Source organism: Schistocerca nitens, chromosome 1, assembly GCF_023898315.1.
Source record: "Schistocerca nitens isolate TAMUIC-IGC-003100 chromosome 1, iqSchNite1.1, whole genome shotgun sequence".
Taxonomy (NCBI): Eukaryota; Metazoa; Arthropoda; class Insecta; order Orthoptera; family Acrididae; genus Schistocerca; species Schistocerca nitens.
Window position 1 is genome coordinate 1,258,330,256 of NC_064614.1, and position 144,179 is coordinate 1,258,474,434.

Consider the following 144,179-nt stretch of genomic DNA (forward strand, 5'->3'; position numbering starts at 1 on the left):
ATGGTGGCTACACCGTCCCTAATATGTAAGTCTTGAGTTCACTCTTGAATTTTGAGTGGTTCTGGATAAGACGCAGATCACAGGGGAGCGCGTTCCATAGTCGTATGGCTGAGATGGAGAATGACACAGAGAAAGATTTTGTGTTATGTAAAGGTACAGCCAAGATGCTAGACGTATCCGATCTGGTATTGCGGTTGTGGAATGATGATAGGTCTTTAATGTGAGAAGATAAGTATTGGGGGCACCAGTGGCTAAGAAATCGATGAAGTAAGCACATCGTGTGGAGATCGCGTGCCTTATGTGGGCGTATCCAACCTAGCTGGGAGTATGAAGGACTGATATGATCATACAACCGTATATTGCATACGTATCTAACGCAAGCGTTCATCACTAGCTCGAGGCGTCTCGAATTTTCACTATCTGTGCCGTGTTGATCTACATCACAGTAGTAAAGATTAGGCAAGACTAGTGTTTGGACTAATTTTTGTTTAACATGGGTTGGAAATATTTTTCTAAATTTCTGAATTGCATGTAGGGAGGAGAGCGATTTCCGGCAAGCTGTAACTGTTTGTTCTTCCCAGTTTAGGTGTTCATCCAAGATTATTCCAAGGTCTTTTACTGTTTTTTGGTATGGTAGTTGGGTACCATTGAGGTGTATTTGAGGGACTGTTTCGTGAAAGTGCCGACTGATTAACTTTGGATGAGATATAAGTATGACCTGGGATTTCTTGGGGTTTAGTTTCAGACCTAGGTTCTGTGCCCATCGAGAAACAGAGCAAAGATCTGCGTTCATACTCGCTACTGCGTCAGCAATGTTCTTGGGGCTTGCACTTATGTACAGTTGGATGTCTTCGGCATATAGATGGTAGTTGCAGGAGTGAATCACTGAAGAAATATCATTAATGTACAGTGAGAAGTGTAATGGACCAAGGACGGAGCCTTGGGGAACTCCAGAGCGCACGTTTTATGATGACTTTTCCGACCCACAAATGAATTGTTGACTTCTGTTTTTGAGGTAGCTGTCGAACCAGTGTATTGCGCTGTTTTAGAAATTCAGCTGCTTCATTTTAATTAGTAATATATCAAAGTCAACTGTATCAAAAGCCTTGCTAAAGTCAAGCAGTGTTAGGATGGTAGCTTCACGTCTGTCCATAGCATGTTTAATGTCATCAGTTACTTTGATTAATGCAGTTGCTGTACTATGGTGCTTTCGAAAGCCTGACTGATATTTGTCATGGATGTTATGAGTTTTGAGGTAATCCGTTAGCTGTTCATGGACGATGTATTCTAGGGCTTTAGATATTGCAGGTAGTATGCTGATCGGCCTGTAGTCACCTGGCGACTTAGGGTTGTCAGTCTTGGGTATAGGTTGAATTAAACTTTGCTTCCACTCAGTAGGATATGTACTACTGACAGGAGACAGGTTGAAGATGTCTGTGATAACTGGAGTAATAGTGTCTACGACGTTCTTGATCATGCCAATGCTCACTCCATCATTTCCTACTGCCTCGGAAGAGATTCTCGTAATTGCCTTGTGTACTGTGCCGGTAGTGACATGTTTTAGGAAAAACTTGTCTCTCGAGAGATTGATATCTTGGGGCTAGTAATTTGTCGCTGCGTGGCAGTTTACAGCTGTTGAGAAGAAATCGTTTAATTCCTCTGCAGACGCTTGATAAACAGCGTCAGATCTTCGCTTCCCTATACCGAAACTGCGCAGCTTTTTCCACAGTGCAGCAGGTTTTGATATGCCGCATACGACAGAGCGGGCATGTCTGATTTTGGCATTCCTCACGCTCTGCTTGGTTCTATTTCGGAGTTTCCTATAAGCTTCGTACGCCTCGGGAGTTGGGTTACGCTTGAAGGCCCTATGTGCAGCATCACGTTTATTCATTAACTGGCGTAATGCAGTGGTGAGCCACGGAGCGGGAGCTCTCTTTACCTTGACAGTGCGTTGAGGAGCATGTTTATCATATAGTGCAATGATTTTGCGACATAATTCCCGAATTTTTCCGTCTAAAGTCGGTTCATTGCTTATATCATACCAAGGGATGTCTGAGCAATCCTTTTGAAGAGCGTCATGGTTAACATTTTTTAGGTTTCTGTAGGTTACCAGGTGAGATTTTTCTTTGGTAGTATGCACTGAGTAATTTAAGAATATCACGTCATGAGCAGAGAGTCCTGGAGCGGATGTCTGATTGGCGCGAATTATTTTATCTGGTCGCTTTGTTGCCATTATATCTATGAGTGTATGGCTGTGTGGCGTCTGATGAGTTGGGTCCAGCGGTGTTAAACTCATATAATTGGAGTGGAACAGTCTCCTTAGTTTTTCTGCAGAGGGAGATTTTAACTGTAAGTCGATGTTTGTGTCACCCATAATGATTATGTGTTCATACAGTGTCACGAGCGAGGACAGGGCAGACTGAAAGGACATAGCACCGACGTTAGGAGGTTTATAGATTACTCCAATTAGCAGTTTCTGATTTGATGTATTTATTTCGAAAAACAAGAACTCTGCTTCTCCTTCGCACTTTGCATCCGATGTGCATACTATAGTAGGTCTCAGATCAGAGCGAACATAGGCACCCACACCACCCCCGCGTCGTGTTTCACGATCTGCCCTTAGGAGAGTGTAATCAGTGATTCGGATAGCGTCGGAAGAGATGTTTGGTTTCAACCAAGTTTCAGAGACGAGGATAATATGGAACAGCGATTGGCAGAACAGGTTACAGAACTCGTCGAAGTGAGCCGTTAGCGACTGAGCGTTCGCGTGGGCCACAAAGAGCCCGCCGCCGGAACCGGTCCGTCCCACTGTGGCCGCCTGTAGGACCGAGCGCGCTCCGTTTACCTGCTGGCCGGAAGAGGGACAAAAGCTGGATTTCGCGGGGGAAGACATATTTACAGGTGTGTCCAAGGTCGTGACTGACTCAAGCGTCTGTGGGCTAAAGGTGAAAGACAAGCTGGAGGTATCGGAGAAGGGAGCGAAAAGAAAGATGGAAAGTGGAAGTGGTGCTTACGAAAAAGATAATAGTAGTAGTAGTGGTGGTAGTGACGAGGATGAAAATAACAGATATAGAAAGGCGGTTTTAAGGAGATTCCTGTTAATGGTGAATGTTAATTCCCGTTTGACTGACAATATGAATATACATGAGCACTTATGATACACAAATAAAGAAGCAATATCTATGTGAAACAATTGACTGATTTTAAATAGAGTACTTATGGTACTTATAGAATTAACGAAGCAATATTTACGTAAAAAAATGAAAAGAAAGAATACTAATTAACTTATATTAGACAGAGTACAATATGAGACTTTGTGTCTCGCGAGATTTCGCTCAGTCTTTCAGTTCGGACATGTTCGTCACCGTTTTCCTCCCTCCTTCCATCTTGACTACGATCCTGCCATCCTGGGTCCATACATTTTGAAGGCCGAACTGTGTGATCGCAGTGTTCAAAATTTTTAGTCTTTCGCGCGTCAGATCTTCCCTCAGGGTAACCCCACTCTTGGCGAGTTTTCTTATCTGAGCAAACACTTCAGCTCTTTTCCGGTATGACACAAATTTAATTATTATGGGCCTGGGTTTCATGGCACCTGGTATCATGCGCCCAACACGGTGGCTTCTGTCAATATCGGCCACGTCGATTCGCACGCCAAGTTTTTCACACACGAGGCTAATGACCAGGTCGTCGGTGTTTTCGCGATCGTTTTCAGCTACCCCGAACAAGCGCAAGCTGTTCCTTCGCTGATACTGCTCGATTTCATCGGTGGCCGCAGACAGTTTAGCTTCTAGGTCGGCGGCTTTTTTCTCTTGTGCGGCCAGGGACTTTTTAAGAGACTGGATTTCGGTGCTGTTGCGCCCGACAGACTCTTGCAGTTTGTCCATGACCGCGGCCGTCACAGAATCCGTGATGGATTGCACGATTACGTCTAGCGTGTCTTTGCTGTGCAGCGCCGCACTCACCTGGGACCGGACGAGCTCCCCGATGTCGGGAAGCGAGGCCTCACCTGCCGCCGGAGACCGGGCGCCCACGCCGCCTGCGCCCCTGTAGCCTCGCCTGCTGCCGCTTACTCGTGCTCTTCCCATTTTTCACTCACTTATCACTTGTGGTAATCAACGGAAAACAACACACCACGGCAAGTAACTCTTGTTTAGTCGGATGCACACGTTGTGGACTGCCGCACTTCTCTGTAACACCTTCAATGAGCGGAAAAACTCGCGAGCCAAAGAAACGCGCGTCACTCAGTGGCCGCCATCAGTGGCCTGTCATCTCACAAAAGTAATGTCTTGGTTGTAAAATCAACATTAAAGAGTATCTTTAAATATGAAAAATAGTTAGAGAGTGATTCAACCTCACTCAATTTCTGTTACTGATAATCCAATTCATTTAAATGTAATTGGCATTACACACATTCAAAGTAATTTATAACGTTCGTGTTCAAAAGCAGGGGAGCTAAGGCTAGTCTAGATTACAATACAAGAGCAACACTGTAAACGGAATTTAAAAGTACTGTCGTTTCCAAGTAAAACGTAATAGTTTTATTCTGTTACAATAGTAGAATTGTATTTATAAAGTCTCAACTGTTCCTGTATCGAGTGAAGGGTCACCCCTGACATTGCTTGTAAACGCACATACAGTTGCCTTGAGCGCTAGCAATGAACAGGAAGCCGCACGCTAATGGACTGGAACATTTCAGTTAAAAGTTAAGCATGAGTAGTTTCACATCAGAGACGTCTGTGTAACAGTAGGGTAGTTTTCGTTATGCCACGACGGACAATCGCGATGAACGCTCATGATCGCACCATCACACACAAAAGGTTTGTCAACAATGAAGTTGCTCAACATTTGTATCTGAGTCACAGTGACGTGGTGCGGACATGGAATCGGTTCCAGTTGGCAGATAATGTAGAACACTTACACCGCTCGCTCCGTCCACTTATACAGGTGCACAGGATGATCAATATCTACGATTTTTGAGTCAAAGGAACCGCTGGCCGAGTGGTCCTGAACAGTAGTCGGTGTTCTAAGAGGTTAAAGGACGTCATATATCGCATCAAACTGTTAGGAGACGTTTGCATGAAGCGAATCACCATTTCTGCGAGCAGGATAAGTGCGATGTTGTACACCAGAAAACCACGATCTACGCTACAGCTGACTAAGAAATTATGGGGAATGGACGCCTCAGGAATGGCATCAGTTGTTGTTTATGAATAAGCTCGGATCTAGCCTGATAATCACAGGCAACACTTTGGAGACAACTTGCTAATGTAGAGTGCCTCCACCACTGTGTCCTACACTTGCAACAAGGCAATGGTGAAGTGATGTTCTGGGGTGGCATCCGATGGGCTAACCATATACCTCTCATGACTGTTGAGATCAGTCTCACTGCTCTAAGGTACGTGTATGAGATTCTGAAACTGACAGTGGGACCGTATGGCCAACATTTTGGTGACGATTTCATCTCGATGGATGATAACTAGCGTACTCATCTTGCTGTTCCCGTGAACACGTTCCTTCAGCAAGCTTGTCTGGAGTGGCCTCCCTGCCACCAAAGCTAAACTTAATTGAATTAATGTGAGATTAACTGAACATATGTGAGATTAATTAAAAAGAGCTGTTTGTGGACTTCGACTATGACATCGTACTCTGCATGACGTATACTGGATCAGTACTGATCAATGGGACAATTTGCACGACAGCTGGACTGAAGACTTTATTGATGATGAGCCACAAAGAATTATATCTTGCATCCGAGCAATGTGACGATCCACCACGTACTGACGGAACTCGTTAGTGCTGTGAGATACAACCTCCCCCCCCCGTCCCCCTCTCCTCCTATGGAATACAAATTTGTCATAACACAAATGTTTGTCTTTCTGATCGTATGTGGACATATTACTAATGAATATGTACGTGCTATGAATCTCGAAATATAGGGGTGATGCAAAATTCCTGTTGACTTGTGAGCAAACGGGAAAATTCCATTATGATCAAAAAATGGCTCTGAGCACTATGGGACTTAACTGCTGTGGTCATCAGTCCCCTACAACTTAAAACTACTTAAACCTAACTAACCTAAGGACATCACACACATCCATGCCCGAGGCAGGATTCGAACCTACGACCGTAGCGGTCGCGCGGTTCCAGACTGTAGCGCCTGGAACCGCACGGCCACCCTGACCGGCATTAAGTTTAATAATAAGCTGTAGCATGTAACTACCTCACAGATTAAAATGTCAATGACGAGAATACCAGGGAAACAAACGAAAATGTGACTCATACGCGAGAAATCAAGTGAAATTCTAGTCTTAGTTCATGTCTAATATGTGGAATAGTAAACGTGTTCAGGGCAGATTTTAGAATTCCACAATGGCAGATAGCGTATATAGGACTGTGGAATCTCTACTATCGAGAATCAGTTCACTTTGAGAGATGGACGAGGGCAGATATTTTGTCCAGTGAGTGGCGTGTCGCCAGTAGCTTCAGGAATTTAAATTTTTCCAACGGCAGTTTCGTAGACTTGCAAAATTTTGTGCTAAAGCCCTTCAGCAACATTTTTTTTCCGCAGTTAGCTTCGAGTTCTCCATTTTTTAGCTGCAACGTATTTTGACTTGTGAATTTCTTCACATAGTTGTGAACACTATTGTCTTGTGCCACACTTAAGGTTTTCGTAATAACTAGTGAGTATCTGTCTCAGTTGGGTTTTCTGTATTAAATGAGGCTTAACAAACACTTTTTCTTGCTAAACTTTAATTCCCTGGTGTCTACTACATTTTTATTCACAAAATCCTGCCTGCAATTGATAACATTATTAAAAGTTATCAGTAGTGTGTGACTGTCTGGTTGCATGCATGTAATAAACCTTTTCACCTTCCAGAATACAAAACACGAAGAATAGGAAAGCACGTTTCATCTATTATAGATCGTTACATCATCACTGACCATCTCACTGCTTACATGATCTTACGTACAGAGAATTGGTGCTTTCTGTTGGTGCCCCTGATGTTCTGCTCCTATACGTTGCTTTTCGGCTACTCCAGCAGGCAGAAAATTCTTAAGTAATAAATTGGTTCATTACAATTTTCATATCTGCTACTACTGATCAACAGGTGTTCAATTTTAGACCATGTGATAATTTGTAAATACCGTATTATTTCGACGAGGGCTGTACTATTCATTCTCTGGTAGGCAATCTGTCATTTCAGCATTGTCACCTGGCTGCACAACAGAAAATTGTTCGTTATCAATTTACACTGATGAGCCAAAATATGATGACCACTAGCTTAATAGCTTGTCTGCACGACTTTGGAACGAAATACACCATTGATCCTGCGTATCAGGGATCCGACAGTTTCTTGGCAGGTCCGTGGAAGTTTGTAGCATTACATGTGTAGGCACAGGTCATGTAAATCGTGTAAATAGTGGGCCGCTGTTTTCCGTATGCAGTAATGGTTGCGACTAAGATGGGTTGCGTTGGATTTACATCATGCGAATTTAGTCGCCGAGACAACAACGTGAGTTCACTATAACGCTCCTCAAACCATTGCAGCACGGTTGTGGCTCCGAGACTCGGACAATTATGCTGCTAAAAAGGACATCGCCGTCGGTGAAGAGTGGTTTGTGGGATTAAAGGGACCGGACTGCTGACGTCATCGGTCGTCGGTGAAGACATAAAGCATGAATGGATTCAGATGGTTCGCAGCTATTAGCGTGTTTTCGATTACTACCACAGGTCCCACGCAAGCGCAGCAAAATGTCTACCAGAGCGTAATACTGCTCCCTCCTGCCTGCGTCCGACGCCTGTTGCACGTTTGGAGCCACCGTTCACATCGATGACAGCATTAAGAGAAACAACCATCGACGTAGTGTAACAGAACCGTGATTCCTCCGAAGAGCCAGCGGTCGAACCCCGATGGCCCCGTGCCAACTGTAATTGTAACTGATGACATCGTAGGGTCACCATGTGAACACGCAGGGTTGGCCTGTTTCAACAATGTACGACGAACGGTCTGCTCTAAACGACTGTTTTTTCGACGGAGATGCCACAGATCATCACCTGGCCTGCTTTGCAGAGCAGACAAGCCTCCGAACCCCACGTTTTGTGAACAGTCGTGGTCGTCCCACCATTCAGCTAGTGCTAGTTTCATTGTCCTTCTACCTGTTTCTGCAGATGCTCACGACAGTAGCGCGTGAGCATTCGCTCTGTTTCGCCGTGTTCCAGCTCTGGTAGTAATAATCTGCCCTCTGTCAGAGTCACTCATCTCAATGTATTTCCCCATTTGCCGCCCATATCTTCGCTAGAATGATCCACCTTTCGCCTCTTCTCCGCTTACATAATTTTGTTACCGCGTCACGTACCCGACCGCAACCAGGCACCATCCATCATCGCGGTGGCAGTACTAAGAGTGTTTTGTCTTATCAGTGTGTTACAAAGAACAGCAGAAAAACATTAGTTTACCGTAATCGACTTTTGGGGCTAACCGAGAACGAGTTGGCCTTCGTACTTTTCGAGTCAGTTGCTTCCTTAACTGGGCGTACTAGTTAATCTTTGCGTGACAATAACAGGAATACCACGTATAATCACTTCATCAACTTCAGAATGTAGACATACGCATGTAGCCTGGAAGATACTTTCATTTTCTTTGTAAATTGCACCATCTGAGTGGAAATCGCCCACTGAATTCGAACTCAAAGTATTTGTAGAAGAACGTGGTAAAAATTGCTTGGAAATGATGAACAAGTGTATCAGGTGGTGCACTATATTCCGTGAGTGTCAACGTCAGCGATAACACCACTTATGTTTCTAATGAGCGCTGAGAGGCTTTGGCTTAATATGCCTAGCGAAGGATAAAAGACACAATTTTAACAGCTGAGTAACATCGATGGGTGGTGTTCATTATCCGGTAAACGGGACTGACTACTAGAGACGCTTCGTTTGGCCCAGGGTAAGGAACGACGATAGCGCAGTGTGTGTAGAAAAGGTGAACATAGAAGAGCCGAATATAGCGACAAATTGGTACTGCAGCAGATAATGTCAGCAGGCCTTGGTAATGCTTTTACAATTGCAGTACAAAATTATCATACTCAATAAAGAAAATTAACGAAGATGTTTTGGAAGGAGAAAAAAGTAATTCGGTTATGTCGGAACATTCGCTGAGGAGGTCAGCGTGACGATAGATGTTTGGGTGAGTGATGATACTGATTCAAAAAGAATGTTAATTAATACAACAGTCCCGACTGTGTTAGGGTGAAGCGAAATTACCGGCCAGTGGTCGACTTTCCTGCCCATTCCGGATAAGTACAGAGGAGGGGTATGCTTGGGAGCTCTAATGTTAAGGGTTATGGAGCCCCTCAGGGAGATAGCAGGCACGGCGGGAAAGAATTACAGTGTGCATTCGGTATGTTTGCTGCGAGGCCTTATCCGTGATGTGACGGAGGCCCAGCCGGCAACTATGGAGCGCACTGGGTGAAACCGGCTGCATTTAGCGGCATGTGTCGGCACGAATGACGTCTGCCGCTTGGGTTCTCAGCCCATCTTCGGCTGCTTTGGACGGCTGGCTGATTTGCTGAAGGCAACTAGCAACGCAGGCTTGGTGTGGGCTTAGTTGTTTATTTGTAGCATCGTACCCTGGGCTGATCGCGGTCCTCTGGTTTGGAGCAGAGAGGAAGGTCTAAACCAGAGGCTCAGATGACTCTGTGAAGGTATCGGACGCGAATTTATCGACCTCTGCTACCGGTTGTAGAATTGTACGGTTCTCCTCAACAGGTCAGGTGTGCACTACACGCAGGAAGCGGCTACTAGCGTAGCGGAGTACGTGTGGCGTGCACATTGGGCTTTTTAGGTTGGAGAACCCCTCCTTCGGGATCAAAGATGATTTGCCTGTTAAATCAGCTACAGTGACCTTAGAGAATCTTGGTCCTCGTAGGCAGAAAAGAGTAATATGATTTTAGTAAACTGCAGGAGCATCCAAGGAAAGGTCCCAGCATTAATATCGCTTACTGAAGGTTATAACGCACCGACAGTATTGGGTACAGAAAGCTGGTTGCAACCAGACGTCAACGACAACGTAATTATAAGTTCAGATTGGAATGTTCATCGTAAGGAGACGTTAGTCGCCAATGGCGGCGGCGTGTCTATTGCAATACAACGTTTGATTAAATCTAGCGAGGTTATCACTGATTTCGAAAGTGAATTAATCCGGGTAAAACTGAGTATCAAAGAACGGTAAAAAATGGTGATCAAATGTTTCTGTAGGCCACCTGGGTCAGGAACTGTAGTTGTAGAGCGCTTCAGACAGAACTTGCAGAATATCATTAGTAATTTTCCTGATAATGCCCTTGTAATAATGGGTAACTTCAACTTACCAGGTATAGATTGGGACTGTTACCCCATCAACACTGCTGATAGCGACAGGGATTCGTGTGTCACTCTTCTCGATGTCTCGACTTTAAACTACCTTGAGCAGACAGTTAGAAAACCAACTCGAAGGGTAACGTCTTAGACCTCCTGGCAACAAACAGACCAGAACTTATCGAATCAGTTAACGTAGAAGAAGGTATCAGTGATCAAAAGCTGTGACAGCATCTATGACGACGGGTCCTACAAGGACTGTTAAAAAAGATGGGAAGATATATTTGCTCATCAAGGGTGACAGGACGCAAATTTCAGAATACCTTAACAGTCAACATAAAATACTCGGTGTAGAGAACGAAGATGAGAACATATGGAAAAAATTCAAAGGCATCGTTCAATATGTCCTAGACAAGTATGTACCGAGTAAGGTTTTAAGGTTTGGGAAAGATCCACCATGGTTTAGCACCCATGTTAGAAAAACGCTACGTAAACGAAGAGCACTTCACCTCAGACTCGCGTAAGTAAGAACCTAGGTGACAAACAAAAGCTGAACGAAGCCAAAATGAGCATAAGGAGAGCAATGAGAGAAGCGTTCAACGATTTTGAAAATAAGACATTGTCCATCGACCTGACTAAAAACCGTAAGAGATTTTGGTTATATGTAAAATCAGTGAGTTGGTCAAAATCATCTATTTATTCTCTCAGCGACCACACCGACAGCGAAGCGGAAGATAACAGAGAGAAGGCCGAAATACTGAAGTCTGTCTTCCGAAGTTGTTTCACCGCGGAAGATCGTAACACTGTCCCTCCTTTCAATTGTCATGCGAACGTCTAAATGGCAGGTATTGAGATAACCGATCGCGGAAATGAAATCAGCTGCAATCGCTCAGTAAGCGAAGACGTCAGGACCAGATGAGATACCTATAAGATTCTATCAAGATTGAGCGAAAGAACTAGCTCCCCTTATAGCATTAATTTATCGTAGATCGCTTGACCTACGAAAGGTACCTAACGACTGGAAAAAAGCTCTGGTAATTCCCTTTTTTAAGAAAGGCTGTAAGACGGATCCACAAAATTATATACGTATATCGTTGATGTTAATCTGTTGTGGAATTGTTGTTGTTGTGGTGGTCTTTAGTCCAGCGACTGGTTCGATGCAGCTCTCCATGCTACTCTATCCCGTGCAAGCTTCTTCATTTCCACAGTACCTACTGCAACCTACATCCTTCTGAGTCTGTTTAGCATATTCATCTCTTGGTCTCCCTCTACGATTTTTACTCTCCACGCTGCCCTCCAATACTAAACTGGTGATCCCTTGATGCCTCATAATATTCTCTACCAACCGATCCCTTCTTCTAGTCAAGTTGTGACACAAATTTCTCTTCTCTCCAATTCTATTCAGTACCTACTCCTTAGTTATGTGATCTACCCAACTAATCTTCAGCATTTTTCTGTAGCATCACATTTCGAAAGCTTCTATTCTCTTCTTGTCTAAACTGTTTGTCGTCGACGTTTCACTTTCATACATGGTTACACGCCATACAAATACACTCCTGGAAATTGAAATAAGAACACCGTGAATTCATTGTCCCAGGAAGGGGAAACTTTATTGACACATTCCTGGGGTCAGATACATCACATGATCACACTGACAGAACCACAGGCACACAGACACAGGCAACAGAGCATGCACAATGTCGGCACTAGTACAGTGTATATCCACCTTTCGCAGCAATGCAGGCTGCTATTCTCCCATGGAGACGATCGTAGAGATGCTGGATGTACTCCTGTGGAACGGCTTGCCATGCCATTTCCACCTGGCGCCTCAGTTGGACCAGCGTTCGTGCTGGACGTGCAGACCGCGTGAGACGACGCATCATCCAGTCCCAAACACGCTCAATGGGGGACAGATCCGCAGATCTTGCTGGCCAGGGTAGTTGACTTAAACCTTCTAGAGCACGTTGGGTGGCACGGGATACATGCGGACGTGCATTGTCCTGTTGGAACAGCAAGTTCCCTTGCCGCTCTAGGAATGGTAGAACGATGGGTTCGATGACGGTTTGGATGTACCGTGCACTATTCAGTGTCCCCTCGACGATCACCAGTGGTAGGAGATCGCTCCCCACACCATGATGCCGGGTGTTGGCCCTGTGTGCCTCGGTCGTATGCATTCCTGATTGTGGCGCTCACCTGCACGGCGCCAAACACGCATACGACCATCATTGGCACCAAGGCAGAAGCGACTCTCATCGCTGAAGACGACACGTCTCCATTCGTCCCTCCATTCACGCCTGTCGCGACACCACTGGAGGCGGTCTGCACGATGTTGGGGCGTGAGCGGAAGACGGCCTAACGGTGTGCGGGACCGTAGCCCAGCTTCATGGAGACGGTTGGGAATGGTCCTCGCCGATACCCCAGGAGCAACAGTGTCCCTAATTTGCTGGGAAGTGGCGGTGCGGTCCCCTACGGCACTGCGTAGGATCCTACGGTCTTGGCGTGCATCCGTGCGTCGCTGCGGTCCGGTCCCAGGTCGACGGGCACGTGCACCTTCCGCCGACCACTGGCGACAACGTCGATGTACTGTGGAGACCTCACGCCCCACGTGTTGAGCAATTCGGCGGTACGTCCACCCGGCCTCCCGCATGCCCACTATACGCCCTCGCTCAAAGTCCGTCAACTGCACATACGGTTCACGTCCACGCTGTCGCGGCATGCTACCAGTGTTAAAGACTGCGATGGAGCTCCGTATGCCACGGCAAACTGGCTGACACTGACGGCGGCGGTGCACAAATGCTGCGCAGCTAGCGCCATTCGACGGCCAACACCGCGGTTCCTGGTGTGTCCGCTGTGCCGTGCGTGTGATCTTTGCTTGTACAGCCCTCTCGCAGTGTCCGGAGCAAGTATGGTGGGTCTGAGACACCGGTGTCAATGTGTTCTTTTTTCCATTTCCAGGACTGTACTTTCAGAAACGACTTCCTTAACACTTAAATCTATACTCGATGTTAACAAACTTCTCTTCTTCAGAAACACTTTCCATGCCATTGCCAATCTACATTTTATTTCTTCTCTACTTCGACCATCATCAGTTATTTTGCTTCCAAAATAGCAAAACCCATTTACTACTTTAAGCGTCTCATTTCCTAATCTAATTCCCGCAGCATCATCCGATTTAATTCGACTACATTCCATTATCCTCGTTTTGCTTTGGTTGATGTTCATCTTATATCCTCCTTTCAAGACACTGTCCATTCCGTTCATCTGCTCTTCCGGGTCGTTTGCTGTCTCTGACAGAATCATGATGTCATCGGCGAACCTCAAAGTTTTTATTCCTTGTCCATGGATTTTAATTCCTACTCAGAATTTTTCTTTTGTTTCCTTTACTGCTTGCTCAATATACAGATTGAATAACATCGGGGATTGGCTACAACCCTTTCTCACTCCCTTCTCAACCACTGCTTCCCTTTCATGCCCCTCGACTCATATAACTGACATCTGGTTTCTGTACAAATTGTAAATAGACTTTCGTTCCATGTATTTTAACCCTGCCACCTTCAGAATTTGAAAGAAAGTATTGCAGTCAACATTGTCAAAAGGTTTCTCTAAGTCTACAAATGCTAGAAACGTAGCTTTGCCTTTTCTTAATCTATTTTCTAAGATAAGTCGTAGGGTCAGTACTGCCTCTCGTGTTCCCACATTTCTACGGAATCCAAACTTATCTTCCCCGAGGTTGGCTTCTACCAGTTTTTCCATCCGTCTGTAAAGACTTCCTATTAGTATTTGGCGGCAGTGGCTTGTTAAACTGACAGTTTGGTAATTTTCACATCTGTCAACACCTTCTTTCATTGGGGTTGGAATTATTATATTCATCTTGAAGTCTGAGGGTATTTTGCCTGTCTCATACATCTTGCTCACTAGATCGTAGAGTTTTGTTAGTCATGGCTCTCCCAAGGTTGTCTTAGTAATTCTAATGGAATGTTGCCTACTCCCGTGACCTTGTTTCGACTTATATGGGACATGTTTTATGGTCAAGAGTTATGACGTTTTTGGAAAAGGGACATCTCCTCTATAAAAATCAACGCGAATTCCGCAAGCAGAGATCCTATGAAACTCAACTCGATCTGTTCCTCCATGAGATACATAGCACAGTGGACAACAGCGCTCAGGTTGAAGACGTGTTCCTTCATTTCAGTATGGCATTTGACACCGTACCGCATTGCCATTAAATGAAAAAAATACGAGCTTACTGGGTACCTGATCAACACGTCGTTCTTAACGGAAAAAATCGACCGATGTAAAGGTAATATCCGGAGTAGTACAGGGAAGTGTGATAGGACCGTTTCTGTTTACAAAATGTGTAAATGATATAGTAGAAAGCGTCGGATGCTCTTTAAGGCTATTCGCCGAATATGCAGTTGTTTATACCAAAGTAGTAACGCCAGAAGATTGTAAGAATTTGCAGAACGAGCTGCAGAGAATTAATGAATGGTGCGGGGTCTGGCAGTTGACCCTGAACATTAATAATTGTCACATACTGCGCATACATAGGAAAAGAAATTCACTACTGTGCAGCTACACTATTGATGACAAACAGCTGAAGACAGCGTCTGCCATACAGTATCTAGTCGCAACTACCCATAGCAACCTCAAGTGGGATGACCATATAAGAAAATTTGTTGGAAAAGCCGACACTGGACTCACATTCACCGGAAGAATCTTAAGGAAATGTAGCTCATCAACGAAAGAAGTGGCTTATAAGGCGCTTGTTCACCCTGTTCTTATTGTTTATCTATCTGGGCTCCTTGTCAGATAAAACTGATAGAGAAGATAGAGAAGATCCAACGAAGAGCTGCGCGTTTCGTCACATGTTCGTTTAGCTCGCGAGAGAGCGTTACGGTGATGCTAAACAAACTCCACAGGCGGACGTTACAAGCCAGGCTTTGTGCATCACGGAGAGAGTTATTACTGAAATTTCGGGACAGCACCTTTCAGGAGTCGCACAACATATTAATTCTCCACACATACATCTCTCGTATTGACTTCGAGGAGTAAATTCGAGAAATTAGAGCCAGTACAGAGGATTACCCACAATCATTCTTCCCGTGCACTATTCGCGAGTGGAACAGGTTTGGAGGGAACAGATAGTGGTACCGGAAGTACCCTCCACCACACACCATGAGGTGGCTTGCGGAGCATTACGTAGATGCTGATTATGTGATCATTTTACACTGCTGATTTTTGAGGATAGCTTTGACAATTCAACACTGATTTGTAAACCTTCGCTATAGTGAGAATGTGAATTATAACGATTTATACAGAGAAGATCTACTAAATGTAACCGTTAAAAATTGATACATCGTAATAGTCTGCTTACGTGCAGTGTGTTTGAAGTCATGCGGGCTACTTATTATTCAAGTGAACTAGTGTTTTTGTGTAGCTGATGAGTGATCAGATTATAATGACTTTTGCAATGCATCGCCTCTGTGTCCTGCCACACATTTCGCAAGCGGACGCGAATGAAGCGGAATAATTTAGCGGGCGAAGTTAACGAAAGTGGCAGCTCCCGCTCGCGGAGAGCCGGAACAAAACGAGTTTGCATTTTAAGCGCAGTCGGGGCGTGGGCATCGACCACGCCTGTGCACCCCAGGCGAGGCGAGCCGGAACAAACGCGACCGCGCTGCGTCGTTGGCCAGAGGCTATGGTGTGTCTCTCTGTCTGTCCTCCATATAGCGGACTGGTAGTTTGCATCAAGGACGGCGATTATATCGCCATTAATGTGAGTAAATGTTGTGAGGGTAGCGACGTTTACACTACTGGCCATTAAAATTGCTACACTACGAAGATGACGTGCTACAGACGCGAAATTTAACAGACTGGAAGAAGATGCTGTGATATGCAATTTATTACCTTTCCAGAGCATTCACACAAAATTGGCGCCGGTGGCGACATCTACAACTTTCTGACATGAGGAAAGTTTCCAACCGATTTCACATACACAAACAGCAGTTAACCGGCATTTCCTGGTGAAATGTTGTTGTGATGCCTCGTGTAAGGAGGAGAAATGCGTACCATCACGTTTCCGACTTTGATAAAGGTCGGATTGTAGCCTATCACGATTGCGGTTTGTCGCATCACGACATTGCTGCTCTCGTTGCTCGAGATCCAATGACTGTTAGCAGAATATGGAATCGGTGGGTTCAGGGGGGTAATACGAAACGCCGTGCTGGATCCCAACGGCCTCGTATCACTAGTAGTCGAGATGACAGACATCTTATCCGCATGGCTGTAACGGATCTTGCAGCCTCGTCTCGATCCCTGAGTCATCAGATGGGGACGTTTGCAAGACAACAACCATCTGCACGAACAGTTCGACGACGTTTGCACCAGCATGGACTATCAGCTCGGAGACCATGGCTACGGTTACCCTTGACTCTGCATCACAGACAGGAGCGCCCGCGATGGTGTACTCAACGACGAATGGCAAAACGTCATGTTTTCGGATGAATCCCGGTTGTGTTTACAGCATCGTGATGGTCGCATCCGTGTTTGGTGACATCGAGGTGAACGCGCAATGGAAGCGTGTATTCGTCATCGCCATACTGGCGTATCACCCGGCGTGATGGTATGGGGTGCCATTTGTTACACGTCTTGGTCACCCCTTGTTCGCATTGACGGCACTTTGAACAGTGGACGTTACATGTCAGATGTGTTGCGACTCGTCGCTCTACCCTTCATTCGCTCTCTGCGAAAACCTACATTTCAGCAGGATTATGCACGACCACATGTTTCAGGTCCTGTACGGGCCTTTCTGGATGCAGAGGATGTTCGACTGCTGCCCTGGCCAGCACATTCTCCACATCTCTCACCAACTGACAACGTCTTGTCAATGGTGGCAGAGCAACTGGCTCGTCAAAATGCGCTAGTCGCTACTCATGTTGAACTGTGGTATCGTGTTGAAGCTGAATGGGCAACTGTACCCGTTCACGCCATTCAAGCTCTGTTTGACTCAATGCCCAGGCGTATCAAGGGCGTTATTACGGCCAGAGGTGGTTGTTGTGGGTACTGATTTCTCAGGATCTATGCATCCAAATTGAGTGAAAATGTAGTCACATGTCAGTTCTAGTATAATATATTTGTGCATTAAATACACTTTTAACATCATCCATTTCTTCTTGGGATAGCAGTTAAAATGGCCAGTAGAGTAAAAGAGATTTTCCTTCGTATACTCGAGGTTGTTATTCATTATTTTTGATTGTTGCTCTGCTCAAAAGTCAAATAAAATATTAGGTATTTTATTAATTTTGACAGTACTGGACTTAATCAAACATTTCAACAGTCATATTTCACATATAGCTGAGCCGAACACGACAGATAATAAGTGGTTTGGATATTAAATAGTGGCAACTATTTATTCACGGCCGATACAAAAGAGTAACATGATTGCACCTGTTGCTGTCCTTCAAAGTAGTCACCAGCGTTGTGTAGAACCCGTTGGCAACGATGGGGAAGGCGCAGTACACCGTCTGCAGAGCCTGTCCTTTTGATGGTGCGAATGTAGCGGTACACTGCCTGTCGAATCTCTGGAACAGTTTGGAAGTGAATGCCACGAAGTGGTTCCTTCATCTTCGGAATCAAATCAAAGGCACAACGACTTAAGTCCGGGGAATATGGTGGATGGTGCAGTACTTCCCAGTCCCATCGACCGACCAGAGCAGCCACAGCTTGCGCTGTATGCACCCGCCCATTGTCGTGCAAAATGATGGGTGGGTTGCGCAGAAAGTGCCACCGCTTCTTTCGCAAGCTGGTCGCAGGTGATGCTCCTTAAACGACTAGCTTTGATGCGAGCATGTAAAAGCACAACTATTGACAAAGACGCGCATCACCATTTCGGCCACTATCTTGCCGTGATTGAATAGAATTTTCCGTAATGCTCATACATCTACTCGTGCTACTATGTAATACACATCACACTCACTGATAGGCAGTGAAAGGGGGAAGGTGGCATTCATTTCGGCATAGGCACAAAATTAGAAATGTGTGGAAAGCTGAAGCTTCTTTTGGACTGTATCACAATTTTGGAACACGAAAATATATCGATCTAGGTGTGCTTCTTTATCTGCACTCTGCAAGGGACCCTGCGGTTCATGACGAAGACACACTGTACACCAGTTCCATTTTCTCCCCTTTGTATTACGTTAGATGGCTGCACACGAGCGGATTTCTGAGACGGGCCGGAGCCGTTGACCGTTCCGCGGATTATTTTTGACGTATTTTTGAGGTCTGACGTTCTTCACTAATGTGTAGGCCTCGCCCTTCGGATACTGTCCTTCAGATCTGCCGAGAGGCCAGGTCCCTTACAGAAATCGGAGGGTCTTCAAGATTGATTTGTTTACCCAGGACTGCAATCCTAGCTCGACATGCTAGAGACCACAGCTAACGTATTTCAGCAGTACCGACCCTGGCGCACCGGAAGTAGGTTGTACATCGAGACAATAGCATTAAGGGGAGACGGTGGCAGCAGTAATGAAAAATTTACAAATTATTTTTATTTGCTTATTTGATAGTACATATAACTGAGATTATTATCCCAAATTTTTTCCTTGAAATCCGAACTACAAATGGCATAAGAAAATTAAAACCCTAAGCAGTGTAATGCGCCAAGCCCGCTTTTCAATGTACCCAATGGATGAAAAATTTTATTGCAGAATTTGGCCTGTGAACCTAGCAAATATAGCTTTAGAAGGCTGTGATTTTTTGTATACATAACAGCAGTGTTGTAAAGAAGGCTGTGGAGCCATTTTCTGGTTCAATCAGTGTGGTACAGAAGGCTGTGGAGTGTTGTAAACAAGTATTGTGCTGTTCAGTGGAATTCGAGGGACACTTGATTGATTGTGCCATTCTTTGTGCAAGGTTGAATCCATTGATTCCTTTTTACAATTCCTAGGCCTGGTAAAATATTTAAAAATATAGTAAATCCCATATTTCCAATGTAAAGCGAAAAACTGACATTGAGGTTAGTGTCGGGCCTGCAGATGCAAACATTAGCTTGTCTCCAAGTGCATCTAAAATAAAACTTGGGACTGGGATTGTGTCAGAAGAAACAAATCATGACAGAAATAAAGGTTTCAGAATTGTAGCTCTGGAAATGGTGGCAGAAGCACTTAGAAAAGTCTGTAAGTGCTCTGTTTGTGGAGGAAATGTGGATTTTGTTCATGATGGAAAGAGAGAAGGTGTCATTTGCACATTGCAGATTTTGTGTCAAAACTGCAACGCTGACAGACCATTCAAGACACAAAGGTCAGTAATAGAATCTATGAAGCCAATATGAGATTTGCTAATGGACTAAGATGTATAGGTATTGGAAGACATGGAGGAAACCTTTCATGTGTTATTATGAACATGCCTGGTCCTCCCCTACAATTTTCTGCAATGAATACTGCTCTCCTCAATTCAGTTGCAGAAGTAAGTGAAGAGAGCATGAAAATGAAGTCCTGGGGGCAATTCAAGAAAATTGTGAAGCAACTGATAGCAACGATATAACAGTTTCCTGTGACAGTTCATGGATGAAGAGGGGGCCTACTTCATTGCTTGGAGTTTCAACAGTCATTAGTGTCGACACTGGAAAAGTATTAGACTTAGAGGTGATGTCTAAATATTGTTCTGCATGTTCCTTGCACAAGAAATATGTTGATGCAGGTAAAGGAACAGAATGGCAAGAAGCCCATAAAGCTGTTTGTGGCAGAAATTATGCAGGCTCCAGTGGTGGGATGGAAGCTGCAGGTATAAAATTCATTTTTCATAGATCTTTGCAAAAGTATGGACTAAGATGCATACAGTATTTAGGAGATGTAGACTCTAGTGCTTTCAGGAATGTAGTTGAAAGTCAGCCCTATGGAAAAGATCGCACTATTGGGAAACAGGAGTGCTTAGGCCATATTCAGAAGAGGATGGGTGAACGACTCCGAAGACTTGTTGCAGACAATAAAGGCAAGCTACTAGAAGATGGGAAGCCACTGGGAGGTAAAAACAGACTAAAAAATAAGAGAATTGACAGCCTACAAGTCTATTATGGTGCTGCAATTAGAAGTAACCTCAGAAGCTTGGACAGTATAAGGAAAGCAGTATGAGTTATTTGGTTTCATTACTTGTCGGCAGACACTACACCTCAACATGGCCTCTGTTCTAATGAATAGTGCAAATTTTTGAAAAGTAAGGAAAGTGGGGAAGCTTATACCCATAAAAATAATCTTCCTTATGAGGTTTCAGTGGCTATTAAACCTACTTTTAGAGCACTGGCTTCACCAGAACTCCTAGAAAAATGTCTGCATGGGAAAACACAGAACCCAAATGAAAGTTTCAATGCTCTTATTTGGAAAAGATGTCCGAAGACTGTATTTGTTTCCAATTTGGTGGTGAAGATTTCTGCTTTGGAAGCTGCAGTAGTGTTTAATGATAGGAATGTGGCAAGACTTCACATCCTAAGCAAGTTGGGCTTTACACCTGGAGTCTTCACTGAGTAGATACTGCAGATCATCGATAAGCAAAGAATCGCGAAGACAGAGACTTCAGTCCAGAAAATACAAAAAGTTGCTAGGAAAAGGAGCAGAGAAGCTGAAAGGGTTGTAGAGAATGATGATGAAGAAATGGAATATGGATGTGGGCAGTTTTAGCTAAGGTATGATATATATATATATATATATATATATATATATATATATATATATATATAATCCAAACTTTAAAATGATTTTTCTGCACCTTAAGGTTTTCTGCTTTCAGGAACACATATATCAGAAACTACTGGAAGGACTGCAATGAAATTTGGCACACCTATTCTTTTACTTTGAAGCAATATTTAAGTGGAACAAAATTTTAATCGAGATATTATACGCAGTTTTGTGGTTCATAATGTATTGAAAAGTTTGCTTGTAAAAAATTTTCGAATCCAAAGTATCACAGAAACTAATAGCATTAATTTACCAAAAAGTTACTGCACATAATTGTTCACCTACTACTGTAGATTATTTTACCATTAAAAAAATTTGCCAAATTTGCCTCGAAATTATGAAAAAGTGTACCTTACAATAATAATGCAATAAAAAATTCAAAATTATCTCACTGCATTAGATTGTTATTAAATATTCTGAATTTTCGTCAAAATTCATATTAGATCTCTATACATAAGTGTGCAAAATTTCAATGAGATTGAACCAAAAATGGCAAAGATATGGATTTACAAAAATATCAGTGCAAGACTGCCACCGTCTACCATTAATGTTGTGCTTATTCAGTCCTGCAGGGAGTTTGTACAGACGACAATAGGAAGATAGATATATTAGACGAAATAGTTTGTTTGCTATGTACTCATATAGTTCTCGTAAGATAAGTCACACAAAACTGGTCGAAGAAGAATATTGTCGAAACGCAATATTCCACACATATTTACACATATTTACTTGATTCAGAATCGTGAGCAGTCCTGTGAGAGTGGCGAAGCATTGATATGCTAAACAGAGGGCGTCCTTGATCATTTTTCAGCTACAGTAATATGTAATAGCTACAAAATAACACACATATCACAGTTATGGGTAATACAGTAATTAACGGTGTACCACTAGCTTATTGTTGACACCAATAACACTAGGAGCATGGCTGCGGGGTATCTGCCTATCTCTCAATCCAGAAATCAGGTCTACCGGTCCCAGCCTTAGGACCTAGTGAATCATTTTTGCCAATATTTGCGAAATGGCTATATACCATAACGTCGTAGTCCAAGATGTCAGAATTCAAGATGGCACTGGCGGGAAATTTAAGAAACTACCCAATGAGACATGCAACCAAAGCCCCCTAATTTACTGGGCCTTAAAGCAAAACAGCCAATCATAGCACAGTATATTTTCAGGCATTACAGAAATTGCACCATATTCGAGAATACGCGAACGACCTGAATTATTTATCGGTATACGCAAGGATATTCACAAGAAACCGGTATTTCGATGTAAAGAGAATCATTACACAAGCTTCATATGTGAATGTGTAAATTGGCACAACGTGAAAAGAATCCGAACTATCTTATTTTTAAACCACATTCAAAGTAACTAAACGACATGTATTATTTATCAGAAATACACACACACACACACACACACACACACACACAGAGAGAGAGAGAGAGAGAGAGAGAGAGAGAGAGAGAGACGACTGCGGCCGCCGCACACGTACTGCAGGGAACAGACAGACAGAGAAAGAGAGAGAGAGAGAGAGAGAGAGAGAGAGGAGAGAAAGTCTTCACTATCGCAGCACAGGAAATCGTACACGTCTGCAAATGATTTATCATGTCAGCAGCAGCCGCTACTGGAGTGACGTAACTCAAGGTAATACACGCAGAGGATGCTACCGCAGACAAACCAACACACCGGCAGCTAACTGCTGAAATTGCGTTCTACCATTTATGATTACGGGTCTATGTTTGGGATGCCTAAATAATTCCAATTTTACCATCTGGCCAGCAAAAGTCCCAGGTGAGACGCCCTGCAAAACCCGCAGGACAGGACAGGTAGTTCATGTTGTGGAAAGGGACCAAAACAAGTGGCTGTCAGTTACACTTGAACATACAACCTTTTATTTGATCAAACATTACAAGAGCCAAGAAAATTTAAAAAAAGAGAGAAAAACATAGCTTTAGTTTTGGAACTTAATTAGCGGCTGAATGCGCCGTACAATCTCATGCCTTTGCGCAAGACCACTTTAATTTAAAAACGAATGAAATCCAATAACTTAAAGCTAAACGAAAATCAAAAATTTAAAAGGCAAAGCTTATCATAAAACAGTTCCTTAATTAGGTTGAAGGCACAAAACATCTGATCCTTTAAGAGTAAAAAACTTAAATTCAAAATTGGCTGAAGGCCCAACACTTAAAACTCAGTAACATTAATTTTAAAAATGACAAAGGCTTTACGTAAAACGGTTCTTACATTAGGCTGAAGGCCCAAACCATCTGGGCAAAACAACCTTCAACTAAAAATCGACTAGAAGCCATACAAGAAAAAAAAACAAGAACAAACAAGAATAGACAGTACACCCAAGGGCAATCAGAAGTTCCAAGGGCTGGCCTGAAATTCTAACACTAACACTCGCTTCGCTGAGAAAGGCAGTCGGCCCAACCACTGTCGCTCCGACGACAACCCAACCAACAGACAGTCAACGGATCCACCGGCAAGATAACCTCCACTTCACCGACCAGCACACAACAGGGAGTCAATAGAACAGCGTAGAAGGTATTGGCGCCCACAACCAATTATAAATTGAGCTGTCAAACTGCACACCGTGCTGGACAGTGACAACACGATGAGGAAACTATACTGTCGGAATTTACGTCAACGGCCAGGGCAGGTAACCCGAACGTTAATGGCCACAAGGTAGAAGATTCCGCTGATGCACTTCAATTCAAATAACCACGTACAGTTAAACTCCACCGGGGGGTGGCTAAGATTTGCCAACTTGAAAACTCACGTTGTTGCTCGTGGGAATATCCCACCACCCGACAACGAACTCCAAACGGCACAATGTGAACAGTCGTAAGTTGCTGGTAGATTAAGTCAAAACTCAACTTTCATGTCGAGGATCGCTGAGCCACGAACCTTGTACCAATGGGAACACCACCACACACTCCGACATTGCATAAAGGTTGCCAGCGGGCCCGGCCAAACTGCGCGCCACGAAGATTTCCTCGCTGCTGTACGCAAACCGACCAACTGCCCACACACAGCCAAGCCGGAAACTATAAGCACCAGGCCTAAGATAGTCCAAGGTGCGAATATCGATACACACTACTGCGGTCACCCGTGGAAAGAGAGAGTAACAGCAAAAGCGCTATAACTGCGGGAGACTAAACACAGACTAGCAACCAAGGTTTATTCCAACGCATAGCACGAGGCAGCCACGGCTCACTGGGAATTAACCGGATTTTATAGGAAGCTGAGACAATGTCGCAGCTTGTGTAAAGCTACGACTATAAAAGCAAAAGTACGACTTGGTACAGCCGCCACAATTTCAATTGGTCCCTGGGGTACCGCAAATGATTGCTGCAGAGTGATCACACTGGTGTGTATCCTGGAAACTTTGAACTAGTATCATCGAATAATGGTTCTGCCTCCGGCAGTCATCGGAGAAAAATAGAAAAATGGCAAGCACACAAATCTGGAACTCTTCAAGACCAAAAACTGTGGCGACTTCAGTAATTATTGAGGGAATACCAAGAGAGAAAGAAGTATTGCTGTCAGACAAGTGCAAGCAACATTCGTGGGACTTTTTGACATTGTAAGCAACATGCAGATGGGTAGAAGATGGAAGACCAAAAACTGAAGGCATGAAGATGGTATTAGAACGCCCTCTTGAACATCGTGGTAGTGCTAACTCAGTAACATTAGATGTAGAGATTAGGTCAGAAGTATCATGGAAACAACCAACAATGCCGTGTACTATTAAATCAGGGTACAAAGCACGCAATATTGATTTGGCCTTCTGTAAGCCAAATAACTTTCATAATCAAAACTTCATGATTTGAATGTCAAAGTGTCAACTGGGGAAATAACTCAGCTAGTAAAAATGAGGACGAAATGGAAAGTTGAACAGGAGGAGATGGGTTCAAACTTATTTTTAATCCTAAAGTAAGATCATCATTTACTAGTGCAAATGACAGAGAGGGTATAAATCTGAGAAGATCTTTATCATTGAGAACATTGCTCATAGTGTTACAAAAACAGTAGAAGAACTTTTCTCTAGGGCGCAACAACATCTTATGTCTTGTATAGTGTCTGGAGTTGTCCGAGTAGAAACCGTACACTTCAATCGCCGTTTCAGCTGCAAGAAATTTAAATAAAACACTTTCGGCGAAGAACAGGATCTCGAAGTTGACCCAAAAACTACAAATAATTTGTCGCCCTTGTAAAGAAAACGTCAAGACAGCATATTCGTCGTGAATGAAGGACCCTATTTAAATATGGCGTCTATTTAAATCCACAGGAGAGTAAGTACACTGAAGATCCTTTCCCAACAGATACAATTGAAGTGGGAGAAAACCTACTCCGAAACGTAGCTGAATAAAGAAACGAGAGATGGACTAACTTACTATAAGATATGGACATAAAACAGAAGAGTTGAAGAGCGTGGAAGCTGATAAGAAATCTTAGCAATGTTCCTACCATTGAGTACAAACGTCTCTCCGAATCAAATTTCTCACCAGCTGCTGCCGAATGGCAAGAGAAGACAGAAGGCGACTAGGTTGAACCTTACGCGAATCTAGGAACTCCACTCTCATCTGGAGAACTGGAGCGCCAACTAACAGAAAATAAAGCAACGAGCCTAGATGAAATAGAACAAGTACAGTCTTCTGGTCAAAAAACTAGTGAATGGCTAGTGAGGGTGACGAGCAAATGTTGGGAAACATTTCAGATTCCCAAACTGTGGAGGAAAGCACAAGTAGTAGAGTTACTTAGGCATGGCAAAGAGTCTACTGAGCCGAAAAATTTCCGTCTTAATTTCTTAAGTTGCCATCTATATAAGTTATTTGAAAGAAAGGTTCTGTCAAAAATAGTATCCAGAATCGCTACAAAATTTACTCTGGAACAAGCTAGATTCAGACGAGGGAAAGCATGTTGTAGTCAAATACTAAATCTGACGCAACATACTGAAGAGGATTTTGAAACGAAAGAGATAACTGCTGCAGTTTTTGTTGAACTTTTCTCCTGCGTATGATACAGTAAACTACCAACGACACCTCAAGAAGGTTTACGAAGTAACAACTGACATTCGACTGAGTTATATGTTAAGAGGCACGTTGCAGAATCGAAGAAAAACAGATGGAGAAACCAAAAGAATGGATGACAAGAAGGGAGAGATTTTCCCTAATTTTACAATATGTACACAAACAACCAGCCTTACGAACTATAAATAAAGAGATTGATACATGTAGAAGACACTACCATTACTGCTCAAAGAAAAACATCTGAAGAGGTTGCAAGAAAACTGATGGGCTTTGGATACGTTGACGACTTACTGTGAAGAAAATCACCTGCGACCTAATCCAGAAAAACTCAACATATCCTACCACTTGGGCAATACAAAAACCTCAAGACAGGTGGTAACAAAAAGGAGAGGGTTAGACTACAACACAGCATCAATCCAAATCACTAGGGTAAGTGATAATTGAAACCCTCAGCTGCACAGGTTGCCAGAACTCTTGCGGGAACCGTCACCTTAGCTGGCGCGAGTAATAAGTGCATGGGCAAATATCTAGTAGGAATCTTAAGAATGTAGACTGTGGACTGTTGGGAATGTGGGTCTCACGGGGAGCGTGAAAGGGATAAGTCCCTGGAGTCGCGCTATTCATCTGTGTCCTCGGTGGCTCAGATGGATAGAGCGTCTGCCATGTAAGCAGGAGATCCTGGGTTCGAGTCCCGGTCGGGGCACACACTTTCAGCTGTCCCCCTCGAAGTATATCAACAACACCTGTCAGCAGCTGAGGGTTTCAACTAATTATTATTCATTCCAGAGAAGCTGCACGGTCATCAATGGTAACTGTTCTTTCGAGAACAGCTACTGTCTTCATATATAGTAAAATACAAGGGAGTCACCCTAAACCGTACACTGTTATTTAAATACTCTGCTGTGATCTAAAAGGAAAAATTTGTAAAAGGAACAATATTATACGTAAACTAACTAGTTTAACATCGGGAACTCAACCTGAACTTCTTCGAGCATCAGCAGTGGGACTGTGTCTTGCAGCCAGAGCCTATGAAGCACCAGTATGGGAGGCGTCTAGCCAATTCAGACAAGAAGACGTCACTTTAAATGACATTGTGAGGATTATCAACGCACGCCTGATTGCCACTTGCGGCCGTAGCTTCGTCAAATATCAGGCGAAATGTAGCCAACGAAATAGAAAGGGAAAAGCAGCAAACCGACCCATGGCACTTCATGTATGACCACCAAACAGCGCCAACTCGTCTTAAATCAAAGAAGAGCCTTATCCAACGGACAGTACCGCTAGACGGCCGACCTGAGACTCGCCACCTGTCTTTATGGTGGAACTCTTTAAAAAATACAAACTTGCAAGCCAAAGAGGAAATCACACATGGGCAGGAACTGCAGTGTAGTACAAGTAGAGCACTGAATGGACTATGATAAGTAGTAGCAAAGTGCAAGGTAAACATAGTTAAGTGGGGCTACTTTCAAGATGGAAGAAGACCAGTGAGAATGTGGAGAAACGCAGACACTAAATTTGATCATGTGACCACGGATGGTGGGTTTTTCTTTTTTTTGCGCAGCGGAAGTTCTATTTTTGTGCAATGACAAAGCCGTTAAAGCTGCAGAGTTTTGGTATAAGATAATTTAGATGTTCTTGTCCAGACACGGAAGGTAAACTCAGTAACTAGTCACTTTCAACTAAAGTCAGCCTAGTATTACAGTGAGTTCATGCAAGGGTAAAATATACGTCGTCCTGCAGTACAAAATATAACAACATTGCTTCAACTGACACACACAATAAATCAAGATGGTTCAAATGGCTCCGAGCACTATGGGACTTACCATCTGAGGTCATCAGTCCCCTAGAACTTAGAACTTCTTAAACCTAACTAACCTAAGTACATCACATACATCCATGACCGAAGCAGGATTCTAATCTGCGACCGTGGCAGCCGCGTGGTTCCGGACTGAAGCGCCTAGAACCGCTCTTCCGCAGCGGCCGGCCGATTAATCGAGAACAAAGCCGAAGGTATACTTCATAATCTAGCAACACTGAATTCAGCGTGATACAGACTAGCACTTACTGACATAAGAATGGTACCTCTGTGTACTTTTTGAGTCGGTATTGAGCTTTGCGGCTAGTATATGAGCACACAGACCTGCTCTCCTCAGGAATAGGATCATTGTTAGGTGGAGGACGGAGGAAAGTGCTGCTTAGGCTATCTGGGGCATTCGACATCACATAAGTCGATTCACTGTATGTGGCGCTTGGAATTACTAGATCGCATCACACATCGGGCTGCATGATACTGGCTGAAGGTGGGTAGAACTGAAGGAGTGTTACAGATCACTGGGCAGCACATAGAAGGTAGGCACCAACTAGAAACTGGCATCGGGACACTTGGCCAAAAGAGTGGGACGAGAATGATAAGAGCCGTCGACTTGATCATTTTTCCCCAATATCATGGAGCGGTTGTGGGTGAGTCATGTCAAACCGGAAATGCTTCGTTTTGTGACTGGACACAGAACTTATCCAACCCAAGCGACACGCATGCGTGGAAAGTTGCCATTTGTGCATACCACTACCTTGATATTCGACACCAACTGCATAGGATTTATTTTTAACGTTTTATTATGCTACTGAACCGCTATCTGCCTGTATACCCATACACGGCAATGAACTTTAACTGTCGTTCTTTCTGATTGAGAGAGATCGCTGGTTATGGGCGTCCGGCCCAATCCCTGTCCAGCATAAAAAACTCTAAAACTTCATCCTATGCAGCTGATGTGGACTTTCAGTCGGCATAAGGTTCCCGAAATTCACGCAACCTGAAAAGCACTATATGAATCAAACAATTACGCATGTATTACTTCTAAAAATGAATACTGAACTACAAAACAACGAAAATAAAATTCATGTTATACTATTAGTTTTTAAGAGATATTATTCAATTTTATATCTAAATTACAATTTCATTCTCTTCTATTTCATAAACGATCACTGAACTATAAAACAACGAAAATAACTCAAAATTCATGTTACACTATTAGTTTAAAGAGATATTTTTAAATTTAATATCTAAATTCCAATTTCATTCGCTCCTATTTCATAACGTTTTGGTACCCTCAAATACGACCATGTCCCGAATTGGTGAGCCCTTTGACCAAATTCTTGAATTTACAAGTTTATTTTTGCTGAGTAAGATTTTCATCCTTGCTTGAATGTCTGCGGATTGAAGCATTACTGTTATGGAAATCGATTGTGGTCCAGAACCCTTGAATACCATGTGCTTGGACGTCATCCATTTCATAGTCTTTAATCATTTAGTTTACATTGTTGTAAGTTTCATTCTTGCAAGTATTTGTTACTTTATCTTCGTTCTGTACATGTCCAAAGCTAATTACGCCAGCATGAATTAGATATATTAGGTAATCTTGAATCATACTGGCATTTGTGATGTTAACTGTGATATCAATCATAATTAACATGGCAATAAACAGCAACTGTGAGTAGCTTCAATTGATAAAAGAAACAGCCAGCCAGTTTGCCGGAAGTTTTATTTGAACTCCAGTGTTTTTTAGTTCTGCGTTCGTCTTTGTTGAATAGTCGTAACTATCTCACTTCAAGAGCTTCAGTGAATATTGTAGTTATAGCTATGGCATGTGACTAGAGCTGGTTAGCTCACGATTCATGTAACTAATTTTTATGGAATCTATGTATAAGCATGTACCACTGTAGAAGATACTCATACTAATACCGAAACCTAGATCAAGAGTAAATAAATAGACTTCTGGCAAGCGGTTGGTTGCTTATTGTTTCAATTTTTGGTCATAATTCCATTATGAATTTACCTTTCACTTTTTCATTCAATATTCATGAACAAGGTAACGAGTAAAGCGTGAAAATTTGCAGAAATGTTTCCACCTCTTGTACTTCTCTGAAATTGAACTTTTCTCCCACTGTATTTGTAACCATAACAACCTGTATTTTGTTGCGTACTTCATACTTAAACTTAGTAACTATTCAAAGACAGAATAGCCAGTAACGTGCGAAATACTTTAAAAATTAGAAAGAGTCTTGATTCACTGTACTCTTTTTCTCGATTCTGGGTGAGGGTACCAAAGAAAATACTCGAGACTTCTGTGAGAAGATACGTACAGAAACAAAATATATAATGGTGCTAGGCCAAACGATTGACACACACAGTGGTTACGGCAATAAACAGCCTTTTAAACACGCCGCTAACGGCAATCAAGTAATTTATAGCAATACAGCAAATTAAAAAAAAAATTAAATAAAATAAACACAGAAGCTAGCAGTACGGCAATAAACAATCTTTTAAAACACGCCACTAACGGCAATCAAGTAATTTATAGCAATACAAGAGTTTAAGAAATTTATAGAACATTAGTAAACAGGCTACTAAATTAAATACAGAACTTTGTTCATAAAGTACGGTGAGGTAGTGAAGCTACCAACACCGCCATTAAAACAAAATTAAACAGGTCTCAGCAAACACACGATAATTGCCAATAAAAGGAATGTATAATCTTGGAGGAATTAAAAAAAATTTAAACAAAAGTGTCCTGGAATATCATTAGAACATAACAAATATGACGGACCCGTGTAAGGCGGCCACAAATCACCCACTCAGGGATGCTCAGGCTAGACAGAATACTGAACAATCTAAATACGCCCGTAAACACAATTGCCACTCTCAGTCTGGTCACTGCACCGACTTTTAGCCAGCGAAAACTTGCTATAAGATGGCTTAACTTGCTGACAGAATTAGAGCTAACCTCAAGCAAGGAAACACAGTCCTGAATGAGCGACCACATGATCAACCAACAAGAAGCATGAATTTACTCATAACCCACGACAGAATAGCGAAACAATTAAACTGCCCTAAACTACACCTCCCATCGGACAGTAACGAGAGGAGGAGGAAAGGTCACTGTCTTCAATTACACCGGTGCCAGCGACAGGAAACCCGGTCACCGGAGGCCACAAGGCAGAAGAGACGCTAGCTACACAAAATTATTACTTAATGATTAAACCTTCCACGAACATAACTTGCAATTATGCTCGAACAGGCAGTACACGACCTACGATGGCAAGGATCCACACATCAGGCCGCGCACGCGTCGCCAGCGGACCCAACACGCCACGGTCACGGTGTGTCACCGGAGTTCACGTCTTCTCTGCAACGTTGACGGGTAGTGACCGCTCCTTCATGTTAGATGTCTCCTTTTAAACTGCAGTGTTGAAACGGAGGATTTAAAGAAGCTTGTTAACGTCCCACCCAGGCAAAATGAACAGCAACTACTCGTGGGGCGATTCTGTGTACAACCAGCACGCGGGGAGCTCATGTGTCAATGCGACCCACTCGTTACACACAACCGACATAAATCAGGTGGCGACTCGGTACAAACGACCACGCCTGCTTCGCGCTGGAAAGCCACACTCTGCCCTCCCGTGTCCACCACACTCACTCTGCGCGCAACGGCCCTACTTCCGCGCCACCACCCGAGGTTACAACCGGTCAAAGATCTCACTTCCTCCCTAGCAGTTTCCCGGAAGCAAAAACGCAGATATAGATAGCAGAGGAAAAAGACAACCAAGCAGCCACTTAATGTCAGACAAACATGTCAGGAGAAGGAAAGGAAAACCAATGCAATCTAAACACAAGGTGTAGCACGAGTCGATACACGGCTCAAGGATTAATGCTGTAATGCCTTTAGATTGCTTAAACTGTAGCACACTTGGAAAGAGTGCCAGAAAAAAGCAGGATGGAGCATTTCTACTGACTATTTCAGCAGAAACACGATGTCTGTAGGGTACAAAAGTGTTGCCGTAATCATATACCTGCCAGAACAGCGTAAAAGTAATTTAGTCAGCTTAAGTGAAGTGTTGGCATTGTCTACCGGTGCCGACGCAAACTCTGTTAGTTCCAGTTTCCGTGCACGCCTCTGAAAGCTAGGCTTCTGGTACCGAAATACTTCGCCGCTGGGCGCTGCATGCTAGAGGGACGATTAAGCCGCTACCAGTGAGTATACGAAAAACCCGACGTGGACGGCTTAACTGAAGTGTTTGCTTCTCTCCGTATGGGTTGCTCTGTGTAAAGTCTGGAGGGGAGCAAGAGGAATGCCGCCAAATCACTAGCAACTGGGCACTAACAAATGGTGTTCTCGTCACTAACAAGTGGGATGGTTGTTGTGTGGAAGGTTTCTTGACTACTCCGGATTGCACACAGTCACTTGAAAGAATTATTTGGGGTGACTGTAGCCAGTGCAGAGAACTGCCACAACGAGAAACCGTGTACGAGACGGGAGTTCTCAGGTTAGAAGCCAGCCACCATATGACGAAAAATTATCATCCTGCATGAATTGTCAGTCGATCATTGTGTAGGATTGCAAAATTTGGCACGCCAGTGACAAAGCCGATGAAGTGGAAGCTTCATTACCTAGGAGGACACAGTGAAGTAGACGAGAAACAGAACTGCGAACCAGCAGCAGCCGAGGAATCATTCAGGCAGTCGACAGTCAGATGGATAGTCGAACAGGGAAACAGTGTGTACATAGTGATGACAGAGATGTCAGTAGGAGAAGAGAAGCTGGTGAGGTGGTGAGAAGGCAGTCAGAGGAACAACGAGTTTGCTCCTGGAGGCATACCAACCAACAGTCGACTCAGTCTTCAGCGTTTTAGTCAGATCCCTTCATTCACGCCGACGTTTATCTCCGCATCGTAACATATCCATTTTCGCTACGCTTTGAACGGGCGAAAACTTTCAGTCCGCTACTTTGGTTTTTCAAATTCTGACTGCATTCTCTTTTCTGTCCTCAGCTTTCAAATATTACGCTAACTCTGCTTCTGTGGGACATTTGGCACTGATAATAGTAGTAGAGGCCACTGTTCCAGGAACACCGTTTCGGTCGCCGTGTTTTATGCGTGAGTGATTTAGTCAGCCGTCGCCGCATTAGGAAGAAGTTAAGCCACCCAGAGTATCGCCGCAAAGCCACAGAACACGGGAAAGGGAAGCTGCCGGATGTCAAAACGCAGCCAAGAAACCAACAATGTGTATGAACGCGTCGCGCTTATCACACATTTACCGTACATACCTCCATGCCAGAATGACTCCGTCGAATGTGAACTAGCACCAGTTACTCACCACACCACTATTTTCCCTATTACTGTCGGGTGAATAGCCAGTGAAAATGGCACTGAGATTTATATTTGTGTCGATGATGTTATAATAAATGAATATGTCTCTTTGTTGTAATCCTTCAAGTAATTTCTTTGATTTGCATATCAATCTCTTTCGTTTCACCACATTTCGCCCGCCCAGAGAGGAGCGATTTGCGTATTAATTTCCATTACGTTTCCAATACAATGCAATACGTTACTGGAGCCATCATTTCATACATTTTGATTAATTACTCGTTTTTAATGGAAGTGCAAAATTCTCGAATGGAATGTCAAGACCCACTTTCCGCTCACGGAACATTATTACGAGTATTACTATTTACAACATGTACATGAGATGCGGCGGCGGGGAACCTGTAGTGTGGATAAAGATCTTAGGAAGAGCTGACTGAAGGTGAGGGCAGGAACGAACAATTGGTTACGAGGATCATACCGAAAATAAGCTTCCCACAACGTCGCATTTCTAAAGGCCTTTGCGACTGTACTAAGGATTCGTGTGGCTGATACACATATCATTCGTCACGAGGTAACGTCTGTAAGAAAGTAGCAACCGCGTGCAGTCATTGTGAGTTCCATCTAGTATCTCGGTCAGACGAAATGAGCTACTAGATGTATTGTTGTAGTTTCCATAACTCGTCAAAGGGTCCGTGAACAAGAATGATGCTTACAGTTGTCTATCATAAATTATATGAGACTGAAACCGTGACACATGTGGATAACAGCCGCTAGAGGACTGCAAGTGTTCACTATTCTGATGGTTGTCACTGTAACGGACATTTCGAAACAGGAGAGTGGATTGCAGCGCACACTCCGCTGCAAAGTGGAGGCTGTTCCTGGAAAGAGGCATAGGGCACGATGAGTAGAGCGTCTACGGTGTATGTAAACAATTACCTTTTGGAGAGACGTTCTACATCTACATCCACATCCATATTCCGCAAGCCACCTGACGGTGTGTCGCGGAGAGTACTTTGAGTACGTCTATCGGTTCTCCCTTCTATTCCATTCTCGTTCGTGGAAAGAAAGATTGTCTGTATGGCTCTGTGTGGGCTCTAATCTCTCTGATTTTATCCTCGTGGCCTCTTCGCGAGATAAACGTAGGAGGGAGCAATATATTGCTTGAGTCCTCGGTGAAAGTGTGTTCTAGAAACTTCAACAAAAGCCCGTACCGAGCTACTGAGCGTCTCTCCTGCAAAATCTTCCAGTGGAGTTTATCTGTCATCTCTGTAACGCTTTCGCGATGACTAAATGATCCTGTAACGAAGCTCGCTGCTCCCCGTTGGATCTTCTCTATCTCTTCTATCAACCCTATCTGGTACGGATCCCACACCGGTGAGCAATATTCAAGCAGTGGGCGAACAAGTGTACTGTAACCTACTTCCTTTGTTTTTGGATTGCATTTCCTTAGGATTCTTCCAATGAATCTCAGTCTGGCAGCTGCTTTACCGACGATCAGCTTTATATGGTCATTCCATTTTAAATCACTCTTAATGCTTACTCCCAGATAATTTATGGAAATAACTGCTTCGAGTTGCTGACCTGCTACAATGTAGCTAAATGATAAAGGATCTTTCTTTCAGTGTATTCGCAGCACATTACACTTGTCTACATTGAGATTCAATTGCCATTCCCAGCACCATCCTTAAATTCGTTGCAGATCCTCCTGCATTTCCGTACAATTTTCCATTGTTACAATCTCTCCATGTACCACAGCATCATCCGCAAAAAGTCTCAGTGAACTTCCGATGTTATCCACAAGGTCATGTATAATATTGGGATACTCCCCTGCGGCACACCTGAAATCACTTTTACTTCGGAAGACTTCTCTCCATTGAAAATGACATACTGCGTCCTGTTATCTAGGAACTCATCAATCCTATCACACAATTGCTCTGATATTCCATATGATCTTAGTTCATTAACCGACTGTGGGCAACTGTATCGAACGCCTTGCGGAAGTCAAGAAAAAGGGTATCTACCTGGGAACCCGTGTCTATGGCCCTCTGATCTCGTGGACGAATAGCGCGAGCTGGGTTTTACACGATCGTCTTTTTCGAAGCCCATGCGGATTCCTACAGAGCAGACTTCTGGTTTCCAAAAAATCATTATACTCGAACATAATACGTGTTCAAAAATTCTACAAGTGACCGACGTTAGAGATATAGGTCTATGGTTCCGCACATCTGTTCGACGTCCCTTCTTAAAAACGGGGATGACCTGTGCCCTTTTCCAATCCTTTGGAACGCTACGCTCTTCTAGAGACCTACGGTACACCGCTGCAAGAAGGGGGACAAGTTCCTTCGCGTACTCTGAAACTTCCCCTTAGAACAATTTTACTAGACTGTGCTTAACCTGACACACAATATTTTGTTAGCGCAACGCAATCTGACTTTCAAAATTCCCTACAAAAGAATGGCCCTGACTAACATTAAACTATACCTTTCACAAATCACTTACCTCACAAAAATCTTCGCTGCTCAAGCTACTGCAATACAGCGAGCGCCACTACTGCCAGCTAAATAAAAGATTCAAACTATGGAAAGCACTAACTACTGATAGGGATAGTTAGCAAATGAAAGATATTAACAGAGAACAAACAATGTATTTACCTTGATATCATATATATATATATATATATATATATATATATATATATATATATATATATATATATATATATAGCAGTTCATAACAAATTTCAAAACTCCGCCATCTCTCTCCCCACATCCACCACTGCTGGCGGCTCACCTCCAACTGCGCAACGCTACGCGCTGTTCGCAGACAGCTGCCCAACACTACAACGGCGAGTGTTACAACAATGCAAAACAGCCACAGACTGCACACAGCACAGCCAGTGATTTTCATACAGAGGTGGCGCCACCAATAAAAAAACCTAAACAGCCTACTTACATAGCCCCCATGCTCCCCACAAAAAATTTTACAAATTTTGTTGGGCACTGGCCAATACAGATTTGAAAAAATTTTTCATAATTACAATAACAAAGAAATCAAATGCACACACTTATTGATACAATGTTGGTCAAAAGCTAAAATTTTCTCACAGTCCATAAAGACAGTCCTAATCGTTCATCACTGTAAAATATCAGTGTTTTTCTCAAAGACTGAGCAGTAAAAGACAATGCACACAGACGTAGTGGATTTCCATGCAGTCTTGAAGTAGTAGTGTTGTCCTTCCAACGGAAAGACAGTGCTGACTCGACATGCAGACAGGTAATGGGCCACAACAGAGTAAACCGACAGCAGAGTCAGTCGACGTTTTGAAGAACATTGGTAGGTAGGTCATCACAGAGTAGACCCACTGTAGTCCTGGTAGAGATTACGGTATTGGTGGGCCACCAGAGGTGCAGACCTACTGCAGTCTTGGTAGAAATAATGGTACTGGTGAGTCAGCAAAGACGCAGGCCCACTGTAGTCCTTGTAGAGATAATGGTACTGGCGGGTCATCAAAGATGCAGACCCACTGTAGTCCTTGTAGAGATGATGGTACTGGTGGGTCATCAAAGATGCAGACCCACTGTAGTCCTTGTAGAGATGGCCAGCAGCCATCTGTTGTGACTGCAGGTGCACAATCACCATTGAAGAGTCTTGCGGATAATATAGCAAGTCCATAAACCACCACTTGTACACTCACAAAGTTTTTTTTAATTGTCCTTAGAACCAGCAATGCTGTTATCCAGTCCCTTGCTGAATTATTAACACACGTGCAAACACTAACAGTCCCTACGTGTCACATATTGTCCATATAGTATGACCAACAGAAACGTGTGCAGTAAAATGGAACTTACAAGTTACTTAATTTGATGAACTGCTGTCAATTACCATTTTATAACATGAGAGTACAATTACAAAGGTACAAAATACATCATTAAAGAACATAACAATACAGATAACATTTGTAGTACAGGCTTTACAAAAGAATCAGAATAACAGGAATTATGAGATAAGTAGATACATAAAAGTTCAGAATAACTTTTAAAACATCAACTTCACACATGAGCATTAAAATAAAACAAAATAAATAATATCTAAGCATATTTACAAGTTAAATAAGATATTATTAATACCAATTATATTTGAGGAAAACAGTATTCCTCATCATAGTGAATAGTATTAGAAAAAAAAAATTCTATGAAACTACACAGAGACAGGAAGAAAACAAATACACAAGGGTACACAAACACATAGGGGGATAACACAATGGAAAGGACGGGGTTCGTTTTCAGTGTAACTTTTGGTACTGCAGTCCAACCCAAAACTTCATTCCATAGATCTTTCGTCTTATTTCCACATTTGTTTCCACCAAAAAAATCCTATTCAAGTATGCTTTCTGTATATATATGTTCACATATTTCTTACCTCATTATTGATTTTCCATTATCTTACTTCATCATTTATTTCCAAGAAATTCCTACCTAAACCTGTTGTCCCTAAACCCTAGTTTTTTTGGTTCATATCCTCTTTCAAAATACTGTTTTGGCCAAACCATTTTCTTATAGATTGTCAATGTATTTCTTCCAATTCATCACTACTTGTTCTCTTATATAGTCTACCCCCTCTTAAGCTAACTTAAATCTACTGAGCTCAGATATATATACCAAGGGACGAGGCAATGCAGCATCACATAAAACAATTAATATAAACAGCAATGAAAAAAAACGCAGATTTGCGAAGCAAGCTGCATTAAGAAATTAGCAAAGCAATTTTAATATTACAACTAATCTAAGGCAATGTGCAGCAAACAATAAAAATAAATCATTAGTAAAACTGGCTTAACAGAATAATACAAAGTCAAATTCAATAACACTATGCCTGGCAAACAGCAGCAACTTATACCTAAACATGACATAGCTCAAGCAGAAAAAATAGTGCACTAAAGATAACAATGCAGATAAGGGAAATGTATAATCACATCTTAATGTCTAAGTAATTAAAGTGGTGCACCACAACAACTTATTGTAAAAAAAAATATTACCATGTACTTGAAAAGAATATTATGTATGCATTTACTGTTACTAGTCCCTCCTTATTGTTCTTTCCTTTCCAAGTGCTCCTTTTTTGAAAAATGTGGATCACAAAATTATTATTTAATAGATCTGTTGACAGAAAGTGTTCACATTAGCAAATGCATTTAATTTTATTTTATGAAACCAATGCTACAAGACAGCTGGAAACCAGATATCAAATGAAATAAGCAACTATGTACAAAGTAAAGCATAAAAACATCATTCAATAGCCATGTGGCATTTCATAAGTAGTAAAAAAATATCTCATCTAGAAAGACAGTAGTCATAATCAGGTGTGTAGACAAACTATTTCTTGTCATTTCATTAGGCATTTCAGTAAATATCAGAAAGTACGATATGTTTCCAAGTAATGAGCGTGTCGCATTTCCGATGCTTTCTACAAAGGAACGTCAATAGCGAGGATAATGGCCTCCCCTTTTTTTTTCTCCACCTAATGGCTTTTTCTCCGGGCAGCTGGCCCAGCTGCGCGCCACAACGCATTACATCAAGGTCACTTACCTTTCTTAACGAAATATTTACGACAGCAGTTTTCGCTACAGCGACAGTCTCATATAAAAATTTCATAGGTCAAGAATTTGCGTTACAAATCTGTAGAAACAAAATCGTATGAATATAACAGTGTCCAAAAAAAATATTTGTCAGCATTGTGATACAGTCACACATTTACACACATTTCATAACCTTGAAGTACGATTCTTGGTTTCCAACAACCTTTTCCACAAAGCAGAGTCCCTAATTCATTACTCCTTACCTTATTACACATATACATATTCGTCGACACTTCTTCAATATTTCCTCATAACAGACATGTAGCATAATCAAATTCCTCATATAGCATCAAATTGTTCATCATAAACATACCTCAACAGCATAATACACATCGTCGTCGTAAAAATAACATCATAATACCTCAGTCAACTCTCAAAATCGTCGTAGCTTCCTCCAATAATTTCAAAACCTAAAAAAATTCGCTGCTCATGTCAATAGTGTCATCTACCTCAAACGTACCTTAAAAATCATGATCTCATACCAAATACATCATTCAAAGCTCTCATAGTATCACAATGGTTCCAAAAAAATATGAACAGTTCACAAAGTACAGACAAAATACAATTTCATAAGTGTGAAGTTATCCAACCGTGTAATTACGTAACATCTGTCACTGATGATCAGATAGCTGTGTAATTTGTGTGTTAGAGAAATATGGTACCGATGTGTAAAGTTGTATAAGTAAATACCATATTAGCTAGGGTTCCTTGTGGTTGCCACACACATGGTACACAAAGTAAGCGTGTACCCCCCTGAGGATAGATGTAATTATACCCTCAGGTGTTACAAATTACAGCAATGGAATGAAATGTATCACGGAAAACTTTCTTTGCAATTTAAAAATCTTTAAAAATAAATGTTTTAAGTACAAAATTAATCACTCAAATACGTGTCCTGTAGCGCTAAACTGTGCGTCTTGTTGTAAGATAATCTCTGTGGAAGTCTCGTAGTTATCGTCCTCCGAAAGCTAAGTTCTGCAGAAGTCAATGTACTTACCTCATGATACACAAAAGTGAAATGCTTTGCGTATAGATATCTTAGTTATTACGCTTATTGGCGTGATGAAGAAAGTACTGTACAGTAACGTATTGTTGTGCCACGAAAAAGGCTGTCTCATTGTTGCTATACCACAAAAGTTACTACTAAAACATGTTTTTCTTTCCAGAAGAATTCAGAAAACTGTGCAGATATAAAACAGATACACCGCAAAAGCAACATTGTAAATTGTCACTCATTAGTGGCGTCGTGATAAAAATCGTGTAGCTGTCACATAACTAACCTCTGTGTCATCTGGTATCCCTCAGAAAGCACTTAAAATTCAGAATGTATTTTCAAATAAACCAAAATGTTGCATTAAAATCTCATTAGCAGTACCAGTATGTGTCCTAAGTATGTAAGCCTGATAGTCGTTACGTAATCGTGCAACTAACAAGCAAGAATGTACAAATACAACACTGTGTCGTCTGTTCACTATAACAGTGCATTTGTAATTTCTGTTTAAAAATGTTCCCTAGGTTCTAGACTGGATATTTGATTTCAAACATTGTTGCATGTTAACAGTTTGTTAAGTCTGACAAAGCATACTAGAAAGTGAAAAGTTTTATGGCAGAGACAAAGTTAAAAAGCAGATTATCCTTCAATAAACGGTTTTACATGTGAAATGTGGTGTAAACCTTTACTCTTCCTAGTACGCAGAGTTTCAACTTCAACGCAATTATCATGTGGTATACGTCGGATTCTGTAAGGTCCATTGTAAACTAGAAAGAATTTGTGACTCAAGTGTTTCTTCTTATGTGACAATGAATGAGCTTTAATGAGAACTTTCTGACCAATATGTAATTTCTTTACATTTGCTTTACCGTGTAGTTTTCTCCTTTTGTCTGCTGCAGATTTTATATTTTTAAGAGCCAAATCAATTATGTCTTTGTGTCGAAGTTTACGTGTATTCGGGAAAGGTACAAGCTCTCTGATTCTGTTCGGTGGTTCTTCATTCCTCAGTACAAGAGTAGGTGGTAAAGCAGTGGAGTCATGAGGCATTTCATTCAGCACGTTTTGAAATAAGTGTAAATATCTGTCCCAATGCTGATGCTTTCTGTGACAATAAAGTCTGCAAAGCTTATTGATTTCTTTCATAATCCGTTCGGAGGGGTTACAATGTGGTGAGTACAATGAAATAAAAACAGGTTTGATTTTATGGTTGCGAAGCATGCGTGACCAAACAGCAGATCTGAATTGCGGTCCGTTATCTGAAATGACTTTACTAACGTGTCCAACTTCACGTAAGAAATTTTTAACAAAGGCGTTGGATACAGACCGTCCAGTGGCTTTACGTAACGGAGTGAAAGAAACAAATTTTGAAGTAAGTTCAACAGCGACTAGAACGTACGAAAATCCATTAGATGTTCTGACAAGCGGTCCCAAGAGATCAACAGCAGCAAATTCTTTTAATTTAGAAGGAATAATAGGAAACAACGGAGCACGATGTGAGGCAGTAGATGGTTTCGCCTTTTGACAAAGTTTTCAAATAGACAAGACTCTTCGAATTCTCTTTTCCATATTGTTAAAATAACAAGTCGTTCGAAGAATATGATAACATTTTCGTGGGCCAAAATGTGCATAGCTGAAATGAATGTACCAAAGGAGCTTATTAACAAAATCGTCAGGAATGCAAAGTACCCATAGCTTGTCATCAACAGTGCAGCGTTTGAACAGTATGTTGTTTCTAACCAGATAAGAATGCCGAATCTGAGTGTGTGTCTTTTCATGCCATTTGCTCTTGATGTCTTTCCAAATCGGATCTTTATCTTGTTCATGAGCAATGTCCTTTAAAGATGTGGTGATGAAGTTTTCAAAGGCGACTTTCTGAATGTAAAGAATACTGAAATTTTTCTCGAGGCTACTTTCTGTGTTACTTTTCTCAAGCCCAGCTGGTGCGCGTGACAGTGCGTCCGCAACAATGTTCTCCTTATCGGGAATGTAGACTATTGTGAAGCGGAATTCTTGCAGAAACAATGCCCAACGTTTTAACCTGTCATGATTTAATTTTGAAGACATAAGAAATTGTAATGCACGATGATCACTGTATACTTTTACGTGCTTGCCAGAAAGAAATAAACGGAATTTGTTAAATGCCCAAACGATAGCTAAAGCTTCTAATTCAGTAACGGAATAATTTTTTTCAGATTTTGTTAGCACTCGGCTAGCAAAAGCAATGGTTTTCTGAACAGTAGTGTCATTTTCTATGGCTTCTTGAAATAAATGGGCACCAAGTCCGACTTTAGAAGAATCCGTGCTAAGGCAGAAATCTTGTGACAGATCTGGATGAGCTAGTGTTGGCGCGTTAAGTAGCGATTCTTTCAAAGAATTGAATTCCAACTGTGCTTGTTCGTCCCAGTTCCAAATAGTATTTTTTCCAGTGAGAGAACAAAGTTTAGGTGTAACAAGAATTTGCATGTTCAGAAAACGACGATAAAAATTTACGAGACCTAGAAAACTGCGGACTTGTCTTTTTGTGGATGGAACTGGAATGGCTCTGATTGCTTCTAACTTTTCAGGATCCGGCTGAATGCCTTCAGAAGAAATAATATGTCCCAAAAACCTCACCTTTGACCTACCAAATTCAGACTTTTCCAAGTTAACTGTAATTCCAGATTCTGCAAAAATACGTAACAAACTGTTGAGGATGCGATTATGTTGTTCCCATGAAGCTTCTGCTATTAGAATATCGTCCACATATAAGGTGATGTGACGTTTTAAGAACTCAGGTAATATGGAATTTAGCCCGCGAATGAATGCTGCTGAAGAAATGTTCAAACCAAAGGGAAGTTTCCGAAACTGATAACAAACGCCGAAACAAAGGAAAGCTGTGTATTTTCTACATTCTGGATGAAGTTCGATCTGATAAAAGCTGGATCTGAGATCAATGGAAGACAACACGTTTATACCACTAAAATTTTGAAGAAGTTCTTCCAACGTTTGCGGCCTGTCTGTTTCAGGAATGATGATAGTATTGATTTGTCTCGAATCTAAGACAAGCCTGATCGATCCATTTTTCTTCTCAACAACATGTAATGGATTGTTGTATGAGCTTACTGCAGGCTCAATAATGCCCTCGTCAAGCATAGATTGTATTTCTGTTCTAACACGGTCCCTATAATGCGCCGGAATTACGTATGGTCTAACACAAAATTTAGTATGCTCACGAACACGAAATTGGTATTGAAATCCCTTGATTGTTCCTGTTTTGTGAGTAAAAACTGTGGAATGTGCTTGTAAAATCTCAAAAAGGTCTTGCTTATCATTGTCATTACAATTCTCAATTGTTTGAATTTTATTCTGAATTAACTCATTAGTATCAAATGCTCCGTCGATATCACCCCTGTCAGTACTTGCAGAGTGATTGTTAGTGTCAAGTTCCGTCGAAAATTCCGAACTGTTGTCTAACAGGAGGTAAAGCCGATTAATTTCTTCTTCATGGTTTGAGAGCCAATCTTCAAATTTCAAAGCCACTGACTTACTTTCTTTTTCTAAGCTTATTTCAGCATCGTGAAAGCTTAAGATTGCTTTGTATTTATTCAAAAAGTCTACTCCCAGTATAATTTCCGTCGACAATAATGGAACAATAAGAAAGTTCATAGAGAAACTGTGGCTTTGACAAAAGAATTCTAAGTTGGTTTGTTGGCGTACATCTACACTTTTTCCAAAGATTGCACCTTGTAATTTAATCTTACGTAACGGAAGTGTGGGGCAATCGTTCGATTTGTTGCATTTGCTAAAGGCTGTTTCACTAATTACTGAAATGGGACTGCCAGAGTCAAGTACTGCCGTAAATTTTACGTCATTTACGGTAATGTGAATCACAGGATATGCAATGTTGTTATGTTTTACGTCGTGTTCCTGGAGTAAGATGTCCCTAATGTCTTCCATTTTTACGTAATTACTAGCTACGGCAGCTGCGTCGTCAGTTTCACACGTGCGTTTTGTGGCTGCCAGCGGTATGAGTCATTGCCTATTGTCTCTTTGTTGGCGCGCGTCGTTATTGGGGTTTGGAGACCTAACTTCTACAAATTCACCGTGACGAGAGGGCCCTGCCCTGTTTAAATCCCGCCAGTTCTGATGCAATTCCGGTCTGTCGTTACGATCATATCGTCTATCGTCATGTCGGTAGTTTCTGTGGTTTCTTTCTGGTCGGTTAAGTGGTGGAGAATTTCTCCCTGAATCGTAACTGCGCGCTGGACCGTTGCGTCTAAAGCTATTCTGTCTCTCGTAATAGTAATTGTTTTGGTTCCCATATTGTCTGTTTCTCTGATTGTCTCTGTGATAGTCATTACCGCGGAGAGGTGATCTTTCCCTGCAATTATTACTACTCTGCCAACGGTTGTTATACGGGTGGTGTCTGTTTTGGTCACGATTTACGTTATAAGAATAGCCTTGTCGTGTATTATTTCTGTCATCGCGGAATTGTGACAGATGTGACCTGTAATTGTTGTGTTCCTGTTCTCGCGTTCCGTGATTGTCAGTGTCAATTTCCAGTTCTTGTAACAGTCCCTGAAAAGCTTCAATGTCGTCTTTGCAACGTCCTGCCAAAATAATATGTCGTAAATGTTCAGGCAGTTTGATTAAGCAAATTCGGATGAGTTCTGAGGAGCTGTATGGGTTTGAAAGATACTGATTCTTATGCAACATGTCTTCAAAATATTTCATTATACTGGAAAATTCAGATTGTTCCAAACGTTTCATCATTATGATGCTATGTTTTACTCGGTCTTGTGTGGCTTGAGACCAATATGCTTAGAGGAAGGCATGGTAAAATTCTCCTTCACTGTGGCAATCGTGAATGACCGATCGCATTCTTACAGCTGCTTCATTCTCTAAGTAGCCACACATAAATTCTAATCTGTGTTCTAATGACCAGTTGGGAGGAAAACAATGAGAGAATTGATGGAGCCATGCTTGTGGATGAATGTCGTTGCCAGAATTCTTAAATGTTTTGAATTTACGTGTAGTAATGAACAGCTTATAGTCAAAATCATCTTGTCGGCGAATCGCATATCGGTCATTGTTAGGTCGTGTCGGCCGTTCCATCTCAAAATTCGGTGCACATTGCCAATTTCTTTCATAACTTCCGAAATGCCCTGTGTTATTATTTTGCGGCTTTTCCGTATTTCTAAGTCCCTCTTCCCGTGTTGGAGCGCGAGTGTCCTCTGAAATACGTAATTCTTGTATTACCTGTGTCAGCTGATCTTGTACTTCCCGGATTTCTCTTTGGTGTTGCGTATTAATTTGATTCAGATTTTGTTTCAGTTTCCTAATTTGTTCGAACTCTTCTGTGTCATTAAAGACTACCGTTTTTGTGTCGTTCAGATTATCATCTACCTTCGTAGATAAGTTAGTGAACTGATCCGAAAGTTCGGCTACTTTCTCCGATAGTGAACACATTTCCTCAGTGTGTTTTTCTGAACCAAGTTTCAGAGTATCTACTGTGTCCTTTAAGTTTTCCTGAGTTTTTGCAAGTTGCGTAACCGAATCGGTAGATGCAACTGAGTCAAATTTAGCTTGCAAGGTCTCATGATTTTCATGAACAATAGTTTGCAGTTCTTTTATGGCTGCTTCGTGATTCTGTAGTGCATTTTCATGCCGCGAAAAAATAGGTTGAAAATGCTCACAAATTTGTGTTTTTACGTCATTACATACTTTTTGACATTTAGATTCAATGTTATGTAACTCTGTAGTTAAATCTTCACGTGTTTGTTCAACCGTGGAGTCTAACTTTTGAAGATTTTGTTCCATTGTGTCTAACTTTTGAAGCATTTGCTGTGTTTGTCTCTGATTTTGTTCCAATGTGTCTAACTTTTGAAGCTTTTGTTGTGTTTGTCCCATTTGTTGTATTAATTGTAATAACAATGCACTGGTGTCTGGAACATGTTCCTTAGTGCTTTTCGGCAGTGAATTTGCACCGGAAACATTCACATTTTGACAAGCAGAAAATGTGTCTTGACTTATTTGATAAAACGGTGAGGATCCAAAACCTGAATCTACAGTATTTGCGAGATCGTGTCGTGTCATTTCGGATTCCTGAGGCGAGCTATTGCCGACCGATCGATCGATAATACTTCCCTGTTCACCAATTGTTTCACTGCCTACGCCATTGTTTGCCGCCCGCTCCATTTCCCTATGCATCATTACCAAATTACTACTTTGAACATCAGTTAATTCATTACTCGGTGGCGCTAACACACTGCTTTCATTTTCACTGTCATTTCTCAGTTTACTTTGGAGCCTAGTATTACGTTTTTCACACGCCATTATTGTCACAATATTTCACACGACAACACAGAAAAACATAATTTGAAGAGCAAAAATAAGAAAACACATTAACATGACACTGAAAATAATATCTAGTTAATTGCAGCTGCGAAATACTTGGTGCAAATCTACATGCATGCCACAACTGTTTTACTGTACAACAATGAAAGACTGCAACTACACAGGAGATTTTCTCTACAATTACGCGCTAGCAATAAACAAAATCTACACTAATTACACAAACTACAAGAAAAAAATCAGAAGATTCCAGTGAGGTATCCTCGGCTAAGGGTCGACATATGAAACTTCCCCTTAGAACAATTTTACTAGACTGTGCTTAACGTGACACACAATATTTTGTTAGCGCAACGCAATCTGACTTTCAAAATTCCCTACAAAAGAATGGCCCTGACTAACATTAAACTATACCTTTCACAAATCACTTACCTCACAAAAATCTTCGCTGCTCAAGCAACTGCAATACAGCGAGCGCCACTACTGCCAGCTAAATAAAAGATTCAAACTATGGAAGGCACAAACAATGTATTTACCTTGATATCATCATATATATATATATATATATATATATATATATATATATATATATATATATATATATATATATATATATAGCAGTTCATGACAAATTTCAAAACTCCGCCATCTCTCTCCCCACATCCACCACTGCTGGCGGCTCACCTCCAACTGCGCAACGCTACGCGCTGTTCGCAGCCAGCTGCCCAACACTACAACGGCGAGTACTACAACAATGCAAAGCAGCCACAGACTGCACACAGCACAGCCAGTGATTTTCATACAGAGGTGGCGCCACCAATAAAAAAACCTAAACAGCCTGCTTACAACTCTATGTATATTCGAACTGGGATCCCATCAGGTCAAGCAACCTTTCCTCTTTTGAGCGATTTTAATTGTTTCTCTATCCCTCTCTCGTCTATTTCGATATCTACCACTTTGTCATATGTGCGACGATCTAGAGAGGGAACTACAGTGCAGTCCTCCTCTGTGAAACAGCTTTGGAAAAAGACATTTCGGAGTTTAGTCTGTCATCCTCTGTTTCAGTACCATTTTGGTCACAGAGTGTCTGGACATTTTGTTTTGATCCACCTACCCCTTTGACATTAGACCAAAATTTCTTACGATTTTCTGCCGAATCAGTACATAGAACTTTACTTTCGAATTCATTGAACGCTTCTCGCTTAGCCCTCCTCACATTAAATTTCGCTTCGCGTAATTTTAGTTTGTCTGCAAGGCTTTGGCTATGTTTATGTTTGCTGTGTTCCCTTTGCTTCTGCAACAGTTTTCTAACTCGGTTGATGTTCCACGGTGGCTCTTTTGCATCTCTTACGATCTGGCTTGTCACACTCTCATCTAATGCATATTGTACGATGGTTTTGAACTTTGTCCACTGATCTCAACACTATCTGTACTTGAGACAAGACTTTTGTGTTGAGCCGTCAAGTATTCTGAAATCCGCTTTTTGTCACTTTTGCTAAACAGAAAAATCTTCCTACCTTTTTTTGGTATTTCTATTTATGGCCGAAATCATCGATACAGTAACCGCTTTGTGATCGCTGATTCCCTGTTCTGCGTTATCTGTTTCAAAAAATGGCTCTGAGCACTATGGGACTCAACTGCTGTGGTCATCAGTCCCCTAGAACTTAGAACTACTTAAACCTAACTAACCTAAGGACATCACACACATCCATGCCCGAGGCAGGATTCGAACCTGCGACCGTAGCAGTCCCACGGTTCCGGACTGCGCGCCTACAACCGCGAGACCACCGCGGCCGGCTATCTGTTTCAAATAGTACGGGTCTGTTTGTCAGAAAAGTACTTGGCAGGGCGAAATCAGCTGCATAGCGACGTCAGGTACTACATTCCCTTGAAAAAGAAGTCCGAAAAAGGGATTTCTATATTAACTGGCAGGAGAACTCTGGGCTTGTACCACAGGCATTAGTTGGCCTGCGCTGTCCGCCATATCGTAATCAAATACAAATTATTAATACTACTTATTGCTTCTGTTCTCGGATTGCAATTAAGATTAAGTATCTGCAAATGTCAGGAGTTTTCCTTATTTTTTCTAATATGCTGCATAGAAGTTGAAAATCGTTATCTCTACAATTATTTCAAGCGGAGTCAAGAATAAGTTTAAATGCTACAAGAGATAATGCCAGTTTCTGTGAAGTAATGTAGTTGGACAATCTTTTGAGATCAGCCTAACGGTAATTAAAGATCATTTACTTATTTCGGACTTTTAACTTAATTTAAAAGGCAGTACCATCATCTAAAAGAGGAAAATCACACCATAAGATAACACCATTAAAAGACCACCATGTAACCTTTCTTCAGGCAAGCTAAGAGTTTTTCAGTCTCTCTTGTGCTTTTGTTTCTCGAAGCGGCAACAAAAAGCAATGACGATGACTTTATATTAAAATTATTTATACGAATTTGTTGCGTATACAATGCAAGAAATCGACATTTATTTGTAAAATTGTTTCCGAAATGGTACATGTGTCGTGTCTTACACTTACATTAGCTGTCAAAGTAGACCAAATGTAGCACCCAAAGATTCGGATTATGTTCCTGGAAACCCCGTATTTAATGTCCCCTTTAAACAAATATATTGGAACATTTACAGTACGTGTCAACTCTCAACATCTGTGGTGTTAAAACTTTGTGGCAGATTACAACTGTGTGCCGGTTCGAGACTCGAACTCAGGACGAGTTCCAGTCTCGGTCTTGCACACGGTTTTAATCTACCAGGAAGTCAGGAAGTTTCATATCATGGCTCACTCCGCTGCAGAGTGAAATTCTCATTTTGGAAGCAGTGCTGTTGTTCAGATACTAACAACATATGGATGTACACTCCTGGAAATTGAAATAAGAACACCGTGAATTCATTGTCCCAGGAAGGGGAAACTTTATTGACACATTCCTGGGGTCAGATACATCACATGATCACACTGACAGAACCACAGGCACATAGACACAGGCAACAGAGCATGCACAATGTCGGCACTAGGACAGTGTATATCCACCTTTCGCAGCAATGCAGGCTGCTATTCTCCCATGGAGACGATCGTAGAGATGCTGGATGTAGTCCTGTGGAACGGCTTGCCATGCCATTTCCACCTGGCGCCTCAGTTGGACCAGCGTTCGTGCTGGACGTGCAGACCGCGTGAGACGACGTTTCATCCAGTCCCAAACATGCTCAATGGGGGACAGATCCGGAGATCTTGCTGGCCAGGGTAGTTGACTTACACCTTCTAGAGCACGTTGGGTGGCACGGGATACATGCGGACGTGCATTGTCCTGTTGGAACAGCAAGTTCCCTTGCCGGTCTAGGAATGGTAGAACGATGGGTTCGATGACGGTTTGGATGTACCGTGCACTATTCAGTGTCCCCTCGACGATCACCAGTGGTGTACGGCCAGTGTAGGAGATCGCTCCCCACACCATGATGCCGGGTGTTGGCCCTGTGTGCCTCGGTCGTGTGCAGTCCTGATTGTGGCACTCACCTGCACGGCGCCAAACACGCATACGACCATCATTGGCACCAAGGCAGAAGCGACTCTCATCGCTGAAGACGACACGTCTCCATTCGTCCCTCCATTCACGCCTGTCGCGACACCACTGGAGGCGGGCTGCACGATGTTGGGGCGTGAGCGGAAGACGGCCTAACGGTGTGCGGGACCGTAGCCCAGCTTCATGGAGACGGTTGGGAATGGTCCTCGCCGATACCCCAGGAGCAACAGTGTCCCTAATTTGCTGGGAAGTGGCGGTGCGGTCCCCTACGGCACTGCGTAGGATCCTACGGTCTTGGCGTGCATCCGTGCGTCGCTGCGGTCCGGTCCCAGGTCGACGGGCACGTGCACCTTCCGCCGACCACTGGCGACAACATCGATGTACTGTGGAGACCTCACGCCCCACGTGTTGAGCAATTCGGCGGTACGTCCACCCGGCCTCCCGCATGCCCACTATACGCCCTCGCTCAAAGTCCGTCAACTGCACATACGGTTCACGTCCACGCTATCGCGGCATGCTACCAGTGTTAAAGACTGCGATGGAGCTCCGTATGCCACGGCAAACTGGCTGACACTGACGGCGGCGGTGCACAAATGCTGCGCAGCTAGCGCCATTCGACGGCCAACACCGCGGTTCCTGGTGTGTCCGCTGTGCCGTGCGTGTGATCATTGCTTGTACAGCCCTCTCGCAGTGCCCGGGGCAAGTATGGTGGGTCTGACACACCGGTGTCAATGTGTTCTTTTTTCCATTTCCAGGAGTGTATTTAGCTTTACACAGGCAGAAAGATGCCTTGCCATATGTTAATATAAGTTTCAGCTTAAGCATGACCACCATATGAGTAGTTCAGTTTTAAAATTTGTTATGTCTGAGAGATCTCTGTAAAATTTGTTCACGAAACAATGGTTGTTTTGCGGCAGCTAATGACATTAATTACGCGTACTTAGAGATATGGCTAAAGTGGCATTTAAGAGGAGCGATTTTGCACGTGATCAAGGGGTTGTGGCTTTAACAAGTGATGACAAACTTTGTAGGTCCCAGGTTCAATCGCCGCTACAGCACAGGTTTTGAACAAAAATCGTCAGCAATTACGCCCGAAGGCATCCGTTATAAGGAGTCATACTCGTACTTGCAACAGTCTTGTCAAAGAGGGCGGCGGACCTCTCTAAGTTTGAAGATACTCTGTGGCCCTTTGGGTGAATAACTGCCTTTAAGTGGCAGAGGAATCAGCTTTGACCAACGTCATGAGTATGCAGAAGGCAATGGAAAGCACTGAATTAAAGACATAACATATGTAACCACAGGACATCTGATGCGATGCAGGGACGTGAGTGGTGCAGCCTTTAGCTGCCATATTAATGTTACATATTAAAGAATTCCCACTTAGCTTTTACAACCATGTAAAGTTTCTTACGAAGCAAATATTCTCTTGCGTTCGAATTGTTATAGTACATGGACGAATCTATATTCTCAAGTGCTAGGCGAATTAATACTATCGTGCAGAAGCACCGTTAGCATTTTAAATAAATCAGGGCGTTGTGTCACGCTTTTATTATTAAATAATATGAATAACAAACTAAAGGAAATTTTGTTCTCATAAAATGATTTAGCAGCCCTAAAGAGCACAGCCTGATCTGATAGTTCCGGCCAAGAAGAGACGCACAATCACTAGACAAGAGGTAAAACTGTAATTAATTTCTATCGAAAGCCATCATGCAGAATAGCAATTCCGGTTATTGGAAGGACTGATTCAGCTTACAGAAAAGTCAAGACAGTCTTCCTTGATATTAAAAGCAAAAACAGCACCTTTAAGGTTTAAGGTTTATATGAAATTTTTTCTTTTGTTTTACTTGTAGAATAACATATTAAAATATTTGCATATTTTCGTGAATCGCCCTGTTTATATAATGTTTCCACGTATCAATGCATGTATGTATATGTATATTCAGCAAGTCCTCCTGAACCACTGGATCGATTTCAATCACGTTTGATGCACATAGTGCTATCGCAGAACGAGCACTGTGCATGAGAGAAGAGTCAGGCTCACATAGCAGCAGAGATCATGCCCTACCAGGACTAGACGTATGAATGGACACTGCTAAGCAGAGGGGAAGGGGATAGATGGAGAGAGAGAGAAAGGATGAGGTGAAAAGGAGGGAAGGAGGAACAGGACAGAAAAACAGGAAGGCAGAGGGGATGGACAGAGAGGGGGTGAAGGAGGAGTGGTGCCAGAGATGAAGAGGGTGAGATGGACAGAGAGGAGGTGGAGAAAGGCGAGATACAGGAAGAAGGTGGAAGTTCTGAGAGGTTGTAGTCAGGTCGGTTAGGAGGCGGTATATTCGGAGAAAGACAGGGAGATACGGGAAGATTTGAGTTAGGTTACAGCATGGCCAGGCACAGATTCCGATAATGAAATCGGTAGAGAGAGTTGGAGGATGATATGGACAGAAGGAGGGTAGAAAGATACTGGCAGAGAGAGGGGTGGAGGAGTTGGTCAAAGAGAGAGTGAAGTAGGACATGAAGTGACAAAGAGAGTAGGGAGGAGAACATGGACAGATGGAGGTGGGAGAATAAGGTGGACAGAGACAGGGAGAGGAAGGACTGAAAGAGGGGAGAGGTAGAGATATGTTGAACATGTATATAGGAAAGCCGTTGGGCTTCACCCAAAAGTTTTATTTGTATATGTATGTATATGTGTATGTATGTATTCCGCAGTGTAAGTGTAGCGTCTTTGATTACTAACCAAAACGACTTTCGTGTTCGGATCCAGCCACTGCATGAATGTGGAATAAAATTCATCAGCAATCGCGGCCGAAGACTTCTGGCATAAGAAGTTATCCTCACTCAGCCAACTGCCTTGTGAAAGAGGGCGGAGAAGGAGACAGTGATTCATGGCATTCTCTTGCCTTTCGGGTGGAAAACTGCCCCTATAGGAGAAAGAATCAGTGAGTGATTAACGACATGAGGATGCTGTAGCCAATGTAAACCACTGTATCACAGACACATAACGTGCATCCACAGAACATGTGGCCTGTAACTCAAATGTGTCATGATAACACCAAGCAGATCTCCAGGAGGCGACTGCCAAGGGAGAGCTAAGAATGAGAAAAAGATTGAATAACTATGAAAGGATAACGTTCTGCGAGTCAGAGTTTGAAATGACAGACCTTTGAACGAGGTACTGAAGCTAGAAAAACTGAGAAGGGAAATTCTAGGGATCAAGTTCTATATAGTGTGGGCCAGTGAAGAGAAATGGAAAGAAGACAATAAGTTCCCGTCAGATGAGAATAGGGTAATATCAACAGCAGCAGAAAATTGTGTAATATGAATATGATTCGTTATGAACAGGAAGGTAGAGCAGAGAATTAACAGTTCAGTGATAGCATTATTCCCATCAAAATCGACAGCGAACAACACCGACAACTATATTTCCACTATGCATACCGACATCGCAAGCCAAAACTGAAAAGATACAAGAAGTGTATGAGGATACTATATGAGGAATTAAGACTGTGAAGGGAGATGAAAATCTGATAGTCTTGGGAGACTGGAATGCGCTGATAAGGTAAGAAGAAGAAGAAACTGTTATGGGGGAATACACTACGTGATCAAATGTATCCGGACACCTGGCTGAAAATAACTTACAAGCTGCTGGCGCCCTCCATCGGTAGTGCTGGAATTCAGTATGGTGCTGGCTCACCATTAACCTTGATGACAGCCTCTACTCTCGCAGACATACGTTCAATCAGGTGCTGGAAGGTTTCTTGGCAAATGGCAGACTGTTCTTCAAGGAGGAGAGGTATCGATGTCGGTCGGTGAGGCCTGGAACGAATTCGGCGTTTCAAAACATTCCAAAGATGTACTATAGGATTCAGGTCAGGACTCTGTGCGGGCCAGTCCATTACAGGGATATTGTCGTGTAACTATTCCGCCACAAGTCATGCATTATGAACAGGGGCTCGATCGTATTGAAAGATGCAATTGCCATCCCTGAATTGCTCTTCAACAGTGGGAATCATGAAGGTGCTTAAAACATAAATGTAGGCCTGTGCTGTGATAGTGCCACTCAAAACAACAAAGGGTGCAAGCCCCCTCCGTGGAAAACACGACCATAAAACCACCGCCTTAGAATTTTACTGTTGGCACTACACAAGCTGGCAGATGACGTTCACTGGGCATTCGCCATACCCACAACCTTCCATCGGATTGCCACATTGTGTACCGCGATTCGTCACTCCAACAACGTTTTTCCATGGTTCAATCGTCCGATGTTTACGCTCCCTACACCAAGTGAGGCGTCGTTTGGCATTTACCGGCGTGATGTGTGGCTTATTACTAGCTGCTCCACCATGAAAATCAAGTTTTCTCAGCACCCGCCTGACTGTCATAGTACTCGCACTGGATACTGATGCAGTTTGGAATTACTGTGTGATGGTCTGCATAGATGTCTGGCTATTGCACATTACGATCCTTTTCAATTTTCGGCGGTCTCTGTCAGACAACAGACAAGGTCGGCCTGTACGATTTTGTGCTCTGCACGTCCCTTCACTTTTCCATTCACTATCACATCGGAAACAGTGGACGTAGGGATGTTTAGGAGTGTGGAAATCTCGCGTACAGCCATATGACACAAGTGACACCCAATCACTTGCCCACGTAGAAGTACGTGAGTGCCGCGGAGCGCCCCATTCTGCTCCCTCGCGATGTGCTTGGTGCTAGGAATGAGAGAGAAAAAAGGCTAATATAATTCTGCAATATATTTCACCTAATAACAGCGAATACTCTGTTTAAGGATCACAAGAGGACGGGGGTATATTCGGAAAGAGGCTGGGAGATACAGGAAGATTTTTGTTTGATTACATCATGCCCAGACAGAGATTCTGATACCGGATAATGAAGTTTTAGGCCTACGAAGGAGCAGATCACAACTTAATAATGATGAAGAGTAAGTTGAAGTTAAAGAGACTAGTAAGGAAGGATCATTGCACAAAGCTGTGGGACATGGATGTACTAAGGAGTGAAGAGATACGCCTGAAATTCTCTGCGGCTATAGATACTGCTGTAAGGAGTAGCTCAGTAGGCAGTTCAGTTGAAGAGGAATGGACTTCCCTAAAAAGGGCTATTCCAGAAGGTGGAAAGAAAAACATGGGTACAATGAAGATAAATATTTATCTCTTTTACAGTATTATTATTACTGCCATGGGAAAAAGAATACATGCTTAACACTAAAACGCTTTCTCAGATAGAGACAAGTATAACACTACTCATGTGTAATACTCTATTCTAAACGTGGAATATTTGAATCAATACCTGGTCTAAGAATTTCTGTAAAGGATTCTCCCAGAGTAATGGAATTTTAAAAATTTATTTGAATATGCAGTGTATGTGGTCAGGACTATTGATGAGCAGTCGCAAATCTACTTAGGCACAAAGTTATCTTCATTCGGCAATTACAAACTGTAGTTGCGATTATCTGTTTTGTACATGCCTTACTCAGGAGATGAGAACCAGTTTCTCATCTACAGTACAACAGCTAGCTTTCATTCTTACTCTGTCCACTCCATAGGAATGATATCCTACACCACAACCACATCCTATCTTTTACTGTAACCATATTCAGTACACTACTTTACTTTATGTGCTCAGAATATTGTACACTCAAATTTATTTATCACAGCAGAAAGACCTTTTGCTTGAAAACATATAAATTTCTTTCCTCTTTTGTTTTCATTAAGCATGTTCCTCCTTTCCTTTAATAACTAGTGGAAAATTGTAATTTCATAAAACATTATATTTAATACTCCACAAACAACATTTACTGATTATATAAAAAAAATCACTTTCAAAATACTTTCAAAGATAAGTTTGCAAAATTATAGTGCTGAATAATTTTAGGATACTAGGAATCATTTTCAGTAGGACAGGACCCTGTCTAGATATATGTATTAGGAAACTAAAAATGTTTAAACCATTGTGTGACAGCAACAAATTATTATTTTTAAATACACACATTATTTCTGGCCGTTATGACAGTTGTAAACGAAGCTTTTAACCATTTAGTATACACTACAGGTGTGTGGCTGCAAAGTATCGGCTACATAATCCATGCATTAGCAGCTATGGCTCTTGGACGTTTTGGACTTAATAAGTTCTTTTTGGCGTCGTTTTGTGTATAAAGAATGTAGTCTATTTCAGTGCTATGCTACTATAAAACAGCAGTCTCCATCTGAGACTATTTAGACAATGACTGATGTGTAAGCCACCCCCACACTATGTCTAAAATATTGCCTCTATCACTTCTGCCTACAGACTAACTTCAGTAATTTTTCTGCGTGTATGTAGCGGCCTATATCGCTCCGCGTTTTCCTTTTCCTATATTTCCATTCCATCTGAGATGGGAACTACTACCTCTTTTACATTTCACCTACGCAACTCCAACGCCGTCAGTATGGACCAGTTTTCAAATTGTTAATACTTTTATTAACACATTTGTCTCATTTAGAAATAAATGGTTTTTAAAAAAATGTTATACAAAAAATCTGTTACAAAATCATCTTATTACAGTTTAGACATAAATATGCCTTACAGCAGTTATGTTGAACGGTATTATTTTTCAGGTAATGCGTAAAACTTACGACCGATTCTTATAAGCTGGGTTGTAAGGAATTTTTTTTTTGTTTTTCTTTCCTGGGTAGTTACATAAGCATCAGGGACCACTATGTTCCATATGCCCCTCTGCCTCGACACAAACTGCACCTCTGTTATCTCTAATTAAAATCTCCTTCAAAATGACATTCTTATGAATCACACATAGAATTTATCAACATTTTTTCCAAAACACTAAACATTTACTCAGAAGATTCATTAAAATTATTTATTCTTTTTTCATAAAAAAATCGTCATATTTACCCATTTTCTCATATTCTCATTCTAAGATGACACTAAAATTGAATTTTAATAAACAATAACCATTTTATGCGATTGCAGTCTTTCTCGGTGTATTCCACTGATGAATTCTTCTCAGGTTATCAGTCGAGTGGTGGCGTCGTCTTGTCGCAAAGCTTCAATCTTTGCCAGAAGATGATGGGTACGAATCTCATTGAAACGTGGCGACAAGACGACGCCACTACTCTGCTGATAATTCACCAATATACATTTAGTAGACAATACACATTTTACATAAAATCAGAAATTTATATAGATACGGTGGCGGCCCATTTTTTTTTTTATTGGGACATACAAATCAATTGTTCTAACATTTTAGTAAACGCTGCATCAGGTGTACCTTTTCTACTGGAATATAATTTTATAAATTTTGAAGATACATTCAAAATTACTAATAAAAAAGTTAATTCCTAAGGTTTCGGGAACAGGTGCATAGACGTCTCCTGATAGCAACTGGAGGTTATCATTTGGTCTTAAACTCTTTATAGTACCTCTCTGGGAATTATCACAACATTTAAATCGCTCAGTTAACTTTTTCAGGGAGTTATTACACACCCTTAATATACTCGCTGCTTTCTCATTCCACTTCTTTGGGCCACAGTGTCTGTAGGCGAAAGAAAATAATCCTCAAGTTCTATTTCACATTGACATGGCCAGTATATTTGCCATTCCTCCTATTCAACTCACTTTTAAATATTTTGTAATAGTTTGGTATTTGAGAACATAGTGAACTATCAAATTTAACTGTAACAGATTTCCAGGCATCATTTCATTCTGAAATCTTATGTTCCTCCACATATTCCCTATTCTGTTGCTACCTGGTACTTCTTTAAAATAAAACAATTTAAAAGTTGCTTTCTCACGGTTTTCCTGGATAAGTTGATTTTTGTCACCTGGGAAAAGAGCATCCGCAAGCTGGTTGTCTGTGCCTTGTACGTAATGTATTTCACAATCGAACTGTTGGACATATGAAAGAAGATGGTATAATCTCTGTTTTAATACTCGACAATCCTTCAAAAAGGTAAGTGCTTTATGACCTGTACGTGTTATTACATTATGATTCCATAAATAGTTGTGAAATTTTATTCAGTCCCCAAATTACCGCTGTTGCTTCGTTTTCAGAAATTGTATAATTTCTTTCATACTTCGTTAATTTTCGGCTTGCGAAAGCAATTGTTTTATGGATTACTTCTTCTAGGTTTCCTACTTTTTGAAATACTTCTACTCCTCCCCATGATTGTTGCTGTAAGGTCTGATATGAAATGATAAAGCTAAATCTGGATGATGAAGAACGTTGTTTGTTAACAATTTATGCTTTATTTCTTCTAAATCCTTTTAACACTCTGTAGTACCAATAAACACTTTGTTCTTCTGCAGTAAATTGTTCAAAGACGGACTGTTCAGTACTTGCCACTTTACGAATTTAAAAGCCACATGACCTACGGAAAGCTTTCAAGTGCTGTCTATTTTTTGGAGGAGGACACTTTTCATGGTCTTTAGGTTTCTTGGGATCATTTCATGTTGGGAATAATGTGTCCTAAAAATTTTATATCCTTCTTCACTCATTTCCACGTGTTCAATTTCAAAGTCATACTCCCATTTCCCGTAGAGCAATGAAAACTTGTTCTAGCAATTCACAATGTTCTTTCCATTGTTGTGTAGCAATTAAAGTAGCATCTACTTAAATTTTGAATTTTGTTCTTAAATCTCATTTTAATACCCAATCTAATGCACTACAAACACAGATACCAACGTGTATAACCCGAAAGGCACTACCGTGCAATTAAAACACTTTCCACGAAAGAGGAAAGCAGTATACTAGCATTTTCTAGATTCAGCATCCAGGGCTATTTGTCAGTACCCAGATGTCAGATCCAAACTGGTTAAACATCCGACGCTGTGGAGTCTTTGTACGATTCTGGCCGATTTATTTCTCTTTTCACACTTTTGTTCAATTTCCTGGCGTCAGGGGCTTATCTCACTCCTCCATCCGTCTTGCTTACGATAATCAGTGGATTATGGTGTTCACTATTAGTACATTCTATGATTGCCGGACCATCATTTTGTCAATATCTTCTTGAACGGCTTGTTTTTTCGCTAAAGGTACTGAACATCGACAGACAAAAAACGCTTCATGTGGTAGTATGTTTCCAGAATGAGATTTTCACTCTGCAGCGGAGTGTGCGCTGATATGAAACTTCCTGGCAGATTAAAACTGTGTGCCCGACCGAGACTCAAACTCGGGATCTTTGCCTTTCGCGGCATGTCTCCGCAGTGTCCTTTCTTCAGGAGTGCTAGTTCTGCAAGGTTCGCAGGAGAGCTTCTGTAAAGTTTGGAAGGTAGGAGACGAGATACTGGCAGAAGTAAGCTGTGAGGACCGGGCGTGAGTCGTGCTTCGGTAGCTCAGATGGTAGAGCACTTGCCCGCGAAAGGCAATGGTCCCGAGTTCGAGTCTTGGTCGGGCACACAGTTTTAATCTGCCAGGAAGTTTCATATCAGCGCTGCAGAGTGGAAATCTCATTCTGGAAATATCCCTCAGGCTGTGGCTAAGCCATGTCTCCGCAGTATCCTTTCTTTCAGGAGTGCTAGTTCTGCAAGGTTCGCAGGAGAGCTTCTGTAAAGTTTGGTAGGTAGGAGACGAGATACTGGCAGAAGTAAAGCTGTGAGGAGAGGGCATGAGTCGTGCTTCGGTAGCTCAGATGGTAGAGCACTTGCCCGCGAAGGGCAATGGTCCCGAGTTCGAGTCTTGGTCGGGCACACCGTTTTAATCAGCCAGGAAGTTTCATTCATGTGGTAGTATTTCCGTACTGTAATCAAAATTCTTAAATCTTCCAGTTTCATCTGAAAACTATTGCTTTGTTCGAGAATTTGTAACATTTCGTCTCTCTGAACTGGGTGAAAATTAGGTATTTCATCGATAATTCTTCTGAATTTTTCTAACATTCGGACTAAGCTTTTAATGCTTCTCATGTGGTAACCTCCAAATACTTCAGATAATCCGTCATTTTTCCATATTATTTCTAATATGATGGAGATAAACCACTGTTGTACAGTCCCTTCTACTTCTTAAAAATCTTCATTCATAGTTTTTGCTTCATTGTTTGTGCTAATAATTTCATTGGCACAATTAATGATTTCCTTCTGTTTGTATAACCAGTGGATACTCAGAAATATTCCAGTGCTTAATTATGAAACCACTAAGAAATCATGGGTAAACGTTTAATGTTTTCTTTTTAATTACGGTACACTTGCGTTGCTTAGGGTTTACTTCTTTTGCTTATAGTTCCTGTGATATTGACTCCTCGAAAATAGTTACGTATCTGAATTTGTCTTCTATACATTCGTAAAATGACTGAGGCAATGTTCTAACTTGCGATCCCATATCTAATAAAGTTCGTAGTATACCATCATAAATTTCTACAAGAATAACAATCTGTTCAGTCATTCTTAAATCGATATGTTCTTGGTATTCCCTCCATAAATCTTGTTTCACTATTAGATCATCCCACGAAATGGTGTTTATTTCTATTTTTTCTTCGTCGAGTGGCTTCTTTCTTCTTTTGGTAGCGAATTATTTCACGATATCCATTTGTTGCTGTTTACCGAAATTTTCGTCCGGTGATTTTTTCTTCATCCGTAATGTTTTCTGAATCCTTGGTAGAGAAGACTATTCTTCTTTCATATTCTGGTAATAACACTTTTGTTTTATAAATTTTGTCATCTTCTTTCATGTCTTGGTATGGCAGCTTTTCATCCAGAGTGAGCTCTTCCTCTTGTACTAACATTTCTGTAGAACAGAAGTTTTCATCAGTTTGTTCTTCTCATATTTTTAAATCACGCATCTCGTCAGTCTCTTCATCTTCGTGTGAGTCAGAATCTTCAAACTCACTTTTGCTTCCAGAATAAAAGCTCTGCCTAATCTTCTGGTAAACTACACGTCAGTGCTGGTTTCTTGATTGATGTATTATGGAATGCGTTCTATTGCAAATAATTGTTCCTCCTTTTCTTCTGCAACAGCAACATTCTTTTCGTTTGTGATCAGTTCGTCACCTGAACTGTCTTCTTCACGTATGTCGTCCACTTGTACTTCAAAATGATTGCAGTCATTAAGGTGTTCTATAGCTCGCATGTATTTATTCTTAACAACTTCTTCAGGTTTGTAAACGACAGTTTCATCTTCTCTTACTTCATTATTAGGGAACGATTCTTCTACAGTGCTAATCATTGCCTCTTCTGCCCAGTGCCCATCCACGACCTTACTATTATCCGTAACCATTGCAATCTTTGTGGCGCCATTTAATTCAGAACCAAACCTTTTCTTTTTGTCGGTGTCACTCGAACTTTGCGCGGTTCCTTTTAGTAATAGTTCACTCTCCATTTCACCTCTCCTCTCCCCAAATTTTTCTGGCGTTTCAGCGCCACTTTGTTTGTCATTAAATTGCTTTAAACCGTGATACAGATAATCCATCTGTAAACGCTAATTGTCAGTTCCGAACAAATCCCACTTCGACTTCTTTAATATTTGTTTACTTCCATTATTGTCGTTTGCCTTAAATTCCTGAATTACAGTGGGATCACTTTCCACTCGTCGTACTGCAGCATCAGCTGTTGTCGGTCGCAGGTCAACGTACGCGCCTGTGACGTCACACGCAAACCGCACAGCTACTGACGCCGGTGTCTCCGCATCTGCTGCCTGGTGCCTCCCCACTGTCGCTCGAGTGGCGCTCCTGTACTCAGCTGCTGACGATGTGTTGCGGCGGTCGCATTGTCCCGCACCACGTAGTACCGCGCTTCAAAATCTCTCTGCATGTTTCACCCCATGTTCCTATGCCTGGGTCGTGTGTCAAGTCCCGAACCTGTCTGGCCCCTAACACTCGAAGATCTCAGTTTTTCGCCTAGCAATTTGTAGAATCATTACGCGAACCATTTCCCATTCCGCAATTATTTTATGTAAATGTGCCGCCTCTATTTCTTCCCTTTTGAAATATATTTACCTTGTATCTGTCATTATCAGCTTCGTGGATAGTGTTTCCATGGGCTGTATAGCATTTTTTCTGGCGGTAATTATGATTGTAACGCCAGTGGTCTTCACCTATCACTCATTGTAAGAACGATGAAAAGGATTTGTGTTCGCTACCTACAATATTTTGAGTCAGGATAACATTTTCCCAAGTTCCAAAATTATTTAGGAACCGATCATCGATTCCGTAAATGAGCCAGTTTACTATAACGTGACTCACAAAATTTTTTCATTGTCATTTGACGCTTTCCTTCGGACATCCTGACCATAACAAATTGTCTTCAAAGGCTGTACTCTACATGTACGGACCAATATTAACCCCCAAACTCTTGTATAAACTAAATTAATGACGTTTCTTCAGTGCTTTGGTTGATTCTCCAGCGCTTAGCATGTCCCTCTAAACCACTAAAAACGTTATTTATATTTTCCCGATCCATCATATTATCAGGAAAGAATATGTCAGTTTTTATTAAAATCTACTGCTGATAATCCACTATCTTTCCGTGAGGGTAGAATTTTTTTTCGGCGTATAAAAGCTAATGTATGCAATTCTTTCAACTAAATATGTTATTCCACTCTTGATTTTCATTTCGAGATTACAGAATTTTAGGTGAATACCCGAAGTTTTCTGCTATTATATTTCTCTTTGCACTCTTATACTATTTCATTTAAAGCTTTTCAGATTCGTGAACAATAGTTCTCAGCTGAGCAATATGTTCTTAATCGAGTGTTTGTCCCTTAAATCAAATTTTTTTTCTGAACATACGTTTATAAAACAGGTTAATATTTTCTTGAATTTTCTTTATTTCCTGTATCAAATAATTCATAAACGTTAATGATTTTTCCATGCTTGACATCAAATCTTTTATTTAAGTTGTCAACCCCTATTTTCCTGCTGTTAATTTCGTTAGTTTTTATACCTACTTCGTTCTCTACATTTTCTAGTTTCTGCTTAATGTTACCTTCTTGTTCCTTCATATGTTTAGCTTGTGCTTCATATCGGTGATTTTCACTACTAGTTTGTTTTTCAAGCTGTTCATTCACATGATGTTGTGCATGATGTTGTCTATTCATATTACTACTTTGTGCTACTAATCTTTGCAGCACTTTATACAAATCTATGTCTTTCTGTTTGTTTTGTTCCGGAATGTTTTCCTCAACTGGTTCTTCCGCCGCAGAGTCTAAAGTTTGTTTCTTTATTTGTGATGGGCTCAACATGTCGAAACATTCACTCCATTATTCGACACCTTCTACACAATTATGCTGTTGTAAAATATGATTCCTCTGTTTACCGATTACCATATATAATTTTAGATTATTCTGCTCTCTTAATCTTGTATCTCCCTATTCTCTTCTGAGCGTTATGTCTGCCTTTCGTTTTTCATTTTCAATACGGTCAGAACCACTTGTAACAACTGAATTTTCCCCTTAATTTTCCTCTTAATTACCATAGTAGCTTCGTGTCGCTGGGGACGCTGTATCTCTTCTGCCTTTGTAATTTATCCACTATCTTTTTATTAAAATGTGCCATGGGGTGACAAATATACCATTGACGAATGCTTTGAATATATATATATATATATATATATATATATATATACAATATCCACCAAAAGGTTCTGTCATGCTGCGTCAAATATAACATGTCGCTCTTTTAAAGCGTTATTAGCACTGTTTACGTTAAGTAGAACTTCCCTTTAATTTACGAGTAATACCTAATACAGCTAGTTCAGCAAAATTGGAACTTCCAGAAAATTTAAATGTAACGCTCCACAGACAACATTTACTGATTATACGAAACACTTTCAAAATATGATCCTAGAAGAAGTTTGCAAAATAATAGTGGTTTATAATTTAGGGTAATCGGAAACATTTTCAGTAGGACGGGACCTTGACTAGGTATACGTTTTAGAAATATTAAGTTTTTAGAACCAGTGAATGTTAGCAACAAATTATTACCATTAAAAGCACAAACAAAAAATTTATTGGTTCAGGCTGTTTTTACAGTTCTAAATAAAATTCTTAACCTTTTACTGTAGACGAAGGTTGTGTAGATCCAAACTGGCGGTTACACAACCCACGCATTTGCAGCCATGGCTCTTGATGCTTTGGGCTTATTAAATTCTTCTTGGTGTCAATTTATATATAAATAATATAGCCCAATTGTAAATGCTGTGCTACAATAAAACAACAGTCTCCATCCGAGACCATTTAACCTATAACAAGTGCATAAGCCAATCTCACACTATGTCTAAGATGTTGCCTCGACACGCTCCATACTGACTAGCTTCGCACTTCTTTGTTCTATGTAGGTGCAGCGCGCCATATCATAATCGTTTCACGTTCCCCCCTTTCCATTCCGTCTGTGATGGCAAGTAAACCTCTTTTACATTTCACCTATTCATCCCTAATGCCGTCAGCATGAACCATCTTTCAAGTTGACAATGTTTCCTTTGACACAAGTTGTTGTTCAGAAGTAAATTGTTTTAAAAAAATTTTGTACAAAACACTTATACAAATTCGTATTATTACAATATATACATGAATGCTTTGTAGCAGTTCTGTTCAAAGCTATCAACTACATAGTTACGACATAAAACTTTCGATCGATTGCTACGCGTTAGATTGGAAGGATTCTTTTTATATTTTGCAGAAATTTATATGTTTCTGTCAGGGATAATTGTGTTACAAAGGTAATTGGGAAGAAACTATGTCTAACAGGAAAGGTATTTCAGTTGATTGACGAAGAAGTAAGTACAAAAATGTTTGGGGATATTCAGGAATGCAGATATACAAGTCACAAAAAGATGAAATTAATGGGAAGTCCTGGCACGCTAAGTCCAAATGGCTGCTTGAAAAATGTGAAGCAATGGAAAAAGAAATGATTGTAGGAAATACTGTCTCAATTGATAGAAAACACTAAACAACTTTCGGTGAAATTAAAATCAAGGGTGGTAACACTAAGAATTCAGTTGGGAATTCCACTATTAAAAGCAAAGTGAGAACAGATGGGTGGAAAGGGTACATTGATGAGCTGTAGTAGAGAATAGAGTTATGTTATTTGATGACGTGATAGAAGAAGAAATAGGACTCGACACAGAAGAGACAATGGATCCACTAATAGAATCTGAATTTAAAAGAGCTTTGCAAGACTTAAGATCGAATAAAATCATGTGGAAAAATGGGAACAAAACTACTATTCAACTTGGTGTATAGAATGTACGATACCGGTGAAGTAACATCTCACTTTCGGAAAAACATCCACAGAATTCAAAAGATTGCTAGATCCGACAAGTGTGAGAATTATCGCATCATAAGCTTAACAGCTAGTGCATCCATGTTGCAAACAAGAACAATATGCTGAACATTGGCGAAGAAAAGTGATTATATGTAAGATGACGATCAGTTTGGCTTTGGGAAAGGTAAAGGCACCAAAGAGGCGACCCTGTAGTTGCAGTAATTGAAGCAAGACTAAATAAATGTCAAGACAAGTTCATGGGATTTGTGGACTGGAGAAAGCGTTAGACAGTGCGAAATGGTGCAAGATACTCGGAATTCTGAGAAAAGTAGAAATAAGCTATAGAAAGAGAAGGGTAATATAGAATAGTACAAGAGGCAATTGGGAATAATAACAGTTGAGGGGGAAGAACAAAGTGTTTGTGTTAAAAAGGGTGTAAGAAAGGAATGTAGTCTTTTACCCTTACTGTTGGTTCTGTACATCGAAGAATCAATGATGGAAATAAAAAGAGTGTTCACTAGTGGGATCAAAATTAAAGGTGAAAGAATATTGATAAGATTCGCTGATGACATTGCTGTGTTCAATTAAAGTGTAGTAGAGAATTACTGGCCTACTCAATGGAAAAAACAGTCTAATGAATAAAGGACATGCATTGAGTCTAAACCGAAGAAAGACGAAAGTAATGAGAAGTAGCAGAACTGAGAACAGTGACATACCTCACATCTGGACGTATGACGACACAGTTATGTAATTCTACTACCTAGGCAGCAAAATAACCTATGACGGACGGAGCAAGAAGTACTTAAAAAGCAGACTAGCATAAACAGCCTTCCCGGACAAGAGAATTCTACTAGTATCAAACATAGGCCTTAATTTGACGAAAAATTGGTGAGAATGTACGTTTGGACAACACAATTTTATGGTAGTCAAATATGGACTGTGGAAAATAAAAAGAAAATCGAAGCATTTGAGATGTCGTGCTACAGAAGAATTTTGAAAGTTTGGTGAACTGATAAGGTGAGGAATGAGTATGTTCTCCGGAGAATCGGCGAGAGAAGAAATATACTGAAAACACTAACACGAAGAAGGTACAGGATGGTAGGTCACCTGTTACGACATCACGGAATGATTCCCATGGCATTTGAGAAAGCTATAGAGGGTAAAATCTGTACTGGAAAAAAACAGATTGGAATACAACTAGCAAATAATTTAAGTTGTAGGTTGCAGGTGCTATTCTGAGGTGAATAGGTTGACACAGGAGAGGAATTCGTGGCGGGTAACACCAAACCCATCAGAAGGATGAGGACTAAGAAAATGTTTATACTTGTGGTCAACATCTAAACTACTCGATTTCAGCAAAAGGTGGTGTACATACTATCTCGAAAGGACTGTGGGTCTCAAAACGCCTCTGGTTGTAATGATCACCTACCTCTCATAGCCTTGAGAGTAGGGATGAAAAACTAGCATAACGCACCCCAAACTAAACCGTAGACTGTATTCGCATAGTAATTGAGAATGAGAGTGCTTAGCGGTTTTACAACAAACATTACACAAAATTTCAAATCATTATGAAACTCTCTGATACACATTAAAAAATGGTAAAATGAATCAATTTGATTAACTACTAAATTTTTGTAGTTCAAGCAGTAAAACTGGCATGGCATTTTAATTTAGTACTGTTTTACTACTAACTCTACTCGCAACAACGTATACCAGTGAATGTAATTGCAAAATTATAACCTTTTGCCACACATAGTTCAAGAGACAAGATAGCATGAACACTGAGATGAATGAAAAATCAGGCTATCTGATAACGGTGCGCAAATTCCCCGTTATATTGTTGCAGTATTTGATAGTGAGAGTACTTAATGACTTGCAGCAAACTTCAGACAGACTTTCCAGCCTGTTTGAAACTTCTTCTCACTTACATGCTTAACGCCAAATATTTACCCTATTACCTTTTCTTGTAAACTAATTAGACGGAAGATAGATTTTCGAAGAATATGGGTTTACCCGTTACTTCCTACCCTGAAGGGAGCTATAATGTGTGTAAAATACTGTGAGGGTACAACTTCCTTCAATCACTAGGGATGGGGCTCGCGACGGAGAAGGGGTTGTCTAAAAATGTTGGATACCGACATCTTGGTATTTATTTCCTGTAAATGCACAAAAACGTACTCGATCATAACTTTTTATTTACTGGTAAATAAAAAGTTGTGCTCGACCCTTTCTTTATATATTTTAACAAACATGTCACGATTCCTAAAATATAGTGCCAATTTTCTAATTCATTTCCTGTGTGTTTAGTAGATTTGGAGTACTTTTAAAAATATGAATCACAATATTTGTACCTTATTTGTGCTTTTCCGTGTGTCAACCAGGTCGCGAGAATGTGAACTGCAGCATTTTTCTGGCAGTAATATGAAGCCTCAGGGCTGAATGACACAGACAAAATGGTTCAAATGGCACTGAACACTAAGGGACTTAACATCTATGGTCATCAGACCCCTAGAACTTGAAACTACTTAAACCTAACTAACTTAAGGACATCACACAACACCCAGTCATCACGAGGCAGAGAAAATACCTGAGCACGCCGGGAATCGAACCCGGGAACCCGGGCGCGGGAAGCGAGAACGCTACCGCACGACCACGAGCTGTGTACTGACACAGAAAAATATAACATCAACTCTGTAGTCGTAAGTTGTAAAACAGCAGAGAATCAGACGTTTATGTGAATGATTTACGACACATTTGCTTTTCTTCAACATCTTTTCCTAAACCCCTGTACAGATTTTAACGAAACTTGGAACATATTTTATTTGCCATTCGGAAAGAATGATTGTGTGGGTAAAATCCTGCAAACTTCCGTTGGGATGGTGGAGGAGACGATAATGGTGCGATGTAAACAGAAGGGGAGAGGAGAAAGTGGAAAATGAGTGGGAATGAAGAGGAAGAGATGGAAAGAGAGACTGGAGTAAGAGACGGACAAACAGACGGGGCAAGGAGGAGGGGGATACAGAGAGGGGGAGTAGAAGATGATCTCAGAGAGAGGGAAGGAGATGGAGAGGAAAGAGAGGCAGGAGGTGAGAGATGAGATGGGAGGAGGAGATAGAGAGAGAGACAGCAGGAAATGAATGAGACAAGGTAGGAGGGTATGCACTGACACAGAATGAGTGGACAGAGAGAGGGAGTTGAGGATGTGTGTAGAGAGAAATGAACAGAGAGAGAGGGTTAAGGATGAGATAGATAGAGAGGAGGAGCCGAAAAAGAGGATCTGGGCTAATAGGACATTAGAATAAATAAACACCCAGGCAACTTTGGGTTTCTCACCTGGCAGACAATATGTATAAGAACCAAGGTGAAACAATATGAGTGGAAGACGAAGAACGAAGTGCTCGAATGCAGTCATTTACCACTGTTGCTTATTCTGTACATCGAAGATGCAATGAGTGAAAAAAAAATAAGAGAAGAGGAAGAAGGTTTCAAAAGTACAGCAAAGCTTGAAGATTATCCACTACGCCTGCTGCGAGAGCACTGCACCGTCATTCACTGACTGCTACTACCATGGCGCTTCATTGCTCAGTTACTGCAGAAGTACTGGTCACTCTTCATGTTTACTGTCCCTCTTAATACGCATCAATGAAGCGAAGATCGCACTGTATCAATCTGGGATTCCAATATCGGACGGACTCGTCAAATTCATCCTTAAAAATCGTTTTGTTTGTAAGGAAAACAAACCGGTGCTTTCCGTTGGTAACAGGCGACGTATGAAAGACTTGATGAACATTATCAGTTTTTGTTGATTCCTGCTATACGTGGCAACAACATAATTACAGATATACCAGAGAAAATGCGCCTGACAACTCTGAAGAAGACACCTGGTATATACTGGGTGCCCCAGGAGCAATGATCAATATTCAGGGAAACCACAGTACAGGTAATTCGAAGCAAATAAATCTAGTAAACATGGGCTCTGAAATGCGTACCTTACGAGCACTCCTCCATCTTCCATTCTGTGACACAAATTCATTATATTGCAAGCTCTTTGCTTTCCATAATTCTGATAGGTGGTGGTATGGAGCAGAGATAGAAAAGGAAATCCAGTAAACAAGGAGTCTAAAACGCATACCTTAACAGCTATGAGAACGTTGTCAGTACTGAGATGTGTTTCACAGTACCAGAGATATGTATGCGGTTTAGTGCTCATATCCATCTGAAAAGATTTTGCTTTTTTTGTTCTGTAATATGGAAAGCCCGAAATATGGAAAGCAAAGAGTTTGCCGTAGAAGAGACTTGTTTCACAGTATCGAAGATAAAGGACTGCTTACAGAAAGTTACATTTACCAGAGCATTCCTCCAGCGACACCCTAAATTTTGTTGTCATAAGACATTTTGGCCTGTGTTGATGGTGTTATCGACACAGAAATAAATGTAAACCATGAATAAGAATTTCATCCTTATATAAACTTGATTTCTTTCAGCTTTGCTATTTTCATTTAATATTGTCAGATGTGTTCTGTCATATGCATTTTCTGCTACTTTTTCCAGTAATTCGTGAAGTAATTTGGTACAATGTACTATAGCAAAACCTTTTTCATAGTCAATGAAGGGTATTGCGCTATCTGCCGCGTACGTATCCATTTTCTGCAACATTTCTAATTGCTTCTGATATTACGCTAACTCTTATCTCTACTGCTTTGCTTCTATCCCTGCAATTTGCGGTTTTGGTTAAACTCTCTTCGTAAGTTGTAATCCATATGGCGTGATCTATATTGCTTACCGACACAGCGTCCTTCATATTGTTGATGAAGGTCGCTTGGGCATATTTGCATGTAATTAAATTTGGTCCGTAATGATTGTGCTATCGCCTCTCGTTAGCGTCCGAAACAGGAATACAATAAAATATGAGGGTGCTTTTATTGTAATACCCATCGTACTAGCCGTAGCGTGCTCTAATACTCCTCATAATTACCAGACAACACAAAGAGGGAACAGTAAACAAGTAAACCACGCTATGGGCTATTAGCTGTCTGCATTGTAAATATATATCATTCTAAAATCACGAACTTCAATCTATCTTAAGAAATCTGCTACACAAAAGCTATCAACCTGACAGTCTTTCTTACGTTCTCTGATCCTTCATTGTTGAAAACGTACGAGTTATTCACTGCCTCAGGAAAATTCAAAGAAGTTACCAACCGAAAAAGATCAGCACAACAGAACTTACGGGAACCAAAATGATAAATAAAAGCCGGCCGGTGTAGGCGAGCGGTTCTAGGCGCTTCACTCTGGAACCGCGCGACCGCTACGGTCGCACTTTCGAATCCTGCCTCGGGCATGGATGTCCTTAGGTTAGTTAGGTTTAAGTAGTTCGAAGTTATAGGGGACTGACGACCTTAGATGTTAAGTCCCATAGTGCTCAGAGCCATTTGAATTTGATAAATAACAGCGAAGGTAACACATGAATGGGTATAAAAATATTCAGTAACCATTATTCACAGTAGCATTGATGGTTTCCTTGTCCACTTATCCTTGATAATAGTCAACTTTTTTTCAAACAGTTACGTAAGCTACCTCAGCAGTCTAATTAAAATTAAGTTTCAGTGTGTCCTTCTCTGTCGGCGACTGCAAATTCCGCCCTTGCGTTCTCTATTACTCCATCAATCCTGGTGACAGTATGCTTGAGTATTTTTCACTCACCACACTCGTGTACAAGAAATGAAACCGTTTACTGCTTCAGCAGTTCTCTATAAATGCGTTGCTCCCTGTCATAGAATACCTCGCAATATCTCACCCAACCGCAGTTATCTTAAACAGATGGAACAGATCAACATTTTACCTCTGTTTTGGTCGGAAGGCTGCTCGCTGGCCAATCGAATCGTTTTCGTTATTTCGCTTCCAGCTCACACATCCTACCACTGCCACATTCCATCTGTCATCCGACTTCCCTTCTTCGCTACTGTTCGTTGTCCCTCTTTCCCGAGGAGTCACCTGCTTTGGATTACATACGGTGAAGTCACTCTGCTGGTAGACTCGGGACTATTAATAACAACCTTGTAGGACAGAAGTACACCTTCTCTTTCTCAGTGCAACTTTAAAGACGTATCCTTGCGGCACGCCCACACCCTCTCCTCGTTATGTTTCGGTGAAGGTGTGATTTTCTGAATAGCGAGACAACTTACATGCTACGGTAAACGTGTTATCTTACGTAACTGATATAGAGTCAGAACCAAGTAACAGCTATAAGACAACTGAAATATACGCAAGCCCTCACAATCAGATTATAAACCAGTTCCTGCGCACACTGTCAGAACAGAAAAACCCTTCTCATTTCGTTTCAACTACCCTCCTGCTTTGTCTCCCACTCAGTACAACTCAGTTATGTCCTTGTGCCCCTCTGCCAAATCAGATGGATGTAATGCAACTGGGCACATCTGACAGATCATATATGTCGCAACCTTATACAAACTTTGACCAACTGTCACGTGCTATACGTAGTCCCATGACAACTCCGCACCATTTTTGGTGTCTCTTGAAGTACCTGCCACCAAGTGTCGTCCATTAAGACGATATAGGCTGCTAAACGATACTACTTAGGTGTTTCCAATTCAACTGCTTCTGCATGTAGTCATGTGCAGGCCCCACTTCCTACCCTAGTACGTTCTCGGTCACACAACACAACTTAACGTGTGGAATTAACTAGAACACCAGCGCAAAATTTTCTGATAATTAATTGAAACCCTCAGCTGCCGACAGATGTTGATAATATGCCTCGATGGAGACAGCTGAAAATGTGTGCTCCGACCGGGACTCGAACCCGGGATCGCCTGCTTACATGGCAGACGCTCTATTCATCTCAGCCACAAAGGACACGGATCAATAGCGCGAGTGCAGGGATTTATCCCTTGCACGCTTCCCGTGAGCCCCACATTCCCAACTGTCTACAATATACATACGTAATGTACCTAATAGATATTCGCCCATCCACTCATTACTCGCACACACTAAAGTAACGATTCCCGTAAGAGTTCGGGCAACCTGTGCTCATTCGCACAGATGGAGGTCAATGGCTGGGTAGCCTTTAACTATATATATGAAGATAGTAACTGTCGGCAGCTGAGAGTTTCTATTAATTATCATTTATTCTAGAGAAGCTGCATGGTCATCAATGGTATCTGTTCATTCGAGACCAGTTACTGTCTTCATATATATAGTGAAAGGCTACCAAGCCACTGACCTCCATATGTGAGAATGCGCACAGGTTGCCCGAAGTCTTACGGGAATCGTCACTTTTCGACGACACGGTAGCTCAGCGTGTTCGGTCAGAGGGTTTAGCTACCCTCTGTAATAAGGAAACTGAGTGAACGGAACAACGAACAACCTGAACGGGTGTCATCCAACGTCCGCCACAAACAAATTCAACGAACGCCGACACGGTAGCTCAGCGTGTTCGGTCAGAAACCTGGTTGGCCTCTGAAATAAAGAAAAATGAGTGAAAGGACCAACAACGATGCTGAACAAAAAAAAATATAGATGGATAGAGCGTCTGCCATGTAAACAGGAGATCCCTGGTTGGAGTCCCTGTCGGGGCACAAATTTCAGCTGTCCCCATCGAGGTATATCAACAACACCTCTCGGCAGCTGAGGGTTTCAATTAAATATAATTTTTTCTAGAGGAGCTGCACGGTCGTCAATGGTATCTGTTCATTCTAGAACAGTTACTATCTTCACACACATATATATATATATATATATATATATATATATATATATAGAGAGAGAGAGAGAGAGAGAGAGAGAGAGAATAATTTTGTTCAACTCGCTATGAAAATTTTCACAGTTCATGAACTGCAACTCGTCATACAACCTGATACAGACAAACGAAGTTACATCTCCCGTACCTGGAACAGATGGCTGTCTGCCTACGTTAAGATGCATAAGATACTCTCTGTGCCATTTTATTTTTCCCACCCCGATTCTTTCTAAGCGTGACGTTCAGTGGTTTGGAAGTGTACTGCCATGACCAATTGACGTTCGGTGTCGTGTGAAATACAACGGATGTTGGTACCAGTAATTCCCTTGAAGCACAGGTGATGACAATGTGTGTTAATTACAATCCAGTCTGGTCGCTCGAGTTGGTTAGATGCCATCTCCAGTAGCCCCGAATTCAGGATTTCGCTGCTCCCCGCTTCATATTTGGAAAAGGTTTGGGATAATGGCGACCATTCTTTTGACAACAATCATGCTATGCTTTTCGACGAGAAAAGTCGTAGACGTCAGTGAACAATTTATAACTTCCTTATTAGCGGTTATGTATTAAATTTTATTTTGATGATTTAATCATCCATCGTCTCTTTCCTTTCAAAATACTTTTATTTCATTTTTATGCGTTTGTTGTGAACCACATGACTCAAATATAACACTCAATAAACAATTCAATCCAAATATACATATTTCCCTTGGTGAATATACTCCTGTGACGCCGCATTCTCTTCCACCCACCGTAATTTCGCATCCTCTTCATTCTACCACTACTGTTTCGTTACGTAACATCTTTCAACATTTGTGGCTCCTTTAATTAATATCCCAGTTTACTCGCATTTACCTATTTTCACAAGTACTGTATTGTGACACGAACGCATCAAATTGGCCATTTTATCTGTTACATTTGTTCACTTTCTGTGATAAATTAGTACTACAGTGACTCCACTTTTATATCTGAAAGAATGCTCGCTACCGTTATCTACTGATACGCGTATAGGTCTATAGTAACTCGACCATAGCGCGACCGTAACCCATAGCCCACAATCTATCTGACTTCGCGCATATCTATATTTTCTAACTCAGTCCATAACTCTAAATACAGAAAAATGAAAAGTTATCGGGCAATGGATTATTGCAGACTTAGCAGAAACTCAAATAGTGTTAACCAAACACATCGGGGTTTAACCTCTTGAAGGTACCATCCCAGTATTCGTTTCAGATGAATTTGGAGAACACGTAATATCTGTAGCACTATTCAACCACTGCACCCTTTCAGTTGCCCGATATCTTCAAATGCATATCCCGCCACCACAGATAAGTTAAAATGATTTAAGGAATACTTGCACAATGATATCTGTCTAAACATTGATAATATTGCTTAGTTTCTCCTTTGAAGGTCGATAATCTAAAAAACGACATGTTGATAAATAATGTAGTAGTGTAACGTTCTCGCAGTGTATAACAGCCCGTGATCAAAAGCTACCAAAGAAATGCATATTAGAGACTATGTGTGAGCTCTGGACGTACCTTTTTGTAATTAAAACCTTCGTCACCCCTAGAACCAATTAGTGTCATACAAGGTGTATACGACCTGTTCTATGACGCATTTTGGCGTGCTTTCATTAACGCAGTTGCGTAAAATGAGGTGTGTCGATGTGCACACACAAATCATAGTTTCCATAAAGCTGCCACAAGCCGCCCACGCTTTATCGCTGTTCTGTATTAGAGCGCAAGAAACATTTGCGTCGTTCAATTAATGTTGCCAATATTGATTTATTATGATACGGTGGTTACATTGTGGAAAGAGTTCATTTCGTGAATTAGTAAACTGCCAACGTTTCCTTCACTCTAAATCCGATAAGAGAAAGTTACAAAAGATTTACTACATTGGATACTGTGTATCTCTGTAAATATGACGCATCAGCAAGCAGGAGTATACGAAAATGAATTAGAAATGCTCATTAATCGCATAAGTAATACAGATCCATATGATACTGGACCGTTTATGATGGCAGTGACGTGTTTCGGACAGGGCCATCATCATATGTAGTATCAAATAATAAAGAGAAATGCAAGCATGTCACACATTGCAGCCAAACAGAAGAAATTACATAAATTTCAAATGAAATTAATTGCATATAATTACATAAGTACATACCATTTAAGACAGTGATTACAACCTGAGTTATAAGATGATTTATTGGTGTGGAGTAAAAACTAAACGATTCGATTCTCTTTCAGTAACGAAATCAAATTATTTTCAAAAGATCATTACTATTATCACAACTTTGTTAGACTCTAATATTGATTATATAAGTTATCAACAATTGCTTATGCTCAATTAGTAGCATTAATACGGTGGATGGTACTGGTTCTTCACATAGTCCCCCTCACAGCACACATACGTTGTGCTTTGTCCCGTAGATCACTGATGATAAAAGTGAGACGTGTACTGCAAGAAATGTTAAATATCTCGAGAAAATGTCTTCTCCAAGTTGTAGGCAGTACCCGCAGTAGTCCAGAAATTCCTTAATTAATCGCTTCGAAATAGATAAATGAAGTAATTGAGAGCACGACACAGCAGTACCTACACAACGGCTGTTATTATTTCTCTTTCCTGTCTCAGACGTTATGTCTGGTTAAAAATGGAAAGTGACACAGACCTTGATCAAGCGTGACTTCCCTTTAACTGTACGGTGTACATTACGTTGCATTTAGGAACTTTCGGGTAATTGAAAATGTATCAATAATTAGAGATTTTATGTAGCTGTATGTATACGTTTGGATGTAGCTGTATTGCGTTGATGTACTGGTGGATATTGTGTGGTATGACTCCTGTAGTTGATAGTATAATTGGTATGATGTCAACTTTATCCTGATGCCACATGTCTTTGACTTCCTGAGCCAGCTACATGTATTTTTCAATTTTTTCTCCTGTTTTCTTCTGTATGTTTGTGTATTGGGTATGGATATTTTGATTAGTTGTGTTAATTTCTTCTTTTTATTGGTTAGTATGATGTCAGCTTTGTTATGTGGTGTTGTTTTATCTGTTGTAATGGTTCTGTTCCAGTGTAATTTGTATTCATCATTCTCCAGTACATTTTGTGGTGCTTACTTGTATGTGGGAACGTATTGTTTTATTAGTTTATGTTGTATGGCAAGTTGTTGATGTGTTATTTCTGCTACATTGTCTTGACTTCTGGGGTATTCTGTATTTGCTAGTATTGTACATCCGCTTGTGCTGTGATCTACTGTTTCTATTCGTTGTTTGCAAAGTCTGCATTTATCTGTTGTGGTATTGGGATCTTTAATAATATGCTTGCTGTAATATCTGGTGTTTATTGTTTGATCCTGTATTGCAATCATGAATCCTTCCGTCTCACTCTATATATTGCCTTTTCTTAGCCATGTGTTGGATGCGTCTTGATCGATGTGTGGCTGTGTTAGATGATACTGGTGCTTGCCATGTATTGTTTTCTTTTTCCAATAGACTTTCTTCGTATCTGTTGATGTTATGTGATCTAAATGGTTGTAGAAGTGGTTATGAAATTGCAATGGTGTAGCTGATGTATTTATATGAGTGATTGCTTTGTGTATTTTGCTAGTTTCTGCTCGTTCTAGAATGAATTTTCTTAAATTGTCTACCTGTTCATAATGTAGGTTTTTTATGTCGATAAATCCTCTTCCTCCTTCCTTTCTGCTTAATGTGAATCTTTCTGTTGCTGAAAGTATGTGATGTATTCTATATTTGTGGCATTGTGATCGTGTAAGTGTATTGAGTGCTTCTAAGTCTGTGTTAGTCCATTTCACTACTCCAAATGAGTAGGTCAATATTGGTATAGAATTGGCATTTATAGCTTTTGTCTTGTTTCTGCTGTCAATTCTGTTTTCAGTATTTTTGTTAGTCTTTGTCTATATTTTTCTTTTAGTTCTTCTTTAATATTTGCATTATCTACTCCTCTTTGTTGTCTGTATCCTAGTTATTTATAGTCATCTGTTTTTTCCATCGCTTCTATGCAGCTGCTGTGGTTATCCAATATGTAATCTTCTTGTTTAGTGTGTTTTCCCTTGACTATGCTGTTTTTCTTACATTTGTCTGTTCCAAAAGCCATGTTTATATCATTGCTGAATACTTCTGTTATCTTTAGTAATTGGTTGAGGTGTTGATTTGTTGCTGCCAGTAGTTTTAGGTCATCCATGTATAGGAAATGTGTGATTTTGTGTTGGTATGTTCCAGTAATATTGCATCCATAATTTGTATTATTTAGGATGTTGGATAGTGGGTTCTGAGCAAGGCAGAACCAGAAAAGACTTAATAAGTCTCCTTGGTATATTCCACGTTTAATGTGTATTGGCTGTGATGTGATATTATTCGAATTTGTTTGGATATTAAGTGTGGTTTTCCAATTTTTCATTACTATGTTTAGCAACTGTATCAATTTATGATCTACTTTGTATATTTCCAATATTTGTAGTAACCATGAGTGGGGTACTGTATCAAAAGCTTTTTGGTAATCAATGTATGCATAGTGTAGCGACCTTTGTTTAGTTTTAGCTTGATATGTCACCGCTGCATCTATTATCAGTTGCTCTTTACATCCTCATGCTCCTTTGAAACATCCTTTTTGTTCTTCATTTATAATTTTGTTCTGTGTTGTATGTGTCATTAATTTCTGTGTAATTACTGAAGTAAATATTTTGTACATTGTTGGTAGGCATGTTATTGGGCGATACTTAGCTGGGTTTGCTGTGTTTGCTTGATCTTTAGGTTTCAGATAAGTTATTCCATGTGTAAGTGTATCAGGGAATGTGTATGGGTCTGCAATGTAACTTAAATAATTTAGTTAGATGTGAATGTGTTGAGGTGAATCTTTAGCCAGAAATTTGCTATTTTATCTTTTCCAGGGACTTTCCAATTGTGCGTAGAATTAATTGCTCGGGTGACTTCATGTTGCAATATTATCACTTCAGGCATTTGTGGCATCATCTTGTATGTGTCTGTTTCTGCTTTTACCCACCATGCATGCCTGTTATGTTGTACCGGGTTTGACCATATGTTGCTCCCGAAGTGTTCCATGTCTGTTATGTTTGGTGGATTGTCTGTTTTAATGTGTGTGTTATCTATTGTCTGGTAAAATTTCTATTGGTTTGTGTTCAATGTTTGGTTTTGTTTCCTTCTATTTTCACGTTTTTGTATCTTCTAAGCCGTTTGGCCAATGCCTGTAATTTCTGCTTCTTATTATGTAATTGCTCTATCGCTTCTTGTTGTGAGATTTTACCTAAACGTTTTCGTTTTTGGTCTGATATTTCATTTCTTATAAACTGTGTTAGCTGTCCGATGTCTTTTCTCAGTTTTTCTATTCTTATGTGTAGCCTGTGTTGCCATGCTGGTTTTGTGGGTTTCTTCTGTGTGTTGGTTGGTTCTGATCTCTGCCTAGTGTGTATATTTAGTGTAGTGAGTGCTCCTACATAAACCAGTAGTTGTAACTCTTCTATAGTTGTATTTTGATTTATTTTGTTGTGTATGATTGTGTCGATAGTTGTTATTGTTGTTTCGAATTGTGGGTTATTTGGTGGTCTATGCAAGAATGGTCTAATGTCTGTATTTATGTCTTTGTATTCTATATACGTCAACTGAAATTTTTCTTCAATATCTAACATGTGTGTCACTTCATGTTCTATTTGTGCTTGTTCTGGTGGCTGTCTTAAGATTTCGTTTTCCTCTGATTGTTTAATAGATGTGTGTTGTTCTTTGTTTGTTTGCTCTGGGATGTTTGAGTCCATTACTGTACTTTCTTCATCTTCTGATTGCACATTATTTTGTTCCAGTATTTGTTGTACTTATTGTTTGATGTTTTCTAATTCTGACTGGTGTATCCTGTTATTTTCGATTATTACACGAATCTGATCAGCTAGTCGTTGTTCTGTTAAAAATTTTAATTCTGGTTATCTGGTAATAAATGTTGTGTATATTTGTGATCTGTATCAAGTTGTGTTGGTTCCTAAGTTTGTTGCTTGGTAATAACAGAACGTGAGGTGTCGGTTAACTTCATCTGACCATCTCATCCTCTGTCTTTGTTTTCCTTCTAGAGTGGTTGCAGGAAGCTTATCCTGCAAAACACCTCTATTTGGATTTAAATCATTTGCCGCGTGGCTAGCAGTGTCGTTACCATTGTGGACGGGCATAGGGTTCGAGCGTCGTCCCCGACCATGACATCGCTTGTCCGAGGCTTCATTAGTTCTGTCCTGAACCAACTAATCACACTAAAAGGGGGGTTAGCCCTATTAGTGGTTTGTTCTTTTCGTCACCTTTTACGACTGGCAGAACGAACCGGAGGTCTATTCTTATTATTATATTTATTATTATTATTGTTACTGCTTCGAAATAGATAAATGAATTAACTGAGAGCACGACGCAGCAGTAACTACACAAGGGCTGTTACTATTATTATTGTTACTGCTATAAGTGCCTGTGGTCACACACAAAGCCTTAACAGGCCTAAGTCTTCCCATTTCTGCCAGATCAGAAGTAAGGAACGCAGCAATCAACTGGTTTACGAACAGTAGGTATAGAGCACAAAATTTTGGCTTCGTTCATTTGACACTGGGTTGCAGTGTGCAGGTCAAGCAAGTGCCGCAATGGAGAGAAGTAATACAGGGGAAGATGTTGTGTAATAAGTGGATACTTAGCTTTCTTATCTCAGAATTTGTTGTGGGAAGTACTTGCAGCCGTGCGGAGTGGCCGAGCGGTTGCAGGCGCTTCGGTCTGTAACCACGCGATCGCAACGGTCGCAGGTTGGAATCCTGCCTCGGGCATGGATGTGTGTGATGTCCTTAGGTTAAGTCCCATAGTGCTCAGAGCCATTTGAACCAAGAACTTGTGATGCACCACGCATTCTTTCGTCATTCATTCTAACGTACACAAACACACACACACACACGCACACACACACACTCACACACACACACACAAAGTATCAATCACCTTTCACAATTTTAAAAATAAAAGCGTTCCTAGGAGAGACTTTCAGGCTGCAGTTTACTTAGGTGCCCAAATTGGTGATAATGTCGGGAGGGGGGAGGGGACGCCAACAGATGGTAGGGGTTGGGGAGGGCGGGATTATCGACCTTCAAACAAGAAAACTATACAATATTAACAGTGTTTACACAGATATCATTGTGCAACTATTCCTTAAACCATTTTAAACTATCTATGGTGACGGGATATGCATTTGAAGATATGGGGCGCGATGCTTGAGATAGTATATTTGTAATTTCAAGGTGCCAATTTCTGTGTAGTCATTATGTTACGGATTTTACGTGTTCTCCAAATTCATCTGAAACGAATATTACCTAATGTCTAATAGCAGTCAGGGAAAATGGTCTAAGAAAGTTTGAGGACCACTGATGTAACGTCATTACATTATTGGCAAGCTTAGAGACACGGCGCATTTATGTAAAACTCGTATTCATATATGAATGTAATCGAGGTTTTTCAGGTTTTATTGCATTATTGTTCGTATTAAATAGGCTGTTTTTTCTATGGGTCGTGAAATGTTAATGGCTCTGAGCACTATGGGACTTAACTGCTATGGTCATCAGCCCCCTAGAACTTAGAACTACTTAAACCTAACTAACCTAAGGACATCACACAACACCCAGCCATCACGAGGCAGAGAAAATCCCTGACCCCGCCGGGAATCGAACCCGGGAACCCGGGCGTGGGAAGCGAGAACGCTACCGCACGACCACGAGATGCGGGCAGTGAAATGTTAATGTAAAGCCTCCAAACTACGTCTTTTTTAAAATTTTGTTAATAACTTTAATTTTCGAAACACTAAAGCTTATATAAATAAAACCCTATGGAGCGCTGAAGTGCCTGAGTCTACTTTCTAATAGTAACTGTACTACAAAGAATACGCCTCTGACAAAAGACAACACTTTATAAGGTAGGCAACGTAAAGTCTCTGACGTTGCAATGTCTTCAGTGGGCCAGTTAGTACACCCCCCTTTCTTAACCACTTGTTGTTGACAGTTAGATAAAGAGTCCTGAATCACCTTTCTGTTTTAATCTCAGCCTTCATCAACAGAGACGACCCCGTATATTGCATTATTTTGCCTAAGGTCTTCTGTTTGTTTCCAGAATTTCTAGTTTCTGGCGTAAGCAGACATTGTCGCATTTACAACAGTGTTTGTTTTCACGATTAATGATTTGTCTTGTAGTAATGTCTTCATAAGTTGGTTCTATGTTCACCCTTAGAAAATCTTCTACTTCTTTACGTTACCTTCGTTTCTGGGACAGAACATTTCTCACATTATTAGGCTCATTCCCAAGCCCCAAATCAGCATCAGAGGTTGGTAGATTTAGAGATGGATTAGCATCAGTGTTCACCTTGCATGTTTGAAGGCATTTGTTCATTTTAGTTTCGTCTCATTGTTTTTAAGAAATATATGAAACTTAATTCCTAACTTACTTAGTTGTCTGCTGTGGTTAGTGTAGCTAGCAATCGCACAGCAAGCCATTATTTTTCACTTAGGTGCCTTAGAGTGTATTTAAGAAGTTAACTTATTTCTAACATAATCCCTGTACTGATAATTATGGTGTAACTCTGAAGCAAGTTACCAGTCACTGATAGAAGGCACACTGCCGCAGAAACTCTCGGTTTCATTTTTAAGCGCAACTACAGCGCCTACGTTGTGGCAACTGCAAGCAAATGAGCGCTGGTTGGGATCACAAAGACGTCGCTGACGCGGCTTGCTACTACGCATACACCTCGTGAACCCTACCGCGTGTCCCAGTATCCGTGGCAGGACCTCTTTGGCTGTCATCCGTGGCGGCCTTACAGCCCATTACAGCACAGTATTATGTCGACTATATTCTACGCCACGTTTTGTTGCCCTTCATGGCAAGCTATCGTGGGATCACATTTTAGCAAGATAACGCGCATCTGCACACGGCGAGAATTTGTACGGCTTGTCTTCGTTCTTGCCAAACTACCCCTTTAAGGGAAAGGTCAACGGATTTCCCCCCCCCCCCCCCTGCTCGAACGTTTGGAGCATTATGGGCAGGGAGGTCCAGCCATCTCGAGATTTTGAAGATCTAAAGGCCACATAGACAGAATTTTACGTAATATCCCTCAGTAGAACATCCAGAAAAACTGCCAATCAATGTCAACTCGAATAACTGCATGCTTAAGTGCCTGAGGGAGACCAAAGCGTTTAGCGTTATTGACTTGCTCAGTTTGAGAAGATCTTTCTTTTGCATAAATCACGCAGTATTTCTGAAATTTCAATCATTTATTTGTCTGTTCATGAACATCACATCTACCCATTTCCAACTCAATCGGATAATTCCCTCGTGGTGCGTCTTTTTTTCAGTCTTACAGTGTATTTAACATAATAATCCGTTTCTAACGTAGTCTTGAGCCTCAAGCTGTTTTATACGAGTATTATCCAGAAAGTAAGTTCTGATCGGTCGCGAAATGGAAACCACAGTGAAAACCAGAAACGTTTTATTTGCAACAGTTAGGCACACCTTCCACCTACTTCTCTACATAGTCGCCGCTCCAACTTCCAGTTTTGTCCTAGTGATGTATCAGATTTCCAATATCCTCGTCATAGAAAACAGCCGCCTGAGCTTTTAGCCACTTATCTGCACTGGTCTGCAGCTCATTGCCTGTGGAAAAATTTTGTCTTTACAGCCAGAACATCTAGTGAGTAGAGATGAGACTCAGGTGGAGCCAATTAGGGATTCTATTGTCTTCTCATCAGAAGCGCTGCAGGAGCGTCTTCATTTCCCCCGCAGTGTCCTGGCGAGAATTGGAATGAAGAAGGAACTGCTCGACTGTAGTGTTATGCGGGCTGCATGACACAGGCGAAATCTCCGCCCTATACTTGGCGTGAGACGCTACTCCCTACACATGTTTACGTACTCACTGTTCACTCAAGACTGAAAAGAGCGACGCGACGCGATCGGTGGGCATGCTAGAGACACTGACCAATACACATGTGCTAAGCTTGGCCTGATTTTCGCAGTGGTTTCCATGTTGCGACTTATCGGAATTTACTTTCTGGACAACTCTCGTAGATGGGAGTTCGACTGTTCGAAGAGTAGGCATTCCCTGGTAAAAAGTCTAAGATGATGATGTGGGCTGAGGTGTCACCATTCATAAGTTATTTACATTCCCGACGTAAGAAATCACTGTCCATCTGTTACCATAGCTAATTCTTCTCTTTTTCTCCAGTCCTCAAAGTAGTTTGACGTAGACTTCTATAATACTTTACCCTGTGCAAGGATCTTCATATCTGCGTAACTATTGCAACCTGCATTCGAATGAGACTGCTTACTGCATTCAATCGTTAGCCTTCCTTGACACCGGGTCAGGGATTTTCTCTGCCTCGTGATGACAGGGTGTTGTGTGATGTCCTTAGGTTAGTTAGGTTTAAGTAGTTCTAAGTTGTAGGGGACTGATGACCATAGATGTTAAGTCCCATAGTGCTCAGAGCCATTTGAACCATTTGAACCTTCCTTGACAGTTTATATCCCTCAATCGTCCTTCTATGGCCAAATTAACAGCTCCTTGGCGTCTGGGAAAGTGTCGTACGCGGTAGGCAAATTGAAAATGGATCGGAAAATATGAACTTTAAGAATCTCAGAAGATGTTGGAAATTACTACAGCTGATGAAGCGCTATGCTCAGTTTATCAAACTGCGAGACACTCTTAGCAACTCTGTCACATGGATAGCAGCAACAGTCTTTTCAGTATTCTGCTGTAGCTCTTCTAGCATGTGACGATTATCAGCGTACACCTGACGCTTCATTTTGCCCCATAGGCCAAAATCACAGGGAGAGAGAGGAGCCGACCTGGATGGCCACGACACTGTACTACCTCTGTTGACTGTTTTCTCCTTAGAGAACTCTTCACTCACTCGTGAGAAGATTTCAAGGCTATGTGTGCTGTTGCTCCGTCTTGCTAAAAATATCCGTACAGTCGTTCATCTTGAGTCAGTTGTTCCACATATGAGAGAGTCATAAGCAAAGGCGTACAGCTGAAATTATTGTGTAAAATATTTTTTTGTTTATTCACTGACGCAATCACATTCTTATGACACAGTTATAACCGGTTTCGGCCATACAGTGCCATCTTCAGATTCTAAAACAATACAAAAGAAAATTTATGTTGAAACCTAAAAATAAGTGCAATATTTAACCACGATTATTAGTAATCTAACTGAATTTATGAGAAATACATATAGTTCATACCTACAGGCGGCATACACTGAACACAGGTTTATGTGTTGTCAAACTAGCTATAAAATGTACAACATCGGTCTTATATAGGTATAAAAATTTGTTCTATTTTGTTCACCCTTTCACCCTCTTTCACCCTCTTTGCGATAGATGTATAAAATGTACAACACCGGTCTTATATAGACATAAAAATTTGGTAGATTTTGCTCACCCTCTTTTCGCTAGATGCAAGCGTCCTCTACAGGAAAGTCTTTATTTTTCGAAAGCATGAAATATTACTGTATCAATGGGATACAAACCAAATCCTACTCTGTGCTGTTCTGTGGTAAACTGAAAGAATATTAGATACGAGATGTCACGGAACATTTACATTCTTGTACGTTTATACTGATATTTTACGTTGTACATTATCTTAATAAAGTTTTTATGATACATGAGAAGAGGGAACAGACCCACGTGGTGCAAATTACCTTTCGTAATGGTGTAATGCATTAAAAAGGATTCTTTCTTCTTCTAAAACTATAGCAAGCCACAAAAGCCATGGTGTTCATGTAGCATTACATAAATGTTTTATTAAGGCTCTAAACAGCAAGGCATGGAAGCTGAATCGAAAACATAAGTTACGTTCTTCTTAATTCAAAGTATTCTGGAAGCAGAGGGATACGAGCTTATGCAGAGTTTTATGAACTGTGTTATAGAACTGATCATTGCATTACCCGGTTATTCCAGCATATGAACAGGAAATGCTACGAACTATTCTTATATGTATTATGCACAAAAAGAAATTTGAAACTCATTAAAACCTTTTGACCTTAGAATTCAGATTCCTCAAAACCACAATAAGTGTTCTTATACCCCTTTGCTTCTGACCACCTCGTATGAATTAAACATTTTCCGGTTGAACGGGTCAGCTGTAATTCTTGGGTGAAAGAATCGTGAAACAAAGCGGACTACATCAGACACTGTGCACCAAAACCGGTCTACGAATTACGCAACGACTATTTAGTGTACGAGCATTATGTTCCATGTTCTGTGAGTTTACATATCCTCACGGGTTGAAACTGGCTTCATCCGAAGAAATGGAAAACTGAGGAAACAAATAAATTCCGGATTCTACTTCACTCAGATACAACCCAGAATTTGAAAGTTCAGCTGGACGCTTAAATCATGCAAGAAATTACGTTTGAGAAGATACAGAGGCAGATCCTTTTTCCTAACTTTTCAACAAGACGATCACTTAACTTGCACAGATATTTATATTTTTTTCTGACTTTGCTTGACTCGGACTACGTCCTTTGATACTCGAACTTATTTCGATTAGTTAAGGACTTTATTCGCTACAGAGCTCGCTTTGCACCATTTTGTAACTAAATTTTACATTAAAAACATTGCAGAAAGTGCTGCCAAAACATTAGTAGTTTTGAAAGCCAGCTCTAAGAAACGTCTTTCGTATTGCCTGTCGTTACGAGAATTGCTATTCGCATGGCTCAAAGACATTATGGTCGATGATCTCGTCTGCTAGAGAACAAGTATCTTTGGTTGAAAAGCGAGATACATGCCCGCAAGCTGTATCTAGGGTGCGGGGACTTGTAAACATAACAGATTGCTTGGCACAAAATTCCCAGTTCTAGTAGGACCATGTAGAGACACTCTTGACCTGGTCGCAGCCCCTGATGCCGTCAGTATCCATGTTCCTCCTGAAGATTTGTTAAGATCAAACCTTTGTTGATCATTTATAAGTTGCATTGTTCGGGATATATGGTGATAGCGTCACTTATTGGCGTTGCATTGACGTAATTCTACACTACGAGGGGCGTTTGAAAAGTCGGTGATAAATTAAAAACTGTTTACGTGTTTGGGTAAACGTTTTTTTATTTTTTGACATAGTCTCCTTATAGACTTATACACTGCGTCCAACGCTGTTCTAATTTGATAATCCCTTCCGAATAATAGGAATAGTCCAAGTCTGCAAAATAGCTATTGGTTGCTGCAATCACATCCTCGTTTGTATAAAATGTTTGACCTGCCAGACATTTCTTCAATTTGGGAAACAAATAGTAGTCTGATGGAGCCAATTCCGGAGAAAAGGGGATATGTGAAACGAGTTGGAATCCTATTTCCATTAATTTTGCGACCGATGGGATCTGTGCTGGTGCATTTTCGTGATGGAAAAGGTCTTCGTTGCGGTCCAATAACCGGCGTTTTTCCTGCCGCTCGGTTTTCAAACGGTCCAATTTTTTTTTCTTTTTTTTGGTCATCAGTCTACTGACTGGTTTGATGCGGCCCGCCACCAATTCCTTTCCTGTGCTAACCTCTCCATCTCAGAGTAGCACTTGCAACCTACATCCTCAATTATTTGCCTGAATTATTCCAATCTCTGTCTTCCTCTACAGTTTTTGTCCTCTACAGCTCCCTGTAGTACCATGGAAGTCATTCCCTCATGTCTTAGCAGATGTCCTATCAACCTGTCCCTTCTCCTTATCAGTGTTTTCCACATTTTCCTTTCCCCTCCGATTCTGCGTAGAACCTCCTCATTCCTTACCTTATCAGTCCACCTAATTTTCAACATTCGTCTATAGCAATACATCTCAAATGCTTCGATTCTTTTCTGTTCCGGTTTTCCCACAGTCCATGTTTTACTACCATACAATGCTGTACTCCAGACGTACATCCTCAGAAATTTCTTCCTCAAATTAAGGCCGGTATTTGATATTAGTAGACTTCTCTTGGCCAGAAATGCCTTTTTTGCCATAGCGAATCTGCTTTTGATGTCCTCCTTGCTCCGTCCGTCATTGGTTATTTTACTGCCTAGGTAGCAGAATTCCTTAACTTCATTGACTTCGCGACCATCAATCCTGATGTTAAGTTTCTCGCTGTTCTCATTTCTACTACGTCTCATTACCTTCGTCTTTCTCCGATTTACTCTCAAACCATACTGTGTACTCATTAGACTGTTCGTTCCGTTCAGCAGATCATTTAATTCTTCTTCACTTTCTCTCAGGATAGCAATGTCATCAGCGAATCGTATCATTGATATCCTTTCACCTTGTATTTTAATTCCACTCCTGAACCTTTCTTTTGTTTCCATCATTGCTTCCTCGATGTACAGATTGAAGAGTAGGGGCGAAAGGCTACAGCCCTGTTTTACACGCTTCTTAATACGAGCACTTCGTTCTCGATCGTCCACTCTTATTATTCCCTCTTGGTTGTTGTACATATTGCATATGACCCGTCTCTCCCTATAGCTTACCCATACTTTTTTTCAGATTCTCTAACAGCTTGCACCATTTTATATTGTCGAACGCTTTTTCCAGGTCGACAAATCCTATGAAAGTGTCTTGATTTTTCTTTAGCCTTGCTTTTATTATTAGCCGTAACGTCAGAATTGCCTCTCTCGTTCCTTTACTTTTCCTAAAGCCAAACTGATCGTCACCTAGCGCATTCTCAATTTTCTCTTCCATTCTTCTGTATATTATCTTGTAAGCAGCTTCGATGCATGAGTTGTTAAGCTGATTGTGCGATAATTCTCGCACTTGTCAGCTCTTGCCGTCTTCGGAATTGTGTGGAAGATGCTTTTCCGAAAGTCAGATGGTATGTCGCCAGACTCATATATTCTACACACCAACGTGAATAGTCGTTTTGTTGCCACTTCCCCCAATGATTTTCGAATTTCTGATGGAATGTTATCTATCCCTTCTGCCTTATTTGACCGTAAGTCCTCCAAAGCTCTTTTAAATTCCGATTCTAATACTGGGTCCCCTATCCCTTCTAAATCGACTCCTGTTTCTTCTTCTATCACATCAGACAAATCTTCACCCTCATAGAGGCTTTCAATGTATTCTTTCCACCTATCTGCTCTCTCTCCTCTGCATTTAACAGTGGAATTGCCGTTGCACTCTTAATGTTACCACCGTTGCTTTTAATGTCACCAAAGGTTGTTTTGACTTTCCTGTATGCTGAGTCTGTCCTTCCGACAATCATATCTTTTTCAATGTCTTTACATTTTTCCTGCAGCCATTTCGTCTTAGCTTCCCTGCACTTCCTATTTATTTCATTCCTCAGCGACTTGTATTTCTGTATTCCTGATTTTCCCGGAACATGTTTTTACCTCCTCCTTTCATCAATCAACTGAAGCATTTCTTCTGTTACCCATGGTTTCTTCGTAGCTACCTTCTTTGTACCTATGTTTTCCTTTCCAACGTCTGTGATGGCCCTTTTTAGAGACGTCCATTCCTCTTCAACTGTACTGCCTACTGCGCTATTCCTTATTTTTGTATCTATAGCGTTAGAGATGTTCAGACGTATCTCGTCATTCCTTAGTACTTCCGTATCCCACTTCTTTGCATATTGATTCTTCCTGACTAATGTCTTGAACTTCAGCCTACTCTTCATCACTACTATATTGTGATCTGAGTCTATATCTGCTCCTGGGTACGCCTTACAATCCAGTATCTGATTTCGGAATCTCTGTCTGACCATGATCTAATCTAACTGAAATATTCCCGTATCTCCCGGCCTTTTCCAAGTATACCCCCTCCTCTTGTGATTCTTGAACAGGGTATTCGCTATTACTAGCTGAAACTTGTTACAGAACTCAATTAGTCTTTCTCCTCTTTCATTCCTTGTCCCATGCCCATATTCTGCTGTAACCTCTTCTTCTACTCCTTCCCCTACAACTGCATTCCAGTCGCCCATGACTATTAGATTTTCGTCCCCCTTTACATACTGCATTACCCTTTCAATATCCTCATACACTTTCTCTATCTGTTCATCTTCAGCTTGCGACGTCGGCATGAATACCTGAACTATCGTTGTCGGTGTTGGTCTGCTGTCGATTCTGATTAGAACAACCCGGTCACTGAACTGTTCACAATAACACACCCTCTGCCCTACCTTCCTATTCATAACGAATCCTACACCTGTTATACCATTTTCTGCTGCTGTTGACATTACCCGATACACATCTGACCAGAAATCCTTGTCTTCCTTCCACTTCACTTCACTGACCCCCACTATATCTAGATTGAGCCTTTGCATTTCCCTTTTCAGATTTTCTAGTTTCCCTACCACGTTCAAGCTTCTGACATTCCACGCCCCGACTCGTAGAACGTTATCCTTTCGTTGTTTATTCAATCTTTTTCTCATTTTAACCTCCCCCTTGGCAGTCCCCTCTCGGAGATCCGAAAGGGGGACTATTCCGGAATCTTTTGCCAATGGAGAGACCATCATGACACTTCTTCAATTACAGGCCACATGACCTGTGGATACACGTTACGTGTCTTTAATGCAGTGGTTTCCATTGCCTTCGGTCCAATGACGATGAATAATATGCACCTGTAGCAGTTTTACGCTTTTACAGATAGTTGATGAGGATTATTCCTTGCGAATCCCAAAAGACAGCCATAATTTTTCCAGCAGAAAGAATGGTCTTTGTCTTTTTTGGTGCAGATTCTCCCTTGGTAACCCATTGTTTAGATTGTTATTGGCCTCAGGAGTATAGTAATGTATCCATGTTTCATCCACAGTGACGAATTAACTTTGAACAGCTGCAAACCATCCTTGCAACACTTCACACGATTCCGTTTTTGGTCAAGCATGAGCAATCGAGGAACCCATCTTGCGGATAGCTTTCTCATGTCCAAATGGTTATGCAAAATATTATATAGCCGTTTATTCAAGATGCCCACAGCACTATCAATCTCACGCACCTTACCTCTTCCGTCATCCATCACCATATCATGGATTTTATCAATGATTTCTGCAGTCGTAACGTCCACACTGCGTCTACAACGTTCAGCATCACTTGTGCCCATATGTGCACTCTGAAAATTTTGAAACCTCTTATAAACTGTTGTAATCGAAGGTTCAGAGTCACCGTAATGTTTATCAAGCTTATCTTTAGACTCCTGAGGCGTTTTGACTGTCACAAAGTAATGTTTAATCACCACACGAAATTCTTTTTCGTCCTTTTTTTTTTTTTTTTTTTTTTTTTTTTTTGCAATCACTCGACTTCATTTATTCACACGAATGCCAAACACAAAGATATTGATCAATATGGCTGAAACTTGGTGTGTGTTGTTTCCAAACATGCAATTAACTAAACATGACCTCGCTACCAACCGGTGCTGCCATCTCTCGGACTTTGCAATGACTTTTCAAACGCCCCTCGTTTATGTTTTTCAGAGTTGCAAATGTTCGTTTTGAGGGGGCTTAGTACTTTGTTCGGTTCTCGTCTTTGCCCGACCTAACGAGGATTACTATCCAGTTTACCTAGAATCATCTGGATATATCTGTCGCGTTTAGTGTTATTTTCGTTCTCAGTGAATAGCATTGCGAAGATTTGAAAGCTTAATGGATTATGTTACATAATAAACATTTCGCTGCTCTTGTAAATAATTTGTTGAACTACTGGCTTTGAAGCCATATTATCAGGTTACATCTTAATTCTAGCTATTGGCTTCAGACCTACAAGACCGGTCGTTAAATAAATTATTTACAAGATAGCTAAGCGATAATTATTGAAGATGTGTACATGAGGTTGTGGTAGTCCCTCATACAAGACAATGTCTGACGTATTGGAACAAAAATCTTTTTTGTGAATGTGTGATATTACATATCCGCGTGGCCGGCCGAAGTGGCCGTGCGGTTAAAGGCGCTGCAGTCTGGAACCGCAACACCGCTACGGTCGCAGGTTCGAATCCTGCCTCGGGCATGGATGTTTGTGATGTCTTTAGGTTAGTCAGGTTTATCTAGTTCTAAGTTCTAGGGGACTAATGACCTCAGCAGTTGAGCCCCATAGTGCTCAAGGCCATTTGAACCATTTTTGAACATATCCGCGTGGCCCCTTCGAGGATGTTTGTACATGCTGTTGGTGGACAATTATTCCCGTTCATTTAATACTGAATAAATTTAATTTCGATTCTCACATGACATATTTTTCTCCTGAAATCATCGCTCAGTCTTATGACATTTTTATATTCATTTGCATATATGCTCTTTTATCCTTTTCTCACGTTAGTAGCCGGAGCGAAAACAGCTTGTTGCATATGATATGCATTCAGTTGAATTAATAGTGCCATAAATTGCCGTCAGCTGTTAAAGTCTTTTGTTTTTACATGCAATTTTTCAACCTACTGACATAGGTTTCCGTTGCAGAAAACTTCAAGACACATATTAATATACTGATTCCATGGAGATTTTGCTGTGATGCATCTTTCTTGCCGTTATGTATCAGGCTACGTAGGGTGCAGTCACGTCAGTACTGCATTCATCTTTCCTGCAAAAGAGAGGCATTTTCAGTCATACGTTGTATTAGAACGGTTGGCGGCCTTGGTTGTGAACTGACTTCCTTCGACTGATTTTAAATGTTTCCTTGAAAATAGTCCGTTTCACTATGAGATTATGCTTACTACCTCCTACTTCATTAAGAGTAGTCAGATTCCGTTGCTAGTCTTTCGTGGGACAAATTATATACAAACGAGAATGTCCTTGGTCCAACTACAACAGGTAGTAGCGATTTCAAATCCTTATCCAAACTGTTTTGTGCACGTTTTTCGCGAATTGTGCTTCACATATCACTCGACAAGAAACACGCGCTGTCTTATCGAGTACATCATTTTGTGTCATTGGCTGAAATACATCAAACGTAACATAACCCGTGGCGAGGATGACGCTAACATGGGACTTAATGGTTGTTGTGTTTCAATTCCAACACCTGATGTACGGTTCTCACGGCAATCACAGTTTTAATGTGGATGTTCTGAACTGCTTTTATAAGGTTTGATGGGGTGTTACTTCCTGCAAGTGTTCTTATCAACTGAATCGAAAACTTCCTCAATATCATATGTGTTTTCAGATTTAATTTTTCCCTAGTTTAAACTTTCGTCTTGTGCGTGAAGTATCCGCCTGGAAACCTCTCTTTTCCTCTCCAGAGACTGGTTCATGAAATATTTGTATTTTTGTTTGATGATTTTGGAGTAAGCTCATTATGAGTAAGCTGCAGTTACTGCTGCCTCCAACACTGCCAGGTTTGCGTACTAGGACGAGTATTGCTCTCTGCCAAGTTTGTGATTGAGTTTCTCCTGTCTATATTCAGTTCAGCAACAGTTCATTCGATGTCCTGTTCTTTGAATGTCCTGTCACGCAATATACTTGTGGTGTGCGCAGATTTAGCGTTTGTGTTGGCTGAAAACCGATGAATTTGCTGTACGTTATGAGTCACCAGTATTCGCCGTTTCACGTTCATTACTGGACCTAAACACATCCTGTTCTTCCTGTCTCCTCCCTTCACTAATTAACGCCATATGTAACTTCACCCTAATAACCTAACTTTTAAGTTCTGTAGCCTAACTACACGATAATAGAATCCAACATCCTACGCTCCAACCCGTATCAAGACAGCTGATTTTCTTATCATTGACAATCCTTCCTCATTATGCCCCGTCCAGAGATGACGCCCATCTGTTATCGTTCGGATGTCAGAATGGTTTTAAAAGCTATGCGAAATTAAAAAGTATATTTTGTAAAGAAATGAACAGTTATTATTTTCGATGAAATACAATGCCGGACAAAATGAAAACCTCTCAAAGACTGTTCAGTGGCACCAGCTTATAATATGTGGAAACTGAGGGTTGAGGTGTTAGTAATTCATCTATCATGCTCATCGGCTATCAGATGGCGCTCACCTGCACCCTCTGTTTTGACTCTCCAGGCAATAAATGTGCTCAGTTTAGGGGTGAACAATTATTGCAACAGCCATTCTAGGGTACAACCAGGCTCAACGGACGAGCTCGCACTCCTGTTGCACAGCTTCAGCCGTTTGAATGGAATCCACATTATGGGCCTGCGGGGAGGTAGATGAACGTAGAGAGAGATTGCTGCACATATTGGGCTCAGTGAAACGGTGATATGTCACTGCCTTCGGCAGTAATCTGTGAAGCATTCCCACACCTGTAAACCAAGTACTGGACGTCCGTGTAGTACAGACGCACGTGAAGATCGACACATCATGCGAAAAGAGGTGACCGACCGAACATCATCTAGGGACGAAATCCGGGTAGCTCTCGTACCGGCCGTGTCGCTGAGGAAGGTTGGGAACGGTCTGCTGGCAGCACGACAAAAACTACGAGTGCGTCTACTCACTTTAGCACTGACATCACGACACCGCCAACATGGCTACTCAGGTGTCGTGAAAGTGTTGGATGGAGTGTGGAATGGCGCTCTGTTATCTTCAGTGATGAGAGAATGTTCTTCGTGCAGCACGGGCAAATACCCTGGCCAGTGAGATCACCAGGTTTCTCGCCAACCTGAGACGTGTAGAACATGACGTAGCGGCGACTTACTCGTACCCCAGGGCCTGCAAGGATCATTGCCGTATTGGCAAAAAAGATGAGAATGCTTCAGACACTATCGTAGTGAGCCATTCGTAACTTTTATGTCTTTTTGATGCGAGAAGATACGCCAGAGTTGCCGAAGAGTACACGATGTATTGATGGGAGTGTTGGGGTGCCCCTTGCTTTGGCATATGTGTTTTATTTGCTCTGAATTTGTTATCACATACTCCTAGAGTGATGAGTTAAATATCACCTCTACTGTCGATAAAATGTCCTTTTACTTGAGGATGCTGTAGTTTTCTCCAGCGGTGTTTTACTGTCCGACAGTAGGCGGGTTTTACATTTCTGTATGCACAGTTTCTCAGCAACGCAATTCATCTCATGGTGGGCGAATATATCTCCTAATTGTGTTAAGTCACTCAACAGCGAAAATCGTCGAACGTTATAGTTGCCTCGAGTGTATTACGAGAAAGTATGATTCAAATGGCTTTGAGCACTATAGGACTCAACATCTGAGGTCATCAGTACCCTAGACTTAGAACTACTAAAACCTAACTAACCTAAGGACGTCACACCCATCCATGCCCGAGGCAGGATTCGAACCTCCGACCGTAGCGGTCGCGTGGTTCCAGACTGCAGCGCCTAGAACCGCTCGGCCACAGCGGCCGCCCCGAGGAAGTATATTGAAATATTATAACTGTTCATATTATAAAAGTCAGTAGTGCTGGAAGCTCCATGAAGCATGTGGCGGGGGAATCTGTTACCTATAAGAGAGCGGTAATGCAAGAAAATTTTAATGGAAAACATGAATAGCCTGACTTGATGTTTCCTCTTAACATATGCAAATGTGAGCATAACTCCATTATTATGTAATTACATGGCAGGTAATCGACCATTGGATATATTGGCTTCAGTAATCAACGGGCACAATTCCAGAGCTAATAAACTGTAAAATGCGGCATTAAACTTGTTGATAAAAAGGTAAGTATGAACAGAGATTCAGCGCGAGATTTTGAAGTAAATGAAATTCATCTACAGTGGATTGAACTTACAGATATCCCTAATGATGGATTGTTCAGTTGCTGGGCACCAAACTCCCCAGAGATGAACATTACGTAGTATATCTAGGATGCCTTGCAACGTACTGTTGAGGAGAGATCTCCACCCCCTCGTACTCTGACGGATTTATGGACAGCCTTTCAGGATTCATGATGTCAATTTCCTTTAGAATACTTCAGACATTAGTCGAGTACATGCCACATCGTGTTGCGGAACATCTGTGTGCTTGCGGGGGCCCTACACGATACTGGGCAGGTGTTTCTTTTGCTCTTCAGAGTAGGTGTGAGTTAAGAAAATACTTATGCTTTCGGAAGGGAAATATTTTGCCTGAAATTTTGTTAAAACATCTCGCCGCAACGAATAAATCGTTTGTTTTAATGAATGCTACGCAAGCTTACATATCTGTGACACTCTCTCACATATGATGCGTTAATACAAAACGAGCTGCTCTTATTTGAGATGTTTCGATGTCCTATGTCAACTTTATTTCGCAAGGGACCCACAGGGTGAAGCGATTCTCTAGCAGAGGATGGACAAGTTTAGTGTAGGCAGCCACGTAAATTGTTCAGTTGCATTTTATGAGTGTTATGACCGTAGAAGGGGTTTTTATGCATTTCGTTGCGGTGTATGTGAGTCTTGAGTTTATCCGTTGAGTGTAGATGGGAGTAACGGATGTTGTGTACAGTGTGGTGTCATGTCTGGGTTGTACGCTGATGAGACTGCTAAGAAGCGAATTAGAAAACAATGGAATTTCACGGGCGGAGACAATATGTGATGTTATTTCACTGATTAAAAAACCAAGTCACATTTACAAAAACTTTGCAGTGGGAGGCCGCTTATCACTTTGACGCAGCACGCTCTCCGAACATGACGGATGCAGTGATTCGATTGGGAAGCGTGCCATGGAAAAATTTTATCCTCTTTGGGGAATGCCGGCCCACAGCTGTTATATCTGGTGCTTTATGTACTGCATCCTTGATGTACTTCGAGTTCTTCCAGCAAAAGTTCTACCGCTGGAAGATCTGGGGATCTTTCTGGCCGTGAGAGTACCTCCACATCACGCAGACATTTCGTAGGGACATGAGCCGTAGGTGGATCAGCATTATCCACTTGAAAAATGGCACAACGGTACTCTCAGATGAGAGGTAAGACATGAGGTCGCAATGGGTCAATTGGTAGGTTGGCTGATTTGCGGTAGAGGACCAAACAGCAAGGTTGTCGGTCCCATTGAACTTGGGGAGGATGGGGAAGGAAGTCGGCCGTGCCCTTTCAAAGGGCGATTTATGGAAATCACGGAAAACCTGAATCAAGATGTTCGGAAGCGGGTTTTGAACCTTTGTCCTCGGGAATACGAGCCCAGCGTGCTAACCACTGCGCCACCTCACTCGGTAACGGGTCCTTGATGTGCCACTAAGTCGTCAGAATTCCCTCAATCACTTCTAGCCATGACCTGTAATCATACGCAAGGGCTACCCACATCATGACTTCAGGAGTAACACCCTTGTGCTACTCGGTAGCAATGGGGCCGCTCCCTAGATCCACACCATACTCACCGATGATAGTCCTCCTGGTTAGTGCAGAACCTCGACTGGTCGCTGTGCACAGTACGATGCTGTTCATCAGCAGTCCATGCTTTCTGATCACGGCACCACTGCACATACTGCCTTTTGTGCTTCACTGTTAATGGTAGTTTACATATGGGGTAGTAACTGCTTAGTCCAGCTGCTGACAGTCTCCGATTAATGGAGTACGATGACCCAGAAGGTTGCAGATAGTCTATTTCTTGTTCACAGGTGGCAGGTACAGACGTGATGTGCTTGGTGCACAACACGGCAATCATCCCTTGTGGTGGTCAGACGTGATGGACCGAAACCTTGACGTCGAGAGTACCTCTTTCATGTTTCCATGCAGTCCAACATCGAGCCTCTCTCACACCCGAAACCTCACCAAAGAGGACACTTCACGGCTCGACAAGCCAGCAAAATACAGACCCACAATGAGAAGCCATTGATGATAACGATGTCTCAAACGATTACTTGCCATCTCCTTACTCTTCGCAGTAGTCACTCAGTATCTAACGCTATTAACATCCGTTAGACAGGGTCTTTCAAAAGTGATGGTCAATAATCACACATGGAAAGTACAGGCCAAATGTGGCTAAAAAGCTCCAACAAAGACGGTTGTCGACAAACAACAGATTTTCTGTTGCGGTTCATATGTGTCTAGGATCACAGGGTAAATTTAAAAGTTAAGGTAGGTGTTCGAAATGTTGTCCATAGGTCTGAATGCAACATCGACCTAGTCGCTGAAACGAGCCGTGAATCCTCTCAGCCAGTCCTGGGAAATTCTTTTAATGCTGGCAGGCTGCTTCAATCTGCAAGCGTAATTCCTCACAAGAGTTGTCCTTGGTATCGTAGACCATGCGTTTGATATGACCCCAAACACAGTAATCAATGGGATACAAACCTATAGAGCTAGGAGGACATAGCACAGGCCCTACTCTTCCTATCCTGTGTTGACCATACGTCCGAGTTACAAAGCGGCGTGCTCATAAATGTAAACGTGCTTGGGCACCGTGGGGCATGAACCATGTGTTCAGGCGTTGGTTCATTGGGACATCATGATGTACATCTGGAATCAGAGTCAGCAGAATGCACATGTACTGCTGCTGTATAGTTAGTCTCGCTTATAGGATGTGTGGCCCAATTATGTGGCCTCCATGCAGTCCGGCTCAGACATTCAATGAATGAAGCTGCTGATGTCATCATGTATGTGTTGCTTTAGGATGGACATCGGCACAAATGTGACAGTTACGGTAGTTACATATACCATCACGTTTAAATCCAGCCTCATCCATGAACAAGATACTGGTTGCAAACAGGATTTCCAGGATACACTGTTGTTGCACCCATTGGCTGAAATTCTCTCTCTACGAGGCCTGTCTGCATTTTCGGGGACTTGCACTTACAGGACAGAGTATTTGCCAATGTAAAATCCGCCACATACTGCTATGACTCATAACACGCTGTTTGGTAGCAACCTTCCGTGCTGAAGTACTGGGACGTTCGTGTACAATACGTAACACCCTTTCCTTGAATCCCGGTGTTATGGATCTGGGTGGACCTTCTTGTACATGATGTTCGAAACTCCCGGTTTCTCTAACGCGTTGATGTAACCGGCTAAATCTATGCCTCTCGGGTTGCCTGCGCAGAGGAAAAGCTTCTTCATACAATCTTTCAGCCTCAAGGGCACTGCAATTCTCTTTTCCAAAGATGGAGTGCAAGTCAGGGTACTCTTTTTTGGCATACCTCTGTCTATGGTGCCTTCACGTTCGTAACTGACTGCGAGGCTGGTACGGCACAGAGCACGGATGCGGAAAGGGAAGTAACTGCGCTTGCGTAAATAAACAGGTAGTCGATCCCAAACCTTGAGATAACAACGCGCATTTACAGATGGTTCGCAACTGGAGTTAATAGGATACCTCGGCCACGGTTGATTTGAAGACCTATGTTAATTGGAAAAATTTTAGCTACTTTTCGCCTGTCCTTTCCATGTGTTAATTATTGCCCATCACTTCAGAATCACCGTGTATACCCTACCAGACCTCGGAACAGCACTAAACACGAACAACATTGACGCACTCCCGTGACCGTTCAGCCTGTCACGGATAAATTACAATATTTTATGTATCCGCCCATGGTGTGTATGAGTCCGAAGTTACATTAACATCCGATCAGGTGTTATGGGTGCCTCCCATTTTTGACAGGCAACATAATACGTCGAGCAAACTACTTCTCCACTGCAGTAAACAAAGGAGACAACGGAGCAAGTTCGCCGCGACCAGTGGGCAGTCGCGGAGTGGTGGGACGGGAATTAAACCCTGTGGGACCCGCTCGCTGACGAGGCGGCACGGATTAATGAACGACGGCACCGCACGAAATTGTTTCGCAGACAGCGGCGCCACGGCGCGCTTCCATTAGCGGCCGTGAATAAAAAATGGCCCTCGCGGATTAGTAACCGATTTAATCTGCAAAATGAAATGGAACTTCTTAATTCGCCGGCCTGTCGCTTTCCAAATTCGCATGCTTATCTTGGCGAAATAAAATAACTTTCACGACGTCAGAAAGGCAGCTATGTGATTTTCTTTACGAGAACGCTGCCTCTAGAATTGTTTTGTGCATTCACATCTCTCAGGAATTTTTAGAAACTTTATCAAATCCGTGATGTATATAGGGGCTGGATAAAAATGTACAAACACCATGAGGTATGCCTGCTTCAACTTAAATGCAGATGCTCGTCAAGGCTGCAGGTTGCACTCTTGTGTTTTGCCAAGGGCGGCACCTGTGCAGTGTCCTCGTCACGTTCCAAGTGCTAGTCGTGGTCAGGGCAGTGTTCTGTCTAGTTGTGAGTGCGCCGAGCCATATCGCTTGGCGCCGAGCCAAGTTGGGCGGGTTGCGTCACCAACTCGCTAGGCGCTCAGCGGGCAGTGCGGCACTATGCCTTGGAATTTTTTCAAACTGCTGCATCCTGGAGCCCCGGTTCGCGTGGCCGCGGCCATTCTCCTATGAGCTCTATCTGCAACAGCATTAAGGCACTATGCCTCTTCGACGTGTGTATCGCAATGTCGCCATCGCATGCCTGTCTACAAACATATTATTAGCCTCGAGAATAAAGTCGGAGGAAATGGAACTGCCCAGGCTCTTATATATTGAATGGACCTATATTCTTCCGAGGCTGCAGGGTTAATTTTACTCTGGTAGTGGTTGGCTTACCCTAGCCATTGTGCGTTGTGAAAACGGCTCCCTTCCTGGATTTTAATCTTCCGCCGGTCGAGATGTCATCGCCTACAACACCTGTCATTGCGGAATAGATCCCAGGACACAAAGTAGATCTAGTTATGTATACAGTAATATGCCATTTACATTGTATACCGGCTCTTGTAGAAAAGTTAGTAATGATGAAAGAATACATGTATGGGTGAAAGGACTTGGTGTACTTGCTGAAAATGTTACTGTCACTGGTGATATTATTTTGTACTGCAATTATTAATAAAGTGTGATCCTTGACCTCTCGGAGCTGAGTGAATTCCTTCGTGGGTAAATTGTTGGTGTTCGTATGGTGGGTGCTTCCATAACCAAGGTAGCAAAAATGTTTCATGTTGGAAGTGGCACATATCGAAGATTTTCACCGCATGCAGAAAAAGCAGAGAGTAACAACGTAAACGGAAGAGAATGTTAAGTTATCGCGACGGACGGTTATTGAAGTAAATTGTGACGAAAGGTAAGGATGACGGTAGCTGCATAGTTGAATTTCACACTCGTGAACCGTGTCAGCACCAAAATAACGCGAGGGCAGCTCCATTAGCAAGGAATTGCAGCGCGAGTTGGAATTCAAATACCAATCATCCGATATGAAATGCTCGTAATAAGAAACGGTCATGCTGGTGCAGTAAAACGTGGAATATGGAGCAATGGAAGAATGTCATTTACTCGGACGGGTCTTGTTCCACGCTGTTCCCCAATTCTGTCAGAGTTTACGTTCTAAGAATTAACCACAGCTGGGATTCGATTATCATTTCAGCGGGGACATCGTGGTATTCTGTGGACCCCATGAGTACACTGCAAAGTTGCATCACTGCTCCACCTCCAACGTTTCATGCTTCTCGACTCATACAAGCCCTCGGTGATTTGAACTGGCGAGGAGAAATTTATTTCAATGCATAAATTGACTAATTAATTACATCAGCTTCTTAATTAATTGGTTTATAGGCTGATGAGTATACAACAGAACCTGCAATAATCTAAGGATATGAACGAGTGTTTGCAATTTTGACATAATTTAATTCTCTTTTTCGTAAGAAAACTGCATTTAACAACTGATGAGAATGTTCTGCATGCCTTATACCTTTCAGAATGTTTCCAAGATTTCAGTGTCTCCCCTGTGAAAGTAGTTACTGATGCCAACTTTTCTCGAATCCTCGTCCAGCCTTACAGATTTACGTTTTCCTTGATTCCCCTAAATGACCTAGGGCAAATGCCAGAATGGTTTAGCTGAAACAATATAGCGAATTTTCCTCTGTAATTCGAGCTAGTGCTCCATCTCAACTGACCTCGATCTTGCTGGAATGTTAAATACTACTCTTCCTTTTTTAACTTTACTAGGGAGAGTGCACTGACCACTTGTGTGACTCGTTACTCGGGAGGGTGTGGGATGCTCCCTGTCGCTTAGGTTGCCTATTTTGCAGTAACGCTAGTAAGGCAGCCCTACACAGAAAAGCTCTTTCTCAGCGGAACTGTCTCTGGAAGGCCAATTTGAAAGAGGCAGATGCACTCTGCAACGATACATGCCACATTGTGACCTTCTTAAATTTCATGTTTGGCTGATATTAAAATTACTTCGACGTCACCATGTGACAGTCCAGTATCTGAGCATCTCATACGGTACGTACAGAATACAAAAAAAATTGATATCAACTTAGAGATTAGCACATTAAGTTTACCGACTTTTTAAGCATTCACACAATCGATCCATAATTTGGGTCATCAGATATGCAGCTTTACACGCTACATAAGCCCATCTGGGACTAATTATTAATCCAATAATGAGGCACACAATATTCGATAAAAGCTGGACTACACATGCCACTGAGGCTTTTCAGACGTGTATCACATTCATGAGTCACTTGACATGTGGAGCATGAACTTTTAATACAGTAGTGTTCGCACATTTTGCATTACATCGCACTGAGTTCCATAACTTGCCTTATTTCAGACCTTCTGTTCTTATGAACTGTTCCCATATTTTGATGTCTATGCCATTACAGTAAAAATTTGCTTAGTGATGACTGGGAATTATGTAAGATTCTTCTCTAATTAACCCTTTATTGAGAGCTATCATATGTGAAACAAGATGTGGTGCTTCTCAGACACAGTTACTCCCACCAAACACTGTTGTATATGGAAAATGTTGTGCAAAATCAGATAAATGTATCTGGGCAAAACCTATGGTATAATCATCACACACATGGTGCTGGGTCTATCACAGGAAACAGCAGAGAAACAAAATATCTAGTACCTCTCCAATTGGCTAAGCACAGTCCACTGTTGGGTAGAAAAAATTCCGTTCTAGTCTCTGACTGGCATGTATATTAGGACACGGACCCAAATGTGTGCAGTTATCATGTGCTTATATGCTACAGCACAGTGCAAATATCGCACTAAAATTATGGCATTTCGTTTCGAATGCGAGTCGGAAACTGTATTAAAAATACACCATTTCTCTTAGAATGTGTCCTGTCACACAAGTAAAATGGATACCTCCTTTCTAACTAGAAACAGTGTTGGGTGCTGAAATGATGGTCAGCCATGCAGCGATCAACTCACAGAAGTTATGCACCTGTCTGTTTTCTACTGTGTATGCTAGTATTTCAACGAAGCTGTTTCTGGGACCAATAAATAATTTGGAATGGTGGCTGGGTATTCTCCGCTTGCCTCTGACTTGACTTTCCCTCTCCCCCTACACCTACCACCTCCCTATGATTTCACCTCTGAAAATGGCGGGAAAAGGTCAATTGTGCTAATCAAACGTTTCGGACCGGTCGGAAACGGTAATTGTCTGCTGAAGAGGTGGCCAGGGTATTTTATTTATTTGTTTTTTTTTTTTTTTATATAGCTCAACTGAGCTGCCCCAAGTAAGGTAACTTGGAGACGTGTGTTCACCTCGACATGCAGGGTCCGACAGAGCTAGTTCACACTACATCCACCAGAGGCCACTATTGACCTCCAACCTCTCACCAGCTCTTCCCATCCCAACCTCCCCCACCCCACACCTATCATGTCACAAACCTCCACCATCATCCCAGCCTTGAGACTGGAAGGGAAAGGTCAGTATTCGTCCAGCTCCACGAGAGAAATGTTAAGTTAGTTTAGTTTATTTGCTTTTGGTGCAAAACTGAAGTAAAGATCACTCTTAATCACACAACTTTTAATGTCGCCTTTCCCCCTTCCTCATTTCGTCTATTGTCCACGTTAGTCTTCCATGAACATATGAGGGGAGCGAAATTACAATAAACTTTCTAGTGTACTTAGCTTGTCATGTAGAGTTGGCTTCTGTTCTACTTGTCTAGGGGTCTCATTCTTGAGGCTGAAAATGTCACATCTAAGGTCCTCACGCTTGGATTAATCTAAATAAATTTGAAGATTGTTGTTGCAGAATTTTTGTTTTTACGTAAATCTATTTCCTTACATTTTAGTATATCATCCAGTCTTTTGATTTTTCGCATTAACAAAGCCGAAATAACATTGTTTGCACAAAATACAGATTTTTGTTTGATCACATCAGAGGCATGCCTATGACTCTCATACTCTATTGAAATAACCATATTCCTAAATGTTTACAATTTTTCTTAACAAATAAATTTCTACTAGTATCTGTTACATTATTACTTTCGATTATTATTTCATAAATGAAACCAGAAATGAACTTAGTAACCAGTACAGTATTGCGTAACTAGTAATAGAAATTTTAAGTGTGGCAATAATTCGTAATTTCAAGTGTTTCTAAAAACAACCCACTCCGTTCCTATGTTTCTCCTTGTCCTCCCTGTTGTTTCTCACACTCTCTTCGTCATTATGCCCATAATCATCCTAACTACATGTCCAGCACAGCTTGCCCTTTTGAGTATGATTTCCCTGGATATTGTTCACAAGTTCCGATAAAATTCTTCCCTAGGTCTTGGCATCCACCTCTTTCCACCTTTTTTGGGACCTAGTACTTTTCTCAGTATTTTTCTGTCTTGTTTATCTAGTTATTCTGCCCCATTTCTTCCTAGTGTAATTTTCTCAGCAGCATATAATACTGCATTTCTTACCGTTGCCTTGTAGTGGCTTATCTTTGCCTCTGTGGCTATATTGTATATCTCTCTCGTCATACAGGAGGCTAACCTCTTCTTCTTTATTATCTATGTTATTCCCTCCTTGCTCCTGTTCCTTCCGGTTATGAATTCTCCCACGTATTTAAATTTGTCCACCATTTGCACAGTGCCTTCCGGTGTTTTCCAGTCTGCAGTGGTATGTAATGTCTTTTTCTTGTTATAGGCGATCTTCTGTCCCACCTTTCTGGCTACCTCACTTAAGTTGTCGAGTTGTGTCTTTGCGTCTTCTTCCGTCTCACGTACTGTTGCCATGTCGTCTTCAAAGTCTAGGCAGTCCAATTGAGCCCTGTTGTCTTTTTTGTCCCCCAAATGGGTCTTTGGTATTCCCATTTCTTCGTTTATAGCTCTCCACCCCCTGATCACTTCGTCCAGTGCTATACTGAACAACACTGATGACAATCCAGCTCAATGTTTAACACTAGTCTTGATCTGAAATTCTTCTGACAGTGTTCCTCTTATTCTCATCCTTGCTTTTGTATCGGTCAGAATTTCTTTTGTGAGTTCTTGCGTAGTTCCATCAAGTCCTCTGTTCTTCAGGATCCTAACAAGAGTCTGTCTGTCGATAGAATCATATGCCTTTGTGAAGTCCACGAAGTTTGTTACTGACCTTTTTGTTTTTTAAGGCCGTATGTTATATCAGTTGCTTCTGGATAAATATCTGCTCTGTACAGCCTCTTCCCTTCCTGAATCCCGCATGGTAGTCGACAACTCAGCTGCTATTCCATCTTCTCAAGTTGCGTTATTCATCTTTAGATAGCGTATGACACGAGCGACTTCATACCTGATTGGAGGGAATGGCTCTCTGTCTTCTGTGTCAGTCTCTAGTTCCAGCTCGTCTTCAGGTGGTTCAGAGTTCAGCAGGTCGTGAAATTTCATATAATTTTATACACAGTATGTTCAAGGAAAAATTTTTGAAAATGAATTACTTTATGAAATGTTTGGGGATCAAGGTCGAAGGAAAGGAAAATTAGAGGAACAGATACACACTGACCAATATGACGGAGATCAACGACAGAAGAACACAGGAAAAGAATAGAGTGTCACCAGTGGGACCGACAGGAGAAAAGGACACTGAAGAGCTAGGAAGAAGAATGGGAGAGAAGAAGAGGAAGAACGAAAAGGTTCTGGGAGAAGAAGAGGAAAATGAAGTTCACGAAGGGGCTACCCGTGGACCTACAGAGGCCTTAACGCAAGAAGAAGAAGAGGAAAATAACATGAAACTTTTCAGAAAAGCAGCTGAGATAATACTGGCCCGTACAAAATTCTAAAAATAATACCTGTATCGACAACTACTGTTAAGGAAAAGTAATGCTGGAGGACGATGTGGCATTACAACCCATATGCATATTGCTCCACAATGAGTGTCTAACACCGCAATACAACTCAAAATTGATGTTGTCACACAACTGGTGTTACCCTGCTCGAAAAATTCAGAGAAGCACTCGAAACTAGTAGCAGACGGACAGAATAAATAACAACACTAAATAGGATGTCCCTTTCACTTGGAAGTCGACATAAATCGCAGTAACAGTCTGAATTACTGCCAGATGGACTCAGAATATATTTATTTTATATAAATTTTTATATTTTATATATATTTTATATATTTATTCTTCACTTGCAAGTCGATATAAATCTCCCTGCTCCACTTGCGAATTAGTGGGAAAAAGACGAAAAACCATGCTAGAAACGACTGCTCAAAATGTAACAACAGTTCATCCTTAAATTACAGCTCTATGCCTTGGGATATAGGAAAAAAAAACAGGAAAAGGTTTCGTAAATTATTGGCTGCTACCACAACAGGGATTAAAAACTACTACACATGATGCTCATAATCGAGATTTATCACACAACATGGAGTGACGTGATGTTCTGGGCCTCCAGCAGAACTATAACTGTAGCTTGCTCGGCTTTTCACTGGCGACTGTGGCTTGTAGCTATGCCTCCGTACATGCTGCTGACTGTCACAATTCCTGACAGTTGCAGGCAGAACTATAGTGAGACACTCAGCACTGTGCTACAAGTGGCTGCTGTATGAGATGGCAGGCAGACACATGATATAATTGCACAGGATTCACACGGTCCATTCAACAGGATCCAAACACAAGTTTGTGGTCAACCTCACATGCATAGATGGACAAGAGCAAACAGAAGCTGTAGCCAGTCTAGAACATATCCTCACAACATTTATGTGTGTGTGTTTGTGTGTGTGTGTGTGTGTGTGTGTGTGTGTGTGTGTGTGTGTAGTATGCAGACAGAGGCCCATTCCATTAATAAATAATGGACTCTGCTGATCTGTTACACAGACAAAGCTCTTTCTGAAATATAACTCTCTAACCTCCTTGTTGTCAGAATTTTCAATAGCAGGCTCCAATAATACGGATATTTCCAGACCATTCTGATATTAATGGTAAAGCATCTGCAGCAGACAAGAGGTTTGTGTATGTGGTTAACTTGTTCAGTATATGTACAGGTATGTGATTTGTTATGTCTGCTTTTTCTGCTCTAAAGTTTCTAGCAGCCTTTAGCTTCTTGGTGGAAGGGGAAGTCCAGCTACCAAACGCTTTCAAATTAGCCTCGACCTGTGTGGAAAATTTCTCAAGTTCATATATAACAGAGCTGAGAAAAATAAGTCTCCTACATGGGGATGACAATGTGATGGCGGTAAGAATACTAGATAAAAACAGCGAGAAAGCAGCAAAAGACCACTGATGGAGCCACATAAGTTTGAAATTGCTGAGTTTAAAAAGTATTGTTCTGATGGAGCAGCTGTCTAGAATACCACAGCAGCTGCTAGTTCTTTTTCCTACACCTTACGCTTATTTTCTTTGAATTTCAAACATGTATTCACCACGTTATCAGAAAGCCACCTGCCTGGCAGCGGGTGTGTGACATAAACTTTCACTTTTGTAGGAACTCTATAGGAAGATCCCTATAATGGTCAAGGGTTGCAAGAAACTGTGAGAAGCCACACCAGAAAACATAGGTCTTAGATCGCTCAAGGGTAGCGGTATAGGGATGGATGTAGATCATAAATGTCTCCTGTAAATGCCACGTCAGGAGAAGTGATACTACTGTCCGCTGTAGGAAAAGCTGAACTTAAATTCCAGATAACGTAAAATGTGATAGCAGGAAAGCATCTAATGACTTGCGACCAAACCATACCTGCTGGAAATGGCTGACGCTGTAATTGCTATTCCGATGGATCAGCTGTCTCAAATAACGCAAGTTGCTACCAGTTTTTACAACTTTTTCCTATTTTTACGCTTATTTTCTTAGGATTTCCAACATGTAGCCACCACCTCCTTGGAGATCTACCTTCTTGCCAGTGACTGTGAGGCAAACGATTCCTGCTTCTGTAGGAATGTCATAGGAGGTTGGGGGTCTTTCCGGTATGAGTATTTGGATCGTATGAGGAAACTCGGTGAAAGCAGACTATCTGACATAACTGCTGTCACTAGTAACCTAACAGGCGATGCTATATTGGATACACAGTATTGACATGGTGTGAATATTTGGTTGGAATTCAACACCATAAATTTAGGGGAGTATGGAAATCTTTATGTAGATGAGAAGGAGCATTTACTTCCAGATGTTTTTGAGGAATTCCTGAGCGTATGCGTGACCACATTTACCCTGGATCACGTCTTTTATTACACAACATCAGGGGTGTCTTGGGATATGCTGAAGAAATTGAAAGTCGACATTCACATCTTCATCTACATGGATACTCGGTAAATCACATTTAAGTGCCTGGCAGAAGATACATCCCACCACCTTCACAATTCTCTATTATTCCACTCTCGTATAGCGCGCGGAAAGAACGAACACCTACAGCTTTCCGTATGAGCTCCGATTTGCCTTATTTTATCATGGTGATCGTTTCTCCCTATGTAGGTCGGTGTCAACTAAATATTTCCGCATTCGGAGGAGAAAGTTTGTGATTGGAATTTCGTGAGAATATTCCGCTGCAACGAGAAACGCCTTTTTTTTAATGGTGTCCACCCCAAATCCTGTATCATTTCAGTGACACTCTGTCCCGTATTTCGCCTTAATACAAGAGTGCTGCCTTCTTTGAAGTTTTTCAATGTACTCCGACAATCCAATCTGGTAAGAATACCACACTGCGCAGCAGTATTCTAAAGGACGACGGACAAGCGTAGTGTAGGCAGTCTCCTTAGTAGATCCGTTACATTTTCTAAGTGTCGCAATCTTTGGTTAGCCTTTCACACACCATTTTCTATGTGCTTCTCCACTTTTAAGTTGTTCTTAATTGTAATTCCTAGGTATTCAATTGAATTTTAGGCCTTCAGATTTGACCGACTTGTCGTGTAACCGAAGTTTAACGGATTCTTTTTAGCACTCATGGGGATGACTACACACTTTTCGTTATTTAGGGCCAACTGCCAATTATCGTACCGCATGGATATTTTTTCTTATCGTTTTGTAATTTGTTTTGATCTTCTGGTGACTTTATTAGTCGATAAGCGACAGGGCCATCTACAGACATCTCTGACAGGAGATCACGAATTCAGTCGCATAACTGAGACGGTATTCCAAAAGCACACAATTTCCCTACAAACCGCTTGTGTGGTACAATGTCAAAAGTCTACCGGAAATCCAGAAATACGTAATCAATCCGAAACCCCTTGTCAATAGCGAGTAAAGAGCTGGTTGTGTTCCATAAGAACGATGTTTTCTAAATCGATGTTGACTGTATGTGATTAGACCATTTCCTTCGAGGTAATTCATAATGTTCGAAGAGAATTTATGTTCCAAAATCCTGTTGCATATCGACGTAATTTTGTGGATTACTCCTGCTACCTCTCTTGAATATTGGTTTGACCTGTGCAACTTTCCAGTCTTTGGGTACCGATCTTTCGTCGAGCGAGCGGTTGTATGTGATTGTTAAGTATGGAGCTAATGCCTCAGCATACTCCGACAGGAACCTAATTGGCATACAGTATGGACCAGAAGACTTGCTTTTATTAAGCGATTTGAGTTGCTTCACTACTCCGAGGATACTTACTTCTACGTTACTTATGTTGGCAGCTGTTCTTGATTCGAATTCTGGAATATTTACTACGCCCTTTTTTGTGAAGCAATTTCGGAAGGTTGTGTTTAGTAACTCTGCTTTGGCAACACTGTCTTCGATAGCATCTCCTTTGCTGTCGCGCAGAGAAGGCATTGACTGTTTGTTGCCGCTAGCATGCTTCCCATACGACCAGAACCTTTTTGGATTTTCTACCGGGTTTCGAGACATAGTTTTGATGTGGAAATTACTATAAGCATCTAGCATTAAAATCCGCGCTAAATTTCGAGCTTTTGTGAAAGATCGCCAATCTTGGAGATTTTGCATCTGTTTAAATTTGGCATGTTTGTTTCGTTGTTTCTGCTACAGTACTCTGGCCCGCTTTGTGTACCAAGGAGGATCACTTCTTTTGTTTGTTAATTTATTTGGTATAAATCTCTCAACTGCTGCCAAAACTGTTTCTTTGAATACAAGTCACATCCGGTCTATATTGTTTGGAAGGAGTGGAGATTGTCTCTCAGGAAGGCGTCAAAGGCGTCAAGTGGATTTTTATCTGCTTTTTTGAATAAGTATATTTTTCGTTGATTTTTCGACACTCTACGACACTACTGTGTTCACTAATTCCTGTATCTGTTTTGATGCTCTTTCTTAACTAAGGATTATTTTTGCTAAGACGTCAAGTGTGTTTTCACAACCGTTTACTATTCGTGTGGAGTCATGAACTAACTGCTCGAAATAATTTTCCGAGAATGCGTTTAGCCTAATTTCTGATGATGATTTATGCGTACCTCAGGACTTCAACAGAATTTTCGCCAAATTATCGATAATATATTAAAGTCAGCACCAACTATAATCGTATGCGTCGGGTACGTGTTTGAAATCAATTGCAAGTTTTCTTTGAACCTTTCAGCAATTGCATCATCTGAATTAGTAGGTCGGTAAAACGATGCAATTGTTACTTTATTCCTGTTGCCAGCAATGTCCGCTGCCCATACTAACTCACAGGAACTATCTACCTCAATTTCGCGACAAGATAAACGACTTCTAACAGCAAGAAACACCCCACCTATCCTTTCAGAACACCGTTAGTTTCTTAGCAAAACGTTTGACTCGACTTATCTCCGGCTTTAGCCAGCTTCCATTGCCTTTAAGGATTTGGAGATCAGTGCTTTCTATTAGCGCTTGGTGGTCTTTCCAACACAGCTACGACAATTTACAACTGTTACACCGAGGATTTCTTTATCTACGTTGATCCTGTGTTCGGCCTGCACCTTTTGTGACTGAAGCTTTTTTGTGATTTCGCGAGACCCTCTACCCTAAAAAACCGCCCAGTCCACGCCACACAGTCCCTGCTACTCGTGTAGTTGCCTCCTGCGTGTAATTGACTCCTGACCTTTTCAGCGGAACGCTAAACACAACCACCCTTTGGCGCAAATCGAGTAATCTGCAGCTTACACGGTCGAAGAACCGTCTGAGCCTCTGATTCAGACCCTCCACTCGGCTCTGTATCAAATGTCTACAATCGGTTCTGTTGACTATGCTGCAAATGGTCAGCTCTGCTTTCATGTCGCAAGTAAGATTGGAAGCCTTTACCACTTCTGTTAGACTCTCGAAATCAGGGAGAATCTCTTCTGATCCAAAGTAACCCATATCATTGGTACCGAGGTGAGCCACCACCTGCTGTTGGCTGCACACTGTGCTCTTCAGGGCATCCGTTCTACATGTGGACTGACTCCACCCGCTATGCACACGGACTGCACATTGACTTTATTCCCCTTCTTGTCAGCCATGTCCCTAAGGGCCCCATAACGCGCCTAACGTTTTAGCTCCAACCTCTGTGATTCACCATATCTGGCAGGTTGAGAGGTTTCGTCTGAAAAAGGTCAGGTGATAGCATACATTGGACTACTGACTGATGTTGACATGCTTGTTTTCTGTGAGAGAGGGATCTGTGGTGGACTATACCAATGTGTCTACCGGTATACTAAGGCCAATAACTAAAAAATGGTTGAGAGTTTCAACGTATCTCAAAATTCGAGCTTCTTCGTGTATCTAGATGTCAATAATCTATATGGGCATGTGTTGCTACAATCGCTTCCGACTGACGACTTTCTATGGCTGTTCAAAGACAAAGGCATCGGATTAGATGAAAGTATTTGTAGTGTGGTGACTGATTCGGGTGTAGAGCTTGTTTTGGAGGCAGAACACATATATCCTATTAGTCTGCATGATGTGCACAGCGATTTTATGTTATGTCTGTAGCAACTAGCTATGCAAGAAGGCTCCATCCTCAAACTGATGCAAATGCTGGACAATTCTTCACTATTATAATCCCCGGAAGTGTCTCAGCTTGGGGATGGATCTGGTTAGACTCAGACACACTACCTCCTTAAGGCGGTCACATTGGTTGAGGGAATACATCGATTTAAATAACGAAAAGAGGCCTTCCCCAGCAAGTGATTTCGGAAAAGTATTTTTTTAGTGAACGAATGATGCCATTTTCGTCAATAAAATGGGGAATTTTAGAAAACCCCAGAGAACTCATATTAGAATGGAATTTCATGATGGATGTGCATGATGGCATAAGTACATGCATCGCTGGGCCAAATTCCTTGCAGGTAACAATCTTAAGTAAGAACTTTGTTGCTGTGAAGATATTAGAGATCGCAGTAGAATGCATGAAGTCTGTGTATTGGAGGATATGCATATTCGAGTAGTCCTCACTCCACATTTATGTATTTAATTATGAGTTTGCCAAAATCAGTTACATTGATCCGAGGTTTCTGTATAGGGATACAAATAGCTTCATTTATTGGGTGATGGGTTGGGATCCATATGAACTAATGGGGTGCCAGGCCAATGTACTTGACATATCTCCATATGCAGCCAATAAACCTCATTGTGTTGTTCCACATTACAAAATGTTTTATTGGCACTATGAAAGACAAACCAAATGGGTTGTCGATTGTTGAGATTGGCAGTCTCAGATAAAAGATCTATGCATATCACACATAGGTAGGCCTCATCCAGAGGCGGGTTAAGGGAGTGCATTGGCTGCTTGAAGGGCTCTCACCATTGAAGACTACTTGCAATACCTGTACAGCAGTGTTTGTTGTGTTCCACTGCAGCTGCAGCATATGGTGAAGACTAGTTTTCAATTGCGACGTCATGAGGTGTACACTGTGCTGCAGTGGAAAGTCATTCTTTTGCCTCGTGATGATAAGTTTATGAGTTTTGAGAAAGACGTTTAAGCTCGCTTGTACTCTCTGTGTTCACTTTATGAGGGCAGTGAGAGTGAGAGAGAGTGACAGTGGGTGTAAATGTTGCACTTATGGGGAACAGTTATAACCTGTTTATCATAGTACATGTGAGTGCTAATACAGATCTGTAACTTATACCTGTGTAAATATATTTACATATTGTGTGTGCTGACGAAAATATGTACCATGTAAATCTATATCCACACCACATATGGGGACAAAAATATGAAAAATGTACACTTGTATATATACCTTTCATCTCATGTAATCAGAATGTAGCATGTACTCACATCATGTATGCTGACATAAAACATGTAGCAAGTACACTTGCCCGCATCTCGTGGTCGTGCGGTAGCGTTCTCGCTTCCCACGCCCGGGTTCCCGGGTTCGATTCCCGGCGGGCTCAGGGATTTTCTCTGCTTCGTGATGGCTGGGTGTTGTGTGATGTCCTTAGGTTAGTTAGGTTTAAGTAGTTCTAAGTTCTAGGGGACTGATGACCATATATGTTAAGTCCCATAGTGCTCAGAGCCATTTGAACCAAGTACACTTGTAAACATACACCTTGCATGTTATGTGTGCTGACGAAAATGTACACCATTTACAATAGTAAATAAAATAGTTCTTAAGTTTCACCTACTGCTAGCCATCCAAATCTGTTTCGCTTTTCGCCGGCCGAAGTGGCCGTGCGGTTAAAGGCGCTGCAGTCTGGAACCGCAAGACCGCTACGGTCGCAGGTTCGAATCCTGCCTCGGGCATGGATGTTTGTGATGTCCTTAGGTTAGTTAGGTTTAACTAGTTCTAAGTTCTAGGGGACTAATGACCTCAGCAGTTGAGTCCCATAGTGCTCAGAGCCATTTGAACCATTTTTTTGTTTCGCTTTTAGTCTACATATATAGTTTCCTCACATATCCAGTCCATCGAATAGTAAATATTTTTTAATTCATTTGAATGGAACTAGTACTACTGTTGGGTCGAATGCGGATATTTTAACGTTATAGTTATTAGTTATAGCAATGGTGTAAAGAGCATCGCTGCTTTGAAAAAAATGTGATATGGAAATCCAAATTGTATCACAGAAATGTTTCTATATCTAAGGCAGATGCGAAATTTTTTAAACAGCCGACAACAGAAACCATTAATATACACAATTGTGCCTGAGAGTACGAATAAATGAATTCGTTACCATACGCCTTTGTTGTTGTTACAAACAGAAAACCTGTCCCTGTTGCATTGTATACAATTCTAAAGTATGTCCAAGATGCGCATGACACTAGTTTCGAACATGAATGCCATTAAGGAGGCGAAGTTTAGGATGGAGGATAACAAAATATAAGGAAAGGTTGCATGGGATTTTGCCTGTCATGCGGCACATATTGGACTATGGGAGCAGTTCGTATGTTATTGTGTCTGCTTCCTAAGCCAGGGCACTCATAGTATTCGATGCCTTGAATGACTGCCTGCTTCTGTATACCATGCATTCACCTGATTTTCTCGTTGTCTTTGGTATCTGTATGGTATCTGTGTAATTGAATAGTCAAAGTGATGCCTTGATCGTCCCAGTGAATTCCATGGAAGAAACGTGTTAACCACATTATAATCCTGCTCATTTTAACACACTTCACATCCTTGAAAGTCTTCAGCGATGCATTATCTGCTGAGAATGTCTCTATTACACTGGCACCTTCTGTGAATTCTACAAATGCAGCATGTTTAAATGTGAATTATCTGTGATCATCATCATAGAAACATTGAACGGCTGTTCAGTGTTTCAACTTTTAGATGCCATTGTGAAATGCACTGGTTATGATACGACACCTCTTCGTTTGTCTGGCTCAACGCCCAACACCAGTTACAGGGCACTAGTCAATCAGATGGTCATACAGAAACAGAGAATATGCTGTAGTGCATTCTAGGAAATTTTTTGAAAACTGATATTCAATTCGCACATCTTTCAGTCCCAATCTAACTATCCCATTACCTTTGGTTCAGTCTATTGCAATGACTAGTTCCTGCACACTGCATTTCCGTGGGCTAAGTAGACATCCATCCTCTTCAACAATTTCATAGTAAGAAATGTGGAACCCCACACACATGTCAAATGTTAACTGTATACATTTTCATGCCACTGCAGCAGTAAATTGTCATCTGTATACAATTCCAAGTACAAACTGACATTAGTTAACTTACAATTTTCATACAAAGTGGAATCATTTACTGTGTTCCCTTCTATCTATCTGAAACGCAAATGCGGTGAATCTGGGTGTCTCCAATAGAAATGCTATAGTGATGTGAGGCATTTTCCATATTATTTTTCTGATGATGATCTCATTCTCCTCTTGGTCGCCTTGAATGTATGAATTTTTATCCACCGCATTCTGTACCAGAATAAGTTCCTGTTTACCATACAAATAATTGACTGCATTTGCTCAAAGAACTCTGAACATATTTTTTAAGGTCTGCAAGCAGTAAATTGTTGGTAGTCTTCCACTATTCTACCCACTGTCTCGTTATGAACCATTCTGCATTTTCTAAGCCTTTCAGATCCGAGGGGAAGTACAGAGAAATGCAAGTTAAGGGTTGATGCTATGCCTACATTGCGTGTACAGTCAATCTCAAGCTTGTTAAGTTCATAACATATTTCTTGAAACGGGAATGCTAAATCATTATGTGTAAGCTACGATCCCACTCTACTGGTAGCATCCTTTCTATTAAATTATTCATACAAATACGTGAAGGGTTAAAGCGTCTTGGTCCTGGATAACAATCATAATTTCATCGTTCTTGTTAAAAGCTGTAGAAGCATAAGGTTCTTGTGAGAAGTATTCCGGCACGTAATTCGCTCATCGTATTCTACCGGGACAGTTATATTGCTCGATAATATTGCAGGGTTTCAGAGCTACTGGTCTAAGAAACTTTTGGTATGCACATGTTATCACCTTGAGGTTCTGCTGCCATGTGTTGTGTTGTGGATGTGTGGGCTGGTTTTATTGCTTTCTCCCCTTCTGTCTTAGAAGTAGTTATACAACGATTTCCTCACCAAGAAATTCATTAAGCTGATAATTCTGGTCCACAATACATAGCTCCAGATAGTCCATTGTCTGAACTGTCACTGGAAGTATACAACGTTGGTAGGAGTCTCAACAAACTTATACCCTAATCCAACTGAGGGGAATAATCTGTAAATAGTATGAATCAATCTGCTCTTGACACAGGAGTTTGTTGCAGTGCTATACTCAACACAGCCTGATCAGACTTGTGAAATTTACTAGGATCCTCTTCAGTTAGAAGGGGTTGCACGCAGAGAACTGGTAGCTAGGCTTAAGAACGACATACTAGGAGACGTAAGTTTAAAAACGGTTTCGTAATACGGAGGGTATCAAAACATGCAACGTACTTCCTGTTCTGTAATGCGTTTATTATTTTCAGGTGAATGAGAACGGAGAAAACACTACAGAATCTGCAATTCGAGCAAGCTACAGGGTCGCTCACATCATTGCGACTTCGGTGGGACCACTCGTAAAATCTTGCATGATAGCAGTTGCAGAATGTTTGATTCCAAGGGAGGTGCAGGCAATTGAAGGGGTTTGCCTGTCGAAGCAAACAATGTCTCGTCGAATCCCGGACATGGCAGCGGATTTAGAGACACACCTGAGGAAAAAGGCGGAGAGCTTTGTTGCATTTTCGCTAGCGCTTGACGGAAGCACCGACATATCATACTGTGCTCAGCTTGCACTCTTTGTGCATGGTGTCGACATGGAGCTGCCAGTAACTGAAGACCTCTTGGATGTAGTACCACTCGATTACACCGCAACACGACGTGACATTTTTGAAGCTGTTTGTGAATCAGTGGACAATATGAGTTTGCCGTGGGATAAGCTCCATTCTGTAGTGACAGACGGTGCACCACAAATGATCGGGCGACACCAAGGTTTTGCCTCTCGTTTGAAAAATAAACTCAGGGACGAATTCGGGAAAGACATTTTGACTCTTCATTGTTTTATTCACCGAGAGGCACTGTATGCTGAATCAGTAGAGCTAGGTGGCGAAATGAAAGATGTCGTGAAGTGTGTGAACTTTGTGCGGCGACACGGTATGAATCATCGCCAATTCAAAGGATTCCTGAGAGATATGGAAACGGAGTATGGGGATATACCTTACCACAGTAAATTTCGTTGGCTGAGTCGGGGAAAGTTCTTGATGTTTTCTTTGCCATTCGTGAGGAAATATCCCTTTTTCTCGAAATGAAAGTGGAAGGAGGCATTGTCTGAAAGATATAAAATGGATATCAGACCTGGCGTTCCTACCTGACATATCTGTGTATCTGAATAATTTAAATCTGTCGTTGCAGGGCAAAGGGCACATGCACGACCAGATCAAGGCATTCATGGAAAAGTTACGTTTATCTGAGAGGCAGATGTGTAATGGACATTTAACGTTCTTCAATCGTCTTGCTTCATTAAAACGACCTGAATGTACTACTTTCGGCTATTAACAAGCAAAGTAAAAGCAGCTCATCACAACGTTTGAAACACGATTCCGAGACCTCACTAGTTTGGAAATGGAACTTAAGGTGTTCAGCACTCCTTTTTCAGTTTCCCCAGGTGACTTATCATGGTCACTTCAATTGGAGATTATTGATTTGCAAAATTCAACTTTGTTGAAAGAGAGGTACTACAACACGTGGGATTTGTCACAATGGTATCGTTCATTACAGCAAAAAACATTTACCAAGCTTCACAACAATTGCACTCAGATCATGTGCACGTTTGGATCTACGTATTGTTGTGAGCAGCTTTTCTCAGCAATAAAAAGAGTAAAAACTAAGGAACGATCGTTTCTTCAGGATGTAACAATGAAGGCTATCCTCCGCATTAAAGCTGCGAACACTTTGATGCCTGATATCTCCGATCTTGTAATGAAAAGAAAATATCAAGCTACAGAGGTCCAATAAATTTAGTATGCAATTTCTTGTGAAACAGTTGTTTCTTATTTATTTCCTGAACATCGTATTTCCTGGTGTAGCATGTCACCACGTGTTACCAGCTATGAGTATGAGGTTGTCGATCTTGTAAGACGCAGCTGGCATAGCAAAACGCTTGCACTGACGCCTGCCTCAGCCAGCCTTGCCACGTGCCGGCGTGCCGGCCCACTTGACTGGCCACAGCCAGCGACGCGGCTCCCTGCAGCAGGAAGCGCTCGGCGGTTCACAACAGAGCGCACGACCTGGAATAGCCTGCACTACTACTACTCTATCCTTGCATTATCACTGGATTGCACCATAGTCCAATACATACACCATATTCTTGGAGTCCAGTTCTGATCTGCATTATGCTGTTTGGGACAGTTGGTACACTTCTGCGAGTCATGGACAGCTATATCCATGCTCTGATTCTGGTTGTCTTCATCACACAAATTGATAAGCGGCTCTCATAATAGAAAATCATTGCCAAGTTCCAATTTGCAGTTCAGACAGAGGATGCCACCTGTTGGAGGTTACTGCCACTGCTGTGTGTCCTAACAAGTTGGGCTGTTGCACTACTTGCAAGTCCCGACAAGCTGGAGGGCACTGCCACTGCAGGTCCCTACGAATTGGAGGTCACCTCTGCAGGTATCAACAAGCTGGTTGTCGCCCCTGCTGCTGAACAGACAAGAAGAAGAATAATAATTACATGCGATAATAATAATAAAAAAATAATAATAGCAAAGACAGACAGCATGAAATACTATCAAGGAGGGGTACGTAGTCATCCAATTCTTTCTGTTTTGCTGGGAGGTGCTGGATGAAGTTGGCTGCTGCTGTTGGTGCTTCATGGTCCTACCACTAACTGACTGCAACTGAGACTAGTAAGCAACCAGGTGCACCTTATATCCCCACCATCACGATCACATGACTGGATTTGATGTTGCCGGACTGCATTTCCCACCCTCTCATGGGAGTATTGTGAACTAGGTCAGTCGGCATGAGGTTATGGAAGAGGGCATGATTGCTTCTTCTGGAGTGGAAGAGGCTTATTGACTAGCTATTCCAACAATGGTAGGCAGTTCTAGCACAAGGAACCATCTGTATGAGTTGCAAGATGCATTGCCAAACCACCCCACTGTGGTAGTTTTCAAACAGTATTTGTGTTATGTTCCTCAATTATCATTCCCTTCCAAGACTCATGTAAAAAGCTGTAGATGCAATCCTCAGCTGCAGGCTTACCGGTATTATAGCGACTAAAGTCCTCTCTGTCTGATACCATCATCTCAGCAACTGGACACATTGTGCACATCACTGAAACTGACAATTGAATGAACTTTTCCAACCAGTTTTGAGCAGTACTGTGAACACAGAATTCATCCACCATGATAACATCTGCACCTTCCATAATTACCCATATAAAGAAAAAAAACCCTATATCTTTTCATATCAGCAGTTCAGCACAGAGTGAGGATTTCATGCCAATTATCAGATTGGTGAGGGGAGGAAGAGGCGAGAATGGATATCCCATGAGGTCACTTGATAATGTTGTCAGTGCGATGTTTCCACGTCTATCAACGCCATCTTCAATAAATTTGGCAACTATGCAGACTTTCCTGGCTTCAGTATTTCCCATCCATGTTTGTCGAGCATTTCTCTCACTGGTACGGCAGTATGCAGCCTTTCATTAAAAATGAGGACACCAGTTGCAAGTATGGTAGGCCTTCTTTGACGAATTTTGCAGAAACATCTTGTAGTACACACCTGTTACAGAAATCCTCTGGGCACTTTATTTGTAGCTATGACTCCATCGATGTCAAACGCTAAGATTATCCTTAGTTTGACATTTGACGGTTGGCAGCGGAATTTCTTTTAGCGCGAAAAGTTATTACTTTCAGATTGTGACGTCTGGGACTTTACTTATGGCTCAAAATCTCGTATCGAGGTTTCAAGCCCCAAAATCCTATTTAGAAACTGTTCTCCTTCTGTTCGATAACGTTGGAGCAGTTCTCCTACATTATTTCTCTGCTTGCTTTCTGCTCTTGACTCCATGCAGAGCCCATCTGGCATCAACTTTTCTCATGTTTAACTTTTCAGTTATGGTTCTTTAAAATTAAGTGACAGATATTCTGGCTTCATACGCAGTTCCTCACATGTTTTTTGCCGATATCCTTTCAAAACATGATTAATAATAGCTTGAGGGGCATAGCCTGTGGTAGTTGATGGTCTTCTTCTTCCTGAGTGATTCTCTGTGCTTAATCGACTTCACGGAAATGAGCAGACTACCATGATGCTATGCTATGAACTACTGCACTAATAATACCCACTCACCTCTCTCAAAGCGTTGTAAATTTCCAGTGGATCCTTTCCATGTAGGGATTCGATATTGATGTAGGGACGCTGCTCACTGCGTGTAATCCGACCTTACTCGGTTTCAGCTTGCACTTTAAAATTGAATTACTCACGACACAGCCACACGAACCAGCAAACACACGCAGGGCCACCACGCCTGAAGTCTCTCTGTAAACGTACACGAATTTCAACTTGATCACGCAACCAAAACGGTCATGCATGCGCAGTGTACATAAGTTGTTAAATGAGCATCGAATGTAATACATAAAGGGCAAATGTTGCTATCAAAAGTTTTAGAATGTTACGTACGTTTTACTTCATATTTTTACATGATAATATATTTAATATTCAGACAGACAAACGCTACGTATTTTAAAATAGGTACAATATCATTATACATGTAACATACAAGGGAAATTGAGAAAACTTCTGCAATGACTGACTTCTTATACACTCCTGGAAATTGAAATAAGAACACCGTGAATTCATTGTCCCAGGAAGGGGAAACTTTATTGACACATTCCTGGGGTCAGATACATCACATGATCACACTGACAGAACCACAGGCTCATAGACACAGGCAACAGAGCATGCATAATGTCGGCACTAGTACAGTGTATATCCACTTTTCGCAGCAATGCAGGCTGCTATTCTCCCATGGAGACGATCGTAGAGATGCTGGATGTAGTCCTGTGGAACGGCTTGCCATGCCATTTCCACTTGGCGCCTCAGTTGGACCAGCGTTCGTGCTGGACGTGCAGACCGCGTGAGACGACGCTTCATCCAGTCCCAAATATGCTCAATGGGGGACAGATCCGGAGATCTTGCTGGCCAGGGTAGTTAACTTACACCTTCTAGAGCACGTTGGGTGGCACGGGATACATGCGGACGTGCATTGTCCTGTTGTAACAGCAAGTTCCCTTGCCGGTCTATTAATGGTAGAACGATGGGTTCGATGACGGTTTGGATGTACCGTGCACTATTCAGTGTCCCCTCGACGATCACCAGTGGTGTACGGCCAGTGTAGGAGATCGCTCCCCACACCATGATGCCGGGTGTTGGCCTTGTGTGCCTCGGTCGTATGCAGTCCTGATTGTGGCGCTCACCTGCACGGCACCAAACACGCATACGACCATCATTGGCACCAAGACAGAAGCGACTCTCATCGCTGAAGACGACACGTCTCCATTCGTCCCTCCATTCACGCCTGTCGCGACACCACTGGAGGCGGGCTGCACGATGTTGGGGCGTGAGCGGAAGACGGCCTAACGGTGTGCGGGACCGTAGCCCAGCTTCATGGAGACGGTTGCGAATGGTCCTCGCCGATACCCCAGGAGCAACAGTGTCCCTAATTTGCTGGGAAGTGGCGGTGCGGTCCCCTACGGCACTGCGTAGGATCCTACGGTCTTGGCGTGCATCCGTGCGTCGCTGCGGTCCGGTCCCAGGTCGACGGGCACGTGCACCTTCCGCCGACCACTGGCGACAACATCGATGTACTGTGGAGACCTCACACCCCACGTGTTGAGCAATTCGGCGGTACGTCCACCCGGCCTCCCGCATGCCCACTATACGCCCTCGCTCAAAGTCCGTCAACTGCACATACGGTTCACGTCCACGCTGTCGCGGCATGCTACCAGTGTTAAAGACTGCGATGGAGCTCCGTATGCCACGGCAAACTGGCTGACATTGACGGCGGCGGTGCACAAATGCTGCGCAGCTAGCGCCATTCGACGGCCAACACCGCGGGTCCTGGTGTGTCCGCTGTGCCGTGCGTGTGATCATTGCTTGTACAGCCCTCTCGCAGTGTCCGGAGCAAGTATGGTGGGTCTGACACACCGGTGTCAATGTGTTCTTTTTTCCATTTCCAGGAGTTTATTTACTGACACTCATACAAAACGGCGTCCGAACAGGCCTCGGGATACCCAGTTGTCCCAACCAACTGCTGTATCATCCTCATCGTATAAGTATCATTGGATGGCGAATCATATTTCTACACAGAACTCTAACAATATTCGGATCGACATAGGCTCTATACACTGACAGAAAAAAATCACAGCACTAAAATTTGATTGCTATAGAATATTGAAATTTCTGGAATATATTGCTCTAGGTAAAATTTTCAAGTGATTGACATTTGAAACGTCATAGCGAGATATGTCATGGAAAATGTGAAATGCAGGTGCATTAATAACTGGTGTAGCCGACAGAAAGTTGACAGCAAACATACAAACGTATATGTCTTGTACAGACACCAGATTTCAGTTTGTGGGACCGAGTTCCATACCTGCTGAAGTTGGTCGGTCAGCCGATTGTGGATGGTGCTGCTGTTGTCGCTCGATGATGTCCTGTATCTGCTCGATTGCAGACAGATATGCTGATCGACCAGACCAAGGCAACAGGTCGACAATCTGTATAGCATGTTGGATCACAACAGTGGTATGTGGGATGTTCATGAATTCATGTACACAACTGATCGAAACAGGGGACTGACCTATAAATTTGCGGTGAGGGTGCGTGGGGTAACCACCGTCGTACGAAATCACACTCCAGACCATAACTGCAGGTGTAGCTCCAGTGTGTCTAGCGTACAGAGAGGTTGGTTACAGCCCTTCAATTGGATTCCTTGTAACCAAAACACGACATTCACTGGCACCGCGACAGAACCAGCTTTCATCAAGAAACTCACTAGACCCTCACCCTACCGTCCAATGAGCTTCACATCACTGAAGTCACAAATGGCGACGGTTTGGGGTCATTGGAACAGTCGCAGCATGGCGTCTGGCTCAGAGCGGTCCTTTAAATAACCGAATGGTAACAGTTCGTTGTATCACTGTGCTGCTCAGATTTTTGCAGCAGATGCAGTACGGTGCGCCAGAGCCATGGGCTTAATGTGATGGTCTTCCATCTCGGTTGAGCCGCGTGAGTGTCAGGAGCCTAGTCTTCATGCGACCGTAAATTCTCGTCGCCACAGCTGCCAGCTGCCATTTACACTGGCTACATTCCTGCCCAGTCTTTCTGCAGTATCACAGAAAGAACATCTAGCTTCTCGTAACTCTATTACATGACTTCGTTCAAACTCAGTGAGGCGCTGATAACGGCGTCTTTTTCACCTTGAAGGTATTTCAAGCAAACCTGATTTGCATATTCATAGTGGTGCTACTGAGTCAGTCTTACGAAACTGGAGATAAATTTGAACAGACATCATCTTTCAGTCGTAGAAAGACGCCTACCAACTTTCGTCTCTCACACAACTCCTTTTTGGTGTTGGGATTCTTTTCGCCGATATATTTTTTAAACAATAGTGTAAATGGTTACTGTTAAAACCGACTCCAATGGAGAAAATGCTGTGGTGTAGTCAGCTGTGAAAAGTGCGGTTGGTTTTCTTGCTCGTAGTCAGTGTCAAGTATGGTAGCAAGGCATTGAAAGTATTAATGAAAGTGGTTCTCCCACGAACATTATTTCCAATTATATGTGTATATTTAATCAAAATTGTATACACAAATACGTGCTGTTTTGTTTTCTGCTTCGCAGTTGTTTTTCACAAAAAATATGAAAATTTATTTTTGGCTCGTTGGCGTATTATAGAGTACTATTACGCAATGTGAATGATTAGTAACAATAAACAAGGCTGACGGTCAGAGGAAGGGTTAAGAGGTGTTGAAAAAGATGGGAAAGAAGGAAAGAGAGAGGGGGAAGGAGCAGATGAACAACGAGAGGAGGAAGTGGAGATGGAAGAAGAAGGGAGATGGAGGACATGGACAGAGAGAGAGGGAAGGAGGTGATGTACAGAGAGATACAGAGGGATGGAGGAGGAGATAGTCGACAATGGGAGAGAAGGATATAAGGACGTATACAGGACGAACTTTAATAAAACCGATAACCCGCATGGACGGGTTCCTTACTGGAAATAAAGGAAAAAAGGTCCAAAGAACGTGTGTCCGGAAATGGACAGTGTGCATGCAACAACAACAAATCATCCCAGGACACAGTACAGAGTTGCATCGCATCCATGTCACAACAGATGTTCAAGGTGGTCCCCCTGGGATTGCAGCTGATAAGAATAGTAGTGGTTGTCATGCAGGAGATATATAATTTTACTTCGGCTTACATCATGCTGACGGGCCAGTTATCTGGAGCTTGTGCTAGGTTTCGTCTGAATATCCTGCTGAACCCAGTCCTCATAATCAGGTGTAAACATAGTCCACCACCTATCATACATTCAGCTGTCTGAAAGGACCCATCATCACACAAACTCAAAAAAATGGCTTGCAATGTAGTCTAATGAGGTGGGTGTCTGTGGGGATACTTCTTCTGGTACAGCCGAGCTGCCTGTCGCGCTTTTCATTTGCCTTGTCGTACACAATCTCCATCTCGTCTTCCTGACGTGAGTACCGGACCGTTCTGCTGTTTGCAGTACGGTGCGTCAATCACACAGCCTGCAACACACAAGGAACAGATGGCACGTAGTCAGGCGAACTGTCATTCATCAGCACCATATACCATGGCACCAATCCATTTCCAGATACCTGCTCATAGGAACTTCTTTCCACAATTTTCAGTCTGGAATCCGTCCCTGTCAGTTATATTAATGTTCACCCAGTGTAAAATTCCCATACCTATGTTGCAACTATGAAGCATTGCTGTGTTCACTAGCTTCTCATAACACCTTGGTTGGTCAAGATGATGTTAATAACACCATGGTTGGTGAAGGCGATGTTAGGAAGTATGTTTCGTCGAAAAGAAGAATAAATGAAGTGCATGCATCAAAAAACGTTTTACATCACCTCGGTTCCGAGAGTTCCGGAAGCTATGCAGAAAATTGGAATAGACATCAACGTAAACATCATTTCCGACCTTTTTATTGCTCATGAAAACGACACATTGTATTTTATACCACCATACACCGAGACCTTCAGAGGTGGTGGTCTAGATTTCTGTACACCTGGTACCTGTAATACCGAGTAGCACGTCCTCTTGCATTGATACATACCTGTATTCGTCGTGGCGTACTATCCACAACTTCATCAACACACTGTTGGTCCAGATCGTCCCACTCCTCAACGGAGATTCGGCATAGATCCCCCAGAGTGACTGGTGGGTCACGTCATCAATAAACAGCCCTTTTCAAACTATCCCAGGAATAATCGATAGGGTTCATGTCTGGAGAACATGCTAGCCACTCTAGTCAAGCGGTGTCGTTGTCCTGAGAGAAGTCATTCACAAGATGTACACGATGGGGGCGCAAATGGTCGTCCATGAAGACGAATGCCTCGCCATTATGTTGCCAATATGGTTGCACTATCGGTCGGAGGATGGCATTCACGTATCGTACAGCTGTTATGGCGCCTTCCATGACCACCACCGGCGTACTTCGTTCCCATATAATGCCACTCCAAAACAGCAGGGAACCACCACCTCGCTGCACTCGCTGGATAGTGTATCTAAGGTATTCAGCCTGACTGGGCTGATTCTAAACTCGTCTTCGACGATTGTCTGGTTGAAGGCATATTCGACAGTCATCGGCGAAGAGAACGTGATGCCAATCCTGACTGGTCCATTCGGTATGTAGTTGGGCCCAACAGTACCGCGTTGTAGGGTGTCGTGGTTGCATAGATGGAAATCGCCATGGACGTCGGGAGTGAAGTTGTGCATCACGCAGCCTATAGCGCACAGTTTGTGTCGTAACGCAACGTCCTATGGCTGCACTAAATGCATTAGACATCATGGTGGCGTTGCTGTCAGGGTTCCTCCGAGCCATAGTCCGTAGGTAGCGGTCATCCACTGCTGCAGTAGCCCTTGGTCGGCCTGAGCGAGGCATGTCAACATCGCTTGGGTTCACTCTGAGACCCCTGGATACTTCCCTTGTTGAGAGCCCTTCCTGGCACAAAGTAACAAAGCAGACGCGATCTAACGGCAGTGTTGACCGTCTAGGCATGGTTGAACTACAGACAAACGAGCAGTGTACCTTCTTCCTCGTGGAATGACTAGAAGGGATCAGCTGTCGGATCCCCTCCGTGAAACAGGTGCGGCTCAAGCTTGGTTGTTTAATTCTTTGGTCGGTTTTAGTGATATCTCTGATCAGTCAAAGGGACTGTGTCTGTGGTACAATATCCATAGTCAACGTTTATGTTCAGGATTTCTAGGAACCGGGGTGATGAATAACTTTTTTTTGATATGTGTAAAATTTTGTGTAGTGTTATCACTCTCCAAAATAACAGACACCCATTTAAATTTGAGGAACTGATTTATTTACAAAATAATGAGACGCTTCCTTTTATTAAGTAAGTTATTCAAGTTCTTTTAGCAATAAAGCGCGTTCTCCTGGTTTACCATCCCTCATTCATATTTGAAAGCTGAAAAAATTAAAATATAGGGGGAGGGAACGTTCACAAGGAGGCCTGTACATTCCTACAGCAGATTCGCATAGCCAAATCATTAAGAGAATCACGAGCATGGGAAAAGTTCTGCGAGTGGGACACATACTTAGGAGACACAAGGGGAGCAAACGCAACTTGGCGACATGTGGCTGATGTGTACATGTTCAACTGCAATTCCCCTGTGGACCGTTACGTTGGCCGTTCGTGGTGACCGAGCGGTTATAGGCGCTACAGTCTGGAACCGCGAGACCGCTACGGTCGCAGGTTCGAATCCTGCCTCGGGCATGGATGTGTGTGATGTCCTTAGGTTCGTTAGGTTTAAGTAATTCTAAGTTCTTGGGGACTGATGACCTCAGAAGTAAAGTCCCATAGTGCTCAGAGTCATTTGAGCCATTTGACTGTTAGGTTGTTACAACCAGCTCCACTCTCACATTCCTGAGGAGTTGCAACCGCACGTAGTTTATGTCTCATACCTAGCAGTGGTATCTGATTAGCGCTCTGGAGGTAGATTAATTATGTTAAAATAAATTCAAAGCCCCGAAGAGTAATGTTACAACGTTTGAAGTAGTCTAGTGTATTTCACTATACTATCATATTGTTAAAGAACCCTTCAAAGCTGAAACTGAATACAGTATTATTTCCACTGTCTAGGTAACGAGATAAGAAGCAATATAAACTCACGCCGTACATATTTATTTTCGTTTCGTCACACATGGTTCTGTTCAGAGTTCTCATGTCGCAGAAGGAGCTGTATACGTCATTCTATAGACTGTCGCTGTCATTTTGTTCGTACTCCACCTTATAGCCAGCCATTGTGACCGAGCGATTCTAGGCGATTCAGTCTGAAACCGCGCTGCTGTTACGGTCGCTGGTTCGAATCCTGCCTCGGACATGGATGTGTGTGATGTCCTTAGGTTAGTTTGGTTTAAGTAGTCCTATGTCTAGGGGACTGATGACCTCAGATGTTAAGTCCCATAGTGCTCAGAGCCATTTATACCTTGTATCTGCATGTTTCCCGTAAATGTACAGAAGGTGTGTTGGATTTTACAGTGATCAAAAAGTTCGTAGTTAAATCCTCTACTTGTGTTTTCTGAATACCTTGTGATTTTTACTGAGGAACTTTATGTTTACCTCATTGCGCTAGAATACAGTACCGCATACTCTATATCCGCGAAAATTGGTGGCAAATACCAACTATATGCAGAATAACAAGTTCAGTCTACCGCGGAGTGTTTGAGATACTGTGCGATACTTCCTTACAGATTCAAACTGTGCGCCGGACCGAGACTAGAAATAGGGACCTTTGCTTTCCGCCGGCAGGTGCTTTCTGTGAAGCTTCGAAGGTGGCAGATGATGTACTGGCGGAAGTAAAGCTGTGAGGAAGTCCTGAGTCAAGCGTCGGCAGCTCAATCTTTCCTTTTTTCCTTTCTCGGCCCCTTATAACTCTAGGTTAGTCGTACTGGGAGTAAGATTAGATGGGGGCCAATGACTAAACTGGTGATTTTTTTTGTTTAATTAGGGAAAAAGTAGCGGTGGCATTTTTCCTCCTTCATTTTCCACTCACAACGAATGGATAAAAAGAAGAAAGAAAGAGCAAAGTCCCGAGTTCGAGTCTTGATCTGGCAGACAGTTTTAAACTTCCACGAAGTTTCATATCAGCGCACACTCCGCTGCAGAGTGAAAATCTTATTCTGGAAACTTCCCCTACGCTGCGGCTAAGCCATGTCTCTGCAATAACCTTTCTTCTAGGGGTCTTTCTGTGAGTTTTGAAGGTAGCAGATGAGGTACTTGCGGAAGCAGAGCTGTGAGGACGTGATTCGCGCCTGGATAGCTTTGTTGTTAAATGAAGTTCGCACAAAAGGCAAAGTTCACGATTTCGACTCTCAGACCGGCACATAGTCTCATATCAGCAGAACTCCGCTGCAGAGATAAAATCTTATTCTGCATACATGGACGTCTTTGAAATATCGTAAGGTTCCTAGGAGGGTCTTTTTGAGTTTCTTGTCTTGTAATTGTTTTACCTCTCTACTGCTTTCATCCCTTTTCTTTTCTATGTAGGGGAGGTGTGGGAGGGAGGGCGGGGAAGGCAGAGGGGGCAGGGGTCGTAAACCGAGGCGTGGCCACAGTGCCACCCTCGCCCGTCAAAGTAGGAGGAATGTAATTTGTATTTCCTTTATACCACACCGGAAATAGATGTATCTAGCACCGCAGTGTGCACTAAGTAAGCAAAACAAGTATCTCGGTGCTGGCCGGAGTGGCCGAGGTTCTAGGCGCTACAGTCTGGAACCACGGACCACTACGGTCACTGGTTCGAATCCTGCCTCGGGCATGGATGTGTGTGATGTCCTTAGCTTAGTTAGGTTTAAGTAGTTCTAAGTTCTAGGGGACTGATGACCTCAGATGTTAAGTCCCATAGTGCTCAGAGCCATTTGAACTACGTATCTCGGTGCTTTCCTACACCGAGGTAATATACAGGGTTATTACAAATGATTGAAGCGATTTCACAGCTCTACAATAACTTTATTATTTGAGATATTTTCACAATGCTTTGCACACACATACAAAAACTCAAAAAGTTTTTTTAGGCATTCACAAATATTCGATATGTGCCCCTTTAGTGATCCGGCAGACATCAAGCCGATAATCAAGTTCCTCCCACACTCGGCGCAGCATGTCCCCATCAATGAGTTCGAAAGCATCGTTGATGCGAGCTCGCAGTTCTGGCACGTTTCTTGGTAGAGGAGGTTTAAACACTGAGTCTTTCACATAACCCCACAGAAAGAAATCGCATGGGGTTAAGTCGGGAGAGCATGGAGGCCATGACATGAATTGCTGATCATGATCATGATCTCCACCACGACCGATCCATCGGTTTTCCAATCTCCTGTTTAAGAAATGCCGAACATCATGATGGAAGTGCGGTGGAGCACCATCCTGTTGAAATATGAAGTCGGCGCTGTCGGTCTCCAGTTGTGGCATGAGCCAATTTTCCAGCATGTCCGCGGGCTACGCGTGAAACTTGCCCGCACGCGTTCAACCGTTTCTTCGCTGTCTGCAGGCCGACCCGTTGATTTCCCCTTAGAGACGCATCCAGAAGCTTTAAACAGCACATACCATCGCCGAATGGAGTTAGCAGTTGGTGGATTTTTGTTGAACTTCGTCCTCAAGTGTCGTTGCACTGTTATGACTGACTGATGTGAGTGCATTTCAAGCACGACATACCCTTTCTCGGCTCCTGTCGCCATTTTGTCTCACTGCACTCTCGAGCGCTTTGGCGGCAGAAACCTGAAGTGCGGCTTCAGCCGAACAAAACTTTATGAGTTTTTCTACGTATCTGTAGTGTGTCGTGACCATATGTCAATGAATGGAGCTACAGTGAATTTATGAAATCGCGTCAATCATTTGTAATAGCCCTGTATATAGGGGACCGAAAAATGTGTTTCGTAAACGATTCAGTGTGTCGCTTCTCTCGTTACGCTTCATCGCCCTGGTACGTCTTCATTCATGTCGTATGTTATTCCATCGATAATCGGACATGTTCTGGTCAGCTTAGCCAATAGGTGTCTTCTCCCAGCTGTTGATGGTCCAGCTGCGTGGTGGGTCCGTAGGGCACTCCCCAAATAATTAGAAAATGAGTACAATCTTGCAATGACGTTCTTGTAGATAGTTCCAAAAGTCCAAATCATCTTTAGGTCCACTGTGAAATAAATATTGTACCGTATGCCCACGGACCCACGTCACAGCGTTGGTTTTGGTGTGCGGAAAAAACTGCTCATCCGGAAACAGCCGAGATGTGATGTGTTCCGGAGTCAGTCGTAGAAAATACGACAAAATTTGTCACACCAAGCACCATACGTCTTCTGCCGCTCCACATTTGAGACGGTGCTCTTCCGTGTCCGGTAATCCGCAGTCTGCACAAAGAGTCTGATCTCCCATATTTATCTTGTGGAGGCGTGATTAGTTGATCTGTTTTCCGCTGACTGTGATGTACCGTGTGGATGGGACGTCAGTATCCAGTGTAATCGCGTGTGTAGTCCTCCACACCACGTTCCAACTAACATGAGGGTTTTTTGCCTCCACGATGTTTGGTGGGCGCCTCTGTCGTAGTACGTGATACATACCCCGCCCCGTTGCCTGTTTCGCCGGTGGTACTGCGATATGGACATAACTGTGTTCAATGTAAAAGTGCCCGAAGTAGTAGACGGGTGGAGGTACGTCTTGCGTTTTGACGTGCGAGCTTTCAGTGTAAACTGTGCACTGCACAGTGCTCAGAACCAGCCTCCTCTATTTATTTGTGTGGCCACGATTGTATCCTTCCTGTAAATTTCGTTATTGCGTGCTCTTCAACAGCCATGTTAGTGTCCATCTGTGTACTAAGCGTTTGTGCGTGTCGAACATGGGAATACTAGCGAACTTCATTTAGGTTCATTTTGGCCTCTTACGTACACTACAAAAATGCTTTAACTATGTTCATTGTAATCTGCAGTCGGCCGGGGTGGCCGAGCCGTTCTAGGCGCTACAGTCTGGAACCGCACGACCGCTGCGGTCGCTGGTTCGAATCCTGCCTCGGGCATGGGTGTCTGTGATGTCCTTAGGTTAGTTAGGTTTAAATAGTTTTAAGTTTTAGGGGACTTATGACCTCAGAGGGTAAGTCCCATAGTGCTCTGAGCCATTTGATTTTGTAATCTACAGAATACATGTGAAAGCGGCAAAACTTTTACAATTCAAGTAGCTTACTGTTCAAGTTTTTAGTATGCTCATTGCTAATAAAAGACGAAATCGCCGCTCAAACTGACGTTTTTAATAATTAGCACTAAACACAAAAGTATGAATTTCTGTATGAGTGGCATAAGCAGTAATACCCATTTTATTTCGTGAATGGTTCAAGATGTAGAGACATTATCTACGGAATGTAAAGATGGTCGACTCATGTATCGACAGATATAGTGAAGCAAGTAAACTGATTTTTAAGAGGTGCAAACCCACCGTTTATCGACTAAATTCCAATTAAATGCAAATGTGTGTACTGAAATATTCCCTGAATAAAATGTCTTTTATACGAAGTTTAGGCCCATAAAGTGATACGATAATGATAACTGACTACCATCTCTTAAACGAGTATAATAAGGAATGAAATAACCTACTTTGTACAACGTAATAATAGTGGGTACAAATGAACACTTAACTAAAATTTAGAAAGTTTCTAATTTGTGCAACGTGTACCTGACCCAACTTGTACGGAAGTTGCGTGCAGTGAGGAAGCTGCATCCAATTTTTCAGCCTAGTTTTTTTGTTTAGAGATATGAAATTCAAAGACAAAGCACGGCCGCCCTATATAAAGTGACTAATCGCCATCTCTCTGTCTGCAACTCCAACTGCTGACTAACATTATTGACTGTGAAACATGCAAAGAAGTAGGCGAAGCATACTACTAACTTCTTGTTTTCGTATATACACTTACTGCGATAACTATTCAGGAAATTTAGTATAGCTGCCTAATTACCTGATAAAATGCGATGTCGACAGCAAAATACAGATTAAGTTGAAAAGACATTAGGATTATATAGCACAGCGAAGGGAACATGAAAATATCAAAATGTTTGGTGAAGGATAATAACTGAGTTTAACGTATAATTATGACCAGCATGAGAGTCGTGATGCAATAAATCACCTCAAGTGACAGATCTAAACAAAACTGATTCCTTATGTATCAGAAAATGGTGAAACATTCTTGCTAAAAGGGGATTTGATGAATTCAACTGGCCTGACACTCGGATGCATCAAAATAAACTTGATTCTCTGCTGTGATTTAAGAACTGCCCATCTCTCCAAAGAACGAACGTTCCAAACTTCCTGGCAGATTAAAACTGTGCTGGACCGAGACTCGAACTCGGGACCTTTGCCTTCCGCGGGCAAGTGCTCTACCAACTGAGCTACCCAAGCACGACTCACGCCCCGTCCTCACAGCTTTACTTCTGCCAGTACCTCGTCTCCTACCTTCCAAACGTTACAGAAGCTCTCCTGCAGGAGAAGTTTGGAAGGTAGGAGACGAGGTACTGACAGAAGTAAAGCTGTGAGGACGGGGAGTGAGTCGTGCTTGGGTAGCTCAGTTGGTAGAGCACTTGCCCGCGGAAGGCAAAGGTCCTGAGTTTGAGTCTCGATCCGCCACACAGTTTTAATCTGCCAGGAAGTTTCATATCAGCGCAGACTACGCTGCAGAGTGAAAATCTCTCACTGAATAAACGTATCGTTTGAATATAGTAGCGCTCCCTTTAAAAATCTGGAAATGCAGTAAGTATCGCTACACAATGTGAACCAGAGCCAATGTAAACATTTTTAGCAAGAGATTTGAGAAAGAACGCCAGTAAGCGAATTCTACTTAACATCCTACTCAACCGTAGCAGCGCCTGTGGATACCAACACATTCACGCCAAACGGAAGAAGCGAGAGCACGTTTTGCACTTTTAAAACACGCGACACGTATAGTCCTGACTGGTCGTCGTAGCCATTCTCCAGAGTCCTTCCTCAAGCACTCTTGTCGTGTTTATGAAAGACATTTTCGCTTTCAGAGATCAAATGTACGGTACAGAATCGTGTTTGCAGAGTTTCTGTTTTTATTATATGTTAAAGAAAAAACAATAATGAGAATTGCGATTGTGACAGGTAGCTTTCATCGTAGCAACAGAATTGTTTCACAGCCTTCGAGAGTTCTTGAATATACAAGTTTGGGTGAAACGGTCAGAGAAGAGAGTATTTTCCTTTGGTATTTCAAGGGCCTTACAGGCCACACATCACTGGTCTCATCCAGCTATCTGCGTCTTTTGTATAGATTGTCCGATCAGTTTCATTCACAAGCTTGCTACGACAAGTTGCACATTGTTGAACTTAGCCTACTTCTGCGTCTTCCAACGCTTATTTGGCTTTGTGACAACGTTAGAGTGTTCGTACAACTCAGTTCTTCAAGTAATCCAGTCACCCACTTCCTATAATCTGTATAGACCAAGGGTGAACAACATTTCTAAATGTTTTCGATTGAAATATCAACAAACGTTTTCGTCGTTTTCCCTGAATGTGAAAATTTAATGTATTACCGTCATGTAACGTAGATGTTATTATGGTTTGACGTCAGTGAATTTTCATATTGATTTTGGGAGTTCGTTTCCTTAAATATTTACAGAACTGTATTGTTCGCAAGTGTCAAATGTGTTTCTACTTACGTATTTTATTGCCTTGATTGAAGGAGCTTCTTAATTACTCGAATCGGATAAATCTCTTTAAAGTTAATCCACGTACAGCTCTTAATGCGTTAGTAGCGGTTTTAATACCGGGTGTACTCCTGCTTTCTCAGTTTCATATTAGTTTCCAGTTAAGCTGTGTCAATCTCGTAGAATTTCGTCTCTGTCTTAGGATGCCTTATACGTCTGTTTTAGCTTATTCTCTATCAACAATATCTGACTAGTAGCTAACTGACATATGTTCCCAATTTTTACAATTTTATATGAAGGCGAATAATACTCGTTGTTTTTAAAAGGCAATAAGGGGACGACTATACGATGTGTGTGATCCGGGCCTTAATAACAATAAGGAAATGTGTCGCGTGTACAGCATATACTAAAGTGAACACATTGCCGCTTAGTCAGTGATGTTTAATACAAAATGTCTTGACTTGATTTAAGGCCTTTCATGGCCATTTGTCTCTGAGCTGTCCTGTCAACATTCACAGTAATTTATCTCTAGAATCACGCTTCTGCCAGAACTTCTCTTCTAAATTAAAAAACTGTGAAGGCATATTGTGAGTCGTATGTGGGCAGAATATTACAGGATGCCCATTGCAGAGGAAAGATTCATCCTCCAGACCCAGTTTATGATTCAGTGTGGCGTGCCATTTCAGTGCCTTAGGATCTTGATGCCTGGGTTCCTTAGAAAGTGAGGAGGTAAAAAAAGCCCTGGGTACAAGAAGACGAGGTTCTTCTGTTGCGATGGAGGCACCCACCGCGGTTTCTAGTGAAACTGTGCCAGTGAATTATCCAGTATGCCCCACGTACACTTTAGATCAGTCGTTCCAACCATTTACTCCTGACTGAAACTGTAAGTAGGCTGTTTAGGTTTTTATGTTGGTAGCAGCACGTAGTGCTCTGTATGAAAATCGATGACAGCGTGTAATGTCTCCTGCAGCGGTCTCTCCCGCGATATTTTCAGATATTTTTTTATAAATTATATAACTGTAAACGTATCACGAAATATCCCTTCTTACCTAACCGATTCCTAAACTTTAATATACGATGATTATCAATGCAAAGTAGTTTCAAGCCCTATTATTCCTTGGAGCGTGCATTTACTCCATGGAATAGCTTCTCTGCTATCTATGATTTTCTCTTATGAAAAGAATCTTGCCGATTAGCCGAGAAAGAACGAAGATGTATATGTATGTATTGTTGAGCTAGTCGCCATCTTGATGAGATTCTGTATGAGAAGGAATTTAATACATGAACTAAACTAAAGTAAGTGTGTTCTCATATTATTTAACTGATTATTGTTGACAGTGTCTGCTTACTACGCTGTGTTGCAGGGGATCAGTGGGGAACGTCTGATTTACACTGAACGAACCTCCCGTTTTGTATGCTCAAGATATCCAGCTTATTACTTTCAATAAATAGGCTAACACGGCCTTACCAGCAGATCTCCGGTCTTCCCCATGTGATCACCGAAAGTTAATAATTATTACAAATGTTTTCAGGAGATCGAGTGACAATTTTCGTCGCACCGAGACTTCGAAATTGCTTCACTGCCTTATGGAATTTAAGTTAAGCTCAATTTAATCAGGATATCACAGTACTTAACTGTGTGAATGTGATAAGCCTGCTTTGTGAATGAAAATTCCCTTAATATACCCATGTTTTTTACTATCCTGGTCAGTGAAGCTAAATGAGGCCGGTGTGAGAGAGGTTTTAAAATTTTAGATCCCACAAAAAATATTAAAGTTATCTTCACTGTGACAGGACACATTTTTGGGCATTACTTAAACATTTGTGAATTTTATGTTGCATGTGCACGAGAGAAATAAGACGAGGCCTGTTCCAGAAGTCACAATTTCGCCACAACCTGTGAGAACGTCGTCCAGGCCAGACAATATAGAATTAAATTTTTGTAGATAGAAATTTAGAATAACTATTTAAATGTCTATCGGTGGACTTCGAATAATTTTTGAATCAGATTGGTTGAGTGACTGTTGGGTTGAACTTTAGATAGGAAGTGTTTATTGTAAGTGAATATTATGCAAAGTATAGGTCAGTGAGATCATTAACTCAGATGCGAGTGATCTGTGTATTAATGGTTCCTACTAGGGTGGCTTATAAAATGGCAATGCAACCGCAGAGCGAATCACAACAGCCCTCAGCTGTTTCTGACGTTAGTGATACATTAGACGCTAGGTTAACTGAAGTAGTGCCTAGCGGCAGCAGTAATCAGGCCTCACAACAAAGCTTAGGTGTTTCGATGTCATCTGAGCAGGACGAAATAAACCCATTGACTATAATCATGCAGCAGTTAACACTGTTAGCCAAAAATGTGACAGACTTAACTAAAGCGCAAATAGAGACTAAAAGGGAATTAACTAAAGCGCAAATAGAGACTAAAAGGGAAATGAATGAACAATTAGCAGCCAATCAAGTGAAAGTGGAACCATTATCAGCCAATCAAGTGGAAGTCCAGGAGCAATTACTAGCTAATCAAACAAAGTTGAATGAGCAATTAGAAGCTAATCAAGCGGAAATAAATAATAAATTAGTAGAGAGTTTTCACAAATTTGATGATAAATTAAATAAAACTGCGGAAGAATTCAAAATTCAGAATGAAAAGACAGAATTAAAATCGCTGCTCAAATTGAGCAAGTCACTCAACAGTGTAATGAAAATGCGAAGAAGTTACGCCTAGAGCTAACCGAGTATGTTGCTACTAAGCTTGATACTATCAAAGAGCAGGTCGAGTCAATCCCACAGATAGTTCAAGCACAAGAACAGATGCCATGTTCTATGGCGTAATTCCGGTATTAATTGAAGTCCAAGATGAATTAAAGCAACAAGTAAATGAGATGTCAGCAGATATGCAGGATTTGAGACAATTACAAGACAAGATTCCGAAGGACATTCAAAGTTGGGATATATCCATAAATAACATAAAGGAGAGGCAGCACGAAGTTGATCATAAGGTAAACATTCTCGCAGGAAAATTCTCGCAGTTAAGTTTGGAAATGCAAAGCATTTCTTCAGACAATATTGAACAAACGGTCAGAGCAGCTATACAGGATTTGCGTTCCACGCAAGGAAATGAACCCATAACACGATCCATCAATTAAGCTACATGATTTAACCTATCAAGTACTGAAAGCGACATTAATGCACACGCTCGTTTTTCCAATCAACATCAATCACTACACTATGAGGGCAGTCATAATGACTGTAATTGTAAAAGCGTAACTGAGGAGAATATGCGGCCTATCAAGTACTGAAAGGGACATTAATGCACACGCTCGCTTTTCCAATCAACATCAATCACTACACTATGAGGGCAGTCATAATGACTGTAATTGTGCACACGCTCGTTTTTCCAATCAACATCAATCACTACACTATGAGGGCAGTCATAATGACTGTAATTGTAAAAGCGTAACTGAGGAGAATATGCGGCCTATCAAGTACTGAAAGGGACATTAATGCACACGCTCGCTTTTCCAATCAACATCAATCACTACACTATGAGGGCAGTCATAATGACTGTAATTGTAAAAGCATAACTGAGGAGAAAATGCTGAAACAACGACAATTTCAGATCTACAACCCAGACAAAAAAAATGTTCATCCCATAGTGTTTATAAGATGTTTTAAGGGACTATTGCCAAAAAATTGGAGTGAGTGGCAAAAGGTTAGTTTCGTGACCGGTTATATTGAGGGGTCAGGAGCTATATGAGCATCTGATATGATATCAACTTGGGACACACATGAAGATTTTGAACGAGAATTTTTATCCAAATACTGGTCAGAAGCAGTACAAGAACGTTTAAGGCAGGAGGTTTTATACCCGGAATCTTCTTCCTTTTCAAGTGGGTCTTTAAAGAAGTACTTTGAGAAATATATAAACAAATCGCGGTATTGGGATAAGCCTATGCCTCTACAAGACGTGATTGGCATATTAAAATCTCAACTCGCTACGGTCGCAGGTTCGAATCCTGCCTCGGGCATGGATGTGTGTGTTGTCGTTAGGTTAGTTAGGTTTAAGTAGTTCTAAGTTCTAGGGGACTTATGACCTCAACAGTTGAGTCCCATAGTGCTCAGAGCCATTTGAACCATTTTGAAAATCTCAACTTCCGGCCAGCATCAGAAATCGAATGCTGTATATTAATGAGCATGACCTTGACTCTTTCGTGACTACACTTGACACTATACATATGATCGAGGAAGATGAACATCGGCCAAGACAGCTGGTTATGCAGAGGAGAGCGACTGAGGCGCCAAACGTAAACCGGAACGGAAACGGATTTAATAATTATTATACTAGGAATAGTCAGAGATTCAACGGAAACAATTGCAACGGAAATGCAAATTTTAATAACAGTGCTGTGAGGGGTAGGTTCAGAGACAATCGAACAGGCCCCAGATACAACCCAATGTTTGGAAATGCAAGAGATTATCAGAACCAGCAGTTTTCAAACAATAATAATACGTACAGAAATTCTGACCCTCGATTTGAAGCAAATAACACAACCAGTCATCAACAACAACCAATCATAACAGAAGTAGTAGATGATTAAAGAGGAAATAATAATCGACATTTAAACTGAAGAGGGCCGCTTTATGCTCAGTAAAGTCGGCCGGGGTATACAAAAGGGGCAAACCCGTTTTAAACGAAATTAATTCCGTGGCAATGTTGAGATATAATGAAGGCTAATTAATGACAGGTGAATTGACGAGAGGCCTGTGTAGTCGAAGATGAAAGGGTTCCTGTGTCTTAGATCATCACAGAAGTGGGAGAAATTTTAACCAATGTTGTATTGGACACAGCTTCAACTACAGACGTAGTATCCGGAACTTTGTTTCGCAGAATTAGTAAAATTAAGAAAATCCCTGTCCTACCAGTACAAAATTGCCGAGTTATAGGTGCAGTGGGAGCAAAATCCCGGAATTTCATGATACAAACGCTTATAGAGATAAATTTGGGAAATGTAGCTAAACAATGCACATTCCTTGTAGTGGAAAAGTTGTTAGTAGATTGTATTCTTGGCATTGGAACTTTGCAGGCCTGCAATTGCAAGTTGGACTTGGTAGAATGAAAGGTGCATTTTAAAATCTAAGATCAGTTTGTTACACTGATCTTACTGAGAAAGGAGGCAGTGTATGAGCGATATTTCCGTGGTGCTGCTGTGCAGTTGATTTGTGCCGAAAATAATAATATGTACCGACTACCGATCAAGTCAATTCAAGTAGAGGATTTCAGACAAACAGTCGAACAGAAGATTGCTGAGTCAGATTGCCTAACAGATAGTAAGAGGGAACAATTATTCAATATATTAACAGAATATGAGTCAGTTTTCGATGAAAAGCCCGGAATTATTAGAGGATATGTTTGTACATTACAGATTAAGCCCCATAAGACATTTTGCCGCACACACTATCCCATTCCATGGCGATTAAAACAACCAGTTCAGGATGAGATACAAAAAATGATAAACTGGCATCTTATTGAATCGTCGAACAGCCCATATTGTTCACCGTTGCTTGTTGTACCAAATCCAGACGGAAAAGTTCGATTGGTATTAGATGCAAGGGAAATTAACAAAATTATAGTACCTGTTTGCACACATCCGGAGAACATCGATGAGTTAATACAGAACTTTCAAGATGTATCCTATTCAACGAGTATTGATTTGAGAAGTTCGTTCTGGCAAGTCCAGTTAGACAAGGACTCAAGAAAATATACTGCTTTTATATATGGAGGGAGAAGCTATCAGTTGAAGGTCGTTCCGTTTGGTCTCAATATCAGCTCTGGAGTTTTTATTTCTGCGTTGGACTATGCCCCTGGACCAGAATTGCGTAGTCGAATAAGAATTTTTGTGGACGATTTATTAATTGCCTCTAAAACTTGGGAGGAACATGTACAACTTATTATGAGGATTTTTGCTGTATTCAAACAAACTGGTATAACTGCAAAATTAAAAAAATCCCAATTTTCTCTACAGAGAATCAAATTCTTGGGACATATGATTAATGCAAAAGGCATTCTTCCAATAGAAGCGAAGATTAGTGCGATTTAAAATTTTCCATCTCCAAGAAACAGAAGACATCTGTAAGGCTTTATAGGCTTGGCTTCATTTTTTCGTCGATTTATTAAAACTCAAGCAATGAACTCTGAAGCACTAAACCGGCTCCTGAGGAAAGATGTACCATGGCAATGGTCTAATGATTGTGAAAAGGCTTTGTGTGAAATTAAGGATCAACTGATAAATGCTCCATTATTATACCACCCTGATATGAATGTCGGATTCTGTTTAGCCACTGATTCATCAGATGTGGGATTAGGATCCTGTTTATTTTAAATTAGATATATTGAAGGTGTAAAAACCTTATTTCCAATTGCATTTGCTAGCAGAGTTTTATCCACCTGCGAAAGAGCATATAACACTACGGAATAGGAAGATATTGCAGTTATTTGGTCTTTGAAAGGTTTCATTGTTATGTATATGGTTCAAGGATAACCGTTTATTGTGACCACCAATTACTAGCCTTTTTACAAACTTCTAAGTTGCTGCATCCTCGCTTGTCAAGGTGGACGCTGGCTCTGCATGAATATCAGTTTCAAATTATTCATGTAGCCGGAAAAGAAAATATTATAGCTGACGCGTTGTCAAGATCTCCAGAAGGAATAACACCTGAAATCGATGTAAGTAATAAGGCAGAATTTCCAGTGCTTCTTCTTCTAGGAAATAATTACAAGTTATATTATATTCATTTATGTAAGACAATGGCTCAGCTTCAGAAGAAGGATCGGCGATGGAATGCTATAGCACGACAATTCAATCAACAAAATCCTACGGTCAATTTTGGAATACTACCGGCTTGTGAATAATATTTTATTTTTTAAATCTGGGAAGACTGAGAATCCAAAGTGGAAGAATATAAAGAACGATTAATTTGGTTTACACATTTGACCGGGGGTCATGCTGGTGTTGTAAAGTGTGCTAACAATATTAGATATTGTTGTTACTTCCCAAATATAAGGCGAAAAGTGCACAAAGTCATACAGAAATGTGTTCTCTGTCAAAAGGCTAAGCCGGACAGCGGGGGATATAAAATTGCGCTTCACTCAATAATACCTGAAGCACCAAGGTTACTTATATCATGTGATACTTGTGGACCACTTCCTAGAGCCAGAGTTAGTGTTATGTACATTATTGGATTCTCTGATGTGTTTGCAAAATATGTTAAACTATATCCTATAAAATCAGCAACTGCGAGAGCTGCCGCAGTAAAGTTTGTAAATGATTACATTCCTCATGCAGGGATAACAAAATCAATAATCTCTGACAGTGCGAAGATATTTACTGGATATTTATGGAGAAACTTAGTATCACAACTAGGAATAAAACAGATATTTAGATCTTGCCACCATCCATAAGGGAATTTAATTGAATTGGTTTTCCGATAACTAAAGAGATTCATGAGAACGTACTGTCATGATAAACAAACTACCTGGATAAACTATTTGACCGAGTTTGAACAGATTTATAATAATTTACCACATAGTTCTACAAACTTTACCCCGAATGACCTGATGTTCAGAGATAACGAAAGAAACTTTTGGGTAGATAACTGGCCTAAACTCGAGGACACCAAAATGTCATGGGAAGAAAAAATTAGCAATGCTCTCATTAATATTACGCAGAAAGCAAGACGGCGAAAGGGAATCCATGATAGAAACATCAAACGGATTCAGACTTTCAATATCGGACAGAAAATTCTTTTAGGAAGATATATCAAGTCATCAAGGTTGAAGAAGACAATCAGAAAATGGAATCTAATTTATACAGGTCCATATATAATAGTTGATATACCGAATCCTGGTGCGTATTTATTAGCATATCCGGATTCCGGAAGAATAAAAGGATTATTTCCCCATGTAGACCAAAACAGGTACATTTAAGGAAAGTGTCACAAATTAAATGAAAAGGCTGTATGAAGTATTTCGGTGTTGAAAAAAGATGAGGTGCGAAGGACAGTATGCCTCAGCTACTGTGATAGGTTAAATAACAGCATGCCAAGCATCTGTGATAGTTTAATGAACAGTAAGCGATTGCTTCTGTGATAGTATAGGAATATTTAGAAAAGGAAGTGGAATTGTAGCTATTGCTACTGTGAAGACTTACCGGTTATCTGTCTACGCGATGATCACCAAAGAAGCTTGTGCGTGTGAAATAATATACATTCAGGGAGTGTTAATCACCAGTGATAATAAGTTTTCTGAAACTATATGATCCAATACGGCACTTGCGTGTGAAGTTAGTGTTTGTAAACTGACAGTTCACAGGAGAACAAATGAACCGCTTTAGGAAATTAGAATCGATTGCAACTGTCCACAGACATAAAGACATGCTTTTTTTTTTTTTTTTTTTGGCGCGAGCTAAATTCTTTTCAAGAGAATTTAATTAACTAGCTTAGTGTGTGTTTATAAAAGTAGAGTGAATAAGAAAGTTCTTCATCGAATTTATAGTAATGTGTCATTTTCCAGTTTTGATTTGTTTATTGTTATATTGCATTCAAGCATGTTCATGAGAAAATGCGGCAATCCGACTATAACAGAGAAAATTTGATCATCAATCACTACTAACAAAAATTAATTTCAACTGGAGAGGTCATGCAGCAAGACTTAATTAAACGCTCTCTTTCAGCAAAATTTCATTGTTATCATGTATGATTAAGATTTTGATATTGTCTCAAATAATAAAGTTTTTAATATTCCCACATGCTATCCACATTCGTACTTGAAACCAAATTAGGAAAGATTCAGATCTACTTCCACCAGGAAAAGCCAACGAAAAAAAAATTTAAACCAGGATTAGAACCTTTCGGGTTACTCAAGAAGATAAATGAAATCATCCATGTTTTCAAAATTGTTTTCCGATCTGGAGTTGTGATATTGTGCAACTACAGTATCGGTTAAGACACCCAGGTGTGGAAAGTATAAGACGAATGGATTTTCCCATTCTTCAGATGGAAGATTGGATGGATCAGGTCCATATTTGAGTTCAAAATGAATCTGGAGAAATTGGACTAACCCTTCTCTTCCAGAAATCTTTAATAGTTGACCATTCCTTAGACGAATTTCGATTGTTTCATGCCACAATCCTGAGTACCTGTTCCTGAGGTTCCTGCTTGTCTCTCAAATCCGTTACGTCTCCTGTCCGGTACGCCAACGCGACGCCTGTCCTCCGTGCCGTGTCCCATGTTCTTGTTCGATCAGTTTCACCGCAGTTCAGCAAGACATCGATTAAGAAAGTTTTTCAGAAAATTGTAAAAAATTTGCATGTGTAAAGATTTTCTTTGGCTATGAGGCAGATTTTATCTTTCCTATGAATTCTAGAATATCTCTCAAATTTATAAATTATTCCGTCTGTCCTATCATCTGTGATACCTAGTTGGGGTCTAAGCCTCCAGGTTTTCCGGGGTTTCCCTGTGAAGGCCAGTTCCTGAATAGGTAGACCTGATTAACAACTATATAAGTCCATCTTCCCTGGATGTGGACGTGGGATGTGGGTATGCCCCAGTACACGTGAAAACAAAACTAGGTATCTAGGTAACGAAGATCGGTGTTACCTATACCAAATCTCTTCCAATTCTTGTAATAAAAAATTATACTAACTTCTTAAAATTTATAGGATCGTATGTTCCACAAATTCTAACGAGTTAGCTAAGCCAATAGTTAGTTCGCAAAGTGGATACATATCAACTTTGCTCGCTGCGAGGGGCGATGTAATGTCTCTTGCAGCGGTCTCTCCGCGATATTTTCAGAAATTTTTTATAAATTATATAACTCAGTACATATCTCGAAATATCTCTCCTTATCTTACCGATTCATAAACTTTAATATACGATGATTATCAATGCAAAGTAGTTTCAAGCCCTATTATTACTTGGAGCGTGTATTTACTCCATGGAATAACTTCTCTGCTATCTATGTTTTTCTCTTATGAAAAGAATGATTCAGATCTTGCCGATTAGCCGAGAATGAACAAAGATGTATATGTATGTGTTGTTGAGCTAGTCGCCATCTTGATGAGATTCTGTATGAGAAGGAATTTAATACATGAACTAAACTAAAGTAAGTGTGTTCTCGTATTATTTAACTGATTATTGTTGACAGTGTCTGCTTACTACGCTGTGTTGCAGGGGATCAGTGGGGAACGTCTGATTTACACTGGACGAACCTCCCGTTTTGTATGCTCAAGATATCCAGCTTATTACTTTCAATAAATAGGCTAACACGGCCTTACCAGCAGATCTCCGGTCTTCCCCATGTGATCACCGAAAGTTAATAATTATTACAAATGTTTTCAGGAGATCGAGTGACAATTTTCGTCGCACCGAGACTTCGAAATTGCTTCACTGCCTTATGGAATTTAAGTTAATCTCAATTTAATCAGGATATCACAGTACTGAACTGTGTGAATGTGATAAGCCTGCTTTGTGAATGAAAATTCCCTTAATATACCCATGTTTTTTACTATCCTGGTCAGTGAAGCTAAATGAGGCCGGTGTGAGAGAGGTTTTAAAATTTTTAGATCCCACAAAAATATTAAAAGCGCTGAGTGCTGTCTATGGCTGGTTGGACTCATTGTTGGATATTCGCTTGTGTAGTGTTGGGCTGTTGGATGTGAACAGTGCGTAACGTTGGGCACATGGAGGTGAGCCGCTAGCAGTGGTGGATGTAGGGAGGGAGATGGCAGAGTTTTGGGAGATTGCTATGAATAGACGATCTGGACGTGTGTCCGCCAGAAAAAGGAAATTTTTAAGACTGGATGTCGTGAGCTGATGTATATATTTTGACGTTTGAATACTATTAAGGTAAATACATTGTTTGTTCTCAATCAAAATCTTTCATTTGCTAACTATGCCTATCAGTAGTTAGTGGCTTCAGTAGTTAGAATCTTTTATTTAGCTTGCAATATTGGCGCTCGCTGTATTTTAGTAGTTCGAATAACGAAGATTTTTGTGAGGTAAGTGATTAATGGAAGGTATAGGTTATTGTTGGTCAGGGCCATTCTTTTGTAGGGATTATTGAAAGTCAGATTGCGTTGCGCTAAAAATATTGTGTGTCAGTTTAGTGATGATCAGAATAAGTAAAGAGAGAAATGTCTGTGTACGTGCAGGTTTACCCAGCTGTCTCTGTATGAAATAAAGTAAGAGTTTTTCAAGCACTGTCATTCTTAATTTTCAAAGGGGAACTTTCAAAATCAGATACTAGCTGGTAACCCATTTCCTGCCGCAGCGCACGAACTGTCACCAACTTTAGCGCCCAACTAAACTATAGAATAAAAAGAACGTCTTTTCAGCAATTTTTATTTCCAATGATGAATTACTTTAGTTTTAGTGGGTATTTTATAAAGCCACTGGCTAATGATTCAGTGGACAGTTAGTACTGCTTCTGAGCAACAATCTTTTTAGAACAAATAATGATCCAGACTCATTTAAATTGTTGTTAGGTATCCATGCCTCAGCCTCTAAAAACGGAACCCTTAGAGGATCGCTTCGTTGCCAGTTTCTATGTCTGTCTGTCTAGCTGCTCGAGTGTTAAGAACCATCTTTCTCAGGAGCGGGTAGACGTATGAAGCCCAAATCTATGTCACATATTAAGGTCTATGGTCCCG

General features: G+C 41.5%; 1 non-coding gene across 1 annotated transcript; it reads right to left on the reverse strand.

The window, feature by feature from the left end:
- Positions 1-131,135: 131,135 nt before the first annotated feature.
- On the reverse strand, positions 131,136-131,210 carry Trnap-cgg (transfer RNA proline (anticodon CGG)). Its single transcript has one exon. It is a non-coding gene; the product is annotated as a tRNA-Pro (tRNA).
- Between the last annotated feature and the right edge of the window lie 12,969 nt (positions 131,211-144,179).